Source organism: Delphinus delphis, chromosome 2, assembly GCF_949987515.2.
Source record: "Delphinus delphis chromosome 2, mDelDel1.2, whole genome shotgun sequence".
In the NCBI taxonomy this organism is placed as follows: domain Eukaryota; kingdom Metazoa; phylum Chordata; class Mammalia; order Artiodactyla; family Delphinidae; genus Delphinus; species Delphinus delphis.
The window spans coordinates 46,005,185-46,149,363 of NC_082684.1; the positions used below are offsets into that span (position 1 = coordinate 46,005,185).

The following is a 144,179-nucleotide window of genomic DNA, read 5'->3' on the forward strand; positions in this document are numbered from 1 at the left end:
CCACTGGAATAAGACAGATATTTTTTAAAACATAAAGCCGTATCAGTAGAAAATGATTAGAGTATCATCAGTGTACCAGAAAATTTGAGGACTACCTGGAAAATAGAAAGCAAATGGGTTTGAATTTCATGAAAAAAATCAAAAGAGAAGAAATTGCATCTCAGGACAAAGGCAAGCCAGGTTCCTTCTAAGAGGCTCAGCAACAGCAAATTCTAAGAGAGGAGCTGTCCGTGGGCCAACAATCAGTGCAGTTTATGAAAGGTGCTTTCTGGTAAGAGTACTGGCGCCTCAGAGAAAAATCAAAGCCAGACTTGTAGTAACTTCAGAATTTAGGCCAAAAAAGCATTAAACAAGATACTTTATAATACTGAAGGGGAAATTCACAATGGAGATATAAAATCTATCCACTGAAGAACATAGCATTAATATTCATAAAGCAAAAACTATAGGCGATACAAGGAGAAATAGAAACACACAAGAAGTAGAGGCTCCAATTCACTTTTCTTAATCTCTAGCAAGTGGAGAAAAAGTAAGACTATAGAAGAAAGTGGAGGGAATTCCCTGGCGGTCCAGTGGATAGGACTCCGCTGCCAAAGGCCGTGGTTCAATCCCTGGTAGGGGAACTAAGATCCCACAAGCAGCGCAGCCAAAAAAAGAAGAAGAAAGTGCAGTAATGTCTTCAAAGATCTAAGGGAAGATCTTTTTAAACTTAGCCTTATTATTGAATAAGCATGAGGACAAAATGAATATATCTGGGAATTAAAAATTTACCACTCATGCTCCATACATGAAAAAAATTACTTGAGGAAGTGCTTCAGCACAAAAATAAGGATCCAAGACATCAGGTTATACAACAATGGTGGCAACTAAGCAGAAGCAGAAAAAATTAAGGAAAGATTTAAGCAGCAAACTTTTAATGTCGTAGGATTCAGTTTCCTTCTAAATTAGTCCAAGCACAATATTTGGTTCACAGTGAATAATACTTATGTAATCATAACAGCATATGTGCTAGCTATTTATTTTCACTTTTGGGTATCAAACAATGCCCAAAGCACAGGAGATTTAATAATTATATTACAGATGTGCACATAAATGTCATAAATCATGACAATTTAAAAATCATGTGGCAGGGTATAAATCTCAGGGAACAGATTCAAGTATGTAAGAAATATCACTTTATTCTCTACATTTCAATTTAATTTTTGCCTCTGGGAAGTATTCCCTTTCTCTTCCAACCTCCCCCATAAGTCCTGATTGATGGGAAATGTAAGCACAGATATTCTTGGGGTTTCTCTGCCCTCCCTGGGTCCTGTCAAGTTATACAGTTGCCAAAGCATCAGAGAGCACAGGCACTGTCCAGACATTAGTAATCTGTACACCCAGGTAACTGAGAGCCTCAGTGAATGATTGTTTCCAATGCAGCAGGTCTCTGCTCCTTTGAGGCCCCATGTGTGGCATGGGACTCTCAGCAGAGGTTGGGAACCCTGTGCTAGGGTCCTGCCTTCTCCAGATACCTGACATCACTACCTCTTCTGAGGCTTACCTTCTCCTCAGAGTTCCATGATGGAGCACACAAGTTATCACCACAACCCAACCCTCATGGAATCTCTAGGGGAGAAGCCTACCCCCACATCCTGCTTCTCCATGTCATCCAGCTTTCTCCCTCAAATTCTGAGCTCCTCAATGAGCTTAGGCTTATGGAAAACAAAAGCCAGAACAAATTTTGCAGGCTAATTCTGCTTTCCTCCCTGTCCTATACTTCCCCTGAAGTGCTAGAATTCAGAGCCTGTTACTTGCTTGAATGGAGAAATGGAAAAGGGAAAATACAATATAATTCAAACACATATGAATACAACTAAGAGAAACTGGGAGGTAGATAGAGAGAAATAGAAAGGAGGGTATTATACTCATTTTTCATTGGGGGTACTCAACCCATACTAAATTTGATAAATCAAGACCTAAACATTTAAATATGTTATTTAAAGTAAATAAGGCAGGATTTCCCTGGTGGCGCAGTGGGTAAGACTCTGTGCTCCCAATGCAGGGGGCCTAGGATCAATCCGTGCTCAGGAAACTAGATCCCACATGTGTGCCACAACTAAGAGTTTGCATGCCACAACTAAGGAGCCCACCTGCCACAACTAAGACCTGGTGCAACCAATAAAAATAAATAAATAAATAAAACTAAAAAAAATAATAAAGTAAATAAGGCAACCACTAGAAAATAAAAATATAACACATAAGCAATAAAATCCAGAGATGGAAAGGTAGCTAGATCATGATAAATTCCTAACCTTTTATAATAGAATATCAATAGATTCTGTTAAATATGATAGAACTTGAAGAAATATGAAGCAGAAACTGTTAACAGGAGTGATTTCTGGGAAGTGAATTAGGGCATGAGGAGGAGAGGTGGTAGCTGGGAACAGGAGGGAGACTTCTTTATTTTCATTTTAACTTTTTTATCTTAATTTTTTTAAATAGATCTTTTTAAAAATTTTATTTATTTATTTTTGGCTGTGTTGGGTCTTCGTTGCTGTGCTCGGGCTTTCTCTAGTTGTGCTGAGCAGGGGTTACTCTTTGTTGCAGTCCATGGGCTTCTCATTGCAGTGGCTTCTCTTGCTGCAGAGCACAGGCTCTAGGCGTGCAGGCTTCAGTAGTTGTGGCACGCGGGCTCAGTAGTTGTGGCTTGCAGGCTCTAGAGTTCAGGCTCAGTAGTTGTGGCTCATGGTCTTAGTTGCTCCGTGGCATGTGGGATCTTCCCGGGCCAGGGCTCGAACGCATGTCCCCTGCATTGGCAGATGTATTCTTAACCACTGGGCCAGCAGGGAAGCCCCAATAGATCTTTATTGGAGTATAATTTCTTCGCAGTACTGTGTTAGTCTCTGTTGTACACCAAAGTGAATCAGCCATATACATACATATGTCCCCATATCCCTTCCCTCTTGAGCCTCCCTCCCATCCTCCCTATCTAACCCCTATAGGTCATTGCAAAGCACCGAGCCGATCTCCCTGTGCTATGCTGTTTCTTCCCACTAGCTAACTATTTTACATTCGGTAGTGTATATATGTCTATGCTACTCTCACTTCACCCCAGCTTCCCCCTCCCACCCCATGTCCTCAAGTCCATTCTCTGTGTCGACATATTTATTCCTGCCCTGCAAATAGGTTCATCAGTACCACTTTTTTTTTTTTAGATTCCATATATATGTGTTAGAATACAGTATTTGTTTTACTCTTTCTGACTTACTTCACTCTGTATGATAGACTCTGGGTCCATCCACCTCACTACAAACAACTCAATTTCATCTCTTTTTATGGCTGAGTAATATTCCATTGCATATATGTGCCACATCTTCTTTATCCATTCATCTGTTGATGGACATTTAGGTTGGTTCCATGTCCTGGCTGTTGTAAATAGGGCTGCAATGAACACTGTGGTACATGTCTCTCTCTTTTTTTTAATATATATATTTATTTATTTATTTATTTATTTATTTATTTATTTATTTATTTTTGGCTGCATTGGGTCTTCGTTGCTGTGCGCGGGCTTTTCTCTAGTTGCGGTGAGCGGGGGCTGCTCTTCGTTGCAGTGTGTGCGCCTCTCATTGTGGTGGCCTCTCTTGCTGCCGAGCATGGGCTCTAGGTGAGCGGGCTCAGTACTTGTGGCACATGGGCACAGTACTTGCTCCGCGGCATGTGGGATCTTCCCGGACCAGGGCTCAAACCCGTGTCCCCTGCATTGGCAGGCGGAGTCTTAACCACTGTGCCACCAGGGAAGCCCTACATGCCTCTTTCTGAATTATGGTTTTCTCAGGGTATATGCCCAGTAGTGGGATTGCTGGGTCATATGGTAATTCTATTTTTAATTTTTTAAGGAATCTCCTTACTGTTTTCTATAGTGGTTGCATCAGTTTACATTCCCACCAACAGTGCAGGAGGGTTCCCTTTTCACCACACCCTTTCCAGTATTTACCGTTTCTAGATTTTCTGATAATAGCCAGCATGAGGTGATACCTCATTGCAGTTTTGATTTGCATTTCTCCAATAATTAGTGATGTTGAGCATCTTTTCATGTGCCTCTTGGCCATCTGTATGTCTTCCTTGGTGAAATGTCTATTTAGGTCTTCTGCCCATTTTTTAATTGGATTGTTTGTTTTTTTGATATTGAGCTCCATGAGCTGTTTGTATATTTTGGAGATTAATCCTCTGTCTGTTGTTTCACTTGCAAGTATTTTCTCCCATTCTGAGGGTTGTCTTTTTGTCTTCTTTATGGTTTCCTTTGCTGTGCAAAAGCTTTTAAGTTTAATTAAGTACCATTTGTTTATTTTTGTTTTTATTTCCTTTACTCTAGGAGGTGGGCCAAAAAAGATCTTGCTGTGATTTATGTCAAAGCGTGTTTTTCCTATGTTTTCCTCTAAGACTTTTATAGTGTCTGGTCTTACATTTAGGTCTTTAATCCATTTGGAGTTTATTTTTGTGTATGGTGTTAGGTAGTGTTCTTTATTTTATTTATTTATTTTTGGCTCATTGGGTCTTCATTGCTGTGCACGGGCTTTCTCTAGTTGCGGTGAGCAGGGTAGCACTACTCTTTGTTGTAGTGTACAGGCTCCTAGTTGCGGTGGCTTCTCTTGTTGCGGAGCTCTAGGCATGCAGGCTTCAGTAGTTGTGGTTTGTGGGCTCTAGAGTGCAGGCTCAGTAGTTGTGGCGCACGGGCTTAGTTGCTCCGCAGCATGTGGGATCTTCCTGGACCAGGGCTCGAACCCATGTCCCCTGCATTGGCATGTGGATTCTTAACCACTGCGCCACCAGGGAAGCCTTCTTATGCTTGTTTTCTGGAAAGACTTTACCAGTTTATAATTTTGACCAACTAACGTTAATTTTGTCATTCCTACTAATTTTTGATAGCAATATGTCTTGCACTTTATTTCTCAATTTTAATTAGAAGTGTGCATAGTTTCTATTGGTAGATTCAAGGATACTGTTATTATTCTTATTTTTGTCACTGTTATTATTTTAAAGTACCATTCATTGAAAATCTACTATTTGCCAAGTATTTTATATAATGTATCTTTATCTTAAAATTCCATGAGGAAGGTGTTATCAAACAGAGGCTCTGGAAGGATTGAGTCTCTTGTCCAAGGCCATATGTGGCCTTTAACCTATGGATTGAAAATGTGGCAGTGTTGGGATTTAAACCCAAAGCTATGGAGCCAAAGCCCATACTCTTTCCACACTATGCTATACTCATCTTGGTAGCCTGCTAATCCCAGGCTTGGTTTACATGGACCCTGGAGCCACTAGGCATTAAAAGTTTATTAAGTTACAGAGTGAAGTAAGTCAGAAAGAGGAAAACAAATACCTTATGCTAACATATATATATGGAATCTAAAAAAACAATGGTTCTGAAGAACCTAGGGGCAGGACAGGAATAGAGACGCAGACATAGAGAACGGACTTGAGGACATGGGGAGGGGAAGGGTAAGCTGGGACGAAGTGAGAGAGTGGCATGGACTTATATATACTACCAAATGTAAAATAGATAGCTAGTGGGAAGCAGCCGCAAAGCACAGGGAGATCAGCTCGGTGCTTTGTGACCACCTAGAGGGGTGGGATAGGGAGGGTGGGAGGGAGAAGCAAGAGGGAGGGGATATGGGGATATATGTATAGCTGATTCACTTTGTTATAAAGCAGAAACTAACACACCATTGTAAAGCAATTATACTCCAGTAAAGATGTTAAAAAAAAAGTTTATTAAGCATATAAAGTAAAAGCATCTTTAAAACCTGGGAAAACAGAAAAGGAGAAGCCTTTGTGTGTAATTCCTTCACCCTTTAATTCCAGTGGAGATTAGAGGCCCTTTCACTCTCCTTTCAACTTTAACTGTTACAGGCAAATTGATTAATTAATTAATTAATTCCATTTGCCACCCAAACCCCTCTCCCTGCCTTGTCAGAAGCAGGGCTGGTCCAGAGAACACAGGAATGTCCACAGGATTTGGTTCTCATCCTAACTTTTCCCCTTTGTGGTCAGCTAACCGTAACAACCATTTTTTAAGTGTTCGCTGTACACTAGCTGCTCTGCTGAGCTCTTCAGATAGGGTATTTTATTTAATCATCACGACAAACTTACCAAGTAGGTATTGATAGAACCTGCATCAATGAAGTTTGAGAACAGACATTGAGCAACCCAGGACTCAGCCCAGGTTGGCTGGACTCTAAAACTCCACCCTTTACATCATAAATGTTTCTTGAATCAATGAATGATTCATTCCTTTTTGGTAATCCAGTTTCAAGATTTCAAGACTCCAGTTCAAGAGGTCCACAGATAAAGCCCATCAGACGAAGACCACCGGGAACACACTTGTGGTTTAAGTTTGGTTAATTTACTGGCTGCTGCAAGAGAGCATGCAGCCTCTCCCGGGGATCCTGGGATGTCTGGGCAAGAGAGACTTGGGAGGGGCTTACCTCAGGGCATGGGCCAGTGCTGAGTGGTGCTGAGGAGGGAGCGGAAGAAGCGGGGATCCACTGTGGACTGGTGCTGTCACGAACAGGGGCACTTTAGCAATTGAGGTTTCTCTGTCATCTTTGTTCTGGAAGCAAAAGCAGAGCAGGCGATGTCACTGGTAAGAAAGCAGTGATCACTCCAAAGGAGAGGAATTGTACAGCCTGAGGAGAAACATGGTTTACATGGCCTTGGCCTCCTCCTGTTGCAAACGTTTTTTAAACTTCTGTTAGACATATTCTGGTCTGATTACCTGTTTCTTGGAAACTACCATTTAAAAACCTCTTTTCTGAATCCCTGGGTTGGAAATTGAGGCTCCTTCTCTGTGTCAAAGTAACCCACAGGGAGTGAGACGTTCCATTTTCCTTGATACTTCAGACAGCGAAGTTTCTCATAAATTACAATGGCATTTCCCAGTAGAAATGTAATGTGAGCCAGACACGCAATTAAAATTTTTCTAACAGCCACATTAAAAAGAAACAGGTGAGTGGCGAGGCCTTCGTGGGGCAGCCAGAGCTGTGTCTGCTCAGAGGTCAGCCTCAGACACCAGCTCTCAGTCTCCCTCTCAGCCTGTGTCCTCGAAGCCAGAGGACCAGGAGGCCACTGGCCATGCCCAGCGGGCCCAGCATGCAGGAGGTGGACACTAGGCAGCAAGGCTGCTGCCAGAATCATTTCTCCAATCAGTGTTCAGAGTATTATCATTTTGTGCATTTGTGGTGGGGGGAAGGTAGGGCTAATTTATTTTTCAATAAGGTTGGAGATGTAAGTTTGGTTCACTGGCAGTGCGGAAAGAGACCCACTGAAGGGCCCCTCAAGCCCAACCAGTGGGCTTCCTGTAGAGTGGGAGTGCCAGGACTAGCCTGCTCTCGGGCTCCGGGAAGGGGGGCAGGATCTCAGGCCAGCCCGCTCCAGCTCATGACACAGTTTGGCTTTTTTGGGAAGCAGATGGGATATTCCCACTCAGCAGCCCCCAGCTTTCCCACAGGGAAACCCTGGAGCCATCCTTTAAGCCAACAAGATGCCCCGGGCTTGAGCAGAGAGAACTTCAGAGCCTGGGAGGTGAGGCCTGGCCCAGCCTGATGGGCCCCACCCCCCAGCTGCCACCAGCCCCTAGGACTGTGCCTGAGGCCTGGAGTGACCAACCTGGCAGCTGTTCTGAGTTTCAGCAATGAGACTGCCAAGTCCTTGGACCTGGACCAGAGGGAAGTGAGGCTTAAGGACCTCACTCAGGCTGTGGCAGCCATCTTGGGCATCCATCACGGAAGCAATAAAGCTCTTCCCGGAAATAAACAAATAAATAAATAAAAATAAATTTTTAAAAACAACAGGTGAAATTAAGTTTAGTAATATATTTTAACTCAATAGATTCACAATTTATCCAAAATATTATTTCAATACAGAATCAATATATTAAAAAAAAAGTTAAATTAGACATCTCACTTTCTTTTATTCATACGAAGTCTCCAAAATCCAGTATAGCAGATCTCAGTTTTGAGTTTAGATTTTCATTGAAATAGTTTATCTGTATTTAGATGTCATAAAATTTACAGTTGAAAAAGTGTACTGATGGACCAACGTTGTTCCAAACATACTTGAGTTTTCTAATAACTGAATCAAGTACCAGGTTGTAAATTCAAATTTAGACTAATTAAGATTAAGTAAAATTTAAAATTCAGTTCCTCAGTCACCCTAGTTACATTTTAGCCACATGTGGCTGGTGGCAACCATGTTGGATAGGTCAGGTCCATGATTTTAGAGAACAAGTTTTCTCATCACCATGCCCTTGATGGTAACTAATAAAAGCAGATTTTATAGGTTCACATTATCCTTAGTTCTTTTTTTTTAAATTTTTATTTATTCTTTAATTTTATTTATGGCTGTGTTGGGTCTTCATTGCTGCGCGCGGGCTTTCTCTAGTTGCGGTGAGTGGGGGATACTCTTCATTGTGGTGCGCGGGCTCCTCACTGCGGTGGCTTCTCTTGTTGCGGAGCACGGGCTCTAGGTGCGCAGGCTTCAGTAGTTGTGGCACGCAGCCTCAGTAGTTGTGGCATGCGATATCCTTAGTTCTTTCTTCTCCTATTCCACCTTTTTTGTACCACAAATTCTCTGCCACGCTAAAAGAGCTCTCGATTTTCTTAGATTCCAGTTTTTCTCTTCAGCTGCAGGGCAGGCCCAGCTACCCTAAATCGAAGCTCAGGACGGCTGATCAGCCCAGTTTCCTCCCCTTTGCAGAGATTCTATCATCATTGTGAAATAGAGACATTATCGTCTACATCTTCCAAGTACATCCCTGACAGCATAAAGGGACTATAAAGAAGTTTTTCAAAGCTCTTCCCTGAAATGTGATGCTGTTACAAGTAAGACACACCACAGGTTCCTTTGTGCCTGGAGTTAGCATTAAAGAGTTTTGGCAGGGCTTCCCTGGTGGCACAGTGGTTAAGAATCCACTTGCCATTGCAGGGGACACGGGTTCGAGCCCTGGTCCGGGAAGATCCCACATGCCGCGGAGCAACTAAGCCCATGTGCCACAACTACTGAGCCTGTACTCCAGAGCCCATGAGCCACAACTACTGAAGCTCACACGCCTAGAGCCTGTGCTCCGCAACAAGAGAAGCCACCGTAATGAGAAATCTGTGCACCACAACAAAGAGTAGCCCCCGTTCACTGTGTGGCGTACAGGCTTCTCATTGTGGTGGCTGCTCTTGTTGCAGCACGTGGGCTCTATCTAGGGTGAGCAGGCTTTAGTAGTTGTGGCACGCGGGCTCTAGAGCACAGTCTCAGTAGTTGTGGTGCGTGGGCTTAGTTGCTCTGCAGCACGTGGGATCTTCCCAGACCAGGGCTCGAACCCATGTCCGCTGCATTGGCAGGCAGAGCCTTAACCACTGCGCCACCAGGGAAGTCCCTCAATGACTAACTTTATTGTACATATGTGCTTTGAAATTTGTTGAAGCTTTCTTCATGGCCTAATATATGATTATTTGTAACTGTTCCATGTATACTTGAGAAAAATATGTATTCTCTGATTGTTGGATGTTTATTTGGCCTAGTTGTTAATTGTTTTGTTGACATCTTCCATATGTCCTTGCTAAAATTTTGTCTGTTTGGCCTATCAATAATGAGAGATGTGTATTGAATTGCTCACAATAATGGTGGATTTATCCATTTTTTTCTGTAGCTCTATAAATATTTGTTTCATCTACTGTGAAGCTATTTTGTTAGGTGCATACATGTCTCAGACTGCTCTAGCTTGGTAAATTGAACCTTTTATCATTCCACCATGAACGTCTCCACCCCTAACATGTACCAGCTTTTTTCTGGTTAGTTATTGCCTGACATAGTATATACCATCCTTTTATTTTTCACTGTTTATATCCATGTGCTTTGGGCATATGTCTTTTAAACAGAATATGTCTGGATTTCTAAAATCCCATCTATCTTCTAACTGGTGAGATTACTTCATTTATACTTACTATAATTATTGATATCTTTGTAACTTTTTCTATCTTAATTTGTAATTTCAATTTATCTCACCTTTTTTATGTTTTCTACTTTAAAAAATGATATAGTAGACAAGAATTTTATGACATCTTCATATCCCTTGTTTTTCCTTCATTTCCACTTTCCATATCTTATTATCTAGAGTGTTTCATTCTAGGTTAGGTTAAATATATGCTCTCCTTTTCCTTTGCTCGTAGCAGTTTTTAAACAACAACAAATACTTCAAAGGTATTTGCTCATCTTAAAATATCTGTTTGTCTCTCTGTACCTGCTGCTATATAGAAGCAGGTGCAGTTTGTCCCAAGAGAATAGCAGGGATGACACAAAAGCCAAACAATTTCTATCATATTTTATCCTCCATTGCCTTATGCCCCATGCCATATGCATTATCCCATAAACACCAGTTCAGAACAGCCATATTGCTCCAGAATTTTCTATTTCCTTGGTATTTGGGTGTTTACCAGGTAACTTGGCTGTTTTTTGTTTTTTGTTTTCTCTCTGTAGCTCCTCTGAGATTGATCTTGGGGGAAGGAGCTAGTAACTTTACTTTGTCAGCATCTCGTAGGAAGCGGAACAGGAACTAATTATTTCGTTTAATTTTCCTAACATTCCTAAGAGGTAGATAAGGAAATGGAGATTCAGAGAAGCGCAGAAAACTTGCCAATGTGAAGTGGCCATTTTAAATGCCAACCATTTGACCCCAAATCCTATGCCCTTTTCCATTCTCACATCAACACGGAAACAAGCTATGTTTCCAGCCAGGAAAATGAAAATACCTCAGTTTGAGTCCTGATTCTGCTACTTAGTTAGCTGTGGGATCTTGTACAAGTCACTCATCTTCAAAGTCCTTTCCATCACTAAAGCTGCTAATTCCTCAGTTATACTCTCTGCCTGTGTTTCAGTAATTCCTAATGAAATTTTAATTCATTGCAGTATGGTTTCTGCCGCCACCCTTCAGCTGAAATAATTCTCACCAAAGCTGCCAATCACACCCTTGCTGCTAAACGGATAGAACGTGCAATGCTGTGTCCTTCCACATGTTATGCTTTGCTTTATTATTTCTTAATGCACTAAAGTGCTTTAGTTATAGTTAACTCAAAAAAATCATCTGAGGCTTTGCAGGGGGAACTTTTCCCACAAACAGCTATACACACGGGTTTTATTTACATGTGATGCTGGACAATGTATTAAAAAAGTGAGAAAAGATTGAAGATACCACACACAAATTAATTCAAGATGGATCACAGACCTAAACATAAGAGCTAAAACTACCAAGTTTCTAGAACAAAAACATAGGAGAATAACGTTATGATCTTGTGGTAGGCAAATAGTTCTTAGGAAACAAAGCACGAAAGATAAAAGAAAAATATTTTAAATTAGACTTCATCAAACTTAAACCCTCTGCTCACCAGTGATGCTAAGAAAATGCAAAGGCAACCAACAGAGCCAGGTTTTCTACTGTTAGGGTGGGAGGTTACAGATAAGCAAGGGGAGGAGGCTAGAATGATCCATGTGGTAATGGATTAGAGTTGGAGGCATCAGCATGAACTCATGATTAGCTTAATGTAGGTACAGATGTTTACATATAGAAATATTTATAGATCTGTATATACATATGTTAGTCTACTTTCTCACCCTATCAGCTGAGAAACTCCCTAGTAGCAAGGAGCACACCTACTGTCCGGATCTTGGTTTCTAGTACCATTCTCCAATAAGAGGACCTGAACAGACATTTTTCCAAAGAAGACATATAGATGGCCAATAGACACATGAAAATGTGCTCAGCCTCCCTTATCATCAGGGAAATATTGATACAAATCAAAACTCCAATGAGCTACCACCCCACACCTGTCAGAATGGCTATTATCAAAAAGACAAGAAACAACAAGTGTTGTCAAGGATGTAGAGAAAAGGGAACACTTTTGCACTGTTAGTGGAAATGTAAATTGGTGCAGGCACTATGGAAAACAGTACGGAGGTTCCGTAAAAAAATAAAAATAGAACTACCATATGATCCAGCGATTCCACTTCTGGGTATTTATCTGTAGAAAATGAAAACATAATTCAAAAAATATATACCCCTATGTTCATTGCAGCACTATTTACAATAGCCAAAATGTGGAAGCAACCTAAATGTCTATCAATGGATGAGTCGGTGGTATAATAAGATGTAGTATACACAGACACACAGACACACACACACACACACACACACACAGGAATGTTACTCAACCATTAAAAAAGAATGAAATCTCACCATTTGTGGCAACATAGATGGAACTGGAGGGTAATATGCTAAATGAAATAAGTCAGACAGAGAAAAACAAATACCATATGATTTCATTTATATATAAAAACCAAAACAAACAAACAAACAAAACAAAACAGACACTGTGGGAAACAGTCAGCCTTGAGAGCAAGCTGTGGACATGCCAGGCATGCCGCCGCTGCTCGAAGGGACTGTCCCTACTTGTTCCCCTCCTTGTTTCATTCCATGGGAGATAAATCACCAGGGCCCAGAGATCAGAAAGAATGTAAAATGAGACAAGCAAAGCTGTCTTTCCCCTGCACATGCAGGTTATTTTGGATAATTCCGGGTTTTCTCCCAGGGAAGTTAACCTTGAAGCCGAGACAGTCTGTAGATGATGTAAACCACCATCTGGCAACCAACCTCCCTTTTTCTAGTCTATGTAATCTGGAACTGTAGCATAATAAAATTTGCCTTGTCACCATCAGTTGTCTTGGTCCTTCTGACCCCATTCGTCGGTACTGCTTCAGTTCCTTACCCCTTCCCTTCTGACCCTGGGCGGTGAAATCCTCTTCCTCCGGCTGGTCCGCGGCAAGAAACAGACTCATAGATACAGAAAACAAACTGTTCGTTGCCCAGGGAGGGAGTGTCAGGGAAAGGACCAAATAGGTGAAGGGGATTAAGAGGTAAAAATTTTCAGCTATAAAACAAATGTCACAGAATATGGTAAATAATATTGTAAAAACTTTGTATGGTGACTGATGGTAACTGGATTTATTGTGGTGATCATTTCATAATGTAAAAAATATTGAATCACTATGTTGTACACCTGAAACTAATACTGTATGTTAATTAGAACTCAGTTAAAAAAAAAAATTCCACACCTACATTTCCCCAAGAGAAATAAAACATGACCACAAAAAGACTTGTACAAGAATGTTTATAGCAACTTTATTCATAATAGCTAAAAATTGGAACAATTCAATATCCATCAACAGGAGAATGGATAAGCAAATTATTCAATGGAATACTTTTCAGCAATAAAAACAACGGCTGATTCATGTTAACAGTAGGGATGGATCTCGAAAACATTACACTGGGAGAAAGAAGGCAGACAAGAGTACCTACCACTCCTATTTTTAAGGTGATAGAAATCAGAAGAGTGATTGTCTAAGCTGTGGGAGATTTGGAAGGGGGCTTGAGAGAACCGGGTGATGGAAATACTCTATATCCTGATTGGGTGGTGGTTACACAGCTGTTTACATTTAGCAAAACTCATCAAATCATATACTAAAAAAAACTATGCTTTTCACTGTATTTGATAATTTTACCTCTATTTAAGAAGAAAAAAAAAGGACGAGAAAAAAAAAGACTGGTAACGCTGAAAGGTAACAGTAAAAGATGTAAGAAGAAATTTGATGTGGTAATAAGCCCTTTCTTTAAAACGTTAAGTGAAGAAAATATTCCAATAAGCTCTGCTGGATTTATGTAATCAAATAAGGACTCAGACTCTGAGTCCCCTCTCCTCCGTCCGAGTTCCTCGGTCTTTTCTCGGATACCCGCGAGGCCCCGGGAACTCCAGGGCTGTTTCAGGCGTAGCGCCCTCTCAACCTCCGGCCATTGTAGCTCCCCGCCAGCCCCACTGCTCCCACCGCTCACCGCCTCATCAATATCGCATCGCGGACCCGCCCATTGATTCAGCTCACAGCCACCCTTTGAACGGTCCGTTCACCTTTCAATCAATTCAAACATAGCAAGGAGCTAACCAATCGCAAGCCTCGGCGAAGGGAAGAGGCGGGTACTTTTACAGGAAGTGTTGCTTAAAATACCTCCAATCAGAAGTTCGGTGTGGGAAGTTTGAATTTTGCCGAGTCTTGTAGGCGTTCCTTCTTCGGAGGCGGCGGTGGTCTTCCAGGCCCAGAGGGTTCCTTTACTTTTAGTTTGGTTGAGGTTTCACGCTAGAAGCTGCCTCAGGTAGGTGGATGCTGGGGAGCTGGGGGGAGGGCGCTGGTCCGCTTCCTTCTAGAAGGTCTAGAAGGGTCGGAGGACCGGCGGCTGCGAGCTGGACGCCGCTCAGGGGAGGCTCCTCTTAGGACCGTGTTACCTGTCCTTCCCGAAGCTGATGACGCAGTCCTTCGGAAGAGTAAATATTTGTTGCCATGATCTGTGTAGCAGCATCATTTCACCACCGGGGCGTTATTGGCTTTGGGCCCCAACATTATTCCAGTGTCTCTTTCCAGGTTCTATGACAACTAAAAACGCCTGGGTTGACAACCTTGGCAAGCAAAACTAAGGCATTCTAGACTTTCAAGCTGGAAGAAACTCCAGTCAGCCAAAGAAGAGAACTTAGATGTGTGTGAAGAGCCAGGCTGCCTGGCTTAAGATTCCAGCTCCACTACCTTTTAGCTGTGCAAATGTGGGCAGTTAATATACCTCATCTGTATAACGGCAGTTATACTAAATACCTTTTAGGGTTTAGGTGATAATTAAATATGCCTTCGGTGTTAGTTCTCTCTCTCTCTCTCTCTATTTGCCGTGTATAGTTCTCTGCTGTGTTTTTAAATACCTAGTACGTAATTTTAATTTTCTTTAATATTTGCGGGAAGTGGCAAATCAAATAGTAGAGGAGAGTTCTTGATTAAAAAAGCACAGTCCTTTGTCACTTCCCCTGGGCCTTTAAAGGAGAATGTTATTAGCATCCAGGTCAGATGAATTCTCATGTTTTTATACTCTGTTGATTGCCTAAAATAATACAACATTTGAATTTGTTGCATTTCTTGTGCAGTTTTTTTATCTGCATTTTTCTAGTGGACTCTCTTCTTGTTGTTGAAGGTATAGTGTGCTTGTATCTTTTTTTTTTAAATAGACCTTTATTGGAGTATAATTGCTTCACAATACTGTGTTAGTTTCTGTTGCACAGCAAAGCGAATCAGTCATATGCATACATATATCCCCATATCCCCTCCCTCTTGAGCCTCCCTCCCACCCTCCCTATCCCACCCCTCTAGGTGGTCACAAAGCACCGAGCCGATCTCCCTGTGCTATGCTGCTGCTTCCTACTAGCTATCTATTTTACATCTGGTAGTGTATATATGTCGATGCTACTCTCACTTTGCCCCAGCTTCTCCCTCCCACCCCATGTCTTCAAGTCCATTCTCTATGTCTACCTCTTTATTCCTGCCCTAACTTTCTAATGGCAGACCTCCGTCCTTTTTTTTTTTTCTCCTTCTCTTTTAAGCTGGCAAGACTTTTCCCTGGAGAATCAATCCTCTTTCTCCAGTTTGGCTTGGTTCTCCATACCAGCTGTATAGGAGATGCCTTTAGACTTTCCACTTTCCTTTTTTCTTTTCCTCAGTTGGATCCACGATTTCTTGGAACCCATGACATTGTCTTTCTTGGACTCCCAAGGATCTTTCTAAGAAAAGAGCATATGCCAAGTAAACTGTATGATTTCTTATATGGCCGAAAAGAATTTTATTTTGCCCTCACCAGGGCACGCTGATATGATTATCCTTCTGCATCACCATGGTACTTCTGAAAACCCTTCTTGGGCTTCCCTGGTGCCGCAGTGGTTGGGAGTCCGCCTGCTGATGCAGGGGACATGGGTTCGTGCCCCGGTCCGGTCCGGGAAGATCCCGCATGCCGCGGAGCGGCTGGGCCTGCGCGTCCGGAGCCTGTGCTCCGCAGCGGGAGAGGCCACAGCAGTGAGAGGCCCGCGTACCGCAAAAAAAAAAAAAACAAAAACACCTTCTTTTTCTCAATCTCGTATATCTAACTGCCTATTTATCATTCCTACCTACCTAATAGGCATCTTGTGTGTTTTGTTTTTTGGCTTGAGAAAAAATGCCAGCCTGCCTGCATTCATCACCAGGGGAAAGTTAAGGAAACTATTCTGTATACTCTATCCCTATTTTCACCTTTACTTCCTACTCTATTTTGCAGTGCTCTCTATGGTAAGCCTAGACCCTCTTATTTATATTCTGGACTTTAGCTTCCTGGGCTTCACTTCATCTGTCAAGCAAGTTCCTGTTCAGAACCTCAAAATAGGTTGTAGTGTTTTATCTTTTGATAACCTCCTTCCCACTCTTCAGTCACATATTTATTCCATTTTGTATTTTTTATTATGTAAATTAACCCATTTATTATCGGCTAGCAATGTTTCAAATGGTGGCCTTCTACTGGTCCTTCAATTCCTTCAGTCTTCTGGTGACTTTACTGTGACGGCAGAAGTGGTGTTGTAGGTCCAGGCACCATCAACAACCGTTTTCATGCAGGAAATGCCAAATGCCCACAGCTTGTCTCTTCATCTTGGTTTTGCCACAGGAGCAAGTGCGCTAGGCGTGCTGGCTGATTTCAGTTTTCTTCACCATTTTCCTGAGGGAGGCAACATGGGTCCCGTATTTACCCACGATTCTGACCTTGGTGCGTTTAGCCATGTTGCCACAACCTAGGTCTGAGCCCAGAGGGCTGTATTTTAATTTTTTTTTTTCAGAAGACTCTGGGGTGGGAGGTGAACTGGAATCCTAACTTTTTAAATAATCAAATGAAATTTCACGTAAGTTGGTCTTTCTCTCTTTTTCCTGATAGGATGGCTTCATCACATTTTGCCAGTCGACACAAAAAGCAATTAAGTACCGACATGATTAGAACTAAAATTGCTCATAGGAAATCACTGTCTCAGAAAGAAAACAGACATAAGGAATATGAACGAAATAGACACTTTGGTTTGAAAGATGTCAACGTTCCAACCTTGGAAGGTAGAATTCTTCTTGAATTAGATGAGATATCTCATGAGCTTGTTCCAGAAAAGGCCGATGTCAAGCCAAGTAAGTAAAAGTCTATTGTAATTTCAAGTGTTTGAAGAGTGAATAAAAGTTGGTTTAATACCTGAGGTTAAAAACAACCCTGACCAGAAGAATGGAGTTTTGAAATGCCATTCTAAATAAATAACTTGGTGTTTTCTACAACTAAATACTGTCTATTTCAAGTAAAGGCTGTGTTGGGAATTCCCAGATGGTCCAGTAGTTAGGACTCCACACTTCCACTGCCAGGGGCCTGGGTTTGATCCTTGGTGGGGGAACTAAGATCCTGCAGGCTGCCTGGCATGCCCCCCTCCCCCCCAAAAAAAAGCACTCAAGTAAAGGCAGTGGACGTCCTAGCTAGGCTAAAGCCATTCACCTATGGAGTATTATAACACTTTTTACCTATATGGCCTTACAGGAATCCTAAAGTTCTTACTTCTGGAGCTTGGATAAGATAAATATTGACAAGATAAATTGATAAGGGACATAAAAATAGAACTGATTGAAGTATCCATGAAGTAAGGGTACTTTGCCAATGGGAACACTTCTTAGAGGGAAGAGCAAAGGATTCATCCCTGTAGTTTGCCCAAAAGGATTTGGGGTAATTAGTAGGGAAAGAACCAACCAGAAAAGAGAATGATCTCAGCAAGAGATAAAAATAATAAAAATGGTTGTCTTAGAAGGCAAGGGATGCTATAGAAAAGAAGGAAGAGAACTGGGAAATGACATGCATTTAATCGGAAGGACTTATTGGACTCCTATTTAGTTGTGTTTATATAGCAGGCACTAGGAACTAGATTGCAGTGAAATAAAGCAAGGATAAATTGTGAAGAAATGGCAGAAAGATGAAGTCTTTGAAGTTTTATAGAGAAAGAAATGAGATGTCAAGTTGTTTTACGTGTTCACTGCTTCAGTTTTATCATTTTTCCAGAACCAGTGTAATGTGTGACACGTACAAGACACTCAACATATTCAGCTTAATTGCTTCTGTAAAAGGGGAGGTTGGGCTAAACTATTTCTTCCAGATTTGTCATTTTTGTGATTCTAAAGGAAAGTGAGAGAAAGGAATTGGATTAAAGTGTCGTAGGGTACTTTTTTGTTTTTGAGATGAAGTGATCAGTTTATGTTTGAAGGTCAAAGGAAGTGGGTTGGTGGTTGAGGGGGATAGGGTAAAGAATAACATCTCTTAGGAGTTCAGAGAAAATGAACACTGGGTCGTAGGATTATATAGGATGGCCTTTGAAGGAAGAGCTAGACATTTTCTGTCTGAGAAGAGGTGACATTACCTTCCTCTACTCATACCCTCTCAAATGCTTCTTTCCTCGACCAAAATCTTTCAAACAAAATTTAACCTTGTCAATATGCTATTAGAATATCTTTTATTCCTCATTTGCGAAGGCCTGGAGGTGGGAGTGGGTCTGGTATGTTCCAGAGAAAGCAAGTAGGTAAGCATGGATGGAGAAGGCAAACAGCTTAGCTCCCATAGAGCCCTGAGGGCCATCATTATAAGGACATTGGCTTTTTTTTTTTTTTTTTTTGGCTGTGCCGGGTCTTAGTTGCGGCACGCAGGCTTCTTACTTGCGGCACATGGGCTTCTCTAGTTGTGGTGCCTGGGCTCAGTAGTTGCGGTGCACAGGCTTAGTTGTGGTATGTGGATCTTAGTTCCCCAACCAGGGATTGAACCCGGTCCCCCTGCATTGGGAGTCTTAACCATTGGACCACCAGAGAAGTCCCTGTTTTGATTATTGTAAAGGATCTGCTTCTAAGGTGACTCATTCACATTACCAGCAAGATGATGCTGGCTTTTGGCAGGAGGCCTTAGTTCTTTGTCATGTGGACATCTCCATGGGGCCGCTTGAGTTCCTTAAGGTTCCACGTGGCCACTGGCTTCCCCCCAGAGCAAGGGATCCAAGAGAGAGCAGGACAAAAGCTGTGATGTCTTTAATGGCCTAGTTGTGGGAGTCGTTCTCTATCATTTCCACAGTACTTTCTTGGTTACACAGGTCAGCCCTATTCAGTATGGGAGGGGATGACACAAGGCATGTCTACCAGGAGGTGAGAATCGCTGGAGGTCAGCTTGGAGGCTGACTATCATAGAAGCTAATTAATTTAAACATGAAGTAATACATGCCTAGTACATAGTAAACAGTTATGTATTTGAACAAATGAAGGTGAAAGAAATAGGAATTTTAAAATAGGGGTGGAAATAACTTGAAGTGCTAAGGAATTAACAAGAAGTTACTAAAAGCATTTCTTAGCAACAGTTGAAGTTAGAAGTTGTTTGCCTAACTTTTTATCTGAAATGTTTTATATATTGTATTTTTCTTTTTTTCTTTTTCCTACTTAGAGTCAGTGAAAACTATTCTAGGTGATCAACGAAAGCAAATGCTCCAAAAATACAAAGAAGAAAAGCAGCTTCAAAAATTGAAAGAGCAGAGAGAGAAAGCTAAACGAGGAGTATTTAAAGTGGGTCTTTATAGACCTGATATTCCTAGTTTTCTTTTCTCAAACCAGAGTACTATGAAAGCTGAGCCAAAAAAGGTAAGTTTAGTATCCTAACTTGATATATATTCCTTTTAACTGGAATTTTCTTTAGGAGATTAGATGACTAAAATAACCATTTCCCCGAGTCCCTTTATTCATTTAATTAGCTGGTAGGAGGTGGGAATGACATAATAGTAACTCAGAAGATGAAAACAGGGTCTCTTGATGTAGCTGTATTTAGGTTGAGATTGGATAAAACTAGGACAGCTGGTAGAGCCAGGCTGAACAGTGAATGCTATACCAAAGTATTTGGCATTTATCCTCTAGGATATGGAGAGTCAGGGGAGGTTTATAAACGAGGTTGTACCATTATCAAAGTAATACTCAGGGAAGATTAGGCTGGACTTGAGGATTATAGTCTAGAAAGGGAAGCATTTATAGATAGGAAGACTAGTTGTGAGTTTATATTGTGAATATTCTTTATAGAATAGGTGAGATGAGATAAGTGGACTGAGACATTTGTTTAAAAAGAAGAAATAGGGGGCTTCCCTGGTGGTGCAGTGGTTGAGAGTCCGCCTGCCGATGCAGGGGACGCGGGTTCGTGCCCTGGTCTGGGAGGATCCCACATGCTGTGGAGCGGCTGGGCCCGTGAGCCGTGGCCACTGAGCCTGCGCGTCCGGAACCGTGCTCCGCAGCGGGAGAGGCCACAACAGTGAGAGGCCCGCGTACCGCAAAAAAACAAAAAACCAAAAAAAGAAATAGGTTTAAGATATCATTTTTCTGGAGATATAATTGACATATTAGTTTCAGGTGTACACCATAATGATTCATTATTTGTATACATTACAAGATGATCACCACAGTTAGTCTAGTTACCATCCATCACCACACATAGTTACAAAACTTTTTTTCTTGTGATGAGAACATTTCAGATATACTCTCTTAGCAACTTTCAAATATACAATACAGTATTATTAACTGTAGGCACCATACTGTATATTACATTCCCGGGACTTACTTATTTTAAACCTGGAAGTTTGTACTTTTTGACCACCTTCACCCATTTCACCTACCCTGCACCTCACTCAAGTGATGGGCACCTGAGTTGTTTACAAGTCTTGGCTATTGTAAATAATGCTGCAACATACATGGGGATACATATATATTTTTGAGTTAGTGTTTTCTTTTCCTTTGGATAAATACTCAGAATTGGAAATGCTGGATCATATGGTAGTTCTAATTTTAATTTTTTGAGGATCTTCCATACTGTTTTTCATAGTGGCTGCACCAATTTACATTCCTACCAACAGTGCTCAGGGGTTCCTGTTTCTCCATATCCTCACCAACACTTATTATTTCTTGTCTTTTTGATAACAGCCATTCTAACAGGTGTCATGTAAGACATCTTAAGAGATAAATTTGATAGGACTGGTGACCAAGTAGATGGTGAGGGGTGGAGGAAGTTGAAAAGTTAGAGATAAGATGATGATTCTGAAGATAATAGTTTGATCAATAATACAAATTTTGCTGCTGCTAGAAGAGATGAGGAAGGCAAGAAAAGCTTAAGTGGGTGAATATTAATACCCTTTTTAAAAAAAATCCTATTTGGGCCATCTAGACATCAGGCAGTTGGGAATAAAAATTTGGAAATCAGGATGGGGATCCATGTTAAGATGTGGATTTTGGATATGATATTGGGAGTATGAATGGACACTTAAGCTGTACGACTAAATGAGACCATTCCAATTAGGGTATATAAAATTATGAAAGAGTGAGGTCTAGAGAACACCTTTAGGTGGGCAGTGATATGCTGAAAAGGACTGGTCAGAGTGGCAGCAGAGCTAAAATGGAGGATAGAAGCTAAAGGAGGAGTGATCTAAAGAGAATGGTTAGTGAATCAGGGAGGATGAAGTTTGAACAGATCAGTTGGATTTGTAAACTTGCTAGTCACTGGTGATTTGCTATTTATTTATTTTATTATTTATTTATTTATTTTTGGCTGCGTTGGGTCTTCGTTGCTCTGTGCAGGCTTTCTCTAGTTGCAGCAAGCCGGGGCTACTCTTCATTGTGGTGCGCAGGCTTCTCACTGAGGTGGCTTCTCTTTGCGGAGCACGGGCTCTAGGCGCGCGGGCTTCAGTAGTTGTGGCATGCAGGCTCAGTTATTGTGGCTCGTGGGCCCTAGAGCACAGGCTCAGTTGTTGTGTCGCACAGGCTTAGTTGCTCCGCGGCATGTGGGATCTTCCCGGCCCAGGGCTCGAACCCGTGTCCCCTGCATTGGCAGGCGGATTCTTAACCACTGCGCCACCAGGGAAATCCCTGATTTGCTATTTAAAGATATGTATAAAAGATCTCATTGACTGTATACTCATTCCTGATTTAAATAAGAACTGAATAATATAAAGGCCGAAGATATTGCTTGTTTTTCTAGGCTTCATGAATCTCAATGATTCATTTGACAGATCTTTGATTTATTTACTCTGTATGATCTTAGGACACTGTAGAAGAGACCAAAATTAATAAACTGTAGTTCATGGTGGAAAGATACAGATAAATATGTTCTTTATATTAGAGGAAGGATAGATTGTTTATATTTGGAGGAACATCAAAGAAGACCTCTTGGGATTAGATTTAAGCTGTCTTTTTAGGAATATGTAGATACCAATCATTGGTCTACACTGTAAACAACTATTTTAAAATATCTTAAAAATATGTGTAGGTGGAACAAGAGACACATCGTTGTGGGTTTTTTTTTTTTTTTTTTAATTTTGGCTGCGTTGGGTTTTCGTTGCTGCATGTGGACTTCTCTAGTTGTGGCGCACGGGCTTAGTTGCGCCGTGGCGTGTGGGATCTTAGTTCCCCAACCAAGGATCAAACCCATGTCCCCTGCATTGGAAGGTGGATTCTTAACCACTGGACCACTGGGGAAGTCCCTGATTATGTTTCTTAAGAAATTTTACAGAGTTGATAAATACCTTATAATTTTTTAATTGGTCTTTCTCATGCTAAATTTTTTTCACATTTTGTGATTAGGTCTCCATTTTCTTACTGACAATGGACAGGTGTATAATCATGAGATTTGAAGGCAAATTGTCAAAGCTAGGGAAGTAAGCTGTACAGTATCTTTTCATAAACAGAAAACAAAAGATCCTAATACTCTAGTTTGTTCATCTACCCCCTTTTAAATATGTCTAGCTAATCACATTAATGAGGATCCTAATACTTGGAAAATATGCTTTGAAATTTCTTCTCTCTCCTCATTGAGAAATATGGGTAAGTTTTGAAGTTATTAACTTAAACATAATTTAAATCAAGCCAGAACCAGAAAAAACAATAACTTAGGGAATTCCCTGGCAGTCCAGGGGTTAGGACTCAGTGCTTTCACTGCCAGAGGCCTGGGTTCAATCCCTGGTTGGGGAACTAAGACCCGCAAGCTGCACGGCACGGCCAAAAAAATTAAAATTTAAATTAAAAAAAAATTAATTTAAGTTAGCAAGTCTCTTTTTGCCATAAATTATTAAGGATAAAATTTAACTTTAAAATGGAAACTTTATTTCATAATGAAACATGGAAGTAAATTTTGCCAGTTTATTTATTTTTTTAACTTTATCTTCTTTTGACTGTTTTAAGGCTGTTCCATCTTCTGTACGGATTACAAGGTCAAAGGCCAAAGACCAAATGGAGCTGACAAAGGTAAAATTGATAGTTAGTAGGTCATTGTTACTAAAATGACAAATTGTACTTTTTTTTCCTCAGAGTAAGTAAATTTATTTTTAATCTAATACCATCTTCAAGCATAGTGATTATTTTACTAGAGTCAATAGTACTACCAAAATCACTGTTTTGGTATGGTGGCAGAGCAGATTTGGCTAGATGCTAAGGAAATAGTCACTTAAAATATTCTTTGCCCAGACATCCCTTATGAGATCTATACTAAACTCTGTGCCACACTCTTTTTTGTTTGTTTGTTTACCGGGCTTCTATTATGCATCCCATGTCACCATGAAGTGCAGATAGGGATATAAAGCTTACAGGGTGAGTGTTATAAACTTTTGGGTCTTCAAAACACGGTTATGGATAAACTTATTAGGAGGATTACTAAAATAAAGTCAAGTGGGCAAAGAGGGAAATAGTATGCCTCTTTGTCAGGTGAGGAAGCTAAGTTTCATGTATTCAATGAATTTGAGTCACTACCATGTTCCTTTAGGCTCTAGAATATAACTGAGCAAAACAAACAAAATTCCCTGTTTTCAAGGAGCTTACATGAGAGATAGCACTAAAAAAAGAACTATATAGTATGTCAGATGGTCAAAAGTATTAAGTATTATGGGGGAGATTAAAAAAAAAGAAGAAGAAGGGAGGTGGGGAGTTTTGAAGTAGGTGTAGGGTGGAATTTTGATCAGGCCTCACTGAGATGGTGGCATTTTATTTTATTTTATTTTATTTTTTTTATTTATTTTTTTTTTTGGTGGTACGCGGGCCTCTCCCGTTGCGGGACGCGCAGGCTCAGCGGCCATGGCTCACGGGCCTAGTCGCTCCGCGGCATGTGGGATCTTCCCGGACCGAGGCACGAACCCGTGTCTCCTGCATCGGCAGGCGGACTCTCAACCACTGCGCCATCAGGGAAGCCCTATTTTATTTTTAATAAATTTATTTATTTATTTTTGACTGTGTTGGGTCTTCATTGCTGTGCGCAGGCTTTTCTCTAGTTGCTGCGAGCAGGGGCTACTGTTTGTTGCGGTGCGCAGGCTTCTTATTGTGGTGGCTTCTCTTGTTGCAGAGCATGGGCTCTAGGCATGCGGGCTTCAGCAGTTGCAGTGCGTGGGCTCAGTAGTTGTGGTGCACAGGCTTAGTTGCTCCGTGGCATGTGGGATCTTCCCAGACCAAGACTCAAACCTGTGTCCCCTGCATTGGCAGGCAGATTCTTAACCACTGCGGCACCAGGGAAGTTCCCAGATGGTGGCATTTTAAATGAAGTCTTTAAGGAAATAGAAGGGTGAACTGTGGGAAAGAGCTTTCTTCCAGGAGAAGAATTTTCTAGACAAAATTCAAAGGTCTTGAATTGAAAACATGCCTGGTATGTTTAAGGAGTCTCAGAAGATTATAGTCAGTTATTTTTTTAATAGCTTAGGTTATTAGCATTTTCTAAATTCTAGGTTTCTGAAAAAGCTTGTAAGGAAATGTATATAATGGAAAACTTGTTTCTTCATCTCATTTTATTTGGGGTAGTGGGTTTTTTGCTGAGTCATTTACAATATCAGGTTTCAGATGAGGGGTCAATTTACACATTAAAAATGTGGTGGTTTGGTTCATTATGCAATTAAATCACATAGTACCTAATATTTTGAATAGATTGATAATGGGAGTGATGTTCGAGCAATCCGACCTGGTCAAAGACAGGCTTCTGAAAAGAAAGTGTTGGACAAAGAGAAAAAAGGTAAGTTCTGATGTTGCCACAACAATAATTTAAAATTACCACAAACATTTGATTTTATTATTTGTTCCCACAGCTATACAACCTGTAATGCCGCCAGTGAGAATGACTCGATCGGCTACTCAAGCAGCAAAGCAGATTGCCAGAACAGTCCCGCCTACTACAGCAAGAAAGCCAGTGACAAGGGCTACTAATGGTAAGAACATTTCTTGATCAGTGACTGAGCTAGGATGTTTTGGTACTTGAGGTTCTTTGTGTTCAATTTTTAAAAATTAATTAATTTTTGGCTGCATTGGGTCTTCGTTGCTGCGCGCGGGCTTTGTCTAGTTGCAGCCAGCGGGGGCTACTCTTCATTGTGGTGCACAGTCTTCTCATTGCATTGGCTTCTCTTGTTGCGGAGCATGGACTCTAGGCGCACTGGCTTCAGTAGTTGTGGCTCTTGGGCTCTAGAGCACAGGCTCAGTAGTTGTGGCACACGGGCTTAGTTGCTCCGCAGCATGTGGGATCTTCCCGGGCCAGGGGTCGAACCCGTGTCCCCTGCATTGGCAGGTGGATTCTTAACTACTGCACCACCAGGCAAGCCCCTGTGTTCAATTTTTAAAATCATCATGTACTTCTTTGAGTAGGAGAGGAGGAAATGGAGATTCTAATTCCCGAAGATAGGTTTTGTGCCCTGATATCCCAGTGGGTGCTCAAATGTTGAAGTACTGAATTGGTGTAAGCAGTGCTTCAAAGTGAAAAATTAATGGCCCCAGTAAGTTACAGTCCATCCATTTGGTGGAATACAATGTAACCATTTAAGAACAGTGTATGAAAGAACACTTAATGACATGGTTAATCGTATTAAGTGGGCAAAGAAAATCAGCTCAAACTCTGAACAGTACGATTGAAATTCTAAAATATGTATGTGAATGTGAACATAGGAAAAAACTGGGAAAACGTACTCTGAAGTGTCAATAGTGATTACCACTGAGTAGTGTAAGCTTGGGTAAAATTTTTGATTGTTGTTGTTTTTGTGCTTTTTAAATTTTTTTCTAATTTTCTATAATAAATACATATTTGATATTCAGAGGCAAAAGGTAAAATACCTTAACACTTTTGTTTTGAAAACAGATGGCCTAAACTTGGCAGGAAATTTCATCTATTTTTCTCCTATTTTATAATGTGACTTTTAATCATAAAATTCTTTGACATACATTCCTATTGCCTGTTTTCCTTTCCCAAATTACCTAGTGCTTTTAATGCAGCATTTTTTATCTAGTCTAAATGGATGGCTTATTTCACTTTTATTTTAGTTAATGAAGCAGAAACAGAGGCACCAAATCAAGGAAGACCTGCCAAAAAGATAGAAACAAAACCTGACAAGGTAGAGTATAAACATCTGTTTATTTCTAGGTACTTTGAAAATCTCACTACTGCTTTCATAAAATTGAAATTAAGCATATAGAACTGCTTCAAGAAGATAACTTACAACATGTGTTAAAATCTCTTGAACCATAAAGAAGCATCAGGAGGATTTACTGTTGTTTTTCAGGTGTCTTATCCTCAGAGTTTTATAGGTAGAGAAAGCATAATTTGATTAACAGGAAATAGAGAAAAGTGATAAAAACACAGCTGACCGAAACCTTCATGTGGGAACTAGCTAAGAGATAGGATGGAGTAGGGTGAAATGCATTGACTTTGGATTCAGCTAGGCCTGAGTTTGAATATTGTCTCTGCTTCCAATTAGCTATATAACCTTGGACAACTTAGGAATTTGTTTTCCCATCTCCAACCCGTAATAACTACATGGAGTAGTTTTAAGAATTAAATAACCTAACATTTCTGATAGCGTCTACCATAGTACATGGTAGAGTCTTCAAAAAAGAGCCACAATTTTGAGGCCCCAATGCCTTGTTTTATAATCCATGCTACACAGTTCCTTAACCTTAAAAAAGTTAGGGACTTCCCTGGTGGCGCAGTGGTTAAGAATCCACCTGCCACTGCAGGGGACACGGATTCGAGCCCTGGTCCGGGAAGATCCCACATGCTGTGGAGCAACTAAGCCCGTGCACCACAACTACTGAGCCTGAGCTCTAGAGCCCGCGAGCCACAACTACTGAGCCTGCATGCCACAAGTACTGAAACCCATGTGCCTAGAGCCCATGCTTCGCAATAAGAGAAGCCACTGCAATGAGAAGCCCATGCACTGCAATGAAGAGAAGTCCCCGTTCACTGCAACTAGAGAAAGACTGTGTGCAGCAATGAACACCCAACGCAGCCAAAAATAAATTTATTTTAAAAGAAAAAAAGTTATGCCAAAGTATAAGAAATGTGGCTAGATTCTTAACTAAAAATTAAAAATCAGAAATGTAAAAACCTCTAAAAATTATGTTTATATGGGTGGGTGAAATCGGTGAAGGTGGTCAAAAGTTATAAACTTCCAGTTACAAAGTGAGTCCTGGGGATTCACTATAAAACATAGTGACTATGGTTAATAATACTGTGTTGTATATTTGAAAGTTGCAAAGAGGGTAGGTCATTAAAGTTCTCATCACAAGAAAAAATAATTGTAACTTTGTGTAGTGACAGTTGTTCATTAGACTCATCGTCTAGATCATTTTGCAGTATATACAAATATCAAATCATGTTGCACACCTGATACTAATATAATGTTATATGTCAGTTATATCTCAGTTTTTAAAAAACCAAATAATTAAATTGACAGAGAAAATAAGCTTCACATTTTATATGGTTAATCTCACTGTGTCATCACACTGAAAAATATTTTTCTCATGATAAATTTATTTATAATCAAGGTGATTTTAAAAGAGGATTTGGTCCTTGACAATAGTAGTCATCCAATAAACATTGGATTTCTGATTCTCAACCATTGTAATTATCAACATAATTTAAATAAAAAGGTAGGTGTTTGTTAGGTGGGTAATTTTTCCACCTTAGTTTTCATATATTTAATTTTAATACTTAAAACCTATTATTTAGTCCTTTTAATGAGGATTGGTTCTGTGTCTCTCTGGATCATGACAGTGGTTTAGTTAGCTGGCTACTGATTCCATATTTACATTTAATTGTATTTATTTTTTTCTCCTAAATTATGCACAAGGGACACATATCTCAACTTTCATATTTTCAGGCCTGTAAAAATTGGTTTGAATATATCCCCAGAAGAGAAATTCTTACTCCATTCTGTTTCCTCCCATCTAGGCCATTTCTTTTAAAGTTGATAGTGAAGAAAGTACTTTGGATTCACAAACCAGTACAACAATTGGAATGGATCCAGATGGTGTCTTATCAAAAATGGAAAATTTATCTAAGACAAATAGTGCAAAAATGAAGGGGAAGAATTCCTTTGCACCTAAAGATTTTATGTTTCAGCCACTAGATGGTCTGAAGACCTATCAAGTAACACCTATGACTCCCAGAAGTGCCAGTGCTTTCTTGACACCCAGTTATACCTGGACCCCTTTAAACACAGAAGTGTAAGAATTTAATGTTAATAATGAATTCCTTGCTAAGATGGTTAACAAATGCCTTTCTTAGATTTGTCCTGTGCTTTTTAAAAGTTAATATTTAGTTAGTAAATTATATTAATTATAAATCATGAAACTTTGGTCTTTTAAAAAAATTCTTCAGAAGGCTACAGTAATGTATTTGACAGTTTTGGTATTTCCTATACATTGTTTTTATCATTATTTTCATGGTACACTTTGTGTTTTTTTTGCTTTTTATAAGTGTCTTTATTATAATACTTAGAAATAAATGTTTAGAAGGAAGAGATTTCTATAGTACTGTAGTTCAGACATGGTTTGGGTTTTTTTTGGTTTGTTTTTTTGCCGAGTATTACTTTAGAAAAACTACTTCTAAAGCCAAAGATAATTAACTTGCAAAGTGGGGGGAAAATCAGTTGGAATCATTAAGAGAAACAGCAAGTTTGTTTTGCAAAGACTGGCTGGCAGCAAATTTACTAGAAACTGCTCAGCAGCGTCCAAGACTATGAGTGCTTATGTTCCGTGAGGAGATCTTCACAGTCTTTGGATCTCATTATAATTAGTAAAGATGGACATTCCACTATAGGTGTTTAAATTTTTCCCCTCCAGAAAGACACATTAAAAAAAAATAGAAACATATTTCTATTAAATCCCAGGTTTTTAAAAAGTAACATCATTTTGAAATCCTTCAGTTAGATATAGGAGGCTCATGTTTCATAAAGTATTTTTTTGCTATTGTTTTTAGTGATAAGACTGTAGCAACAAAAGAAATCTTGGCACAAAAATGTAAAACTTTCTCTGCCAAGACAGTACATCAAGATTCAAGTAAACTACAATGTCCTTTGGGTTCTCTAACAGTTTGGAATAAAGGTATTGTATTTTAATTAATTTTTTACTTGCTTTTCTGGATTGTGATTTATCAGACATTTGTTTAGAGCCCTTTTCAACATATAGTTCAGGGGTGTGATCTCAGGGTCAGGAGAGATGGGAAAACATGGGGAAAGATATCTGGAGAGAGAAAGAGTTGGAATAAGGAATACAGACTGAGAAGATGGGGGGAAATAAATGTAAATTTGAGGAGATGAATATAAGGAGACACTTTAGAGGATATGTGGTGAATGAAATCATTGAGTCAGAAATAAAATTTTAAAATTCAACACTGAAAAAAATTAAAGGATTTTTTAAAAAATTTGTCTTGTGGGGGATGTCATTTTATGAGTTGCTGCTTTGAAATTTATATGTAATATTTTCTTTAATCTATAGAACATGTTTTAAATAAAAATGAAAGTACTAATAAAAATTCAGATGGCCTCTCAATAAAAGAAGAAGTCCCATCACTTGAAGTAAATCAAGATCAGATATCTCAGCCACAGCATGATGTGCCTTATTTCAGGTTTGTCCATTTGTTCCTAGTGTAAGAATTTTGTATCAATGTCTAGACATTTAAAACCAAAATTATACTATTTTTAACCTGAATATAATAGATGAGTTGGGGGAAATTGAATTTTGGTGATTTTCATTTATCTTTTAAATTTTAATGATTTTTTTTCAGTAACTAGTACATTCATGTGGTTCCTAATTCAAAAGGTAGAAAAAGGTACAAGTGTTTTTCCCAACTCTGCCTCCCAGGGGATAGTTTGAACCTTCCACGGAGGCAAGTGTTACTCATTTCTTGTGAATATTTCCAGAGGTAGATAATGCATATGTAAACTAACATAAATATATATATATATATATATATATATATATTTTAATATTGTTTCATTTAATGTTAAATGTAGTAGACATTCCATTTTAGTACTTAAAGAGCTTTCTCATGTTGTTTTGTGTGTGTGTGTGTGTGTGTGTGTTTGTGTTCTTTAATGGCCACGTAGTATCCAATAATATGGATATACCATAATTTACTTAATAGGTCCCTGTTGGTGGTTATTTACATTGGGTTCAGTCTCTTACTATTACAATCAAGGCTGCCAACAACAAACTTGTATTATGTTTCAATTTTCTCATGTACAAGTATATAAGGACCTCAATTTACATTCCCCCCAGCAAGGTATGGGAGTTCCTGTTTTCTCATACCTTTTTTTTTCCTCCACAAAGAACTAAATTAAAGTTTATTTTATAAAAGAAGGATAATGGGAGATGGTAGGAGGCTCTTTGGCCCACCAAATTATGAGATAGGATTATGTTTCTCTAACTGAATTGAAAATTAACATCCTGTTTGGGGAACTTCAACATGTCACCTAAATGCCTTGGAAGCATATCAGAGGCCTGCATTTCGAGAAAGGCCGTAACATTCCACATCACACAGAAAATGATTACATTCTGTTATCTTTGAGTGAATATAGCAAGAAAATTCCCATACCTTTTCCAATACAATGTTAACAATTTTTGAGCTTTACCAATCAAACAGATAAAAAATATTAGCTTTCTCTAGTTTATTTTATTTATTTATTATTTATTTATTTATTTATTTATTTTGGCTGCACTGTGTGGTGTATGAGATCTTAGTTCTCCGACCGGGGATCGAACCTGTGCCCCCTGCAGTGAACGCTTGGAGTCCTAACCACTGGACTGCCAGGGAATTCCCCTTACTCTAGTTCTAATATCCATTCTTTATATTATGAATGAGTATCTTTTTATATTTTGGGGAACCACTTCAATTGTTTTTAGAGCATAATGTTTTAGAATTATAAGGTCTTTCAGAGATTAGCTAATCCACTGTGTTGTTCAACTGAGACATTGAGATGATAAACAATTTATCCAACTAAATAATGTCAGATCCAAGCCAGGTCTCTTTCTCATTAATTAAGCTGTTCCCTGTTGCCACTGGACATAGGCAGCTAAATTATTCTAAGAAAAACTATCCTCAGTTTTCCTGCTTGGATGTTTTTGTAAAGAAACAGTTTAAATTTTTAAGCCAGGGTTTCTTTTTTTTTTATAAATTTATTTTATTTTATTTTTTAAATTTATTTTTGGCTGCGTTGGGTCTTCGTTGCTGCGCGGGCTTTCTCTAGCTGTGGCGAGCGGGGGCTACTCTTCGTTGCGGTGCGTGGGCTCCTCATTGCGGTAGCTTCTCTTGTTGCGGAGCACAGGCTCTAGGTGTGTGGGCTTCAGTAGCTGTGGCTCGCAGGCTCAGTAGTTGTGGCTCACGGGCTCTAGAGCACAGGCTCAGTAGTTCTGGGGCATGGGCTTAGTTGCTCTGTGGCATGTGGGATCTTCCCGGACAGGGCTCGAACCCGTGTGCCCTGCATTGGCAGGCAGATTCTTAACCACTGCGCCACCAGGGAAGCCCGGGCCTGGGTTTCTTAACCTTGGCACTACTGACATTTTAGACTGGATAATTCTTGTTGTGGGGTCTGTCCCCTGCATTGCAGGACGTTTTGTAGCATCCCTGGCCAGTAGCACTCCTCCAGTTCGTGACAATCAAAAATGCTTCTAGATATTGCCAAATACTCCCTGGTAGGAAAAATTGACCCAGTTGAGAACCACTGCCTTTGGACAAGCAAAGCCTAATAGAATCTTTAAGGCCCTATCACTGTAATTTGAGACTTACTGTAATTTGAGACTTACAGTAATTTGAGACTTAACAGTTTTTAGCTTCATCTTACTCTTGGCAATTGAATTCGCCTTAGTTTCATGGAAAATAACAGAACTAAGGAATGCCTGATTCTTTCTGCTTAGCCACTGAAAAATAAGAACAGAAAAGACTAGAAATATTAGCTTGAAAAATGGGCTCTTGGCATTAACCATCCACTTAAGTTTTAGGTGTGGAAGGATGGACATACATAGAATATCAAATTGTATTTATGGATTTTAACATATCACATTTCATAAAATAATTAAGCATCAGCTCTGGGAAGTTAATGTTGTATAATTGTCATAGTGCTAACGTATGTCATCATTTTAGAAATACTCTCCAGTCAGAAACTGAGAAGTTAACTTCACACTGCCTTGAGTGGGACAGAAAGCTTGAATTGGACATTCCAGATGACGGTGAGGGAACATTTATATGTTTTTATGTCTTACCTTTATTTTTTTTTAATATGGTTACATTTATTTGAAACACAAAAATCCAGTGTTGTCCAACTTTATAATTTCATTGTTATTCAAAATAGCAAGAATTTTTCTTATCTCACATATGTTCACTAATATCTCTGTGCTAAAATGGTACCTGACTTACAAGATATAAGTAGTTAGAATATTGACTATGATTCCTGAGAGTTAGACATTTGCCTATTTTATTATTAGATTTTTTTACTGTCTTTATGAATGACAGCTATAGTTGGTATTGCTTAAGTATACAAAAATATTTTCTGAACAAAAATTACCTAAATCAGTATGAAATCAAATCAAAATCAATCAAGTTTTCTGAAAAGTTCCAACCTTACCTATTCAGGAAAGCTATTTAGAAAAAAGTCATTTGTGTACTGCCACATCAGTCCTTAGATACTGATGTGCAGTGAGTTGTTTGACGTTGAATTCTTATAAAATACAAGGAGAGGTAGAATGCTCTTTACTGTGTAGCAATATGTATGAGAATGTATATTGATAATTTTTAGCAGGAATTGAAGCAGATAGTAAATGCTCAATATTTGTATGACAAAGTTTTGTAGTAGATATTTTTTGTTTTACTTTAAAACAAAACTGTAACTGTAGGATATTTGGAATGAGGTCGTCTTATCAGCTGGTTGGTTTGCAGTAAAGGTCCTGTCTTGTCCTTTAACTTTTAAAAACCTCATATTTCTTTTAGCTAAAGATCTTATTCGCACAGCAGTTGGTCAAACAAGACTCCTTATGAAAGAAAGGTTCAAACAGTTTGAAGGACTGGTGGACAATTGTGAATATAAACGAGGTGAAAAGGAAACTACCTGTACAGATCTGGATGGATTTTGGGATATGCTTAGTTTTCAGGTATGTGGTCAAGTATTTTGAATATGTTAACTTTGAGTCTGTTTTTTTTGTTTTTTTGAAAATGAGGTAACAGTAGTATAAAAGGGTTAGTATTAGCTACTTATGTGCCTGTAATATTAGTTATGTATTTATTTATTTGTGGCTGCATTGGGTCTTCGTTGCTGAGCGTGGGCTTTCTCTAGTTGTGGCAAGCGGGGGCTTCTCTTGTTGTGGAGCATGGGCTCTAGGTGTGCGGGCTTCAGTAGTTGTGGCACGCGGGCTTCAGTAGTTGTGGCTCACGGGCTTCAGAAGTTGTTTCTCGTGGGCTCTAGAGCACAGGCTCAGTAGTTGTGGAGCACAGGCTTAGTTGCTCCGCAGCATGTGGTATCTTCTCGGACCAGGGCTCGAACCCGTGTCCCCTGCATTGGCAGGCAGATTCTTAACCACTGCTCCAACAGGGAAGTCCCTGTGCCTGTAATATTAAATGAGATATTAGCACCTTAATAAACTGTAATGTGCTGTCTAAATTTTTATTTTATTTATTTATTTGTTTATTTGACTACGTCGGGTCTTAGTTGCAGCACATGGGATCTCTGTTGTGGTATGCGGGGTCTTTTAGTTGTGGCATTCGGGAATCTTTTAGTTGTGACATGTGGGATCTTTAGTTGCAGCATGTGAACTCTTAGTTGCGGCATGTGGGATCTAGTTTCCTGACCAGGGATCGAACCCAGGCCCCCTGCATTGGGAGTGCAGAGTCTTAGCCACTGGACCACCAGGGAAGTCCCAAGTGCTGTCTAAATTTGATGACTGATTTCTTCTCCTCCCCTATATTGTCAGTGTGATTTCTATTTGGGTTGGAAACTGAGATTATATTCAACTGTTGAATAATCTGTAATGATTCTACATGTGAGAAGATGAGTAAATCTAGTCTTTAGTAGTTCCGTTCATCCAGCAGTTACTGAGTTCCTACCGTGTGCCAGACATTGTACTAGGAGTTGATAAAATAAGGCACATTCTCGGCCCCAAAGGAGTTTGTAGTTTGATTAGTGAGTTAGACAAAATATATAATTCCAATCTAATGTAAAAAAGTGCTATGAGGGCTTCCCTGGTGGCGCAGTGGTTGAGAGTCTGCCTGCCGATGCAGGGGACGTGGGTTCGTGCCCCGGTCCGGGAAGATCCCGTGTGCCGCGGAGCGGCTGGGCCCGTGAGCTATGGCCGCTGAGCCTGCGCGTCCGGAGCCTGTGCTCCGCAACGGGAGAGGCCACAGCAGTGAGAGGCCCGCGTACCGAATATTAAAAAAAAAAAGAAAAAAAGAAAAGTGCTATGAGAGAGAGAATCATTAGGAAGATCAGTAAAGGCATGGGAGGAGATGATACTTTGTAGCTTTTTGAGCATATTTTAGAAATAAGCATATAAATTACTATTTCAGGAACCTATAGTCAACAACTATTAGACATTTCAAGAAAGCCTCAAACCTGAAAGAAAGAAGCCAAAGCAAAAATAAGAAGAAAGGTATTTGGATGGAGGAAGTGGGCCAATCTAGGAAGTATAGTATCCAAATAATAGGAATTCCAGAAAAGGAGTACTGAAAAATTAGAAAATCATCAATGAAATGGTTTAAAAATTTTCCCCAGTACTGCAGGACATGAGTTCCAGATTGAAGGAGCCCACTGAGTGCCTATCACTGTGAATCAGGTGTAGACCCACACCAACGTATGCCATTAAGTATAACTGTACAACTCTTGGGATGAAGAGAAAAGTGTAGAAGCTCCCAGAGAGAAAACAAGTTTCATACAAAGGGTCAAGGATCACAGTAGCCTTGGAGTTCTCAACTGCAACATTTAAAGCTGGGAGAACAATGCCCTCAAACTTCTGAGGGAAATAACTTCCAACCTGGAGCTCTGTAGCCAACCAATCAAGTGTGAGGGTGGAAGGGCATTTTCCAAACACACACAGTCTCAGATTTTACCTCCCAAGCACTCTTTCTTAGCAAGCTAAGTGAGAAAGTACCTCACAAAAATGAGGGAGTAAGCCAAGAATGGAGGAGGAGGTGGGTTGGATCCCCAGCAAGGGGCCAAGAGAATTGAGGCTGAGGGGAGACAAGAATGTGTGAAGCATGCTTAGGAAGCAGCACTTCCTGATCAGCACAAGGGGACCAGGGGCTCTACCAGACCTGTCTCTGGAAAGCTGAACTGAGTAAAATACCTGATCTGTTTTTTATTAAGAGGAGATTTAATGCATTCTTTTTTTTTCTTTTCTATTTTTAAAATTTATTTTATTTATTTATTTTTGACTGCGTTGGGTCTTTGTTGCTACGCGTGGGCTTTCTCTAGTTGTGGCGAGCAGGGGCTACTCTGTTGCAGTGCGTGGGCTTCTCACTGCGGTGGCTTCTCTTGTTGCGGAGCACGGGCTCTAGGCGCATGGGCTTCAGTAGTTGTGGCATGTGGGTTCAGTAGTTGTGGCTCTAGGACTCTAGAGCTCAGGCTCAGTAGCTGTAGCGCGCGGGCTTAGTTGCTCCGCGGCATGTGGGATCTTCCCAGACCAGGGATCGAACCCGTGTCCCCTGCATTGGCAGGCCGATTCTTAACCACTGCGCCACCAGGGAAGTCCTTAAGAGGAGATTTATACTTACTGTGCAGAGTTTAGACTGAATCGATGATAGACACATGAACAACTAAGCAAACAAAAGCAAAACAATTATTACGTCTAGAGAAAAGTGAGTAAGGGAACATAATAGTCTCAATAACTTTATGGCCCAGATGTGAATAGTGTTTATGTAGTCATAATATAAGCATTACTTTGTGAGCAGTTTTTATACATTTACCAGTTTTCATATTGATGAGTTGGTTAACTAGTATCCTTTGAAGGTGGTCAATTAATTCTGTGTTTCTTACTATCATTGTTAATTTATGGATTTAAAGATATTTGATGTGTTTTCATTATTTACAGTTACTGTCTTTACTGATGCTCGTTTCTCAGCTTTGGCCAATGACAGCCTCTTCAAACTGGCTGCTGGGGCCTTTTTTTTTTTTTTTTAAGAGTTATATTGAAATACAATCTGTGTATCATAAAATTAGCCTGTTTTAAATACCGTATGCTAACACATATATATGGAATCTAAAAAAAAAGAAAATGGTTCTGAAGAACCCAGAGGCAGGACAGGAATAAAGACGCAGACATTGAGAATGGATTTGAGGACACGGGGAGGGGGAAGGGTAGGCTGGGATGAAGTGAGAGAGTGGCAAGGACATATATACACTACCAAATGTAAAATAGCTAGCTAGTGGGAAGCAGCCACATAGCACAGGGAGATCAGCTCGGTGCTTTGTGACCACCTAGAGGGGTGGGATAGGGAGGGTGGGAGGGAGGGAGATGCAAGAGGGAGGAGATATGGGGATATAGGTATACATATAGCTGATTCACGTTGTTATACAGCAGAAACTAACACAACATTGTAAAGCAATTATACTCCAATAAAGATGTTAAAAAAATTTTGCCTGTTTTAAGTGTACAATTCAATGACTGTCAGTAAATTTACAGAGTTGCACACCGTGACCGTAATCCAAATTCAGAACATTTTTAGCACCACAAAAGGATCTGTCCTGCCTATTTGCAAGTCAATCCCCATTCTCACTCCTAGCCCCAGGCATCACTAATCTTCTTGCTGTCTTCGTAGATTTGCCTTTTCTGGGCATTTCACATTACGTAGAATAATACAATATGTGGTCTTTTGTATGTGACTTCTTTCACTTAGCATGATGTTTTTGAGGTTCATCATGTTGTAGCTTGTATCTATATTTATCAATTGATGGACATTTATATTGTTTCTACTCTTTGGTGATTATGAATAGTCTTCTATGAATATTCATATACAAATATCAGTGTGGATATATATTGTCATTTCTCTCGGGTGGATACCTAGATTTTGCTGGATCATGTAGTAAATTTATGTTTAACTTTTTAAGAAAGTGCCAAACAGTTTTCCAAAGTGATTACTCCATTTTACGTCTCCACCAACAATGTGTGCTCCTGTTTCACCACATCCATACTTGTTACATTGTCTGTCTTTTTTAATACAGCCATCCTAGTGGGTGAGAAGTGTCTCTGTAGTTTTGATAATGATGTTAAGCATCTTTTCATGTGCTTATTAGCCATTCCTATGTCTTTTTTGGCAAAATGTCTAGTAAAATCTTTTGCCCATTTTTAAATTGGTTTGCCTTTATTACTGAGTGGTGTTTTTCATATATCCTGGATACAAGTCCTTTATCAGAAATATTATTTGCAAATATTTTCTCCCAATTTGTGGCTTCTGTTATAATTTCTTAATGATGTCTTTTGCAGTATAAATGTTTCTGATTTTTGTATTTTTTGGCCACACGGCACGGCATGCAGGATCTTGGTTCCCTGACTAGGGACTGAACCCGTGCCCCTAAATTGGGAGCACAGAGTCTTAACCACTGGACCGCTGGGGAAGTCCCAAATGTTTTTGATTTTGATGAAGTTCAATTTATCAACTTTTTTCTTTTATGTTGTGTACATGTCTAAGAACTCTTTTTGCCTAACCACAGGTCACAAAGATTTTCTCTTATGTTTTCTTCTAAAAGTGTTACAGTTTCAGCTCTTACAGTTAGGTCTGTGATCCGTTTGTAGTTCGTTTTTCTGTATGCTGTAGATAAGAGTCTAAATTCATCTTTTTTCTTGAGGATATCCAATTTTCCCAGTACTGTTTCTTGAAAAGATTGTCTTTTCCTCATTGAATTACAGTGGCAACTTGTTGAAAATCAGTGATCATAAATGTAATCCTGAGTCGTTTTGACGTTTAAATTTTTTTTTTGAGAGAGAGATTGAGAATACATATGAACATAAATGCATAGTAAGGGGACTTGAAGCAAGTTTACCAAACTGTTGACAGTGGTTACCTCGTTGGAGGAGATTGGAAATACCAGAAGGATGGGGATATTATTTGAATCTTTTAAAATGAGATTGTGTGAAGAGAATGAGAAGGCATGCCACAGACTGGGAAATGAATATTTATAAAAGATGTATCTGATATTTGATATAAACATCTGTATCAAAATATACAAAGAACCCTTCAAACAACCTGATTTTTAAATGGAGAAAAGACCTGGTCAGACCCTTCACCAAAGAAGATACACAGATGGCAAGTAAGCATATGACAAGATAAGGCTCAACATCGTAGATCATTAAGGAATTGCCAATTAAAACTACAATAAGCTACCACTGCATGCCTATTAGAATGGCAAAAATCCAAACCACTGACAACACCAAATGCTGGTGAATATGGAGAGCAGCAGGAACTCTGATTCATTGCTGGTGGTACATTGCAAAATGGTACAGCCACTTTGGAAGACAGTTTGACAGTTTTTTACAAAACTAAACATGCTCTTATCATACAATCCAGCAATCACAGTCCTTGGTATTTTCCCAAATGGTTGAAAACATATGTCTACACAAATATGTGTACACAGGTGTTTATAGCATCTTTATTTATAATTGCCAAAACTTGGAAGCAACCAAGATGTCCTGTAAACAAAGAGAGAGAGATTGTATTCATATTGTGTAATTTAGGAAACAAAAACATTTAGGATATCTCTCCTACCACTTAGTGATCAAAAATAATTTAGGAGAGTTATCCATATATGGCTTTTTTTTTTTTTTTTTTTTTTTTTTTTTTGCGGTACGCAGGCCTCTCCCTGCTGTGGCCTCTCCCGTTGCGGAGCACAGGCTCCGCACGCGCAGGCTCAGCGGCCACGGCTCACAGGCCTAGCCGCTCCACGGCATGTGGGATCTTCCCGGACCGGGGCACAAACCCGTGTCCCCTGCATCGGCAGGCGGACTCTCAACCACTGTGGCACCAGGGAAGCCCCCATATATGACATTCTTTGTGTAGATTTTGAAGGTTTGTAAGACCAAAAAGAACAATGAACAATTTTACTATAAGAGTTTTTCACTTGAATACTAAATTCAGGGTGATTTAGTCTAATTTTATGTTGCCATTCTCAATTTTTTTGAAGCTTCAGTTTATTAGTTTGTAATTTTAATGTGGTTAGCATTAATCTGATAAACTTGTGCTTTATTTATTAATAGGTAGAAGACGTAAATCAAAAATTCAACAATCTGACCAAACTTGAGGAATCTGGGTGGCAAAACAATAACAATACAAGCAAAAAAGTTTTTCGGGTAAGTTTGTGGGTTTCTAATATAGACTCTTCTACTCTAAATTTTATTTTCAAGCTTTATAAACATTTAGCTTCAGATTTTTTATCATTTTTTAAAATAAGTTTCATATATTGCTTACAATGTGCTGATTGTCTTTGAAGAAAGAAAGGAAATGAGCAATGCAAAATTCAGGATGGTTATTTCCGGAGGGAGGAAGGATAGGGGCTATGATTGAATTGGGGCTGTGATTGATTGAGAGCTTCTGAGTTGCTACATAGTGGGTGTGTGTGTGTTTGTTTTATTCTTTAAATTGTGTTTATACATTTTTTGGTAATAATAATGGTAGAATTAGATAATTTATATAATGCTTAGTATGTGACAGATGTTGTTCCAAATACTTTACATGTTTTAACTCATTTAATCCTCAACAATCCTCCTGAGGTGGGTACTGTTATCCCCATTTTACAGTTGAGGAATATGAGGCCCAGAAAGATTAAGTTACTTGCCCAAGGTGGAGCTGGGTTTCAGGCCAGACTTTCTCATTCCGGAATTCCTATTCTTATCCAGTAGGCTGTGCTTTTGTGTGATATATTTCAAAATGAAAGATTTTTTGGGTTTTTTTTGGCCATGCCGAGTGGCTTGCGGGATCTTAGCTCCCTGACCAGGGATCGAACCTGGGCGCCCTGCAATGTAAACGTGGAGTCCTAACCACTGGACCACCACAGAAGTCCTGAAATAATTTTTTAAATAGAAAAGAAAGAGGAACAATGGCTCTTTAGAATGTCTGTCTTCTTCCCTATACTTTGTCTTGTAAAATTTCCTATTACTTTATCATGATAACTTCCATTCTTATCTATTTGTAGAATTTTTTCTAGTAATGTTTTAAACTCAGAGTTTTTGATTCAGATGAATGCTTCTCAAACCACAGTAGAGCATTGCCAGTTTTCCTTTTAGATTTTAGAAAAATGTCTGTGGTTATAAAATCAGGTTTCTAGATTGGTACTTTATCATGCTATGTAATCCATAGCAAAACTGTTTTAAATCCTTAGGAGTTTAAGCTGTTACAGTATTAAAGAAACATTTTAATAAAATTATTTTACTAATTGTTATGACAAAGACTCAAAGGACATTGACAAAATTGATTGAACGAGTTTTAAATCTACTAAACAATGAAGGATGCTTGAACATTTTGAAGCTACTGTGGATATTTCTTATTGAGTACTTAGTCCTGGAAACATTAATATCATCAGGGATGCAGATAATGGCTGTATCAGTACAGCAGTATATCAGAGCCTTGTAATTCTGCCCCTTGTCACCAGGTGTCTCTCTCCTCCTACTTTATTTATAGGCTACTGTTAAGATATTGGACAAATAAAATAAAATTTATCTTTTACCTATACTTTGTTACCATTCCCTTCTACCTCCTATTCATTGCCTCTCATTCCATCACTTATCCTGTTTTCATCTTTCCCTCTTTTTTCCATCAGTTTTTAGGTATGTTTAAGGGTCTTATCTCTGTTTACATTAGGAAAAAGCAAAACAACAACAGCTAAACCTGTGAGGGCCACATCTGTGTACTGTGAGGGTACACAGTTATTTGTACCTCCCCTTCCCCCATTCCCATTTCTTTCTTCCCAGTCACAGACAAGCTTCCTGAAAAAGTTGTCTATACTCTGTCTTTATTATTTTGATTCCCACTTACCTTTCCAACTCACTGCAATTCAGCTTCACCCCCTCTATGCTTCCAGAACAGTTATAACCAAGGTTATTGATCCATTAATTGCTGCAGTTATTAGGTACTTAATTATAAAATCTAGTCCCTCTGCAGTATTAAATACAGTCTACTCCCTCTTTCTTGAAATTATTTTATACTGATTTTCCTCCTACCTCTGTCCCTTTTTATCAGTCATGTTTGCAAGTTTCTTTCCATTTATCCCTTAAGTGTTTGTGATACTCCAGTTCCTACCTCAACTCTCTTCTCTCCTTCCATATTCTTCATGCGCAATCTTACCCACTCGGCGATGATTCCCGAATCTGTATTTCAAACCACTCTTACTGCTGACACAGTAATACTTTAAAATCTGTGTATCCCAAACTGAAATCATCTTCACACACATCGATGTTTCCCTGTCTCAGAGAATGGTATTATCATCCCTCCAGGCCTCCAAGATAGAAACCTGGCTATCTTCTGTGGTCCTTTCCTTTCTGTATTTCACCACCTTCATTCCACGTATCTAAAAGATTGCTAAGTCCTCTCAATTCTTCCTCATATCTCCTGAATCTGTTTACTTTTTTCCATTTTTCCCTCCGTTATCTAACTGCTAGCATCTTTTTCCAGTATCACTGAAGTAATCGCCTTCCTAACTGGCTTGTAACCCTCCAATCCATTCTCCAGGCTGGACACAGAGTGACTTTTCCAGAAGGCAAATTTGATAATGTTAACCTGATTAAAAATCATCAGTAACCTCTATTCCTTTGTCCTCTGTGTAAATGTAGCTCCTCAAAATGGTTACATGTGAGGGATCATAATTAGCTGTTACTTACCTCTTGCCAACTCCTCTGTGCTTTCTTTCATTCCTGGTTTTGCAAACATGCTATTCTCTCTACCTAGCCCTTTCCTCATCCCATCTTGTAGCCCACCTAGCTGTGATTTCAGCTCAGGTGCTACTTCCTATAAGCCTTCTTGGTGCCTCTGAAGGTTGATTAATTGATAAATTCAGCCCTCTGAATTTATTTCTAACATGACATTTATTCTTCTCAGTGTCCTTATCTAGCTCTTCCACTGTGAAGCTGAGAACTCCTTGAGGGCAGGAACTTTGTCCTTTACCTTTTGAACCCCAGCATTTTATTTATTTATTTATTAAAAATTTATTATTTTTAAATTTTTGCCTGCTTTGGGTCTTCGTTGCTGCATGTGGACTTTCTCTAGTTGCAGCAAGCGGGGCCCATCTTCATTGCGGCGCGCAGGCTTCTCATTGCGGTGGCTTCTCTTATTGTGGAGCATGGGCTCTAGGCACGCGAGCTTCAGTAGTTGCAGCACTCGGACTCAGTAGTTGTAGCCCATGGGCTTCGGAGCAGACTCAGTAGCTGTGGTGCACGAGTTTAGTTGCTCCGTGGCATGAGAGATCTTCCTGGACCAGGGGTTGAACCTGTGTCCCCTGTATTGGCAAGCGGATTCTTAACCACTGCGCCACTAGGGAAGTCCAACCCCCCCCCCCCCGCAAGCATTTTAGCACGTATTAGGAGCTTGGTAAGTATATGATGAATGTGTTGAGTATTTCATGTATGCCTTATTTGTTTTTCTTATAAGATGGTAATGAATCCCTTTAATAAGTCATAATTTCTCTTCACAGAAAAAAGTTGTCTCAGGTATAGTGAGTAAACCCAAACAGGATGATGGTGGAAGAATTGCAGCTAGAAATCGCCTAGCTGCCATAAAAAATGCAGTGAGAGAGAGAATTAAGCAGAAAGAACATGCTGAGGCAGCAGCCTCTGCAATGCCAAAGGAAGTGGATAAAATAGTGTTTGATGCTGGATTTTTCAGAATTGAAAGTCCCGTTAAATCATTCTCAGGTTAGTTTTTCTGCTGAGACTACTAAACGGAAATATTTGGGTTGGATGGGAGCTTGTGTAAGAGGTGAAAAATAGTTTTCACATGAAGATTTATGTGTTTTCTGTGATTTCTGAGAAATAGCTTATGGAAGGTGGGTTTGGTTTAATTTTCATTTGGAGTAAAAATTTTCCTCCTATCTTTTTTTTTTTTTTTTTGCGGTACACGGGCCTCTCACTGTTGTGGCCTCTCCCGTTGTGGAGCACAGGCTCCGGACGCACAGGCTCAGCGGCCATGGCTCACGGGCCCAGCTGCTCCACGGCATGTGGGATCTTCCCGGCCCGGGGCACGAACCCGTGTCCCCTGCATCGGCAGGCGGACTCTCAACCACTGCACCACCAGGGAAGCCCCTCCTCTTATCTTTTTGAAGTACAGTAAATGTACCAATTTCCTTATTTTATTTAAAAAAAATTTTTTTTAATTTATTTATTTGGCTGCACCGGGTCTTAGTTGCGTCATGCGAACTCTTAGTTGCGGCATGTGGGATCTAGTTCCCTGATCAGGGATCGAACCTGGGCCCCCTGCATTGGGAGCGCGGAGTCTTAGCCACTGAACCACCAGGGAAGTCCCCCATTTTCCTAATTTTAAAATATTGCAGTGTAACCAGCTTTTACTACTTCAGGAAACCATTCTTTCTTATGATTTTCTAACTCTGGTTGTATTTTTCAATAGCTATTTTTCATAGGCTATCTTTATTAGATTGAATTTATTTACCTAGATTGAAATTATGTATAAGCCATATAATGAGAGGTCATAGTTGAGGTAATCTGTTTCTTCAATCTTGGTAGACATTTTTTTTTTTTTTTTTGCGGTGTGCAGGCCTCTCACTGTTGTGGCCTCTCCCACTGCGGAGCACAGGCTCCGGACGCGCAGGCTCAGCGGCCATGGCTCACGGGCCCAGCCGCTCCGCGGCATGTGGGATCCTCCCGGACCGGGGCATGAACCCATGTCCCCTGCATCGGCAGGCGGACTCTCAACCACTGCGCCACCAGGGAAGCCTGACACTTCTATTAATGCTTCAAGTGCTAGATGTTTATTTTCAAGGAGAAAGGGGCTAAGTCCTCTTTAAGTACTAATCAGGAGAAGGGATTTTTTTTTCCTATTATTTAACTGTGTCCACTTGGAAGATTTCTGACAATAAACTTGAGTTGCTACTTAATATTTACATTAAAATGTAAATTTATCACCTCAAGTATATTATTACCTCCCTGTCAATTTAGGTATCACACCTAGTGGGTGGTTTTGGTGTGTTTCCTTTACCCCAAGCAGCTGCACTCCCTGGACTCCAGGAATCGCCTCACTGCTAATGGCATGGGTCCTTGTTACTTACTTCCCAAGGATCCTAGTGGTTTCCATGACTATGGGCCCACCACTGTCTATTCTTTCAGGGAGCCATCTTGGTACTTATGACGAGAGAGATCAAGGTTTTTGATCAAAATTGATCTTTCTGAAATTGATTTTTAATTATAGAACTCAATAGAGTTTTAATTGTAGAACTCATAGTTTATATGAGGTTTGTTACAAGACAGAAGTCCCCCAGGAAGCCCCACTCATCCCGTTTGTCACTTCCTAAAGGCAACCACTTCCAATGCTTAAAGGAGTCTTGGGGTATTGTTTACAGCCCTCTCTAAACAAGGTGTAGATTTTTTTCTTGAATTATTCCTTTGATGTACTTTCCTTGGTTTTCTCTGATCTTTCAGAAACTCTTATCTTTCTCCTGGTAAATAGACTGTTTTTATCATTCTTTCCTGTACTTGTCATTTTCTTCTACTTCCTGAATTTCTTCAACTTTCCTGTTGGCTATCATGTTTTTAATTCCCAAGAACTCTTTCTTAGTCTTTGAATGTTCCATTTTATAACATTCTGTACTTGTTTCGTAAGTGCACTGTCTTATTTTTCTACAGACGTTAACGATAGCTTTTACGTATTCTTCCCTTGGATAATTTGTTCCAAGGTACTCTCATCTGTTTGGTTTTGGTTTCTGTCTCTCGTATTAGTCTTCCATCGGGTGTCTGATGATCATTCACTGCTTGCTCATGGTTAAGAGCGGGACTCTGCACGGCAGCGTGTGGGTAATAAGGTCTTTACTGTGGGGTGATTTAGCTGCACCATTATGCTGGGAACCTGCACATCATCACTGTATTTAAGTCTTTTCTCATGGGCTAGTTAGATTCCCCAGAGAAGATCCTTCTGATCTGTTGCCTGGAGGGTATAATTCTGGCTTCCAGTCTTTCAGGAGCCACATGGGGGGAAGGAAACTGAGTGTATCAACAATTTAAATAATACTCATTTAATCCCCCCTTTACCGTATAGTACCCGTCTCTCAACCTTATCCCCTAAACCAGAGATGCCCTGTTTCACCTTTTTGGGGAGATAAGCCTCTAGTTTTTTTTATCTTGGTGGTGGGAGGGGGTTGTTGACAGTTTCCCAGCTGTGCATAATGAGGAAAGGAATCTGGACTAATTGTTCTTTAAACTGACTTTGAACCAATCTTCCTGTTTTTACCTCTGCTTGCAGAGATTCTTGAGGCCACCAATTCTTTTGAGAGGTGCTGCGGTATAAACTGGGTTGATTCACATCTTTCCTGACTAGTGGCTTAGGATTTATTTTCTTGAGTCTACTAAGTAATATACCACTCATCTATCTATATTATGCTTCCAAATTTTTCTGAGTTTTGTTGTTTCTGGTTTAGTTTCCTTTGTCCTTGAAAATTATATTTCAAATTTTAAAAGCCACTGACCTTAAAAAAAAGGATGCTTTGTCCTTGTAGCATTCAACCTTTCAAGATTATCTGTTATTATCTGTTTATAGTAGTGGGATGTCAAGAGGAAGCAGTTTAGTGTGTGTATTCAGTACTATCTTTAACTGAAAGTCCCAGGCATTGACTTTAACAAACATTATTTTATAGGAGAAAGGTAGGGAAATAGGAAGAATTTGCACTGTCTTCCTAGTTATAGTGAAAAATGAATGAAAGAGCTTTTTGGTATTAAGATGATTTCTCTCATCTTCTAGGACTTTCTTCTGAATGTCTTTCTCAACGACTTAGAATACCTAAGTCTGCCAGCAAAGCTGCGTCTGAGAGCAGGGCTGAGATGGGCGTTTTAAGACAAACCACATCACCAGAGAATCCTGATCCTCAGGGCACCAAAAGTGAACATGTTGATAAGACTTTGATTTCAAATATTCCTGGAAACAGGTATTTCTTTAATATTAAGGGTTTAACAGATGCAGACATTAAATACCATTTCAGATTGTTAACCTGGTTAAGTATGCAAGATATGTATTGTTTATTAAATTTCACAATGACCCTGTAACGTATAGGCAATACTTCTATTTTATAAATGAGGAAATTAGGGCTTCACATTTCAGATTGGTAAATGGTCATATCTAGATGGGCAAAGTAAATGCTACAGAACAAAGAAGAAAAGAAGTAATATAGTGTTCTTTGTTGATAAACGGCCTGAAATTTTGGTGCTTGACAGATCTGAGCTCAAAACCAGCTCTATGACATACTAGCTATGAAACTTCAGGAAAAGTTTAATTAACTCACTAAGCTTCAGATTCATCATCCACAAAACAGTGCTGATACCTCCCTGCAGTGTCATTGAGAGGCAGGCACTTTTGTACCGGCCATTATAGAAAGTACCTTGAGGTTGCTGACTTGACAGATGGCAGAGTGAGACAAGGGGGAGCTAATATGTACTGAACAATTATTATGGGCTGGATATTGTTCAAGGTTCCTATCATATATTATCTCATTTAATCCTCAAAACAACCATGTGAGGTACTAGATCTCCATTTTTAAAAAATGAGGAAACTTGAAAAGTTAGTAACTTACCCAAATTCAGCTTACAGTTGGTGAGAGTGGATGTTACCTACATTCTTTATGCTACATAGTACTGCCTCTGCAAAGATGCATCAAAATTACCTATATAGTCCTTGTTCGTGGAACATAAATGTACCAGAAATATAATAGGAAAAAGATACTTTAAGTAGGAAATAAAATTGTAGTCTGGAGCCAAGATAGGACTGTTGGATTTATTATTAATCTGGAGATGGGACAGCATTGAATATTCTGCCGTCACACCAAACAAGGTTGTCAAAAATAAAGAACACCCTATGCATTGACTATTTCAATGGGGAAACAAATGAAAGTTTTTCTTTTTAAATATTTCATGGAACAAGTTATAAAATTTCCAGTTTTCCGTATAAACTAAAGTATATTTAGCCTTTGTAGGGATTAAATTATTTTAGATGTTTTACAAATGTGTGGATTATAAAATACCAATTTATTGTCATTTCTTAAATGCAAGTTACTTTACTTTGTGTACCCTGTAGTTCATTATCCTGTACTAAGAAGATCCAAAATTGTATTTAAGTGATATTACAAGTACTCTTTAAAATTTTTTTTACTTTATTTCTGATAATAGTCCTGAAAGAGCATCTTACAAATAAACAACTTCGTACAATGAAGGCAAAGTGAAGCTGAAAACCAGAAAAATAGAGTATATATACATATTTTTAAATGACTCCAAGAGGTTGAGACAAATGTTTCTAGTAAAATGCAAGTTAAGAACTTCAGGATTAGAATATATTGTGCTATAACTAGCTAACAAGTAAAGGTAGGCAACTCCAGCCATACAATAATTGAGTTGATGCTTTTATCCCCCAGAAGTAAGCTTTATCCTGACTTTTTCTAGTATGTGGCTCTGGATTTGGCTGAGGTTCAAAAGATTGCCAGCAGACTGACCAGCACGGTCACAGCTTGTGAGCTTTCTGACGAAAATGCGTTTGGTTTGTAAGGCCATCCTGAAGTAGCTGTCATCCAAAACTAATCTATTTGGAACAGGCCTGATCTCGGATGAGGCTGCATCTTTGACCCATAAAGGATAGTCTCAAAACACAAGTCAAAACATAGCAAAATGTTTAATTATCTGAGTACAATGCTGCTTTTTTCCTTTTTCAGGAACAGCATGGTAGAAGATGCTAAGTGTCCTGGATTACAAGATTTAATTGAAGTAAACCATGTAAGTCCTATTCCAGTTCATTAGATAGCCCAGTATGTTATCTATTTATATCATTATATATAGTAACTCCATAAACAACCTCCAGAATTTCCGTTGGAAATCTAAAGCAGTCATATAGAATTACAGTTCTTATTTCAAAGACCTTTGGCTTGTTTGAGATCATAGTACCAATTTGGTTTTCAGCTCACATCAAGATTATTTTTGTAAATAAAGTTTTATGGTATCACAGCCACAGTCATTTGTTTATGTATTGTATCTGGCTGCTTTCAAAATATAACGGTAGAGTGTTCATGTTTGTGCAGAGACTCTTTGGATCACAAAGGCTAAATATTTATAGTTGGCTCTTGAACAACAGCATGAGGGGTTGCCATCCCTCTGCACAGTCAAAAATCCACGTATAACTTACAGTTGGTGCACCCCTTATACTTGGTTCTTCCATATTTGTGGGTCCGCATCCGTGGATTCAACCAACCACAGATCCTGTCGTATTTACAATTGTAAAGATTCTGCGTATAAGTGGGCCCTCGCAGTTCAAACCCATGTTGTTCAAGGGTCAACTGTACTACCTGGCCTATCACATGGAATGTTTGCCAATCTCTGAGCTGGACTGTTGGTACTTGCTGAGAAACTTTCCTTCATTTGTACTATTGCTGTAATATTATCTGATCTAATTGTTCAAGAAGCAAGATGGTAGGATTTACAGTGTTCTTTAACTTTGCTCAGAATGTCATCCTTGTATTATTTCTTATTTTTAATAGCAATAAGACTTTTCTGTTTGTTTCAATTTGGGGTAATTAAATGTAATAACATTTTTACTTCCAGGATGTAAATAAGATAAACTTTGAAATAAATTGTTTGCCTAGTGAAAGAATGAATTTGGCTCTCCTTGCTGGCAAAGCGGCAGATGATGTTAATACTAACAAAAAGGAAGAAATTTCAGATGTTGTGTATGGAATGGAGCTAAATTCAATTACAGCACAGGATGTTTTGATGATTAGCCCTGAAAAAAATGTACCATCACAAAATAACATCTCGCAGGAAGAAGAAACTAAAATTTCTCAGTCAGGTAAAGTCTTTTAATATATTTAAATGAGGCTTTGTTAAATAAATGAACTTGGACTAAAGTATAGATTATTATAAACACTTCGGGATACAGTTTCCAAGAATGAAGGTTGAGAAATTGGACACTTGCAATAAATGTCTTGTGAGAATTAGTTTGTGTTGTGGTACCCTACTATCCACCCAAACCTTTTGAGGTAGACCCATTAAAAATCAACAACAGATACTAATCCATATTGGATGTCAGCAGCACTTTACATTAGACCTAACTATGTGGCATCCTTTGTTGTTTGTGAAGACTCAGAAAAATTCCCTGAAGTTTTTTTAGTTCTCTTCTTTTCCATCAAACATCCTCAAACCTTTCTTCAAAACACCCTCTTTTTCTGCCCTAGTGCCTTTTCCTACCTACTGTGTTGTGATTGTTCAGTAGGAAATGGCTCTTGTATTTTTGTTACAATATAATGTGTGATGGTTTCACCTACTATTTTCATCTGCTACTGCATGGTGCCCTTCTGGCTGGGGTCTAAGGCAAAATAAACATTATAACCTTGGTCAGACATTTAAGGCACTCCAGCTATGTTCTAGCATCTTTTGGGTACCTTTAAATTACAAGCATGAGATTTATTTATAGAAGCCTTTTTTAATACTGAAATTAAGGATGAGAATTTTACAAAGAAATTTAACTACATTTAAAAAAATATTCTAGCATAAGATGATCCATATTTTTCTTAGCATATGATGTATGGAATTTTTCATATCTTTCAAGGCTTTGTTCCTTTCTAACAACACTTAACTGCGAGAATATTACTTTAAAAGTTAAAAATTATTCCTTTTTGTTTTTCAGTACTATTTGATAATAAAAGTCTCACTACTGAATGCCATCTTCTTGATTCAGTAAGTTTTCCAACTTGATTTGAAAAGTTCTTTATATTCCAGATTTGTTTTATAAAATGAATATTACTCACTTTTCAATTTACGTGCAAAGTTTACATCTTGTCATTGTTTTATTTACTCTGAAATCCACTTTTATTCATTTTTTCTCAAAATGGGAAAAATTGTTGTATTAATACTTTAAAATATAGTGTGCTTTAGTATTAAACTCTGAAGATTTAATTCTCTATATGGTTTATGTATCAAATTTGTTGTGACAAAGTGGTTGAATACTTGAACATCTAATACGTAGCTTGGATTATGCTGGGTAGTTCTCAGTGATGTATGAAAAATATAATGCAAGATTTCTATACTTTTGAAGCTTACAGTTGGGGAGATAATGTCTGTCCTACCTTCAGTCATTGCTTATTTTCATTCTAGTTCTTTTAGATTACTATATTTATGTCCTGCTATTTTATTTGGAAGCTCCCCAGCCTTTACTTTTAGTGATCTCTTGCCTTTAAATCTAGTGCAAACATTTGCCCATCTGTGAAGCCTTCCTGTATAAGCTCTCATCTCTCGCATGTTAATTTCTGTATAGGCACAGGTGCACAATGCATACAGTGCACACATTGAATCTCTTTTTAAGAGTATAATATGAATAAATGATACTGTATTCCTAAAACATATTGTACTTTCAGGAATCTATTTCCCTTATTAACTATACATTCCTCTTTAGGCAGAGCTGTCTGATTCGCATTCATGGGTGCTGGCACTGAATAGTAGGGCATGAATGGAATAGTGCTCTCTTGCCTACTAAGTGTTTACAGCATTGGCTTTCACCCCTACTGCCAGATATTTTTATTTCAATGATCTGTATTAGGACGTTTGTCAGGCGATTCTAACATGTGGCCATGGTCAACAACTCTGGTTTATAACCTTACCTTGAAATTTTCCAGGACCAATTGCTAAAATAAATCAGGGAGTGGCTTTGGTTTGCTAATCTTCGATCTCAGAATATAAAAAATTCACTAAGGCAAATGTAGGATCAAACAGAAACAATTTTTGTTAACCTCATGAAGCCTGGCAAATGCTTGGCGTCCTTAAGCCACTAATTTCTTAAGGACCTCTGAATATGTTGACTTTTTTTTTTTTTTTTAACATCTTTATTGGAGTATAATTGCTTTACAATGGTATGTTAGTTTCAGCTTCACAACAAAATGAATCAGTTATATATACACATATATTCCCATATCTCTTCCCGCTTGCGTCTCCCTCCCTCCCACCCTCCCTATCCCACCCCTCCAGGCGGTCACAAAGCACCGAGCTGATCTCCCTGTGCTATGCGGCTGCTTCCCACTAGCTAACTGCCTTACGTTTGGTAGTGTATATATGTCCATGCCTCTTTATCGCTTTGTCACAGTTTACCCTTCCCCCTCCCCATAGCCTCAAGTCCATTCTCTAGTAAGTCTGTGTCTTTATTCCTGTTTCACCCCTAGGCACATATATACAATGGAATATTACTCAGCCATAAAAAGAGACGAAATTGAGCTATTTGTAATGAGGTGGATAGACCTAGAGTCTGTCATACAGAGTGAAGTAAGTCAGAAAGAGAGAGACAAATACCGTATGCTAACACATATATATGGAATTTTTAAAAAAAAATGTTGACTTTTATTATCTTTCAAAGATGCCTTCTTTGTATTCAGCCTTCTGGGGTGGCTACATCTCAGGAGCTGAACGGAGTGTGTTACTGCGACCACACTGTTCCTTCTTAGTCTTGGCCTTCTTTATTTATTTATTTTAAAAATAAATTTATTTATTTTATTTTTGGCTGCATTGGGTCTTCGTTGCTTCACATGGGCTTTCTCTAGTTGTGGTGAGCGGGGGCTACTCTTCGTTACAGTGCGCGGGCTTCTTATTGTGGTGGCTTCTCTTGTTGCAGACCATGGGTTCTAGGCGTGCAGGCTCAGTAGTTGTGGCACACGGGCTTAGTTGCTCCACAGCGTGTGGGATCTTCCTGGACCAGGGCTGGAACCCGTGTGCCCTGCATTGGCAGGCAGATTCTTAGCCACTGTACCACTAGGGAAGTCCCAGTCCAAGCCTTCTTTTTTTTTTTTAATTAATTAATTAATTTATTTATTTTGGCTGCATTGGGTCTTCATTGCTGCGTGCAGGCTTTCTCTAGTTGTGGCGAGCAGGGGCTACTCTTCATTGTAAGTTGCAGAGCACAGGCTCTAGGCGCGCAGGCTCAGTAGTTGTGGCGCACAGGCTCAGTAGTTGTGGCTCACGGGCTTTAGTTGCCGCGGCATGTGCGATCTTTCCGGACCAGGGCTTGAACCCGTGTCCCCTGCATTGGCAGGCGGATTCTTAACCACTGCACCACCAGGGAAGTCCCAGTCTTGGGTTTCTTTAATCCTAGGCTGAGACCTAGAGAGACAGGGATTTCAGCATAAGGCCAAGTTATATAAACCTGATTTAATCTTGTTCTCAGAGCTGAATTCTGAATGATTGGTTCTGATAATATGTGGTATTATAAGTAAATCTGGATGTTAATGAATCATAATATTCTATTTTTGATACATTAGTAATATGATTAAAATTGCTTCACAGTTATCATATATTATCTTGTTGATAAATCTTAGTATCTTAAAACTTAGTCTCCCTGTGAATTATTTTCCACTTCCATAAATTTTAGAAGTTATATTTTTGGATTTTTTTTTTAATAGGTCCACCTGTCTATTTTAGACCCACATTATTACTAGCTCTGTGCATCATTTGAACTTGAAGTAGGGTTTGAGAGGGAACAAAGAAAAGGATCCCAGCAGGATCACACTAGTAAAAGACCTATTAAGTACAATTATATGGACTAGGATTTGTGGAATCTGCATAAGTGGCCTCAGTTTTATTCATCCTGCATATGTTGCTGAAGTCCATTTACATATTACTAATCACCTTTTAAGGCGTATATTCCTAATATGCTTTTCAGTTAAAAAAAACTATGTGTTGAAATTAGATCCATGGAAAGTAGCATAATCATGTCATTAATAACTTTTTATTGTGTATAAGAAACGTCATTTATATTATTAGTTAATCCATTACTAATTTGCAATGTTGAAAACTTAATTGGTGAAACTCTTGATGGTTACTTTAGTGACTTCTCTAAATTTATTCTCTAGCCAGGCCTAAACTGCAGTAATACATTCACTCAGGTGGAAAGAAGACATCAAGAACGTACCAGACACATTCCCTTTGGTGGTAACCTGATTACGTTTTCACCTCTAAAGCCCCTCAGTGGAGATCAACCAGAAGAATTTTGAATTTAAAAATAAATCCAGACGTTTTTCTTCATGTTATCAGTGCTGTGGTATATTCTTAGAATATTGAAAAGTTGAAGAATATGTATTTGTGTTCATTTCTATTCAATCCATCTATATAGTGTCATACAGCAGCCCTCCGTATACTGAGGGCCTACTGTTGGGTACTTGAGCATCCTTGAATTTTGATATCTGTGCATGTGTATGAGGGGAGGGGGGGTGTCCTGGAACCAATACCCCCCACCCCAGGATTCTGAGGAACAACTGTATACTATTTCAATATTCAGTGTTCATCAAAGTATGTTTTAGATATGATACTGTATCTCAAGGGAAGTGGGGAAATTTTGTATATTAACCATGCAGAATAAAAATGTACTGTGCCTTGCCTCTCTTGTTTAAAATGTATAAGCTTAAATGTTAAGTATACCTACTCAGAGCTTATGAACATTCTTTCATTTAATCAAAATACAGTGTTAAACTCTGACAAATATTTGCATTCCTTTATACTTTATTCTTAATTTGAACTCTTAAATTTGTTGATGTTGAACAGCTTTGCATAGTGCATTTTCCAGGGTACGTTGAGTTTCTTTAGATGAACTTTCTGGATTCTGAAGTCAGTTTACATGCTGCAGTTTCACATGGTTAAATTATAAGCGGTTCCCATTAAATTCTTGTATTTTTTTTTTTTCATTTTCCCCTTGACGTGACTGACAGCCTTTGAAGGAAATGCTGCCTTCCCTTAAAGAGAATTATATCAATCACTTAATGCGTTCGAAATATTTTCTCTTTTATGAAACTCTTAACTACAGGATTTGTAGAAGACAGGGTGATCAGAATAACAGAGCACCAAGATGACTTATTGTAGCTAAAGCTCATCACCAGACCTGGATCCAGTTATTTCTGTTTGCAAATGAGGTGAGTGTTCGAGGTATTCACCAAACAAGCAGCAACTTTATGGATAGTCCTTTAAGGTGAAGAGTTTGCAAACAAGAAGGGAAAGCACATCTACTTTTGTTGTCAGAGGAAGGTATGTTAGGCTTGTGGAAAAGACAGTATTTATTATCAAGCCCACGTGAGCAGTTAGGAGACTATGTGAGGTGCTGGTTTAGAAGCATATTCTCAGAATGCCTAGTCTTAACAAAATATAAAAGCAGCTTTAACAGCCCATTAATGAATAATCCAAGCAAGACATTCAGAACAAAGAAACATTTTATGTAAAAGTTAGGGTTTTCTAAGGGTCCAGGGCCATGAACATGTAAAAGAGATGGGTACAAAGCAACCCAAGACTTAGAATCTATATAAAGCAATATGCAACAATGGGACTGCCCTGGTGGTGCAGTGGATAAGACTCCGAGCTCCCAATGCGGGGGGCCCGGGTTCGATCCCCGGTCAGGGAACTATATCCCACATGCATACCACAACTAAGGAGCCTGTGTGCCGCAGCTAAGGAGCTGGTGAGCCGCAACTCAGGATCCCTGGAGCCACAACTAAGGAGCCTGCCTGTTGCAACTAAGACCTGGCGCAACCAAATAAATAAATATTTTTTAAATGCAACATAACAATAAAATAATGTTTGCCCTCAAAGATAAAGTAGATGAGAATAAAACAATGTGAGTAAACATGATTTTTTTTGGTAGGTTTAATAAGATGTACTATTGAATCATTTAGAAAGCTTTTGGCTATTAAGTGATAATGAGTTGAACTCGAATTGGCTTAACAGTAAGGAAATGTATTATTTCACAAGTTGTCAGGGTGATTTCAGGCACTTTACAATCAACAGCTCAATGATGCCATCTAAGTCCAACATCTGTTCATAGTTCATTCTGGCATCCTTGGTGTCAGTGTCTCTAAAGCTGGGTCCTTTTGGAGTCACATGATGGTGCTAGTGGTAATCAGAGCTGTGTCCTTCCCTTTAGTCTGGTTAGGCCAGCTAATGCCACATCTCCATCTGCAGATCAGCTGGGGTTTGCTTAAACTAATCAGGTTTCCCTATTTTATCTGGGATTATACCTGGGTAAAACCAGGACTGTTAGGAAGCAGGGAATGAGTTGGGTAGGCAGCCATCAATGTGTCCTACAACTAGAGAGAGTGTCCTTGGGCTATTGGACTCTAGAATTATGAGGTATTAAGAAAATCTTTAAAGACAAAATGAAAGAAAACTGGGTAGAACAAGAGCCTTTCCAAAAAGAAAAAAAAAAAGGAATTTCCATTTATTGAGGACCTACTATATGACAACCTCTTTGCAAACAGTATTTTATTCAATGGTCATAGTAACCCATTTTATAGACAAAAGATGTGTTATAAAATGTATTATACAGTTCGTTTTACAGACAAAGGAACCAAGGCTCAGAGGATTTAAGTAATTTTGTATAAACCAAATTCCCTTTTTTCTCCATAGCTTACTATGTTCTTCTGTTTAATCACTGGAGTACAACAGTCAAGATCAGAATGTTAGAATAAGGAATTAACATACTTTTTGAAATGAGACGTGATGTGCTGCTCACATCCCACTTTAGGACTAAAGGACTCACTTTTTTAGTTGCTATAACTTTTTGAAGCTGATTACATTTCTAATTAAAAACCTACTTTTTTTTCCCTCTATAAATCTGGAGATTTCATAAAACCAAAAGAACCCACGGGAAGATTGTCTGATACTGGTATCCATTACTGATTTGAAAGCAGTGAAGTATAGTTTAGAGAGATGAAATAGTTAAAAGGAGTCCAGAGAAATATACCAGAATGCTAACAGTAATTGTCTATGGGTTGCCTATATGTAAACTTTTTCTTTCTGCTTTTCTCATTTCCTGAATATATTATGTTTCCTGAAGTAAGAAAATAGAACAATTTCTTTGTAGCATCTGTTGGAGAGGTTAATTTGGGGGTAGTATTTACTCCTATTTACTTTTTTTTTTTTTGTCTTTATTGAATGTTACAATATTGCTTCTGTTTTATGTTTTTTGTCCATGAGGCATGTGGGATCTTAGCTCCCTGACCAGGGATGAACCTGCACTTCCTGCATTGGAAGGCGAAGTCTTAACCACTGCACTGCCAGGGAAGTCCCTCCTTTTTAAAAAATAGTTTAGCAAATATTGAAAACTTTGGGAGACTCTGATGCAGTATTAACATTGCTACATATTTCTTTTTCCATTGAGTCCATTGCGCATTATCAAGAATAAACTGCCCCAATTAAATGACATGTGAAGACAGGTAACTCTTTATTAAATGGATGATTTGCAAGAAGGACATTGATGAATAAAGGTAAAATTTTTCACTCATAGTGAACATGAAACTTTTAAATGTGTAAGGTTTACATTCAGTTTCATTTCTTTAAAAAGTATCTGCCCCTTTATATCATGGTGTGCGAAGCACTGGTGAGATTTATGTCACCAGAAATTCCCAGTTTGCTGATTTCCCCGAGATTTTTCACCCGATGATTGTACTGCAACAAGTGAGCATCATTGACCGCAACCTTGAAGTGGTCAGCTTCAACCAGGACTTGTATCTGAAATGGCACGTACACAAAACTGTTAGGAATGCCCATTCATCACAAAACCAGTGTGGCCTGAGCTCAGGATGTCCAGCATTTCACCTTTATGATCAATTGTAGAACTAATTAAAGTCAGAAAAAGTAACTTTACAGCAAAAATAAACTCCAACTTATTCAAGATTTAAACAAAACAAAATGATAAAATTTTTAGAAGGATATATAGTTGAAGCCACAGAGGAAAAGATTAGGTAAAGTTTTTGGATGGCCTCAACCACCTAAAACTAAAAATAAAAGTAAATGCTAAAATAGGAATCCTCTACTTAGAGTGGCAAATGTTATGAAGATTGATAATAACCAGTTTTGGCAAGAGTAGGGGAAACATACTCTCCCAGTAGTTAGAGGATGTGTTAATCCTTACATCCTTTTGGAAGCAGCACTTTGGCAATATCCTTATCTAAATTTTAAACATGTATATTCTTTGAGTAAAGTTATTCTAGGAAGCAAAGATTTATAAGGATAGTTATCACAGTATTTTAGTAAAATAAATAAAACTTTCCCGTTTTACTTGTTTGGAATATTTCCATACTCCAAATTTTCATCAGTAGGGTACAGGCTGAATTATTACACATCTGAACAATGAAGTACTATTAGGTGGCAATGTTCTCATAAGGAAAGATGTCCACCAAATGTAGAATATGGTCCCTGTTAGACCCTGCCCTTGAGCTGGCGGTCTAGCTGTTTTTTTTTTAATTAATTTACTTATTTTTATATGTGGCTGTGTTGGGTCTTCGTTTTTACGCACAGGCTTTCTCTAGTTGCGGCGAGCAGGGGCTACTCTTCGTTGTGGTTCACGGGCTTCTCACTGTGGTGTCTTCTCTTGCTGCGGAGCACGGGCTCTAGGCCCATGGGCTTCAGTAGTTGTGGCTCATGGGCTCTAGAGCACAGGCTCAGTAGTTGTGGCACACGGGCTTAGGTGCTCCGCAGCATGTGGGATCTTCCTGGGCTAGGGATCGAACCCGTGTCCCCTTCATTGGCAGGTGGATTCTCAACCACTGCGCCACCAGGGAAGCCCGGTCTAGCTGTTTTATGACCCAATCTATAGTCAACCCTTACCTGATACTGTGGACCTAATAAATATTTGTGAAGCAGTGCTTAAAAATGAAAAGTGTGTTGCTTGTCATAGAAAACACTGGAAAATTACTCATGTTGAAACCTTTGTGAGGATGGGGGAAGCAGTAAAGGATGGAGGACTTTTTAGTTAATTTTTAAAAATCTATAAATTTTTCTTTTCATAAAACAAGTATGTATTACTTTTAGAATTTAAAAATTTTAGGTTTTTAAATTTTTTTTGACTATGCCACACGGCATGTGGGATCTTAGTTCCCCAACCAGGGATTGAACTCACGCCCCCTGCATTGGAAGCATGGAGTCTTAACCACTGGACCACCAGGGAAATCCAATATTTCGTTTTGATTGCCATGCTAACTATGTTGTTTTGAGGAATTAAGTCTCAGCCCAACTGTACCATAAAGACTCTCTACTTTTTTTATTAAAGATGCTATTTTTCTCACTTCCAGAAAAGCTTAAACTCAGAAGGGTGGTAACGGGTGATGGTAAGGTGCCTGAATGGAGTTGGGGAGAGTGCCACTATTTCTGAGACCTGTCCCCTGGTATGGAGAGCAGATGTACTGGTTAGGTGTCCCAGGACAGCTGATGAAAATTCATTTCCAGTGCATTGTGGTTTAAGAGCGATTCCCCATGAGAAATATACATTATCATTGTAATAGCAGCAATAACTTACTTTGAAAGGTTTACCACTTTCAAATGGGAAAACCGTCTGTCTTTCTTCCTTCCCCCAGTTATTATTAAGCTTCGAATTGCAAACGATGACTTTCCTGTTGTCCTCATTGAAGCGTGGGTTAAAGTGGAAGGCGACATCATTTCCTGTCTTGAAATCTAAAGCAAGTCTGTTTTAAACCAAAGACCAGAGTTAGTAAAATTATTCAAGTTGTACATTTGTATCAAGTGAAGAACATAAAATTTTCTAAAGAGCAAATCATTTATAAAATACAGGAAAAATTTCTAAACAGAAAGCAAATAAACCAGAGAATGGGTTCAAACTGGAAAGTATACTGGGCCAAGTACAGTAGTTCCACTTTATGTGCAGAGGGTATGTTCTAAGACCCCATTGGATGCCTGAAACCATGGATAGTACCGAACCAAACATCTATTTAGCTAGCTAGCTAGCTGGCTAGCTATCCACGCACACTTTTTTCCTATACATGTATACCTATGATAAAGTTTAATTTATAAATTAGGTACAGTAAGAGATTAATAATAAAATAGAACAATTACAGCAATATACTGTTGTAAAAGTCATGTGAATGTTGTCTTTCAAAATATTGTACACATTTAATGCCTTTTCCATCTGAACTAAGCACTTATGCACTGGGGCTGTAACTTTTGCAGTTTGAGGTATGACAGGAAAAAAAAAACTAGCATGAGTTTCTTTCCTTTCTCACAATTTCATGGACAGAAGATTTGTACTTACTATAGATCTTAGCAACCTCAGCATACAATTTTTTTTCTTTCCATTAAGTCAAGAACCTTACCTTTTTCACTTAAAAGGAGCCTTTTATAGCTTCTCTTTGGCATATATGAATTGCCAGCATCACTACTCTTGCTTTGGGGGTCATTATTAAGTAAAAGGTTACTTGGACACAAGCACCAGGGTACCACGACAATGGATCTGAAAACGGAGAGCTACTAAGTGACTAATAGGCCAGATATTGCTGCACAAAGGGATGATTTCACGTACTGGGCAGGATGGGGCTGGACAGCGTGAGATTTCACCATGCTGCTCACAACGGTGGCAACTTAAAACTTATGAACTGCTTATTTCTGGGAATTTCCATTTAATATTTTCAGACCGCGATTGACCCTGGGTAACTGAAATCGTGGAAAGAGAAACCTCAGATAAGGGGGGACTACTGTATTCGATGTACTACCACAGTATCTCAAAGTAAACAAGACAATATGGGTTGAGTTTTTTGGCCTCGTTGTCTTTGGTAATATCCTTCTATTCAGCTGTAATTCTCTTTTTACTCTCTACACATGAAACAGTCAAGGTGTGCTCGCTTCGGCAGCACATATACTAAAATTGGAACGATACAGAGAAGATTAGCATGGCCCCTGGGCAAGGATGACACGCAAATTCATGAAGCGTTCTATTTTTTTTCCCTGGTGGTGCAGTGGTTAAGAATCCGCCTGCCAATGCAGGGGACACGGGTTCGAGCCCTGGTCTGGGAAGATCCCACGTGCCGTGGAGCAACTAAGCCCGTGCGCCACAGCTACTGAGGCTGTGCTCTAGAACCCACGTGCCACAACTATGGGTGCCTAGAGCCCGTGCTCCACAACAAGAGAAGCCACCGCAATGAGAAGCTCGTGCACCACAACTAGAGAAAGCCTGTGCGTAGCAACAAAGACCCAACGCAGCCAAAAATAAATTTTTTAAAAAAGAAAATTCAATTGAGTAAAATTCTTTTTAAAAAAGCAAGGTCTGCTTTCTAGACCTACTAACAATGATTCCTTAGGTATTTAATTCACCCAGTAACAGACACATACAACCACCAATGATTAAATTCACAGGGAAAGGACCAATATGGTCAAATGGCAATAGAAGTTGTATTTGACTAAATATGCAATGCTTGTATTTTCTCAGCAGTGAAAAGGAAGATAATTGTCAACTCTACCGCCGTACGTTTTCTTTCATGTAACTGCTCACATAGATTTTGCAGATCAAAGCAATACATTTCTCAGTTTACTACACCTTAATCGTTTCAACCAAAATTGGTTTTGACCTGCCACAGTCTCAGTCGACATCTCTATTGTTATTGGAACTAACCTTTTTAGTGCAACAGTCATAAATAAGGCAAAGATACCAGTGTGGTCCTGCGTGACAGCAGCTGCAGCAGGAGGAGAGCAGATATTACCAAATCGTGAGTGCTGTCTGCAGAGGATCAGGGCGCTGGGTCCTATGTTATTTTGGGAGGCAAGATGGATAAGGACACAGGCAGAGGATATATATGTTGTGTAACTTGCTGTGAGACAAGCTTTATTATGTAGGGAAGTATTGTGCTGAGAGAAGCTGTATAGGCTGTGTGGAAGGAAGAGCTGGCTTAGGGTAGTGACTACCACGTAGAACCAGAGCAGGCTGGCTGGAGGTGGAGTGAACTGGTTAGCTGAATGTAAAACGATCAGATCAGAATCTGAGTCCACCTCCTGGTAACAGAGGAGGTTGCTCCTGCCGATTCACGCGGATCAAGATGACAGGCACTCACAGGGGCTGTTTATAGATTCTTAAATAAACCTGTGTACACAGCTGGAATTTGTACCTTTTGTGTCCTGTCTATAAGACCCAGAAACAGATATTAGTTAATCTAGGAGCTTTAATAGTACTACTAACCTCAAGGACAGACATACTGAACAGCTTCAGGATAGCCCTAGCCTGCTTGTATTATATATAAATATAACCAGTGGTGATAACCAGAGCCAAGCATCCCAGGGCAGCCCGTAAATCAGCATGGATTTTCCTAAGTGAGTTCAAAGTCTTACCCGCCCCGAGCTCACCCCACCAGTACCAATGGCAGAGGCTGACTTATTTTTACAAAGTCTTTAACTTGCAGAGTCTTTTCAAACTTTTTAAGTAAACAGTGTCTACTCAGAAGACTGGGGTTCCCCACCTTGTCACTTATCATCTGTAGACCAGGCCGACACGTGGGAATCTGTGACTCTGCTGTTTCACCCGGTATGAAGACGGAAATGGCGGCCAAGCTCACAAATCTGAGAGTGCACCAAGACCTGCACAACTGCAGGGAGATTTGTACCACTATGAGGACAGAGAGGTATAATTGTTTTGTTTTGTTTTTTTTTCCCTGCGGTACGCGGGCCTATCCCGTTGCGGAGCAACAGGCTCCGGACGCGCAGGCTCAGCGGCCATGGCTCACGGGCCCAGCCGCTCCGCGGCATGTGGGATCCTCCGGGACCGGGGCACGAACCCGTGTCCCCTGCATCGGCAGGCGGACTCTCAACCACTGTGCCACCTGGGAAGCCCCGAGAGGTATAATATTTAAGCTCTCAGATCAACTAGACATCTTTTTGTCTTTGACCCTAGTTTTTTTTTTTTTTATATTTATTTATTTGGCTGCACCGGGTCTTAGTTGCGGCACGCATGATCTTCGTTGCGACATGCAGGATCTTTCAGCTGTGGCATGTGGGATCTTTTTTAGTTGTAACCTGAGAACTCTTAGTTGAGGTATGTGGGATCTAGTTCCCTGACCAGGGATCAAACCCCGGCCCCCTGCATTGGGAGCATGGAGTCTTCGCCCCTGAACCACCATGGAAGTCCCTGACCCTAATTTTTGATGGGCTTTGTGTTTTAGACAATCTATGGCTCAGAGGTGGAGGGATGGCCAAACATTACATTACAAAGGCTCTACTTTCCTTTAATTCTAAGGCTTTCACTGCCTAGAAGAACCAACAGAATGGGTTTTCCTGCTCTTCCTCTTTGTCCTCACAAAGTAGAACTCTGTTTTATTCTGGTTCTGGGAGAAACACAAGATTTAGTGAGGGAAACCTTGTCTTCTTGGTGGGAATGCATATTGATTTATGGGGAAATCCCAAACTATGGTATAGCCAAGATTCTAAATGTGCAATTTTAAAAACTCTATCAAAATTCAAAACAGATCACCCTTTATTCCAAAAGCAATCAGTAAATATGTTAGACTTGCTGACTTTGCTCTTTACCTGTTTGCATCGGGCTTTACTGTGCCCAGGATTGTTATCAGCATGCGAGGCATGACTCCTCCGGAAAAAGGCAGGTCATAAGGCACATTCTGACAATTAAAAAAAAATATATATATATATATCAATAAAGAGTCATGTTTTCTTGAGGCAAGAAAGAAAAAGATATCGCTAAAGTTCAACCGCTTTTAATATGTGTGAATAACACATAATCCTACTTTAGCCATCTTTTCAGACTCTCAGGCCACCTTGCCCAGGGCCTGAAGAGAGAAGGCTCCCTACACAACTGCAGCTAATAATCGAGAATAAGGCCATCCGTTAATTGGTGCCAAAGGCAGAACATGTTCCCTTTCGGAGCACTGTATCTCTCATGACAAGGCCCATCCCAATCTATAACTCATCCACTTGACCTATTTTCTGGAAAGACCCTTGTCATATAACATTCTCTGTCAGGTTGTTCTGCTCCCTGTGGGCAGGCACTGTGGTACCTTCTGGGCTTCTGAGGCCCCCTATGTTCCACTCACACAAGGCCCTGAGGAGTGCTTCGAATGTGGCAGGTACTTGATATTTGTAGAATGGACACTTTCCAATTAATACCTTCCCCAGTTCATTTTACAAATATTTCTTGACCTTCTATGTTCAAGGTGCTATAAATATTCCCAATGCTCTGTCCTTGGCCTCTTCTCTTTTTCCTGTAAAATTGTTTCCCCCTGGGTTCGACCATCACCCAAGTCTTTTCTCTCTAGCACTGATCTGTCTGATCTGTAGTAGTCCTGTGCTTCCTCCCAGAACTCAGTAGTCCTGTGCTATTGAACTCTTTCCTCATATCTGTATCTTTTCTCCCAACTACACTATTTGGAAGGGAAGGGTCTGTGTCTGAGATGTGGCTGGAGCCCCACAGAGTTTTATGCTTAGAACTCATTTATTAAAATGGGTTTTAATGTAAGTGAAAATTTAATCCTTAGATGACAAAATTATCTTTAGAAGGTTTTTAAAAACCCGATTACCGTGGTTCCCCCAAAGGTTCCCTCTATGACCATGGGAAGTTGTATAACTCTTTATTGCCCCATTTCCTCATTTGTGAAGTGGGGATAATAACAGTGTCTTAGAGGGTGCTTATGGGGTTGAATGAGATCATCCATGTAGAAGCACACAGCTGGCACATGTTATATACTCAGTGTTTATTCATAATAATAACCAAAACTTCCCCCATTGCTATGATCTTAACTTGATTTATATTAAAGCTGCTTTACAGATGCCTTCAAAAGATGCACTAGCTTCTCTTTAACACTACACATACTGAACGCAACATGAGCAGCAATTTTTTCTACTGGACCAACATACACTGTGGCTGGTCCTTGCAAAGCAGCTGTAAGCAGTGAGTTTAAAGCTTCAGCTCTCCCAGGAGCCCTTTGCAGGTCAGTACCCAGAGCCAGCTCCCAGCCACAGCACCTCAAAGTGATGGCACCACCGCTTCAGACAACTGCTACGGGCTTCATTAGCTTTGTCCTGATCACAGTCAAGCATACGAAATGACTAACACCATCTTACCAGGGGTCCAGAGGGGACGCCATAAGGGCCAGCAGCAGGGTAGGCTCCAGGAGCACTTGGCTGTCCAGGAGGTGGGTAGACCCCAGGCCCAGGGTAGGCACCTGGTGCAGTTGGTCCAGGATAACCAGGTGCAGTTGGGCCAGGGTAGGCCCCTGGAGGTGCCTGGCCTGGGTAACCCCCAGGAGGGGTTACCCCTGGGGGTAACCCCTGGCCAGGGTAGGGGCCGGGTGGTACCTGGCCAGGGTAGGCCCCAGGATAGGATGCTCCCGGGTAGCCTCCTGCCCCAGCAGGCTGGTTTCCCCATGGACCAGGCCATCCTTGAGGGTTTGGGTTTCCAGACCCAGATAAGGCATCATTAAGCTGGAAAGAAAGACATAAACAGTTACAGGATGAAAGACATTCACCACAACAGAATTTTCAGGAATATGTGATCTAAGAATTAGAGCGACATGCTGAAGATATGAAATTCATATCAATAAAATTTCCCCCACCTATTAGTTTTGAGTTCCTAAGACTAAAATTAGACTTTAGGATTATACATGTTTGATCACTCTATTCTTGCTTCCCATCGTCTCAGATCATTAAGGGTTGCCTTTTCGTAATTTGCTAAAGTCAGGAGCTAGCCATCCTCTGTGTAAAAGCACATACTTTCTGACACGAGAAAAACAATCATGAAAATCAAGATGCATGTGGGCTGGAAAACCTCCACCAAGCTGGCGCTGGTTGCCTTGGCCTTCCCTTGGCTGGATGTCTACTGCACTTCAGGTGCACCAGGTTAGTCACCACTTAGTGGCATCCAGGCTCGTATCAGAGAAGCTGCCTTGTACACAGGGATGTGGAATCACAATATCTGGTTTGAAATCCAGTGCCATCCTTCAAGAGCCCCAAACCCTTGGAGCCATCATGCCACTTGTACAGGACTTAGTGTTTTTGTCTGTGTAACAGGGATAATGATCTTATCTCATGTGATTGTTGTGAGGAACAGATGAGGCAGCATTTGGGACGGCTCTTTATAGACCGCAAGATGCTGTGCCAGTGTTGGTTTGTGTCCTTTCTCTCCAGGAGGAGACTCTGCCTTCTCCCTCTCTGACATCTGCAGTATTTAGCAGAGTGCTAGGTGGTACATGGAAGATACTCAGTAAAAACTTCTATGTTGATTGAATATGATCTGCCAGGATTGTCTGACCCTTTGGTGCATCAGGAACCCAACCCCAGACCTGGTATCGGGGCAGCAGAGTGAGGCTGTGAAGGGAGCCCATGGGGTCTGGGGGAGGGGGAGAGAGAAACAGAGGGCTGGATGATGACGGAAAGTAAACCGGATTTAGAAAACAACTCGAGCTCCTGGCTGTAGGTGGTGTGAGTCATTCTGTTAAGGAATTTGAGAATACATAAGCATGCTAATAGGAATTTATTTTGGCTGCTTCTTACTCCAGCATTTGGGAAAGGAGGAGTAGAGGGCACTGCAGGATTTAAAAAAAAAAAAAATCAGGATGCTCAGACTGTACCACACTGCCCTTTGTTCAGCTGGTTTCTCAGCTCCTGCCAGTGGAATCCACCCACTTCTGTCCTAGGCCTTGGGTAAAGGGGTTACTGTTAGTGAGGCCCAGGCCTCTCTCTTCCTGGCTTTCTTCCCAAATCTGTTGCTGGAAAAACAAGACTCCAGCTAACAAGCCCTCGTTGGACGGGTGAGGCCAGAGGAAGCCAAGTGGTGGGAGAGTTAGGAAAACTTGAGTGGTTAAAAAAAAACAACCTTCAACCTGCATGACTGTATACATATTAGGGTAGGAAAACAGACATAAAACACTTACCGAAAAACTGTCTGCCATTTTCCTGAAAGGAGAAACAAACAAACAAACACAGGTTATTGATCCTAAAAGATTTCACTGGTTTCCGTATGAATTTAACATCACAAACAGCTTGTTGTGCAGGCCTAGTCAGTGTACAGGCATTCTCCTAACACAAGCCAGTCTATTCCTCAAATATGCTGAAATCATTAGCGGGGAACCACAAAAATGTCCCATCAAAGGGCGGAGATGCACTCCACCTGGATCACCACGCCCTATTTAACTCATACCTTTAAATTCTAATCACACTAGCCTGTGGCCTGAATCCTGGGAGTACCAGGCGACCCAACGCAGGTGGGAGAGGGGGGAATAAAATGCTCTGCCCCTTTCCTAGGTAACAAATGTAAACGGTCCTGGGTTTTTGGTCCTCCTTCACCTTCCTTCCTGTGTTCTTTTTCTACCACCTCATAAAAAGTGTTCAGTGCATTAATCTCACCCACCTCCCCTCCGGTTCCCTCTAACAGCCCCACACCCTCCTCTGGGTTTTGGGAGGAAGCGGTTGGTTCTTCCTACTGAGATTTGAAAGACAATCCTTGCCTTCCCCGCCCCACCCTCCAAGACCTAGTTGCTGCTGTTGATTTATTCCTTCATTTGTACACATTTATGCCTACTCTGGGCCAGGCACCAGGTGGCTCCTGTCTGGGTTTGAAGATGAAATCGACCAAGATGTATGGCCAAAGGGTCCAGAGGCCAGAAGGGGGTCACAAGTGATGGACGCTGTGAGCCAGACTGCATGCTGTGGGAAGTCACAACTCGAAAGATGACTTCTAACAGGGGAAGAGACAGTGTTGCTTGAGCTAAGCCTTGAAGGAAAGGTGAGATTGTGATTTGGAGCAATAAAGAAGAAAGGCGGGCACAAGATGATTCCCTTTTTTTTTTTAAAGATACTTGTTATTCCAAATGAAATGTCTGGCAGTATAACAAACAACTAAGGTTTAAAAAAAAAAAGTCAGGGTTTCCCTGGTGGCGCAGTGGTTGAGAGTCCGCCTGACAATGCAGGGGACTCGGGTTCGTGACCTAGTCCGCGAAGATCCCACGTGCCGCGGAGCGGCTGGGCCCGTGAGCCATGGCTGCTGAGCCTGCGCGTCTGGAGCCTGTGCTCCGCAACGGGAGAGGCCACAACAGTGAGAGGCCCGCGTACCGCAAAAAAAAAAAAAAAAAAAAAAAAAAAAAGTCAGACAATGTGGAGGAAAATATTTTTGGGTAGGATGCTACCAGAAAGGGTTGGCCTTGCCCACAGCTGCCTCAAAGGGTAGCCCCGAGACATCATTCTTGCTTCTCCGGCTCCTCCCCCTGTGCCAAGGCCCCATCCAAACACGATGTTTTACACCTGCTCCCGCTGCGGGTGCTCTCTAGCGGTGAGGGGAGGAGAGTAGCTTTGGACTCCTCAGGCCTGGGTGAGTTTTCTCAGCTCAGGATCACTGGTGCTGTGGCCAAAATTACCTGGACTTGAACAATCAGAATCTCTTTTTCCTTAAGTCGCCTATTTGTGATAGTTACTCAATTATTATTCTTAAAATAATTGAGTAAATGGTGGCTGCTTGATAGGTCCTAAAAATGTAGAATATTAGATTTTATTGTTAAAAAACCAAACAGGCAGACCTCCTCCTAGAACTTAATGTGTGCTTTATTTATACACCAGATATTTTATCCTACTCTGCTGTAGGATAAAGTACTCTGTCTTTCTTTTTGCACATCTCTTTTAAAATTTGGGCATTCTCAAATATATTTGGAAACACTCAGGTTGTCACTGTTACCACTGTGCCCATCTTCCAACATGGAAACTGCTAGCAATTTGATTAGGAAGTCACGGTGACTCTCCCAGGGCTTATATTCACTGTATTTAGTATATAGTATTTGACCTTTTAAAGCAAAAGTCAGGTGCTCTTCTGTGCTTCCTTCCCCAAAAGGCTACCACTGCCTTGAAAACTGTGCTGCTACCCCGGAAAGAACTTAAGAGTTGTTAAAGAGAAAGAAAGGACATTTCGTAAGTCAAGAAAATAAAGCTTCTCATTTTGGATGCCAGTAGGAAACAATCTTGAACTTCATAGTGGGCAGAAAGCTTAGTTCCTTTGATTACACTCCTGGGCAACGTATCAAAGCCTCAGCAATAACATTGTAAGTGTTTTGACTTCTTTTAAATATCCCCATTGTGTTCAGGCCTATTCCCAACCTCACACCACTGACATTTCAGGTGGGATACTTTGTAGGGAGGGGCTGTCCCGTGCATTGCAGTACGTGCAGCAGCATCCCTGGCTTCAACACACAAGATGCCAGTAGCACCCCTCCCCCGCCATCGTGATAATGCAGAATGTCTTAAGACATTGCCAAATAACCCTGGGGGAAGCGGGAAGAGGGCAAAATTGTGCCTGGTTTGAGAACCACTGGTGTAGGCTAATTAGCATATGTATCCTCACATAAATGTACCTATGCAGGTCAATAAAAAACAGAAAGGTAGTTTCAATTGTTAAAACTAGCTAAATCTGTTCCATTGGCCTCATAAAGTGTCTTATTAACATAAATCCAATTAAACTTAGATGTGTTTAAAGGCTGATCATAACCAGAAACTCACACAAAGACATTTACATTTACATTTCTAAAATGTAACATTTATTCTTCTCAAAGTTTCTGTTCAAGCATACTCAGTTTATTTTCCGACTAGCCCCAAACAATTTAAGAAACAAAGCAGATTCCACTTTATTTCTACTGTGTTTCACATGACACCAAGGATGACAGTTTGGATTGTGTTGTGACACATTAGACAAGCCCATTAGAATAATGACACCCTGCATTTATGTGGTGCTTTTCAGTTTACAAAGCACTTTCACATACCTTACCTATTTTGATTCTGATAATAATCTTATGAGATTGACAGGGAAAAATTAATATCCTCACTTTAAAGGTGAGGAAATGGGTCTCAGAGAGGTAATGTGGTGACCCAAAGTCATTCTGTCATTGGCAGGCCAAGGACCAGGGTCCAAGCATCCTGACTCCTAATTCAGGCTGATTTTACACTAGTATAAAACCTCACACTTTGAAATTTTAAAGTATAGTCCTTCGAAAGTGTTAGTTACTTCATTTAGAAATTCATTCTCTGGCTTAAACATTCAGAACTGCATAAACATGCTGAAATTGTAAACAAATTAAAAAGAGATCATGGGGACTTCCCTGGTGGCACAGTGGTTGAGAATCCTCCTGCCAATGCAGGGGACATGGGTTCGAGCCCTGGTCCGGGAAGATCCCACATGCCGTGGAGCAGCTGAGCCTGTGCGCTACCACAATGAGAAGCCCCGCCCATAGCAACGAAGACCCAATGCAGACAAAAATAAGTAAATAAAATGAATAAGTTAAAAAAAAAATCATGTTTTTGTCAGAAAACTAGTTGGGTGACTCAGTGTGCAGTGATATTGAATACAAGGATGGCATTTTGCACAGTCACTTTGCTAATTATAACCACATTTAAACCGATAAAACTTACTTTTCCAAAAATTGGGTATGCATTGTTTTGATTATGTCAACTCCCAACCATCAGATCTCTGATGAAACAGGTTCTAACCAATGTTCTTTTGAAATCAAGGTTAGCAACCTTAGAACTTAAAAACAAAAAAAGGAACCAAAAAAAGAATAAAAAAAACCCCACATCTATTTGGGTAAATATCTTCCCTACTTGCCTGGAAATTTTCTTTTTTTTTCTTTCTTTCTTTCTTTTTTTTTTTTAGAGGAGTAGCTTATACAGACAATCAAATATAAAATTTAAAAAATCTTCCCACTCCACAGGTACTATAGGTTTGTGAACTCTGGCATTCCCAGAATCAGAGAATTTTGAAAAGCCAGGATAGAAACACTACGTCAAAGACAAAAACATTTAAAAACTACTACCTGAGTCTTCACATTTGGAAAAACCTACAGAAAGTAGTTCAGTATTGCTTTGGAATAAGGAATTGAAACATGAGTCAGAACGCAGGCCACTTTAATCGGTTGTTAATTGCAGCTCTGCCCTTCAATAAAGAGTAGCTATCCACTGTACTAAGCTATTCTAGGCCCATGCAGCAATTAATTCAGTTGCCAGGGTTCCCAGGAGCACTTCTGAAATTTCTGCCCACGAAGGGCCCCAACTTTTATACGAGCTGTAAGGGAAGTAGATCACAAACGTATTTCCTCAGAACCCCAAGCACTGCCCACACTCCTCCCCAAAGAACACAGGACAGGCAGTCTACGTCCTGGACTTACAGAAACACAGAACAGGCCTTGAGGAACGCTCACTTACCAAAGCCAAATTCAATGATGCTGGTTAGAATAAAGGAAACTGGTCCTTTACTAGGATTTCTTTTTCATCATTGTTCCTCAGCATCAAGGAAGGTAAAGTTACTTTGTGCCTCTCAGTTACTGATTTTTTTTTCCCTTATGGAAAAGCTGAACATCAGTCAAGAGAGAACACATGATACTTAGTCAGCAGCACATTGGAATTACTGCCCTGGCAGGCTTACCACTCAGAATTTAATGAGAAGAACCCATTCAGGCACCAGACACAAAATGTTAACTAGCTGTCCTCGGAGAAGCCTGTGTCCCAAACTATCACAGGAAAGAGAGGCTAAGTTTTAGATCAGTTACTATGAGTCTCAGGTATATGAAGTTTACAAGCCAACTGGTATTTAAGGTAACATAAGAGTCTCAAGTTTTACTATATGAATAAATATCTGTATTACAGTTAAAATTTAGAGTCTGACTGATGAAGGTTCTAGGCAAACAGTATCTAAATCACAGGTGAGACCAATATTGGCCTTTGACCTCACTAGCAGTAAGTAAAAAGTCTTTATAAAGCACTTCTGCATATTTGTGGCATAGCAAAATGTCATTGATTAAGGACCCCTCAACAGAGTGAAATTTGCTATTCCATTTTTTTTAAAACTAGCTTTTGCACTTCCCTGGTGGAGCAGTGGTTAAGAGTCCGCCTGTCAATGCAGGGGGCACGGATTCGAGCCCTGGTCCGGGAAGATCACACATGCCGCGAAACAACTAAGCCCGTGCGCCACAACTACTGAGCCTGCGCTCTAGAGCCCGTGCTCCACAACAAGAGAAGCCACCGCAATGAGAAGCCCGTGCACCGCAGAGTAGCCCCCGCTCGCTGCAACTAGAGAAAGCCCGCGCACAGCAACGAAGACCCAACACAGCCAAAAATAAATAAATAAATTTAAATAAATAAATAAAAATTAAAAAGGCATTGGTGACTTACAAAAGAAAAGCATGTCTTAAAAAAAAACCAGGGCTTCCCTGGTGGCGCAGAGTCCGCCTGCTGATGCAGGGGACGCGGGTTCGTGCCCCGGTCGGGGAGGATCCCACATGCCGCGGGGCGGCTGGGTCCGTGAGCCATGGCCGCTGGGCCTGCGCGTCCGGAGCCTGTGCTCCGCAACGGGAGAGGCCACAGCAGTGAGAGGCCCGCGTACCGCAAAAAAAAAAAAAAACAAAAAAAAACCCCAAAAAACTAGCTTTTGGGGTCAATGCTCCTTCTTTTCTGCTTCTTATGTAACCTGGTGAGGTACCACCTAATATTTCTAAGCTCAAAACATTCAAGACCCATCATCAAACTTCTCCCAAGAATATGAAGTAAATGCTGATTCTAAGTATAACGCCCACACATTATTAACTTAGGAAAGAGCTCCAATCTCCCATAGATCAAGGATGAGGCATAGCCATCAAAGGATTGAAAGACTCTCCTCTAGGGATTCAAAGTCAATGTCTGAAAAGGAGACTACTGTGGAACAATAAATTTTTATTATTAAACTTTAACTTTTATGGAAACAATTTCCTAGTATGAAAGATAAACTTGAGGCAAATGAGTCAGAATTTTGGAAGCTGGTGAAAATTTTCTCTCATGCTCTGTGCCAAGAGGTCAATTTTCATTGCTATCATTTTCTTCAGAACTAAATGAGCCTTTCTTCCATTCCCTTTCCAGAATCCTAGAAACAGACTGGGTCACTGAGGTCCAACTGTCCTCATTGTCCAGCAACCCAACTCCCAGGAGTCAGTTTACAAATATTCCACGGTATCTGGAATAGGAATCGCTAAGGGGAGGGCATGAATGAAGCCTAAGGCACGGCCTCAAGCCCTGTGTCCCTGAGCTCTTACTCCTCAAAATGCATGCATTTTAGTGCTTTGATTTGAGCAACTCACAATCCAGAATAAATGCTCAAACATGTTTGAAAAGCCTCCCCACCCCCGCCTCAGCTAGGCCTCTGCACCCTGGGACCAACATTGTGCCACACCCCACATATCCCCGGCACAGATCGTTAATGCCCAAACCTGGACAGGGATGAGTCACTGATTTGCAAAAACTGAGGGTGTACGGTCTTTGTCAAGCCGGGCACATGTCCACTCAGCCTTGGGGCAGCACCCTTTTCTACGGGATCAGCATCCTGAGAGAGGCTGCAGCCCTTGACCCTGTTGGCCAGGTAGCAGGGCGCATTCCCATCCCACAGCAAGATCAAGTGGTCGACAGCCAAGTCAGGGGTCGTGGAGCCGCCCGACAGAGTCCGGGAGCAGTACCCTCTGTGGACTGGGGGCAGGAAGGCCTGCTTCCTCCCGCCCAGCTGGAGCGCGCGGCTGGGGTGATGCGCGCGCGCCCGCCGCTCACCGCCGGCGGCCCTGGGCGGCCGACGACGGGAGGGCGCGACGCCGGGGCTGAGCCTCCCAGTCGCCTCAGAGGGTAACACACCCGTCCGCCTCGAGTAAATGCAGGTGGGTCCTTGTAAGGCGTTGCTAACTTTCCCCGAGTCTCAGACTCCGCTCTCCCTTCTCGGCGACCCCCTCCCGCGGGCCTCCAGGAAGTCAAGCCCCGGCCGCGCACCGAGCAGCGCCCGGGCGCCCTCGCCCTGACAGGCTCAGCCGCCAGCAAGCCCGTGCGCGCCCCAGTCCCGGCGCCCCGCGCCACTCACCCGACGCCTCGGCACTAGCTCGCGCGCTGCGGGGGTGGCTTCGGCAAAGGTGCTGTCGTCCTGGCTGGGCGGCGGCCGGCTCTGCGCCTCAAATACGCCGGGCCAGGCCCGCCTTTCCCGGGGCGGGGCCGCCACCCCTGCCACCCACGGCCTCGCTCTGCGGACCAGGCGGGGCGAGTCCCCGGCCTCGCTGGACACCTGGGCGCCCAGGCGCCGCGGTTCCAGGGCGCAGAGGAGACGCCTGACTCGGAACAGCGGCGGGTGGGACCCTGACCCGAGGCCTCCATCCCCGCAGCGTCCAGTCGGTCCCCTCCGCAGCCGCTGGAGATAGGGGTTCACCGCCCTCTCACCAGATTCACCTGCTAACTCCTCAGACCAAGATAGGGAGAGTCTGCGAAGCTTTTTGTGTGTGCTTCTTTGGGGAGTTTTGCTTGCTTACTTGCTTTAACCGTGTTTACTCTTTTTCTGCCTGAATCTCAGGCACTCTCAGCCCTTCTGCATTTACTTTACCTAAATCCCTTCTCAGCATCAAAGCCTTCGCACAGTGACTTGGGTCACAGTTTTCTGAGATGCTAGGTGAGATGCTCCCTGTTCTTGGCCTTGCTTTCATTCCCTTTATGAACCGTGATGTGGGTCCACACCTCAGACTAGGAGCCCTAAATTGTTTTGCTGTTTGCTCCCCACTGCATCCTTAGCATCTACCCTGTGTTTGGTAAATATTTGTTTAAATACCCTGTGTTTGGTAAATGAATGAATGATTGAAATGGTGAACCACTTCCTATTGGGAAGAGTCCTGATAAAGGAGGGAAGAATTAAATAAAATAAAGCTATGGCTCCAAAAAGGTTGTTACAACAAGTAGTGATGCTTCCAAGAGAAATGGTATTTGTTTGGTAGCATTTAGCTGGGTAATAGCTGAGTGAAATGGCTAAGGATGTCAAAGAGGAATTTCTTTTTAAGTTCAGACTCACAAAAATTAACTCGACTCCCAGACATCGAAAACAAATTTATGGTTACCAACGGGGAAAGTGAGGGGGGGATAAATAGGAATTTGGGATTAACAGATACATACTACAATATATAAAATAAAAAACGAGGAACTACTGTATAGCACAGGGAGCTATATTCAATATCTTGTAATACCTATAATGGAAAAGAATCTGAAAAATAATATATATATGACTGAATCACTTTGCTGTACACTGAAACATTGTAAATCAACTATACTTCAAAAAAAAAAAAAAGATTAACTCAAAATGGATTAAAGACCTAAATGTAAGACCTGAAACTATAAAGCTCCTAGAGGAAAACAGGGGAAAACTCCTTGACATTGATTTTAGCAATGATTTTTTTGGCTATGACACCAAAAGCACAAGCAATAAAAGCTCAGAGTAAACAAGTGAGAGTACATCAAACTAAAAAGCTTCTGTACAGGGACTTCACTGGTGGCGCAGTGGTTAAGCATCTGCCTGCCAATGCAGGGGACACAGGTTCGATCCCTGGTTTGGGAAGATCTCACCTGCCGTGGAGCAACTAAGCCAGCGAGCCACAACTACAGAAGCTCATGCACTCTAGGGCCCGTGTTCCACAACAAGAGAAGCCACCACAATGAGAAACCCGTGCACCGCGACTAAGGGTAGCTTCTGCTCGCCACAACTAGAGAAAGCCCGCGTGCAGAAACAAAGACCAAATGCAGCCAATATATAAATAAAAAGCTTCTGCACAGCAAAGGAAACTATCAACAAAGTGAAAAGGCAGCCTACAGAATTGGAGAAAATATTTGCAAATCATATATCCAAAGAAGAGGTTAATATCCAAAATATGTAAGGAATTCATTCATACAACTCAATTACAAAAAAAAAAAAATCTGATTAAAAAATGGGCAGAGGAACCAAACAGACACTTTTCCAGAGAAGATATACAAATGGCCAACAGGTACATGAAAAGGTGCTCAGCGTCACTAATCATCAGGGAAATGCCAATCAAACCCACAATGAAGTATCACCTCATGCCTGTTAGAATGGCTGTTATCCAAAAAGACAAGAGATAAGTGTTGGAGACGATGTGGATGGAGAAAAGAGAACCTTTGTGTACTTTTAGTGGGAATGTAAATTGAAACAGTATGGAAGTTCCTCAAAAACTTAAAACTAGAACTACCATATGATCCAGCAATTCCACTTCTAGGTACATATCCAAAGGAAATCAGATCACTATCTTGAAGAGACATCTGCTCCCCCATGTTCATTGCAAAATTATTTATAATAGCCAAGACCTGAAAACAACCTAAGTGTCCGTGGATGAATGAATGGGATAAAGAAAATGTGAGATACATATCTATAGCTATATACTGTCTCTATATCTATACACATTCATACACACACACACAGTGAAATATTATTCAGTCATAAAAAATAGCAGGAAGGAAATCCTGCCATTTGTGACAACATGGATGAAACTTGAGGGCATTATGCTCAGTGAAGTAAGTCAGAGAAAGACAAATACCGAAATGATCTCACTCACATGTGGAATCTAAAAAAGTCGAACTCATAGAAACAGAAACATAGTTTGATGGTTGCCAGAGGCTGGGGGATGAGAGAAATGGGGAGATATTGGTCAAAGGGCACAAACTTCCAGTTACAGGATGAATATGTTCTGGGATCTCATGTATAGCAAGGTGACTATAGTTAACAATACTTGAAAGTTGCTAAGAGAGTAGATCTTAAATATTCTCATCACACACACACAGAAAGGTAACTATGTGAAGTGATGGATGTGGTAACTATTGTGGTAATCATTTCATATATATATATATATATATATATGTATATATATCCATTATACATAAATATATCTCATTTTGTGTGTATATGTAAATGAAGTTTAGATAATATTAATGGCTACTATTCATCAAGCACTTCTTATGTGCTTTGTATTATATCTAGTTCTTTACATGCATATATGGGGGGGGGTAGGTATTTTTATCCCTGTTTTAAAGATGAAAAAACTGAGGCATAGAGAATTAGATATGACCAAGATCACAACACAGATCAAGTTGAAAGTATGTCAGGGTCTAAGAAATAAGCCTTTGGAAATGGGATTTGCTATTCCACAGATTGAGGCAAAGAATACACCAATGAACGATGGAAGGAAGGGAGGGAGGGAGGGAAAACGCCACTGCCAGCAGACCACCAAAAATTGGTAGATTTAGAAGTTGGAGGGGATCATTCAGAAAAGGAAAGAAGAATTGACCTCACCGTGAAATGATCTCTGAAAGAACAGAGGAGCAGACTTGCTCTTTTGATTCCAGTGTTTCAATTCTGAGGGACAGTTTTCTATCTTATAGTGGGATTCTGTGTCTGGCTGATAGCATATGTGAGAAAGCCTCTGTATTTGCTTGACCTGTGTCTGGGAGCTTTTGGGTTTTTGGCTAGAGGAGGAAGGGACTTGGTGCTAGACAATGGAGTAAGGACAGAGAACTAGGGAGGGGATGTCGAAACCAATTCCAGTCCAGCCTCTTTTGCTGGGCTGGAGCCCCAGGGAGAGAGGAATGGGGCCAGAAGCTGATGGGGCTGTCTTTGTGAAAGCTTTTTGAGAAGTAGCATCAAGGCCCAAGTGACAAAATACAGCTCTGGGGTATAAGGCATCTATCCTTTCCCCTTCTGCACACACCCCAGGACTTGCTGGCTCTTTGCAGATTTCCAGAGCAGACTCCTGGGACCGACGTTGGTGTTCTCACCAGGAAGACCCACTGGCGCTGGGAGTTCCCTCATGTAGGTAATGGACATTTCCCAAGGGGCGGGCAGAGGCTGCATCTGCCAGGGGCTGGGGTGGGGGGTAGGGGAGTGAGGTGAGGTGGCCGGCACACTGGTTTGTTAGCATGAGTAGGGTCCACACAGGTTACTTCTTTGGGGTGAACTGAGCAGGGGAGGGGCTGCGGAGGGCTCTGCTCTGTGCCAGAACGGACTATGGGAGGCATAGTCCCACAGTGGGACAAAGGAGGCCTCGCTAGAACTGGCCAACTGGGAGTTGTGATGTAACTTGGTGATAGTTACATGTGTTCTGTGTTTTGGGCAATGAGTTCACTCAGTAAACCAAAGTGGAAAATGGAAATGTGGCCTCGTGGTGTAATCTCTGATACAATAGGATCGAAGGGTAGAAATTTATGAAAAGTCCAAATTACATTTTATGTCCGCAGAATATATTTAGATATATAAATATTTATCACTCCATGTATCTGTAAATAACTCTGAAAACTAAGATACATTAATGTCTTTAAAATGTATGATTCATGATGGACTGCAACGTTCCTGTGAACTCCGACATTACATTAAGGTGACCCAGGTAGCCTGACAGTGTTGCTTGCGTGGGCCTTATGGTGTCAGAGAATGAAGGATATGTAATATATAAAGCTGTATTGCCCCTAAGAAAGTAGAAGGAAGCAAACATTTATATTTGGAGTTTAACTCTGACTTCCCTCCTCTTCTCCTCCCCTTGCTTACACACTGGGGCCACAAGGGCCCCCAGCTGTTCCATCCCTGCACACTCCGAGCTTAGCATCCTTGCCTGGCTGTCCCCATATGTGAAACTCTCTCCTCCCATTACCGACTGTCACCTCCTTCAAGTCTTCGCTCGAATGGCCCTTCTCCAGGAGTCTACTATTCAATATTTTAGCACCTTATTCAAAATTGCAGCTCAAAAGTTCCCCAGTTCCTCGTGCTGCTGGTCCCCCTTTACGCTGCTCTAATTTTTCTTTTCTTCATGGTATTTATCAATTTCCAGCATGCTACAGAATTGATTTATTTCTTGTACCTACTGTCTATTGTTGGTTCCCCCTGACTTTCTTCTACTCCCCTCCCTGATCGCGGAGTTCTTTGCTGTATTATTCACTGATGAATCAAAGAGGCACATAGTAGGCACTCAACATTTGCTAAGTAAATAAATTCATAGTGTGAGCACTGGAGAAAAACCCTGTGGCCGTTTGATTTTATCACTTTCAGTGCTTTTCCCTCTTAGTTAACTATTTAATGCCTCTTAAAATGATTAAAATTTTAATAATGAAGAATTCAATTAATAGGTTGCTATGTTTGTAAAATACAAACAAAACAATAAAAAGCAAAAAAAAACGTTTTAAATTTTTTTGCGGTATGCGGGCCTCTCACTGCTGTGGCCTCTCCCGTTGCGGAGCACAGGCTCCAGACGTGCAGGCTCAGCAGCCATGGCTCACGGGCCCAGCCGCTCCGCGGCACATGGGATCTTCCCGGACCGGGGCACGAACCCATGTCCTCTGCGTCGGCAGGCGGACTCTCAACCACTGCGCCCAGGGAAGCCCCTCCTTAGTACATTTTGCACAGGAAAGTCATATTATGTATACTCTCCTTTTAACTTTGTCTTATCCTTTTGTTGGAAGACATACATAAGTATTATCATCTCATTTTTACTGTCAGGGAAAGTGACAGTTATCCAAGCTCATCCACGTCTAGGAACAGAACAGAAGTCCTGACTTTTACAACTTATCTAGACAAACACGGAGCAGTGAATCCTTGCAGGGACTGGCTTATGTAAACTAGGGAGGAAACCAGGTATAATCTGGTTCCTAAATAATTCCCGTCCTCTCTAAAATAACCAAATAATTCATTGTGTAAAGATGAATTCTTTCATCCAGTTTTCTACCATAGGAGGGAAGTGTGCACATGAAGGACTCACTTGATGGAATTGGGAAGGTGTCTTGCATCCTTTAGGATGCATTTGAAAGTGCCTTAGTGGCTGTTACTGTTTTTTCATTGCTGTCCCCTCTAGGCTTATACATAGAAGTCACTGTATGCTGGGGATTGTTTATGAAAATATAACCCCTTCTCTGAAGAGGGTGCCTGGCAACCAATTGACTTGAAAGCATCATCCATAGTAAGTGACTAACCTATGAGTATTAAAAAGGAGTTACCGACAGGGAGGGCCTTTGCCTCTTCAGCAAATGCTGTAAATCTTAAGACTTTGAGTCATGAGGCCACAGGGCGAGGAGTGGCATCGCTGTCCTTAGAGGGCTAGCCTCTGGTAATAAGAAAAAGGGATGGCCAAAGCAGTTGTTATGAAGACAAGAGAGGAGTCACCCTCTTGCCTTTCTTTCCAGTAATCCTCGGTCATTTCAGGGATAGATAAAGCTCATGCCCTTGCTACTTAGTGGGCTCATCATGTGCTCAAACTTCTTTTTCGCTTCACTTCCTTAATTGCACATCCCCAAGCACCGCTTTTTGGTGTCAGATCCATGCCCCTTAGAGCTAACAAAAGGGTTTTGCTATGATCGGGTGTGCCTAGGAATTTATAATTTGTATACATGCAGTAAATGAGTCAACAGTATCCTACCCAAAGCCTATAAAACTCTTCCAAGATAAGTGTAAAAAGCAATCTAATAACATCAATAAAAATATCATTGAGTGACTACTATATACAAATCACTATGCTATTTGAAATAAGGGACAAAGCCCAGTATTAGCCCTCGAGCGATAGTTTGGCTGATTTCTACTGATAAAGAGATTTTTAGGACCCTGCTGTGAAAGCAAGGACCCTGGGAGAGGCCTCTCACCAGGATGGGGAGGAGGAACTTTGAGGAAGCTGGTGGCATGCCAGAAGATCCTGAGGGTGCCTGAATGAGGGGAGCTTTTGTTAGAGAGAGCCAGGGGAGAGTAGACAAAGAAGGGAGCAAAGAGGGTGAGTAAAGAAAAGAGAGAGGGCTTCCCTGGTGGCACAGTGGTTGAGAATCTGCCTGCCAATGCTAGGGGACACGGGTTCGAGCCCTGGTCTGGGAAGATCCCACATGCCGCGGAGCAACTAAGCCCGTGCACCACAGCTACTGAGCCTGCGCGTCCAGAGCCTGTGCTCCGCAGTGGGAGAGGCCACAACAGTGAGAGGCCCGCGTACCGCAAAAAAAAAAAAAAATTGGGGGAGTTCCCTGGTGGCCTAGTTGTTAGGATTCCGGGCTTTCACTGCTGGGGCCCGGGTTCAGTCGCTGGTTGGGGAACTGAGATCCTGCAAGCCACACAGTATGGCCAAAAAAAAGAAAGAAAAAGAAAGAAAGAAAGACTTGAACCAGAACTGGCTTTCGGTGTTGTTGCCATAGCTGCTGCTATTTGACTCATGTTCCAGGATTTCCCTGCTGAATCTCACACCGCCCATCCACAACTCAGGGGACTGGGGAACACCCTGCTCTTGGGAGGTCTTTTCTGGGAACTTGGCATTGGGCTACACCTTCTCTACAAGGTGGCCTGTCCACTGTCAGCCCAGGCTTGCTCAGGTTCACGGTTATCTGGTCTTCGTCCCCAACAAATACTCACGGCCTCCACCTTGCTGCATTCTCCAGGACTGTCATTTTTCTCCCCACCTATCCCTCAGCAGATTCTATCCTCTTCTTTTCTCCCTCCCCAAATCATATATACACACCCAAATTATGCAACCTCCTCTCCCCCCAGCACAGAATCACATAGGCTTGCTTTACGTGGATTTCCCTCAGCCTTCGGCTAAAACTGGAACAGTCAATACACTCTCTGTGTGTGTCTTCTCCAACCTGCCAGTCTGTTAGGTTAGGGGAAGCAAAGAGAAGGCCAGCTGGAAAGCACTTCAGCCGCTATAGATGAGCATCTCGTCTGCGGAGCAAAGGGAACTCTGGACATTGCCAGGGCTGTGGCGGGGTGGGGTGGAACAGAGTTGACAGGCTCCTGCCCACAGGTCCTTCCAATCTGCACACTGGCAAGGTGCTGTGCATATTTTCAATGCATCTGCTGGTCAGCAAACAAATATCTCTGTGGAATGAACTGGGAGATCTGGTTTGTGCAGAAAATAAGAGAACATGGAGGAGGATTCCCCCCTCTGCATGTTTGAAGGGCATGCCATGTGCCCTGAACCCACAAGGGCAGAACCAAGGTGGTAAATCTCGAAGAGAAGCTAAGAGGCATATAAGTATGCCTGGCTGTTTATTATAAACTGTGGAAATCTATTGCCTACAAAAGTACATTCTGACGGGAATAAAGACCCAGACCTACTAGAGAATGGACTTGAGGACACAGGGAGGGGGAAGGGTAAGCTGGGACAAAGTGAGAGAGTGGCATGGACATATATACACTACCACATGTAAAATAGATAGCTAGTGGGAAGCAGCTGCATAGCACAGGGAGATCAGCTCGGTGCTTTGTGACCACCTAGAGGGGTGGGATAGGGAGGGTGGGGGGAGGGAGATGCAAGAGGGAAGAGATATGGGAACATACATATATGTATAGCTGATTCACTTTGTTATAAAGCAGAAACTAACACACCATCATAAAGCAATTATACTCCAATAAAAATGTTAAGGAAAAAAAAGTACATTCTGAATCATACCCAGAGTGTTAGGCAGGTCTCTGTGTTAGGTCTCTTTCAGAAGGGACCTAATTCTTTCTAATCCAAGTGGTAAGTCAAAGCTCTCCAAATCCCTTTTTATCATTAACTGTAGGGTTAGAGCAGGATTGACAGGCTCCTGATAGCCATGATCATGGGATCCTCAAGGGTCTTACAGTCCAATAAGGAGCTTCTGTTTGTGCTAAATCTAGCATAGAATTGGAGGTGACGTTGGAATTGGGCCGTGAAGAATGCAGTTCGTGTTTATAGAGATGAGAATGTGCACTATAACATTTAGGTGAATAAAAGCCCTTTCTGGGGCCAAAGAAAAGGTCAGAAGTGGGTAATCGATTCCTGGTGATGCACTGGTGTAAAAGTAAGAACAAATATACCTGCTACTGATATAGGATTCCAATAGATTGACTGTTATTTATTAGCTCCCTTGTAGATAAACCACAGTTTCAACTATAATCGTTATCACTACCCAGTGCTCATTCTGCCTCTGCCAACTCATTTCTTCCTTCATCCATCATGTCATCATTCAGACGTAATCATATCTACTATTTTCCAGACACCATGTTAGAAGTAGAGGACATAGAAGTAAATAAGACACCCACCCATCCGTCTGTAAACTTTCTCTCATGAACCTTCCCTGACCTCAAGGAGCCCCCAACTATTGGGTCAGGCACACACATTAAAAATTAAGTACAGCGGGCTTCCCTGGTGGCGCAGTGGTTGAGAGTCCGCCTGCCGATGCAGGGTACACGGGTTCGTGCCGCGGTCCGGGAAGATCCTACATGCCGCGGAGCGGCTGGGCCTGTGAGCCAAGGCTGCTGGGCCTACGCGTCCGGAGCCTGTGCTCCGCAACGGGAGAGGCCACAACAGTGAGAGGCCCGCGTACTGCAAAAAAAAAAAAATTAAGTACAGGGACTTCCCTGGCGGTCCAGTTGTTAAGACTCCGCCCTTCCACTGCAGGGGGCACAAGTTCGATCCATGGTTGGGGAGCTAAGATCCCACCTGCTGTGCTCGACCAAAAAAACAAAAAGCACAACTAAGTACAGTACACTGTGATAACCGCTGGAGTTGAGGAGTATGACACATTCTGGGGGAGGACAGAGCAAGGAACATGTATTCTTCCTGGGAGTGAGGAAAGGTGGGACAGGGTCAGTGGAAACAGCTTGGCCAGAGTCACTGGGGTAAGTGTGCCAGGCGGAGTAGCAGTGATAGGAGTCAAAGTTTATATTGGGTTTATCACATGCCAGGAGCTCTTCTAGTGTTTTCTATCCTTTAACTCATTTCATCCCTATGAGCTCGGTAGGATTATTCTCCTCATTTTGCCGATGAGGACACTGAGGCACAGAGAGTCAAATAACTCGCTCAGGGTCACACAACCAAAGTGGCAGAGTTGAAGTTTGAAACCGGGCAGGGCAGTCTCAAGTCTGTTCCGTGAACCGCGATGCTATACTGCCTGATCTGGGAGCCACAGGGCATATGGCAGTAGGTAGGTGTGCTGTAGTTAGAGTCTAAATGGCCTTTAGTGCTGTATGCTTTATTCTGGTATGAGGGAGCCTTTCTAAACAGGCATGAATAGATAGATCTTTGCTTCGGAGAGCTAAACCAAGGTCTGGATGATTGATGATGTGGAGAAGAGAGAGATTGAAAGGAGGCAACCCCCAGAGACTATTGTAATACATTTTTTTTGTTTTTTTGTTTTTGTGGTACGCGGGCCTCTCATTGTTGTGGCCTCTCCCGTTGCGGAGCACAGGCTCCGGATGCGCAGGCTCAGCGGCCATGGCTCACGGGCCCAGCCGCTCCACGGCATGTGGGATCTTCCCAGACCGGGGCACGAACCCGCGTCCCCTGCATCGGTAGGCGGACTCTCAACCACTGCGCCACCAGGGAAGCCCTGTAATACGTTTTAAGAGAGTATCCAGAGCAGGGGTAATGGGAACGGTAAAGGGTGATCTCATTTGTTCACCAGGGAAGGTTTAGAGCTGGATGGCAAATACCTGGCATGTGTACCACCACCCAAAGCAGAACCGATAGCTGATCACGGTGCCTTTTCTTGGTTAGGCCACAAGCTGCCTCAGCATCCTTCTCAACACAGTAGTGCTCCTCCAGGCAGCCACTACTAACTGGTTAGAGTCGGTACATTAGGTGAAACCTACTTGCCATCCCTTGTTGGGATAGACATTCTGGGTGTAGAACTCAATGGCAGATAGAATGCCTGAATGAGGAGGAAAGTGTGATCACAGGTAACTTGGAGGCTTCTGACTTGGGTGCCTGAATGGAAAATGATATTATTGATTGTGATAGAAATGGAGAAGCAGGGTGGGAGGGAAAACCATGAATTTTGTTTTGCACATCCTTAGATCTGAAGTTCAACAGGGCATCCAAGAGTAAAGGCTGAGATGGAAATATGGATCTGAGCCCAGGAGAGACCCAAACTGGAGCTGTGATTAAAGAGAGTGTCACTGACGCTTGGAAAGTGAATGGCATCTCCCAGATTGGAGAGAAGACAGAGAGGGCTGAGGACAGAACCCTGGGAACACCAGTGGCTTGGCAGTGTAAGGAGAAAGAAGAGAGCACCGTCTGGTAGGGAAGAACGTTCGCAGATGGAGGTAGTTGGGGTGTTAGGTCCTGGGAGAGGACCACGATGCCAGAGCCACGATGAAGCTGCGATGAGGATTTGTAATGGTGGGATCCTTGTTGCCAACCTTGAGAGAGCATTTCAGTAGAGTGGGGTGGATGGAAACCAACTTACATGGTTTGCTGGCTGAAAAGAAGGTGAGGAATATAAAACTATTCTGTCAAGATGTTTGGAGGCAGGGTAAAAGGGAAGAACCAGAGCACGTTGCTGACAGGGAAGAAGGTGGATGAGATTGATGTTGGAGAGGGGAAGCAGCTGGGATACAAGGAGGCAAAAGGGACAAATTAAGAACAGGGAGAATTTCCTCTTGGAAAGATAAGCACTTATCACAGAGTGTAATTTACATCTATTGGTGTGATTCTGACCACCAGTCCAAGGCTCTGTCTTTTTTCGGTCATTACTTTATCCACAGTGCCCAGGGAAACATCAGGCACTGGGACTTCCCTGGTGGCGCAGTGGTTAAGAATCCGCCTGCCAATGCAGGGCACATGGGTTCAAGCCCTGGTCCGGGAAGATCCCACATGCTGCGGAGCAACGAAGCCCGTGCGCCACAACTACTGAGCCTGTGCTCAGAGCCTGCAAGCCACAACTACTGAACCCACGCGCAACAACTACTGAAGCCCACGTGCCTAGAGCCCGTGCTCCACAACAAGAGAAGTCACCGCAATGAGAAGCCCCTGCACCGCAACAAAGAGTAGCCCCCGCTTGCTGCAACTAGAGAAAGCCCGTTCACAGCAACGAAGACCCAACGCAGCCAAAAGTAAATAAGATTAATTAAAAAATAAATGAAAATAAAAATGGTCTTTAAAAAAAAAACACCACCAGGCACTGAATGAATACATGTTGAATAAAGTGAATAAATGGTTAAATAGCATCCCCTTTTCTTAGACATGAAGGAAGGAGTCACTAGGACTAATATTCTTGATAGCAAGGGGTGGAGACAATCTTTTTTTTTGTTTTTTTTCCAGAGAGAGCAGCAACTAGGGTGCATTTATTTCCTCCTGGGCCTGGCAGGCTGGGAGCAGAGTACAGACAAAGGCACTGGGGCATGTGACCTGTTATGGCCTGGAGTTCAGCTGCCTGGGTGGTAACTGGGTGGGTGTGCCAGGATGTGTAGGGACTGGAGTGATCCTCCCAGAACTGAGAGAAGGGCCCTTGGGGTGTGCAAGCAACACAAATGTTGGGCTTGGCACAGATGCAAGAGAGGGGTTATGGAGTAGATGTGAGATGGGTGTGCTGGGGCAGGGTGTCTTGAAGCATGTTGGGCCCTGGCTGTTGACTGAGAATCCGGGTGCCAAGGGCTGGGAGAACAGAAAGGCCTGTGGGTCAGCAGGAGCCATGAAGATGTGACTGCAAACAGGATCAGCCCTGGGGGAGACTGAAGAGTCCAAGGTGACTCCTACAGCGAGGTGATGAGGGGGCAGGTCTGTGACTCCCGTTCAGGAATACATGGTCAGCTGCAGCCACTCCTGGGTGTTCACCTGGGTTTGTCCAGTGCCATCTTTGTCAAGAGATTTGAAGGCACGGAACATCGCATCCAGTCTGACCAGGCAGCTGATGAAGTTGTCAAAATCAGTGTTCCCTCCCTCATCTGAGTAGCGTCGGATGATCATGTTGTAGAGATGCTCATTCAGGCGGAATCCTGCTGCCTCAAAGGCCCCTGGGAGCTCACTGCTGCCAATGGTCCCTGAACAGTCAATGTCAAACTGTTTGTATATGGCCTGCCACTTTTTGATGTTGTTCCACAAGTACGTGAATTCCTTGAAGCCCAGCTTGCCGGTCGTGTCACTCCATAACGGCCACCATGCTGCGACATGTGTCAATGCCAAAACCATCAGTCTTCAGATCAGGATGTCGGGTCACGACTTTGTTGAGAATGTTCATGAGTTCTGTGGCACTGACCTCCATGTCCTCTCCAGCCAGCTGGGCAAAGAGCCTCCGGAACTGCCGGGCCTTCTCACTCTCATTGGCCTGGATGTTGGAGTATTGGGTGCGAGGGGGCGGGGTTGTACTGCGCAGACGCCTCACCCATTCTGTTCTTACCGGACAAGCCTCTTCCTCCAGGCCCCGAGACAATCTTTTTTAACTGGTGATAAGGTGATGAAGAGTGCAGGTGTGGGCAGAGAAACTGGTGGTCCAGTTATGATCAAATCCACCAGAATTCATATAAAAGCTATACCAGAATTTTCACTCTTAAAGACAAAGAAAGAAAGGCAACAGTCAATATTTCCTTTAGAAATACACACTAAAAGTGATGTGACTAAGTATTTCTAAAGCTCAGTGACTAATGATGGATATGGTACTTCTTTTATACTTTTCTTTCAAGAGATAACACCCAGACAAACATAGAATAACCAGCTTTGTCTTCTAGCATTTCTCTGATAGGTGGAAACTTTCTAAAATAAGTACAGGTGCACTATTTTTTCAAATGTAAGTGCGATCAGGTCTGGGAAAAAAGTGTTTCTTCCACTTGTGTCTTTTTTTCCCTTTGGGATTAAAAAAATTTTTTCAGTGTTTTCCCTTTGACATAGCCTGTGAGGAAACAAAATTGCATAGCTTTTTTTAAAAAATTAATTAATTAATTTAATTTATTTATTTTCGGCTGTGTTGGATCTTCGTTGCTGCGCACGGGCTTTCTCTAGATGTGGCGAGCGGGAGCTACTCTTTGTTGCGGTGTGCGGGCTTCTCATTGCGGTGGCTTCTCTAGTTGTGGAGCACGGGCTCTAGGCACACAGGCTTCAGTAGTTGTGGCACGCGGGCTCATTAGTTGTGGCTCACGGGCTCTAGAGCACAGGCTCAGTAGTTGTGGCGCACGGGCTTCGTTGCTCCGCGGCATGTGGGATCTTCCTAGACCAGGGATTGAACCTGTGTCCCCTGCATTGGCAGGCGGATTCTTAACCACTGCGCCACCAGGGAAGCCCCAAAATTGCATAGCTTTTGCCCAAAAAAATCATAATTCTTGCAGCTTCGTCATTATATTTGTACCTCCTTATAATTAAGATGAGGTTTGTAAAAAACATTTTTATTCCTTTAATGATACTATAGAGTCTATGTTATTCCTTCTGCTCTTTCTCATCTGCTTATCTGCTTTTTTGGAACAGTAGGCACTTTTACACGTCAGTAGTTTCCAGGTTACTGAGATCTTTAGACAGCTCTCTCTAACTGCGTCACTCCCCGTTCCTCACTACCTCATTATATTTTCAACTGTCAGTGAACTCTGGGGCAGGAATCAGGTCTGCCACCCCAGGACACAGAACAGGCCCCAGGGCCTCAGATTTCCCACTTCTTGAAGAGACAGAACCCCTGTTTTTTTTATGGGGACTGTACAGGTTGGTTGCTAACTCCTTCATTCTCTCGAAACAGATTTGAGATTCTTAGAGGAAAGGTCTGAGTGAGGAAAATCCAACGTGGTTTTGAGTCGGAGGTCAGTTGGCCTTGTAGGAGCCCCCAGGGTGGGTCCTTGCAAAGCTGGATAAGAGGCAGATTCAGCCATCCCAAATAAATGGGTCCCTCTGACCATCGTTCCCTAAAGCCAAAATCTTACGGAGTAGATGTGTTAATGTTTTGGGTTAGTTCCCTTTGGCTGTGTTTTAAAAGAGGATGCTTGGTGGTTCCTCATATTATCACAATGACATCAAATCATGTGTTTCTGTGTTTGGACATCAGGGTACCTCCTATTCCTGCCTCAGTGGGTTTAGAGGTTTGTGTCGTGTGCCTAAGCATAAGAGCCTCTCTGGGGAATCCCTTCGTCTCCTGTTGCTACAGGTGAGTGTGTCCAAGCATTTAGAAATAGGGCGTCCTCACAGCTTAAGTGCATGTGGGGAAAACATAGAACTCAAGCCAAGTAGCATGGTTTATTGGCTTGCATTGAGTTGGCAGTAGAGACTCTCATGACCCAGGAGACGTGCTTCAGACAAGGACAGAGTCTTGCATCTGGGTGTAGCCCCTCAGGGCAGTTCAAAACTCCAGACTTGAAGTCAAAGGGAGCCTCTGTGGTTGAATGGAAGCAGTGGACGGTCTGATGTTAGTCAAAGCCATATGAACTGTGGTTCAGTCCTCCGTGCACCTGGGCCTGGTAGGCAACAAGGCAGGAGGCCTGGGGGTTTAGGGGCAAGAGATCCAGTTCCCATATTCATAAGAGCCTCAAATTTGGACTTCTGCACTACCTGCAAATGAGGTTATGAATTCAGACACAAAGCTGTAGTTACAGGAGGGAAAGAAGACAGTATTCATCATATAATTTTAATTTTAAATACACAAACCTTAAAACTTACTATGACTTAAAATCTTATTTAACCATTGTTCATTTTTTAAATATCCTAGGAGCCTCAAAGATGGAATTGACCTGCCTTCACTCTGCTTTCTTGCTCTTACTAACAGGGGCTGTTAGTAAGTAAGTGTTGACTGAATAACTAGGAGGCAGGGAGTCTGAATAATACATGATTATGGACAGGTTACCAAGAGAAACAGTTCTACACCCTTTTCCTGGCAGTCATGTATCTCCTGTTCGCCCCTCGAGAATGTACTGCTCCCAAGGGAACACAGCCAGCTGCTACCACCCCTGCCAGGGCTGCCAGAGCTGCAGTGAGCTCCACACAGAGCCCGACAGCTCTAGCACAAGACTCAGCTTCCTCCCAACCCCGGTTGCTCCTCGAATGGCTCCACCCATCTACTGAGCACCTTGGGTGGTGGGGAGACCAAGATATATCTGGAAGAGGGCACGTGAAAAGAGACATAATAATAGTGCAGGTTTCTCCCACTGCACGAGGGGAAACAAATCTCATGATGATTTATAGTTCATGTTTTGCTGCAGAGCTGAGCTCTCGCTGCCCCGCAAAGCGTTCGGGATGAAAGACGACACGAACACTCATTTCTCCCTTGGCTGTTCACACATAGTCAGTCGTTAAAGCCACACCTGAATCCTTTCATCCAGAAATACATTTAGGTTAATGAATTCAGAGTATCAGTATAATCCTCCACAGAGCTTTGGTATTCAGGCTCTTGCAGTTAAACAGCGTAAGGCCCAGGACATCAAGAATCACCAGTCAAGAGAGACGAACCAGCAGCAATATCCATGGGGTGATAGGAATGATCATCTCTTTTCAGTTCGATCCAACAAATATTTATCTAGGCTTACCCTGTACAAGCACTGCCAGGTCACAGGAGGAGAGAGAATTCGCTTCTTGTCCTCAGAGACACTGGGAGCAGTTTGGTGTCATTCACACTTCAGGCTTTGGAGTCCGATAGACCAGTGTGCAAAAGTGCTTGGCAGAGAAACTGTCACATACAGGATCTGAGGAAAGGGTGTGGTTCCTCTTCTTTTTTTGCCAGAAGCTTTGCTCTCACCAGCCCTGTCAAGGACTGGCCTCCTGCCCCTGAGTCCCGATTCTTGGCTGGGCCCCTGCACTGTGTTGCCAGAGCTGGTGGAAGCCAGGCACCTTGTTGGCCCTCTGCTCAAGTCTGCTCCTTAGAACTAGACACCATGTTCCTTGGGCTCTCCAGGATGCTTACCTGTGGCCAAAGCTGAACCTCCTTGATGCGGCCTGCCTGAATTTCTGGGATCCATCCCTGACCCGGCCTGTCATGAGACCAACTACATCTAGGCTACGTCAATTTTACTACTGAAAATCCTCTGATGCCCCAGCTCCAGGCAAATCAGTTTTCTTAAACCTCACCTTTGGTCATATCACACTTGTTCAGAAACTCTCAGTGACCCCCCATGACCTCTAAATTAAGATGAAATCTCAGCCTGAGGGTCTCAGTTTGGCATAATCTAGCCTAGCCCACCTCTTTAGTCTCATCTTTCTTCCCACCTGTGTATAACATACCAGCCTTAGTGGCTCCACTCTTAGGGGACTAATTGCATTGCTTGAGTATGTTCTGATCCTTCCTTCCCGTGTCCTTTGCCCTTGCTAGACTTTGATGGGATTTCAACATAGGAAGATAGAGGGAAATGGAGGAAGATGGCTAAAGGGGGCAATAGGAACATAGATGACATAGATCTGGGAGTGTATGGAGACCAGAGAGGAGATATGTTTGGTTACTGAATACTGGGAACTTACAATCCCAGAATTATAGCCCTTAAAGAGGAAACTTAACGTATCATCTGGTCTACCCCTGGCCTTCATGCTGGAGAAATATTTTTGTTCTTATTCTATATATTAGACCACAAAAGCTCAGAGAGGTTAAAATGACATAAATGGAGGTAGGGAGAGAAATGTTTAGGCAGACAAATTGGGGGCATCCTATAGAAGCCTTTGATGCCAGGTCAAACAACTTGTACTAAATTCAGTCAATGATGGGGACTACTGACATCTTTCACTGGGGTAGTGACGTGATTAAAGCTCTGTGGGGGGCAGTGTTTCCAGACTGTGGGATATGATCCATTAGTGGCTCATAAATTCAATTTTGTGGGTCTCACGATAAAAAAAATATCAGAGTGCAGTATTGTTTTGTGTGTTTTGTGTGTGTGTACTGGGTTGTGGGTAAAATATATATATATATATTTTTTAAATTAATTAATTAATTTATTTATTTATTTTTGGCTGCATCGGGTCTTTGTTGCTGCACATGGGCTTTTTCCTAGTTGCGGTGAGCGGGGGCCACTCTTCATTGCGGTGCGCGGGCTTCTCATTGCGGTGGCTTCTCTTGTTGTGGAGCACGGGTTCTAGGCGGGCGGGCTTCAGCAGTTGTGGCACGAGGGCTCAGTAGTTGTGGCTCGCAGGCTCTAGGGCACAGTAGTTGTGGTACACAGACTTAGTTGCTCCACGGCATGTGGAGGGATCCTCCTGGAGCACGGTTCGAACCCGGGTCCCCTGTATTGGCAGGCGGATTCTTCACCACTGAGCCACGCGGGAAGTCCCTAAAATATATTCCTTATTGTGAGTCATGGCCAAAAAATTTTGAAAGCCCCAGAGTTAGGAAGACTAATCTGATGACAAATCAGAGGCTGAATTAGGGGTGCGGAGGAGGAAACTGGAGGCTGTGAGTCTAGTTAGGATGCTCTTGTCATAGCCCAAGGGGGCAGTAAGAAGGACCTGAATGGGAAGGAGAAGCCATGGGAAGAGAGATGAGGGGAGGACGTGAGGTATTCTGTGAGGTGGGAATGTAGGGTCTCAGGATGTTGCATTGTGGGGGGCTCAGGGAGAGGGAAGAACCAGTCGGGGATGACTGAAAGTCATATGCTGTTACCCACAGCCAAGGGCGGAAGTTGGAAGAAGGGGCTGGTTTGAGTCCTAGCACAAAAGACTGATGGAAAGACACACGACCACCGTCAGGTACTGGATCAGTCAGGTCCCAGCAGTAGAAGGAATCCACTGTCATGGTTCCGAAGTAGAGACTGAAGGAAAGGAGGATTTCCAGAGCTATGTGCAGGCTTAAGGGAACCAACCTGGGATGATGAGGTGCCCAGAGATTAACCACGGAAGGAAGCCCAAACCTATAGGGCACCACTCCCAACTTCTCTTCCACTCTCCCATCCCTGAAACAAGTCCCTGACTGCCATTTGGTTTGTCGCTGTCATTACTCCTAGTGCTATTATTTCTAGCCTCATCACCACAATGGGTAAATGTTTATTGAACCCTTACCGTGTGCCAAAGGCTCTACATTTGATTTAATCACATTTATGTCATGAGTTGTTTCTATCACTATTTCTGCTTCACAATTAAAGAAATAGAAACTCAGGGACATTAAAAAAACACTTGGCTAAAAATAAAAACAAAAAAACTTGGCCAAGACCACACAGTTAATAAGTGGCAGAGCTAGAGTATGAAGCCAGGCAGTCTGATTTTTTGACCACTGTTATTCACTGCAATGCACTTCTAATTATTGAGAAATAGAAGATAGCAAAGGTAGCAAATGACAGAGCTGTTGAGCTGCTTCCCTGGTGGCACAGTGGTTAAGAATCTGTCTGCCAATGCAGGAGACATGGGTTCGAGCCCTGGTCTGGGAAGATCCCACATGCCGCGGAGTAACTAAGCCCGTGCGCCACAACTACTGAGCCTGCGCTTTAGAGCCTGTGAGGCACAACTACTGTGCCCGTGTGCTACAGCTACTGAAGCCTGCGTGCCTAGAGCCTGTGCTGTGCAACAAGAGAAGCCACTGCAGTGAGAAGCCTGCGGCACCGCAACGAAGAGTAGCCCCCGCTCGCCGCAACTAGAGGAAGCCTGTGCGCAGCAAAGAAGACCCAACACAGCCAAAAATAAGAATAAATTAATTTTTTAAAAAAACCTTAGACAAAAAAACTTAGACTAAGTCACTGGTCATGTGGGACTTACTCTAAATTTGATACAAGTGGGACTAGGCAACTCGTGGTCCCTCTTTCCTAATTCCTTCTTCAAAGCTCTAGTGGGACTTGTCAGTTTTTTTTTTTTTTTTTTGGCTGCGGAGAGCGGGGCTACTCTTTGTTGCAGTGCGCAGGCTTCTCATTGTGGTGGCTTCTCTTGTTGCAGAGCACAGTCTCTAGGCACGCGGGCTTCAGTAGTTGTGGCGCACGGGCTTCGTTGCTCCGCGGCATGTGGGATCTTCCCAGACCAGGGCTCGAACCCGTGTCCCCTGCATTGGCAGGCAGATTCTTAACCACTGCGCCACCAGGGAAACCCCTGTCAGTTAGGTTTTATCTAGAATATCATCCTCCCACTCACCCACCACCTACAGGGTCAGCTGCTAGAGTCATGATCTCCAGTTTTAGCTGGGAGCAGAACTGGGTTCCCCTAGTTGCCCAACCATGGATTCTGCAACCTCTTTAAGAACTTCCTCCTTGGTTTTTCCTCTGGTTAGGGCCTCCTGGTTGCCCTTTGGCCCTTCTTCTCTGCAATTGCTTGAATCAAGTCCAAGTTGGGAGCCCCGTGATTCCTCTCAGGGCCGCAGGCTGGTGTGCTGATGGCAGAGTTGCCCCCTTATGCTCCCTCTGCCCTCTTGCACTTCGAAGTCTTGCCTTTTCCCATGATCCAGTTCACATCCCTGTGCAGGATGCCTGAAGTGTGTGTTACCTAACCAAGTGTTACGGCACGGTCTATCCTAAGTCCAGATTCACACAGTCCAAGCAACTCTCTGAGCCTCATTTTCCAGCAGCTGAGTGGCCCCCGCCGAAATCCCAGGACCTGTCTGTCTGCCTTCCCCCTGTACCTCCAGCTGCCCACCATCCTGTACATCAGCCCCCTCTGGACCTCTCACGGGGCCCTCTTCTCACATCAGAAGGGCCTGATATCCTGCTCAGCTCACTGATCGGAGAGGCTTGTGCAGGATTAAGCAAGGCTCCCCCAGCTCACGCCAGCAACCCCGTGCTCTCCCCAAGCTGCCTTCTGATGACTCACTGCCCTCACGCCCATGCCTTCCCTCCCCACTTTATTTCAGGAAATGACTTTTGAGAACGGTCTCACTATTTTTTTTTAAGAATAGAAAAATACTTCTCACTTACACGGAGTAAGAACAGCAATCCCTAATGCTGTTAATAACACACACACACACACACACACACACACACACACACACACACACACACACACACACACACACACACACACACACGTACACACACTCTCCAAAAGGGGCTTTCAAAAACCAGGCTTACATGGAAGGGGACTGGTAGGGTTCTCCTGGTGAAAGTGGTAGAATATTAACTACCTTGTTTCTACTGCTCCCACAAATAGAGAAATCACTTCAAGCTGGATAGGAAAAGAACAAGGGCGGTCCAGAAGAATGTAAGCCTGAGATCAGCCGCATGTCAAGAAGAGAAAATCCAGCTACTTTAAGGGCCATCAAGTTTCTATGTCCAGAAATATTTTGTCCCAGGATGTGGGTTGCAAATTTTTAGTATTATAACTTTTTCAGACAAATCTTATATGAACCCTAATTTTTTTTAATGTTTAAATAATTTTTTTGTATACATTTAAAGTTAAAACTTATTTAACATTCACTTCTTGTAAAGTTAATCTATGAGGAAAAATTATTGTCTTGATGAATACCAAATTTGGAACAATTAATATAGGTATGACCATTGCAATCTTACATAAGCTCAGCATTTAATTTACTTCTATACATTATTTTAGTTGCAAAGAGTAAACAAATATTTATTAGAAAACAAAACAAAAACAGCTTGCCTTATCACCTATTATTTAAACTGATCCAGAAATTTGAAAAAAGGAGTACTAGAACATTTAAAAATTTCCAGATAATCATAATTAAGACTATTGAATTTCTTGTCCAGGATACAAAAGTCAGTCATGAACTACCCAACACTTTTCATAAGCAGTAGAGCCAGGTGACAGGTTACGCATTCACTTGTGAAAGATCACTGAGGCCTGACAGGAGCAGGGACCAAATAGATGCTTCTGAGTCTGGTGTGACTGAGTGCTGCATTTTGGAGAACTTTGTTACAGGAACAGACATAAAAGGTCAGTGCAGACCCATAACCTTCCTAATCAGTGTTACATGACTGACTAGTCTATGGTGGTAGAGTCAGATGGTGATGGAGGAAGGGTGCCAGTGACTTGAAAGGGCATAAGGGGACTCTCTGCAGTGCTGGACATTGTCTATATCTTGATATGGGTGGCGGTTATATGGAGTATATATGTATGAAAATTCATGAGCTGTATACCTAAGAATTGTGCATTTGACTGTAGGTAAATTATACTTCAAAGTCCTATTGGCTGAAAGAGAGAGGGAGAAGAGAGAGAAGCAGGGAGGGCCCAAGAAGCTGTATTCCAGGATTTGCTCATAAACTTGTCAGCAAAAGTTTCTGTGCCACATATATGGAATCTAAAAAAATGGTACTGATAAACCTAGTGGCAGGGCAGGAATAAAGACACAGACATAGAGAATGGACTTGAGGACACGGGGAGAAAGGGGAAGCTGGGACGAAGTGAGAGAGTAACATTGACATATAATCACTACCAAATGTAAAATGGATGGCTAGTGGGAAGCTGCTGCATAGCACAGGGAGATCAGCTCAGTGCTTTGTGACCACCTAGAGGGGTGGGATAGGGAGGGTGGGAGGGAGACGCAAGAGGGAGGAGATATGAGGATATATGTATACATATAGCAGATTCACTTTGTTGTACAACAGAAACTAACACAATATTGTAAAGCAATTATACTCCAATAAAGATATTAAAAAAAAGTTTATGTGCCAGTGTTTTCCATTGTTATGATTTGATAGCTAACACAGCTGCATGTTTGTGTTTTTAATTATAGTTTTAAATGTATGTTAAAAAATGAAATCCAGGTATATTTAAAATATAAAATTCAAATCAAATATAGCTAGAAGGTGAAATTCAAATCAAATTCAAATCACTAGTGACCTCTCCATCATTCCCAACAATATGCAAAAACTCATGGAAGATTGAAGATGCTCTGGGTGACCAGAGACGACCAAATGGCTGGAGGTCAAGCCAGTGGAAAAGGCAAGCACAGCGTGCACAGCCCCTTGGAAAGCACACAGGCCTCTGCGTGTACCACCTGGGTTCAAGTCCTAACTCTGCTGGTTACCTAAGGTCCTGCATCTAGTACCTTATCAAATACACAGCTGCAGTTTCCTCATCTGTAAGATGGGTATAATGCCGTCTGCCCCAGAGTTGTTGCAAGGTTAAGTGAGAATATAACTCAAGTGTCCAGCACACTTAGCTGGCCCCCAACAAATGTTAGTTCTCATCTCTTCTGCATCCCATAATACTGGGTTTAGAGGGGGTCTGCCTACCTTGAGTAAGGCATGCCTTTGACTTGTTTTCCCAGAGGCAAGAGGGACTTGCATCTCACCACACACAGCCAAACCTGGCACCTCCTTGCTGCCAGCGACACATCTGCAGGACTATACACAGGCCCTGGACAGAAACTTTCAACACAAGTGGAGGTGCTAGTCATCCTACTTTAGAAAGAAAATGACCAGAATGTGAGTGAGCAGACTACCCATTCCAGGCCCTGGCTCCACAGCCACAGGAGCAGAACAGAAATTTGTGAGAGGACAGGAGGAAGTTTCTTCTCTTTCGAGGTTTCTCCTACCTTTTCTTTTCCTCAGCCAAGCTTGGGAAATGGGAGAAAACTAACCAAAGGCAAGAAGGCAGAAAGTGGGAATTCCCTGGTGGTCCAGTGGTTAGGACTTGGCACTTTCATTGCCAAGGGCCCGGGTTCAATTCCTGCTCGGGAAACTAAGATCCCGCAAGTTGCATGCCATGGCCAAAAAAAAGAAGGCAGAAAGCATCTCTCACCCTTTGATCATGAGAGTGAAAACAAACATTTTCATGTTTCTCATAGCATATTCAATGCCAGGTTCAAGATGTCCTGTTGGGGAGGTGGTGTCCATACCGGAGATGGGCGTGGCCATCACACCAGTGTGTTAGCCTCCGCATTCTCGGCTTGCGTGGACTCCTACTATTTGATCAATCGGAAACATTTCTTTGTAAGGATGAACGCTTAGTTTGGTCTCAGGGCCAGGTGTTCCCCTTCAGATCATTGCCTGAAAGAAATAGTTTTAAGCTACGAAGAAAACAAGTTAGGTCTGTCTCAATTATTCTACGTGAACCTTCAGGTTCCAGCAAACCTGCTTCTCAGGTGTACCGTATTTTCATCTTCCAGTTTCAGAGATCTGAACCAATTATGCCCTGGAAACAGATCTCAGTTTCAAAGCACTCCTCTCTGCCTGGTATTCAGGGTACGAAGGGCTACATCCTGCTTTGGTAAACTCTGTCCTGGTAGGAGTTCAAGACCAAGAGTAGTTAAAGCTGGAGCCCAGAGGCTTGTAAGAGATTTATCCAGTCGCCCTGAGAGAGGTCGCTTCTCAATCCTTAGCCCTTTTTATTTATTTTTTAAACTTTTTATAAATTTATTTATTTACTTTTGTGTGAGTTGGGTCTTCGTTGCTGTGTGTGGGCTTTCTCTAGTTGCGGCGATTGGGGGCTACTTTTCGTTGCCGTGTGCGGGCTTCTCTTGTTGTGCGTGGGCTTCAGTAGTTGTGGCTCACAGGCTCTAGAGCACAGGCTCAGTAGTTGTGGCACACGGGCTTAGTTGCTCCGTGGCATGTGGGATCTTCCTGGACCAGGGCTCGAACCTGTGTCCCCTGCATTGGCAGGCGGATTCTTAACCACTGCGCCACCAGGGAAGTCCCTTTAGCCCTTTTTATAAGTAAGGCTGAATGCCCTCCCTCTGCTGGAGACTTCAGACCCCGAAAGGTATTTGCCTTTCCAGAGGCCTCTTCTTTCAGGTCAGCCCCGGGCTAACCTAACCTTGTGCAGTTCTGACCGGCTCTGCTAACCTTTTATTTCACTCTCACAGACCTGGTGAATGCCTTCGTGAACTGGCCTTGAAAAAGTTTTACAGACTCCACAGTCTGGATTTTCTCTGCCAGTACTCTGTTGCGGGAATGGGACCCAACAGCCTCCATACCCCACGACTCAGCCTCGCTCTAACGAGCTGTGTGTTGTAGGCCTTCCTGGGGCAGCACCCCCTCTAACGTCGGCCAGGTGCTGCCTAGGCCACCAGAGCCCTGCCTGAGCCGGGACGCGAGTCAGAAACACTCCCCACAGGCAGGCAGAGGGAAAGGAAAGGTGAATTCCGGTGTGTCCCACTCCCCAACACTGCAGCCACTCTTGGCCTTTCCCCGGCACCAGTTAAGGGTTAGGAAGAACTTCTGTAGTGAGATCCTTTTTTTTTTTTTTTTTTTTTTGCGGTACGCGGGCCTCTCACTGCTGTGGCCTCTCCCGTTGCGGAGCACAGGCTCCGGATGCGCAGGCACAGCGGCCATGGCTCACGGGCCCAGCCGCTCCGCGGCATGTGGGATCCTCCCGGACCGGGGCACGAACCCGCGTCCCCTGCATCGGCAGGCGGACTCTCAACCACTGCGCCACCAGGGAAGCCCGTGAGATCCATTTGGCTATCTCTGACTCTGAGAAAAGGCAGTGGTGATATCCACCTAGGGGTTGTGTGAAGAAGCCTGTCTTATTTTCAGCTAATTGTTCTTAGATTTGTGGGGCATCAATTTCCTGGAAAAAAAAAAATCAGACTGTTAAGCTTTTGGGGGCAAACCAGAGGAAATCATAGAATTAGCGATTTAGAGATTCTCAGAATCTCTGGCCAAAAAGAAAAAAAGAGATGACAGAGAAAAAGAAATCACTGTGCTCTAGAGCTGTGGCAGAAGGCCAAACACTGGATAATGGCCACAGAAGAGATATTAATGAATTACGTTTAAACATATGCTTCTCTTTGGAAAGGAATTGCTTAGGGAAAGCTTATGCCTTAATTCCTGCTACTGCTAAATGGGAAAACCTTGACTTATTTTACCTTAAATTCTTTTAACCTTAAACTCTTTTACCAGATTTAAAAAATTCAGGCCTCCTTGCAAACATGCAAACACATTTCTGTCTCTAGATGGGCTGTAACAAAAGCAGAAGACTTAAACAATAGTCAGTTTTATAAAACGAGATGAAATCTGACCACAGTTCACACATTTCCCAATGATTTTCTGTTTGCTGCATCGTATCTATGAGTCATCTGACACAAAACAGCTGTAAGGCCTCTCTGCTATAAGGACATGATGGTATAAGTTCCATGCTCTACCAGGAACTGCACCCCAGTTTGTGGTCTAGTCGATGACAAAATTTACATAACACTACAGCCCACTAAGCCTACCCTACAGGGTGGCTACCCCTCCCCTCCTGCAGTCCCTGGAATGGCCATACTTTGGACTGGCTCCCGCCCCAGCAGGAAACACAGGCCTCTTGGCTGCTAGTGCCAGAGTGTTGCCTGGTTCCTGACCACACCCGTAGATTTGTTTGCTTTCTTTCATTTTGGGGAGGATCTTTTTATTTTTTTAATTTATTTTTAAAATTTCACTGAAATATAGTGTTGATTTACAATGTTGTGTTAATTTCTTCTGTACAGCAGAGTGACTCAGTTATACATATATATATTCTTTTCCATTATGGTTTATCACAGGATATGGAATCTAGTTCCCTGTGCTATACAGTAGGACCTTGTTGTTTATCCATCTTATATATAACAGTTTGCATCTGCTAATACCAGACTCCCAATCCTTCCCTTCCCCTCCCCCACCCCTTGGCAACCACAAGTCTGTTCTCTGTGTCTGTTTCTGTTTTATAGATATGTTCATTTGTGTTGTATTTTAGATTCCACATATACGTGATATCATATGGTATTTGTCTTTCTCTGTCTGACTTACTTCGATTAGTATGATAATCTCTAGGTCCATCCATGTTGCTGCAAATGACATTATTTCATTCTTTTTAATGGCTGAGTAATATTCCACTGTGTATATATATATATATATATATATATATATATATATATATATATATCTCACATCTTCTTTATCCATTCATCTGTCAGTGGACATTTAGTTTGTTGCCATGTCTTGGCTATTGTAAATAGTGCTGCTATGAACACAGTGGCACATGCATCTTTTCAAATTATATTTTGTCTGTCTATATGCCCAGGAGTGGGATTGCTGGATCATTTGGCAACTCTATTTTTTAGTTTTTTGAGGAACCTCCATACTGTTCTCCATAGTGGCTGCACCAATTTACATTCCCACCAACAGTGTAAGAAGGTTCCCTTTTCTCTACACCCTCTCCAACATTGATTATTTGTAGACTTTTTAATGATGGCCAGTTTGACCTGTGTGAGGTAGTCACTACCTCATTGTAGTTTTGATTTGCATTTCTCTAGTAATTAGCGATGATGAGCATCTTTTCATGTGCCTATTTGCCATCTGTATGTTTTCTTTGGAGAAATGCCTATTTAGGTCTTCTGCTCATTCTTTGATTGGGTTGTTTTTTTTGTTTTGTTATTGAATTTATGAGCTGTTTGTATATTTTGGAACTTAGGCCCTTATTGGTCGCATCATTTGCAAATATTTTCTCCCATTCCATAGACTGTCTTTTCATTTTGTTTATGCTTTCCTTTGCTGTGTAAAAGCTTATAAGCTTAAAGAGGTCCCATTTGTTTATTTTTTGCTTTTATTTCTATTGCCTTGGGAGACTCACCTAAGAAAACATTGGTATGATTTATGTCAGGGAATGTTTTGCCTATGTTCTCTTCTAGGTGTTTTATGGCATCTTGTCTTATATTTAAGTCTTTAAGCCACTTTGAGTTTATTTTTGTGTATGCTGTGAGTGTGTGTTCTAACTTCATTGATTTACATGTGGCTGTCCAAGTTTCCCAGCACCACTTGCTAAAGAGGAATTTTTGTTTTGATACAATTTCAATTTTACAGAAAAATTACAAGAACAGTACAAGGAGCTCCTACAATCTTTGATCCATTTATTTGCACTCTTGCCTTATTTGCACTTGGGCGCTCTCTCTCTCTCTCTCTCTCTCTCTCTCTCTCCTCCCACCCCTTCCTTCCCTCCCTCCCTTTTAAAAGTGAGTTGGAGATGTGGTGCCCCTTTACTGCTAAATACTGCAGTGTGCATTTTCCAGGAAGACATTCTCTTACCACAGTTCAGTTAACACAATCAGGGAATTAAGCATTAATCCAATATTACTATCTATTTCATCAATTGTTCCCAAAATGTCCTTACTTTTTTTTTTTCTCTCCAAGTCCAGGACCAAATCCAAGATCACACACAACATTTAGTTGTCAGATCTATTTATTTTCCTTTATTCTGGAACATTCCTTCAGCTTTTCTTTATGTTTCTTGACCCTAACATTTTAAAAGAGTACAGGCCAGTTATTTTGTAGAATGTCTTTCAATGTGAGTTTGTTTCATGTTTCCATGATTAGATTCAGGTTATGCATTTTTGGCAGGAATATCACAGAATTGTTGGTGTGTCCTTCTCCAAGTATCCCAATCCAAGGCACATGGTATTGGATATTGGTTTATATCAATATAGCGTTGTTAGGTTTGATTACTTAATTAAGTGCTTTCTGCCTTAATAATAACTGTGAAGTTGTTATTTTTTCCTTTGTAGTCAATAAGTAATTGGGGGGCATACTTTGCAACTCTGTAATTGTCCTTTTTTTTTTTTGAGACTCATTCTTTTTTTTTTAATTTTTTTGGCTGTGTTGGGTCTTCATTGCTGCGCACGGGGTTTCTCTAGTTGCAGTGAGCGGGGGCTACTCTTCATTGCAGTGCACGGGCTTCTCATTGAGGTGGCTTCTCTTGTTGCGGAGCATGGGCTCTAGGCGCGTGGGCTTCAGTAGTTGTGGCGTATGGGCTTAGTTGCTCCACAGCATGTGGGATCTTCCCAGACCAGGGATTGAACCTGTGTTCCCTGCATTGACAGGCGGATTCTTAACCACTGCACCACAAGGGAAGTCCAGTAATTATCCAATTTTCTGTCAAACTTTTCCCTATCAGTTTTCTACCTCTGTTATTTTGGTGTTCTACTGTAGTGAAGAGGTTTCCCTTTACCTCCATTTATTTATTTGTTCATTTATTTATTTATATCAATATGGATTCTTCTTTTATTTAGTGGGGTATAATCCATTACAAATATTATTTATTTTGATGGAAGATTGTCCCAGATTGGGCCAGTGGGAGCCCCATCAAGCTAGCTTCTGAGTCCTTTCAACATGATTCTTTGAGTATTTCTTTACTTTTTGGCTCAACAAGATGTTCCAGGCTCATCCTGTACTTTTCCTGCCCCCAACCCTGGAATAAGCCATTTCTCAAGGATCCCTGGTTCCTTCAGTGGGTAATGGTATTTAGAAACCAAGGTCTGGGAGTTAAATATGCTCATTCCCACTGTGTCATTGCTTCTAGTCCCTTTTAGCAGACAGAATTAGATTATATTACCTACATAAACACACAGAAATAGATTATTTTCTATCTATAAATAGATTATTATTTCTAATAATGTATTAGAAATATATTGGAGGCATATATAGAGCTATATTAGTCATATATAGTTATATGGATAACTCCAATTCCAATGCAAAAAACACCTTTTCTGTATCTGTAATTTCTCTCCCCAACAATTGGAAATCAGACTCCCACTTACCTCGTGCCCAAGAATATACAGCTTGTAGTTTCAGAATTGCTAATTCCTAGCACTACTAAAAGTAAACCTAACCAAGGTTCGATTTGTTTACTGTTTTTTTAGGTAAAATTTACATACATTGAAATGCACAAATCCTAAGTATACAGTTCAACGGCTTTTGACAAATAGCTGTACCCACATAACCCACACTTCTTTCAAGATATGGGACATTCATCTCTGTATCTTCTCAGAAAGTCCCATCATGTTTCTTCCCAATCAGTCCCCCCCACCCACCTTAGGCAACCACTGTTCCAGTATTTTGCTTAGTCTGAAGACATCAATTAGCTGCCCTGGTTTTGAACCCCCATCTTCATCTTGTGCTCTACTCTGGGCTCTCCCGCTCCAAGGCTCATGCCACCTCAGTGCCTGGACTTAGATTTTGTTGTGCTGCTCTTCCTTGGCAATCCCAGATTTGATTTCCAGTTCCTCTTCCAGTCTTTTGCAATCTCTGGTGCCAATGAGTCTGCTCCTCCTACAGGCTAGATGCTGATGCGGTTCCTGCACTAGTCTACACCCCTCATTCCTACTGGACTTTTGACGCAGCTCCAAAGAATATCTAACCAAGCAAGGTTAGAAGCTCCTTGAGGGAGGTAACAGTGTTGTTTTCCTCCTGTCTCAGCACCAGCTCCCTGTCCGGTGACAAGACATGTTCAGTAGATACTTCTGAATTAAATGAAGTCTTCTGGGACTTCCCTGGTAGCGCAGTTGTTAAGAATCCACCTGCCAAGGCAGGGGACACAGGTTCGAGCCCTGGTCCAGGAAGATCCCACACACCACGGAGCAACTAAGCCTGTGAGCCACGACTACCGAGCCTGCGCTCTAGAGCCCACGAGCCACAACTATTGAGTCCACGTGCCGCAACTACTGAAGCCCACGTGCCTACAGCCCGCGCACTGCAACGAGGAGTAGCCCCCGCTTACCACAACTAGAGAAAGCCTGTGCACAGCAGCAACGAAGACCAAACGCAGCCAAAAATAATAATAAATAAATAAAATAAATGGAGTCTTCTTAGTCACTTTAACGAGGTCTTCCTTCCACTGTATCCCAGTTCCCAGTGCAGTACCAAGCCCAGAGTAGGCATTCAAATTGGCTGAGTAAATCATGAGCTAATTCCATTAAATTGTTGCTGAATCAAAGTGTCGTTCCTTTTAGGAGTCCACATTTTCAAAGAGGACAGCTATGAAGGGGCAATTCTTAATAACCCAAGTGGAATTAATCTCATAGTGGAATTACAGGCAACAGGGAGCCTGGATGCCATAAAGGGGTCATTATATTCTGCTGATGGTTCCCTTTTGCTGTCTACCTTTCCTGAGTTTTCTCTCTCCTATTCCATTTTCATTTGTTTCCTTTGGCCCAACAGCAAATTTGCTGTCACAGCTTCTTCTAAAGAGCCCTGTAGAAACCAGAATCTCCTAGTGGCAAATCTTCTGAAGCTTTCTGCTTTTATCCCTGCTAGCAAGACTGTGGAGGTTGACACCAGCAGGCAGGCAGCCAGGGGCTCTGTAGGGCTGCATCCCCCCCTCGACAGATGACATACATTACGGGATTTGGTTCCAACTCTTTAGCTCAGGTGCCTAGCTGTGGAGGATCTGCCTCTGCCATGCCTCTCACCCCGTTCTGACCTCATGCATCTTACTGAGATTATCTGAACTATCTACTTCCTAATGAGTCTGCTGGCCTGCTGGTTGTGATAAAGTGTAAAACTATCTGGCCCTAATCTCAAATTTATGATTAGCCTGCTACTGGGGGGGGCCACCACCCAACCCACTAGTCATTATATTTGGAGACAAGGCCAGGGGAACATAGGCCATTCAGTACCCCATGTAGAACTCCATCCAGTTGAGCTGGACTGGGCCACAACTGAAGTGGGCGGTCTCACTTTGATCTAAAGCCAATGGTTCTCTGTCACCCTTGGCTTCAATTAGAGTCACCTGGGGAAACATAAAAAAATTCTGATGTCTAGGCCCCGCTTCCTGAGCTTCTGATTTAATTAGACTGGGATGAGGCCTGAACATGTTTATTCTTTCTTATGAAATGAGCTTTTATATAAGTACAAAATTACTTTTGTATAAAAAAAGCGCTACAAGGCCATCACTAGTACATTTGAACTTATTATTACAAATTTTCTTTATAATTTTAATTTTGTGCAATGTTCCATGGAGCACACATATTTTTTTTTTAAAAAAAACCATAATCCAATGTATGTATGTATGTATTTATTTATTTGTGTCGGGTCTTTGTTGCGGCACGCGGGATCTTCGTGTGGCATTCAGGATCTTTCATTTCAGCGCACGAGCTTCTCTCTAGTTTTGGCGTGCGGGCTTTCTCTTCTCTAGTTGTGGCACGCAGGTTCCAGAGCGCGCAGGCTCTGTAGTTTGCAGCACACGGGCTCTAGTCGAGGCGCGCAAGCTCAGTAGTTGTGACGCGCACGCTTAGTTACCCCGTGGCATGTGGGATCTTAGTTCCCCGACCACGGATCGAACCCGTATCCCCTGCGTTGGAAGCCAAATTCTTTACCACTGGACCACCAGGGAAGTCCCGAGCACACATATTTAACCAGTCACCTGCTGTTTGTTGTACATTTAGTTTGTTTCCAATTTTTAGCTATAATAAAAGGAAACAATGAGAGCAATCTTCACATAAGTTTTCCTATTTGAGGCATTATGTATTTCATTAGGAGAAATTTCCAGAAGCTTTATTACTGGATAAAATAGTATGCAAATATTTTATTTTATTTATTTATTTTTTGGCTGCACTGGGTCTTTGTTGCTGTGCACGGGCTTTCTCTAGTTGTGGGGACCGGGGGCTACTCTTTCTCTGCAGTGGCTTCTCTTGCTGTGGAGCACGGACTCTAGGTGTGCAGGCTTCAGTAGTTGCAGCTTGAGGGCTCTATGGCACACAGGCTTCAGTAGTTGTGGCGCATGAGCTTAGTTGCTCTGCGGCATGTCAGATCTTCCCGGACCAGGGCTCGAACCCGTGTCCCCTGCATTGGCAGGTGGATTCTTAATCACTGCGCTACCAGGGAAGTTCCTGAAAATATTTTAGACTCTTGATATTGTCCAGTTGCTTTTTGAAAGGCTTTTAACCAATTTACACTCGTTCCAGAATGGGTGAAAATTTCCATTTTACCCAGCGTCGGTCATTTGCTAACATAACAAAGCATTTATTCTATATTTCAATGTGTATATCTATATTTGAGGCTTATATTTTTTAAAAAACCTCCCCAAGAGAACAACAGTAGGCTTGACTAAAGGTTGGCCCAGTGCTGGGGGCCCTTTTCTTCAGCCCTTGGAGATCTTGTCCAGGGGTGGCGAAGGCCCAGGAAAAGAACCCCAAGGAAATGTGCACCAAGGAGAAAAGGAGGTTTCCTCTGAAGGCCTCAGGCCAAATGGGCCCCAGCCATCCTCCCTGGGCCTTACTAGAGAGGGGCTCTTCTCCTCCAGCTGCCTTGGGTTGGAAGTGACCCAAAGAGAACCAAGAGCACATGATCCCAAAGAGGGAAAACAGGAGAAAAATCTGTTATGCCTAACCAAGAGCTTGGAGCCTCTCCCAAAATTCTGGGTGAATCTACTTCCCAGCCCTTGGTCCTGACCCACAGAAGCCTCTGGCTGTGCTGACCACCCCCATCAGATGTGCCTCCTCCATACCCCGTTCCCATAGCCTTGGTTTTTTAGATTGCTTTTTAAATTACTATAGAGCTACTGGTACAGCATAAACAAATACTATAGAAACAAAAAATGGCAAATTTGGAAAGATTCCCCCTCACCTCCTACTTCCATTCCCTTCCCCAGAGGTAACCTGATAAGTGTGTATCCTTCTAGATCATTTAACAGTGCTAGCGTGTGTGAGATTGTATGTGTATGCATACAGGATTTTTAAAATATATAAATGGAATCATGCTATATGTAGTTATCGCCAACTTGCCTTTACCATTCAACTTTAAAGTGTAGACCACTTTCTGTGTTAGTTAGTATAGAGCTGCCTGATTCTTTTTCATGGCTGCATGATAATCCATTGTATATAATGAGATCATATAATGTAACACATTTTGTTGTTGGATGCTTCACTTGCTTCTCATTTTTCTCTTTGACGACAGTGCTGCAGTGAACTCATTTGTGTGCGTGTTGTTGTGCCATCTACCTGACTCCTGGTGTTGGGCTTCAGCTATGCATACCCTAGGGTGTCTCCACTACGGCCAGTACTCACTTAGGCTTTGGAAGAGCTCGAGCAGGCTCAGTCCTGACCTCTGCTTTCGTCCTATTTTTCTGCTGTTGTGGTCGAGAATACCTTATGGCCCAGCTTCCAGAGTTCTGGCAACACCACCACATCATGCAAAGGTGCAAAAAGTATGGCTAGTGTCCCTCTGACCGTTGGGAGGGAAGAAAAGAAGGCCAGCTTTTCCAAATGCAATCCAGTTGGAGAAAGTCTGAAAGTGGCTGCCTATCCAAGTGGTTTTCAAGATCCTCACTCTTTTGCCCCTGGGAACTGACATAGGAGATACAAGGAGCTGAAGTGGTGTTAGAAGCTCTCCAAAGCAGCAGAGGGAGCCAGGGAGTATGGGGTGTGTGTGTGTGTGTGTGTGTGTGTGTGGCCCTAGACTAAACGTCCTTGGCCCATGGATGGAGATAGCCAGTCCTTGATCTAACGTGTTGTTGTACTTTTGTCCTTTAAGATTTTCAAGCCCCCTGGCCCTGTAAGAAGCAGTAAGGGCTAATGAGAAGCAGGCTGTACTCTGGGAAACAGGAAATCTGGTTCCATTTATGACTTCACCGGGCCCTACCATGGAAGTCTGAACAGCTTCAGTTTGCTGCCCTGTGCTTTGGGTCTCTTGTCTAGAGGTGCCATCTGCGTCTTTAGGGTGCTGGGGTTAGAGTTCTTGTTTTTCCTGCAAGATAGTGCTAGTGTCATTAGCTGTTAAAAATGGGACAGGCCGGGGAGCTTTGCCATTTGGGGGAGATGTTTGCTGTGTTTGGCTTATCCTGCTTGCGTGTTTCTTTCTTTTTTACTTTCTGGACACACAGAATGAACATATGTTTGTAGCAGTGGAGGCAGGGGCTGAACTTCCCATGTGGCAGCCTCCTGAAATGTATTCTTGCACGCACAACTGCAAAGGCAGATGTTGACCTGCTCTCTCAACCCTTTGGGAACTCTCTGGGAAATGGTGGTGTGGTCACTGTCAGAGCGGAGCAACAAGCAAGTCTGCTTTAATCAAGGATGAGCTACGTTTGAGCAGTACTAAAGTTGCTCATGCAAAAGTAATTTATTTAAACAAATCAGGATTTTAAAGCTTTTCATTGAAGTGTAACTTACATGCAGAAAAGTGCATGAATTATAAACATACAGCTTAGTGAATTTGTGCAAAGTGAACACACCTATGTCACCCACATAACTCCTACCTAGGTCAAGGAGTAGAACATTATTGGCACCCCAGTAGACCCCTGTATCCCCCCCCTCCCATTTACTAGTCCTTTGAGGTATAACCACTAACCTTTCAACACTTTATATTAATTTTGACTGTTTTGAACTTTATATATATTTGTGAAATTTATTCACATTTTGCATAGATTCTGTTCATTATTCTCATTACCACATGGAATTCATGATAGAAGTATACCACAGTCAATTTATCCATTCTATGTTGGTGGGATTTGGGGTTGGTTTTCATTTGGGGCTATTGCACATTATGTTGCTATGAACAGTTTTGCACATACCTTTTGGTGCCTGTGGGCACCCACTTCTGCTGTATACATTCCTACAGGTGGAATTGCTGAGTCACAGGGTTTGCATACATTCAGCTTTTTTTTTTTTGCGGTACGCGGGCCTCTCACTGTTGTGGCCTCTCCCGTTGCGAGCGGAGCACAGGCTCCGGACGCGCAGGCTCAGCGGCCATGGCTCACGGGCCCAGCCGCTCCATGGCATGTGGGATCCTCCCAGACCAGGGCGCGAACCCGTGTCCCCTGCATCGGCAGGTGGACTCTCAACCGCTGCGCCACCAGGGAAGCCCTACATTCAGCTTTTAACAGACCTTGGAAACAGCAGTGGCAAGAGTTAGGAATGTAGTGGGGTTTTTTTAAAAAATAAATTTATTTATTTTTGGCTGCATTGGGTCTTCATTGCTGCATGTGGGCTTTCTCTAGTTGTGGCGAGTGGGGGCTACTCTTTGCTGCAGTACACGGGCTTCTCATTGCGGTGGCTTCTCTTGTTGTGGAGCAGGGGCTCTAGGTGTGTGGGTTTCAGTAGTTGTGGCACATGGGCTTCAGTAGTTGTGGCTCGCGGGCTCTAGAGCACAGGCTCAGTAGTTGTGGCGCACGGGCTTAGTTGCTCCACGGCATTTGGGATCTTCCCAGACCAGGGCTCGAACCTGTGTCCCATGCATTGGCAGGCGGATTCTTAACCACTGCACCACCAGGGAAGCCCAGGAATGTAGTATTGATAGGGGACAGAGCACAGGGCTAAGATCAGGCCCCAGACCTCTGGTCACCTCCCAGGCTTGGATTACAGGGGAGCCAGAGTAAACCACTCACTCTCTGTGTTTCCTCAACTGTAAACTGGAAATAATCAGTACCTGCTCTATTCCTTGCTGTGGGTGGGAAAGCCCTCTGCAAAGTCTCAAGCTGCATGAATGGAAGCTGTCATTAACATGGAAGCAGGGGAGGGAGACTTTTAATTATTAATGAGAACTAAAGAACAACTATACTGGTGTGAATTTCCGTTTCCAATGAAGAATCCAGAGATTAGATTAACTGCTCTGCTAGACAGAGTGGTATTGCCAGAGGGGCCTGTAATATTATTCTCTCAAACCCAGACACATAGAGTAACCTCCCAAGCCTGTCCTCCTCTGTATGTTACCAGAAGATTCCTCACCTGCCTGGAGCCCCAGGGGTCCTCCCAGTTTTTCCTCTCAGTCCCCAAGTGCCCAACTTCTTTGTTTCCTCTGCATCACCCCGAGTTGTCCTGATCTGGAAAATCTGTTTGGTTTGACTCTGCCCAGCTGGGCCAGTTTTAAGGCACCAGGAGAGCCAAAGGACACGAGCATTCCACACCCTCTTGCATTATTGAATGTCAGGTTTGAGTAATGTCAGGGAGGTGCTTTGGTCTCACAGTGACGCTAAAAGTTCACAGCCATTTATTCTCCCAAAGGTTGTACTATGCTAACTCAGGGGCTGTCAAAATTAATAATTAATTGAAAGTCGTGTCAAAACCTCTTCCACCCTATTGGTTCCCAAGCAGATAGTCACACAAGTAGATGGCAGTGCCCTCTTCTGGCCAAGGCCACACTTGCACGGCTGTGGCTAGGGTGAGGGGCTTGCGACACGGGGCTGGTCGTTCACTTGGGAGCAGGTTCATCTTGGGGTTAGTCTTGGATAAATCACATTTGGGGATCCACCCTTCCTTTCCTCTTCAAAAACGAAAGATCACAACTATGATGGTTAGTTTTGTGTGTGGTTAACATTTAAATCAGTCCTTTTTTTACTCTCCGAATGTGGCTGGGCCTTATCCTTAAGAGCAAAAACTGAGGTTTCCCAAATAATTTCTCCTTCAAGGCCGCAACATAGGAACTCTGTGTTTCCAGCCTGCAGATTTTGAATTCAATACTACAACATCAACTCTTCCCTGAATTTCCAGGTTGCCAGCCTGCTCTACAAATTCCAGACTTGTCAGTCCTCACAATCATGTGAGCCAATTCCTTAAGGTAAAACTGTGTGTGTGTGTGTGTGTGTATACAGTTGACCCTTCAACAGTGTGCACTTTAATCCAGTATATAGTCAGCCCTCGTATCCATAGTTCCTCCACATCCACGGATTCAACCAACCACAGACCGTGTAGTACTGTAGTATTTACTATTGAAAAATATCAGGTAAAAGTGGACCCACGCAGTTCAAACCTGCATTGTTCAAGCGTTTCAACTGTATGTATGTGTGTGTGTATATTATATATATGTGTGTGTGTGTGTGTGTGTGTGTATATATATCTCCTGTTGGTTCTGTTTCCATGGAGAACCCTGACTGATGCAAAACCTAGTCCGAATTCCATTTTATATCAGTGACATCTCATTTGAATATATTGAATGTAAAGAGACACAAAGTATATAGCAGGTGACTTTCTCAGTTCAGGTTTAAGTTCATGTACTAGCTTCATGAACTAGCTACTCAATTATATTTAGCCTTGGTTTCTTCATTTGTATAAAAGAAAAATAGTAATATTTACTGAATAGGCTATTATGAAGATTAAGACAAAACATGTGCGTAGAATAGTGTCTGGCTCAGAGTAAGTACTCAGTAAATGTTAGTTATTATTAAGATTATTGAGGGAAGTTGTCAAAGAAGGGGATTTAAAGAGTGATGGGTCCATGGCACGGGAGTTAGTCTTGCTCACCTCCCCCCCTTTGTCTCTCCAAACTCTCATGTACAGGCAGTCTCAGCTTTTCACTACCTGTTCCTGGGGGATATTATAAAGCAATTTCTTATAGAGTGTCCTGTTTCTTCCCATCAGAACCCAATCAAGCTTAAAAGTTGGATTCCAATTTAATGGACTAAGCCATTATTATGTCACCAAAGCAAAGTACAATAAATCTTGGTAATTATTTAAAACAGCAAAATTATTCTTTTAAGTCTTAATATGGGGCTTCCATAAAATTTAATCTTCACGCCACAATACAGCTTATCATCAGTTAGCAGTTTTGTTTGCCTTCTGACAATTTAGAAGGACTTTCACACGATGATTTAGTAGGTCAAAACCTGTTTTTTTTTTTTGTTGTTTTTTTTTTATAGGGAAAACTTTGGTATTTAGAATTAGCCAGCTGACCTCAGTTTAGATGATCCCAATTTTGTTGGCAGTATCCAAAGCATCATAGTCAGGACCCAGTTAAAACATATGCCTTCTTCTCTCCATCAGGCCTGATCAGGGTGTTGACCTTAGCCACGTCAATGTCATAGAGCTCCTTCACAGCCTGTTTAATCTGGTGCTTGTTGGCCTCGACGTCCACAATGAACACCAGTGTGTTGCTGTCTTCTATTTTCTTCATGGCTGACTCAGTGGTCGGGGGGAACTTGACGATGGCGTAGTGGTCAAGCTTGTTTCTCCTAGGGGCGCCCTTCCGAGGATATTTGGGCTGCCTCCTGAGCCTCGGTGTTTTGGGCCGTCGGAAGGTAGGTGACGTCCGGATCGTTTTTTCGTGGCTGTGTGTGCCTTTCAACACTGCTTTCTTGGCCTTCAAAGCTTTTGCTCTGGCTTCAGCTTTGGGAGGGACAGGGGCTTCCTTCTTCGCCTTACGTGCCATCTTCGTGCAGTCAAAACCTGTTTTTAAAGTTAGCCAGATGGCTATATCTAGGTGGAGGGATTTGGGTTTTAAATATATCTATATACGTAGTTATTTTTAAATATATACATAAATATATACATAGATATATTTGTGTTTCCTCCAGTGATTCATCAGAGGGATCCACGAGACCCAAGAGCAGGTTATATACTCACTGGGATTTATGATAACAAAGGTACAGAGTAAAAGCAGCAGGAGAAAGACATGCATTAATGGCATCCAGAGAGGTTCAAAACAGGCTTCCGATGTCCTTCCTTCTCGGAGGTCACACAGGAGTACTCTTTCTCTTACTGTTGACTATGAACACGTGTGAAATGTCTTTGCCCATAGAAGCTGTTTGAGTCTCAGAGTCTAAAGCTTTTATGGGGAGCTGGTCACATAGGTATATCCTGTTATGCAACCAACCATGACAACCGAAACTCACGACCTTAATAATGAAACCAGGTGCAGATCGTAGATTTTGATGTTTGTGCAAAGCAACCTGACAAGCAGGTATGACACAGTCCATTGCTCCAGGTGTGTATAAGAAACCCATCAATCACTAACAAAAAGAACACTCTAAGCCCACATTCCCAGCGGTTGGCCAAGGGTTAATCATGGGTCCTTGAAGACAGGTAGGGAGTAGGCAACCAGACCTGCTGTGTTAACTCTTTCCTCACAGTCTGAATTTTCTTAAATGTCTATAATTCACCTCTGTTACTTTGGTAATCAGAAAAGTAACTAATAATATAAAGGCATCTGAAGTTAATGATTTTCCTTTTTAGTCATTTAATGATGCTGCTTTGTAATCGCGGTACATTTTCCTGTAATCAGCAGAGCTGCTGAGAGACGTCAAGTCACCTTACTAAACACTTCATGGATGGCCATCAGAGCCTTCATACTCTTTGGGAAAACCATAATAACAGGCTGGGACAGAGCGTGTGAGACCTAGAAGGAACCACAGCAACACCTAGTTCAACTTTCCCATCTTAGAGATGAGGAAGTAGGAATACTGAGCAGTGAAAGGACTCACCCGAAGTTCTGAATCTTAGGTCTTTCAATTAAAAACCTCTCTTGGTGGGGGTGGTGGTGGGAGGAATTGGGAGATTGGGATTGACACATATACACTATTGATACTATGTATAAAATAGACAACTAATGAGAACATACTGTGTATAGCACAGGGAACTCTAATGCACTGTGGTGAACTAAATGGGAAGGAAATCCAAAAAAGAGGGTATATATGTATATGTATAGCTGATTCATTTTGCTGTACAGTAGAAACTAACACAACATTGTGAAGCAACTATACTCCAGTAAAAATTAATAAAAAACAAACAAAACAGAAAATTTTTTTATCCCTTTATCCCTGAAGTGGGATAAGGCAATGTCTGCCCAGTTGCTTCTGACTGTCTTTAACTTGGGCAGAAACTGGGGGAGCCCTGCCTGGTGGGACTGCCTGCACTGAGTGTGCACAGTCCAATCTCCTTTGGTCTACATAGAGGCTTCCCATCTTTTGCTAGCCCCTTTCTTCTCCAGTGGCCCTATAGAAGCACCATGACTCTGTATCTAGAGCCTTACCCATGCAGTGCCAATGGTCTGGTTTGAACCTTGCAAGAGATTAGTTTCAGCTTTACTAAAATTTCTCTTTCTTTCCCCTTCAGTTATTCTCTTGTAGTTGGGGAGGGGTGGTGTCTCTGTCTCCCCTGGACTTTAAATTCCTTGAAGGCCTCCTGGAATCATGTTATCAAGTGGTTATGATTGTGGGTAGTGAAGTCAAATGGTCCAGGGTTCACATGCTGGCTTAGCATCTCACTGGCTTGTGTAATCTGAGTGAACTACTTAATGGAAACAATAGTACCTCCCTCATAAAGTTACCGGGAATGAAAGGAAGTAGTAACTCTTAACTAGCATAGTGTTTGGCATTTAAAAATGTTCAATAAATATTGGCTATTATTTTTTAAGTAAGTACTCCATTTATTTTGGAAAACTCTATCTATTCTCTGATCTTTCTACTCCTTTTTTTTTTTTTTTTTTTTTTGTCTTTGCCACGAGGCATGTGGGACCTTAGTTCCCCCACCAGGGATCGAGCCTGCGCCACCTGCAGTGGTAACTCGGAGTCCTAACCAGTGGACCACCAGGGAATTCCCTAAGCAGTTTTATTGAAGTAATTGAGATGTAATATACACTGTACATGTTTAAAGTATATAATGTCATAAGTTTTAACATGTACACATCTGTGAAACCATAATCAAGTTAATGAACATATCCATAACCCCCCAAAGTTTCCTTATATCTTTTGTAATCCATTTATTTGTCCTCAGGCAACCACTATCTACTCTCTGTCTCTACAGATTAGCTTGCATTTGCTAGAATTGTATATAAATGGAATCATATAGTATGCACTATTTTTTTGGCTTCTTTCACTCAGCATTATTTTGAAATTCATCTGTATTGTTGAGTGTATCTATCAGTTGCTTAGTAATTTTCCGCAGTTGAGTATATCAAATGCTAGGCAGATATACCCCAATTTGTTTATCCACTCACCTACTGATGGATATTTGGGTTGTTTCAGTTTTGAAATATTAGAAATAAAACTACTATGAACATTTGTGTACAAGTCTTTATATGGGCACAAACTTATGTTTCTCCTGGGAGTAGAATGGGTGGGTCATAAGGTAGGTAAATGTCAAATTTTTCAAGAAACTGCCAAATTAGTTTCCAAGTGGTTGTACCATTTTCCATTCCCCTTAGTAGCATATGAGAGTTCCAGCTGCTCCACATTGATGACAATAGTTGGTATGATCAGTCTTTTTAATTTTGGATATTCTAATAGGTATGTAGTAGTATCTCTTTATGATTTTAATTTTAATTTCCCTAATGAGTAATGATGTTGAGCATTTTAAAATGTGCTCTTTTTCGCCATATATATATATATATATATATATATATATAATTTTTTTTTTTTTTTGCGGTACGTGGGACTCTCACTGTTGTGGCCTCTCCCATTGTGGAGCACAGGCTCCGGACGCGCAGGCTTAGCGGCCATGGCTCATGGGCCCAGCCACTCCGCGGCATGTGGGATCCTCCCGGACCGGGGCACGAACCCGCGTCCCCTGCATCGGTAGGCGGACTCTCAACCACTGTGCCATTCATCATTTTGATGAATTATCTGTTCAAATTGTTTACGCAATATTGATGGGGTTTTGTTTTCTTATTTTTGAGTTTTGAGACTTTAAAAATATATTGTGTATATAAATCCTTTATGTGATTTACAAATATTTTCTTGAAGTCTGTAACTTGTCTTATTATTCTCCTAGCACTGTCTTTCAAAGAATAGAAATTCTTAATTGTAAAGAAATACAGTTTATCAATTTTTTCTTTTATGGGTCATGCCTTTCGTATTATGATCAAAGGTCACAAAGATTTCTCCTATGTTTTCCTCTAGAAGTTTTATAGTTTTAAGTTTTACATGTAGGTCTATAAATGTTAGGTTAATTTTTGTGTATGGTGTGAGATATGAATCAAAGTAGTTTTTTTCCCCCTTGGATAGGCAATATTTCAGCACTGTTAAGACAATCCTTTCTCTACTAAATCACTTTTACATGTTTGTTGAAAAATCAATTTACCATATATGTGTAGGTCTGTTTCCACACTCTATTTTTCCCCCAGTGATCTGTCTTCATGCCAATACTATACTGTCTTGATTACTGTGTCTTTTCCAAAGTTGTTTAGCTATTAGATTGTTTTCATTTTCAAATAAAATTTAGAATTAGCTTGTCAAGTTTTATACAAAAAACCTGCTGGGGTTTTGATTAGAATAGCATTGAATCTATGTGTAAACTCAGGGAGAACTGACATCTTAACAATACTGAGTATTCTGGTCCACAAATATAGAGTAGCTCTTTATTTATTGAGGTCTCCTTTAATTTCTCTCAGCTATATTTTGTAGTTTTCAGTGTACAGGACATGCACTTCTGTCAATTTTATTGTTCTGCATTTGACATTTTTGGTATTAGGGTAAATGGTACGATTTTTAATTTCAGGTTTCAGTTGTTTGCTAATATATTGATATACAGTTGATTTTTATATATTGAACTTATATCCAGGAGTCATGCTAACCTCACTTATTACTTTTATAAGCTATTTTTGTAGACTCCATAGGATTTTCTGCATCGACGATCATGTCCTCTATGAATAGTTTTACTACTTTCTTTTCAATTTGATTGTCTTTTATTTCTTTTCCTTGCCTTATTATACTGACTTGAACCAGTACAATATTAAATAGAAGTGATGAAAGCAGACATCCTTCCCTTGTTCCTAATTTTAGAGGGAAGGCATTCAGTCTTTTACCATTTAGTATGATGTTAGCTATAGATTCCCTATAACAGGTTGAGGAAGTTCCTTTCTATTCTTAGTTTGCTAAGAGGTTTTTTCTTTTAATCAAGAATTGATGTTGGATTTTGCCAAGTATTTTTCTGTGTCTACTGATACAATTATGATTTTTTTTCCTTTTTAGTCTTTAATATGGTGAATTACATAGATTGATTTAATAATAGCTTTACTAAGACATAATTCATAGAGCATAAAGTTTACCTTTTTAGAGGGTACAATTCTGTGGATTTTACTATATTTATAGAGCTGTGCACCCATTACTGCAATCAGAATGCCATAACATTTTCTTTACGCCAAAGAAAAACTCTGTACCTATTAGGAGTCACTCCCTACTTCCCCCCTGTCCCCAGGCCCTGGCAACCACCAATCTACTTCTACGGATTTGCTAATTCTGGACATTTCATATGAATGGAATCATACTCAGTGTGGTCCTTTGTGACTGGCTTCTTTGACTTAGCATGTTTTCAAGGTTTATCTATGTTATAGCGTATATCAGTATTTCATTCCTTTTTATGGCTGAATAATATTCTATAGTATGGATATACCACATTTTGTTCATCTATTTATCAGTTGATGAACATTTGGGTTCTTTCTACTTTTTGGCTATTACGAATAATGTTGCTATGAACATTTGTGTACAGTTGTTTGTGTAGACATATGTTTTCATTTTTCTTGAGTATATACCTAGGAATGGAATTACTGGGTCATATGGTAACTCTGGGTTTAACCTCTGAAGAAATTGCCAGGCTGTTTTCCAAGTGGCTGTACAATTATGGGAAGGTTTTAAACTACAACTTCAATTTCTTTCAAAGATAGGGCTATTTAGATTATTTATTTCATCTTGAGTGAGCACTGATAGTTTATGTCTTCCACAGAATTTGTCACTTTCATGTAAGTTGTTGAATTTATTGGCATGAAGTTGTTGATATTTCCTTATTCTTTTAGTATCTGCAGAATGTGTAGAAATGTCCTCTCTCTCATTCCTAATATTGGTAATTTGTGTTTTCTTCCTTTTTTTTTTCCTGATCAATCTAGCCTAGGTTTACCAATGCTATTGACTAGATTAGCTAATTTTAAAAAAATCTATGTGTGTCACTCTGTTATGTGGAAAATTACCTTCATCCAATAGCAGCCTCTAAATACACTACTAGGCAAGCTATCCCGGGGTTCATGGAATATAAAAGATCACACACCAAATCGAAGGGCTTGGATCACAAAGCTTATTAAGTCACTGTGAAACACACTGTGAGAAACAAGGGAGTGGAAATGGCTACGTTAAACAAACACTTAGGATAGGGACCAGTGGAATTGATAGGACTGTGCTACTGAAATCCTGGGGTGTGCTATGTTCCTAGGACTTCTGTCTTTCTCTTTCTGTGCTGTATCAGCTTTCCCTGCTTGCTGGCAATGCAGATACAAAGACTAGAGTTGAGGTTCGAGCTAGGGGGTCCTATGTCAGTGATACATACTTGCTCTGTTGGAGACATGAAGTTATAGCCACAGTTGTAGCTTGTCAAATCGTCTGTTGAACAGCCATGGAGGGCACATGGAGCCAGGCTAGGTATCACTAATGGGTGGCCGAATTAAGGACTCATGAATATTGATATTGAATGTATCGTTGAATATTTAGTGCCCAGGCACCCCTCATGTATGTTTATTACCTCATGTACTCTTGGTTCTTCTAGCCCTTTTTCATCAATGTTTAACCCACACATGTTCTATTTACTAATTCTGACCTTTACTTGATGTATCTTATGAGTTTATCCGTCCATTTCTTATCGTCTACAGAATTAAATATATTAAAACTATACATCAAATGTCCTAAACTCTCCCCATCTGTTATTCCTTCATCTCTCTGTGACACACTCACCTACTTTGGACATGGTGTACACTGAATAAATCTTAAAAAAATAAGCAATACCCTCTTGTAGTCTTGCTATAGAAATATAATTATTCAAACAAAAAGTTCCTGTAGTTAAATACACGTGGGAACTACTGGGTTTCTTTACTGCAGGACTTGTTAGTGCCTTAACACACTCATGTAGGGGTACCTTTCGTAGTGTTCCCAAACTTACTGACCCATGGAACTCTACTCGAGGTATATATCTAGCAATTAGTGTTCTATAGAACACATCCTGGGAAATGCCCCCTAGGGGACTGCTCTGCGCAAGGCCTTAAAGAGGGCTGGGAAATGTAGATGTTTCCTAAGGCAGCCATAGACTAAGCAGTTGATTTGAAATTCCCTTGTGTACCTTATATAGACTTCAGCTTTTCTGGGTTAGAAATAAATCTATGGGGACTTCCCTAGTGGCACAGTGGTTAAGAATCCACCTGCCAGTGCAGGGGACACGGGTTCGAGCCCTGGTCCGGGAAGATCCCACCTGCCACAGAGCAATTAAGCCCGCGTACCACAACTACTGAGCCCGCAAGCCTAGAGCCCGTGCTCCACAACAAGAGAAACCACCGCAATGAGAAGCCCACGCACCGCAACGAAGAGTAGCCCTTGCTCGCCGCAACTAGAGAAAGCCCGCACACAGCAATGAAGACCCAACACAGCCAAAAATAAATAAATAAAATAAATAAATTTTTAAAAATACCAGTTGAATGAAAAACTCTATGTGCTGATACATTTTTGCTCATTTAAGTTAGGACTGTTCTGTCTTCCTCTGTCTTAGCTCAAAGTCTTCTCAATTCCCTTTATCCGAGGCTCAGATCCTCCCGTATTCATTCCAAGAAATGCCTCTCTTATCTATTCTCTGATCAAAGTAGTAGTTGGCATCCCTGTATATGGGCTAAAGTCTCTCATGGAATCTGGAGCAAAGGAGCCTTGGAAAAGCAGGGCTCTCTGTTTAAAAATGCGGTGTTCAGAGTTCCTAGTGGCCTGAGACTCTGTAATGAATAGGTCTTGTGTACTCCCAAAGGCCAGCAAGAAGGAATGGTGTAGCTGTGGGCAGCCATGAAACAAGCTGTGTTCGCAGGTATGCTGCTGACGTCACTGGGAAATAATGCTGGGAAAGCCGTTCCAGGGTGGGGCTAGCTGTTCTCTGGAATGTTGGGAACACATAGTTACACTCAAGCAGCTTCAATCAGCTCCTCCCCAGAGTAGCTGCTTGCCTCGCATCCCTCCGGAAACTTACTCACATAACCATTCCTTAGCCTACCCCAAAGTCAGCTGCTTTCAAACAGAGTATGGATGTGATTAGGAAAATGTGGCCAGGGGCAAACAGGCTGGAGGTGAGGACAGTCTCCCTCTTGTATTCATTTTCTCTGAGACAGGACTTTTTCTGAAGTGCCAGATGCCTTGAATCACTGATGGAGATCTGCATCGCAAAGGGGAAAGAATGCGGCTCTGCATTCACAGAGCTGAATTTTACCCCCTGACTCAACGGGATAATGTGATTCAAGCCCTTAGGAGGCTGTAGTGCTCAAAATATGGTAGCCGCTTAACTCTCAGGTGCTGCTTGGGTCTTCTGAGTCATCTGCACCTCCTGCATTTGGAACATCACACCGAATGAAAACGACCTGTTCACTTTTCTCTTTCTTCTGCTAGACTGTTAACACCTAGAAAAGTGCCTTCCAGGTCCCGTGGTATATTCACATTTGTTGAGTGGTTATGACATCAAGCACTGTGTGCTTTACCTGGATTACTTCATTTAATTCTCAAAACCCTATGGAGTTAGGAATTATTGTTATCCACCTTTTATAGCTGAGGAAATGGAGGCAGCAAGAGGTTAAGTAACTCACCCAATGTGACATATCTAGTAAGCGGTGTATATGGCTGGTCAGGTTCCAGAACCTGTGCTCTTTACACGCTCCTGCACCACTTCATCCTCAGTCTGTGTTTTCCTCGTTTTTCTCCACTTATCCTAATATCACCATGGAGCATACCATCCCTATCCTCTCCTCCTGTGTGGGAGGGGCTATATTTATTCTGTGATTCTCTTTGTACTAGCCTAACACAATGCCTTATAAAATCGAATGCTTTTAATCGCCTCTCCACTTGTCTCGTGCTGGGTTTAGGTACCAGTTATGCTCTTTCACAGAACATTTCTTGTTGTCATTGTCAGCCTGGATGCTAGACTGAATGGACCACTATGCAGACCCTTTATGTTTTGTGTTCTTAATGACAACCATCTGTCTCCTAAAGCAATTGAGATCTTCAGTTATGAGGACAAAGGAAAAACTGACGCTAGGCACAGCCCTATGATACTGTTACATGTCTCAGGAATCAGTCACACTGAAGCCTGGCCTTTCTACCTTTCTCAAAGGGAGTCTGGGTGAAACTGGGGTTTCCTTTCACTATTAGGTGCTCAGGCCCCATATGCTTTAACAAGTAAATTGTACATACAAAAGAGTATTACATATCTTTGGAGTTAAATAAATAGAACGAATACTCATGTATAGCCCTCACCCCACTCAATAGAACATTATCAGACTCTAACAAGTCCTCCATGTACCCATCCCAGTTGCATCTCCTTCCAACCCTCCCCCTGGTAATGCTAATATGCTTTTCATTATACAGAGTATGGGCTGTTTGAGAGCAATAATTTTCTGATGAGTAAGTCAGATGTGATTCCCAAGTACTTTGTTATGAAAGGTACTAGCAGCAAATGGATATTCAAACTTATTTTGAGGTTTCACTTTCTATTCAATCGGATGTTTTCAGTGAGCTGTTTCCGATTCTAACTTCACAACCACTGCAGCATAATAGTGTGCTGAGAACAGATGTGTCACTAAATTGTGGTCAACATGCAAAACTGATTTTTACCACCGTGGGGGACATGTACTTTTATGGCAATGCTGTCGGAATGCTAAGCTAAGAAGCCGCTGCCTGTGGTAAAGGGCAGGACTCAAACTGCAGGAGGGACGAGGCAGTGCGCTAGCACACCAGCACCGAGGAAACATGGTTTCCAGCAACTCCAAGTACTTCGCCATGCAGCCATGTGAGAGGACTTGATCGTTCTGAGAACTTGGTCGTGGCAGCAGACATTCTACCAACAGCTTGATGAAGACTAGCGTGGCAACCCCTGAAGCACTGAATCCTTACAGGAGATCCCAAGTTCTAGTATTAAAAAATGTGCTTAAATAGCAAAAACTGGAAAACGATTACTACAGCCAACAGATATTTCTGAAATGGTTTAAGTTTTCATCATTTATTTCCTGCCACTAATGGACCCTATGAACTAATCATTTCACTGTCCCCTCCCCTCCACCATTATTGTGAATTAGAAACACTCGTGTCAGCCCAGGACTGGAGGAAATGAAATGCAGTTCTACCAGAGATTTAGTGACGTTTGTATGTAGCAGCTAAAGACCCCCAAAATTGGACATGATTTTCAGTGCTACTGAGTTTGTGAGAAGATTAAGTTAGGAAAGAACTTGGAGCTTTAAGGGAAATTGCTTTCAGAATGGGGGGAAAAGAAACACATTTGAGGCTATGAGGCAAGAACCTTTGGACAGATGCCCAGAAAAGTAAGAAGCCTTATTCCCATCTCCCCTTCTCTATCTAGCTTCTCTGTTTAAAAAAGGCATGGCTTCCTGTTCTAGGACTAGAATGTGCTCTCTTCTTTGGGGATTTTCTGAAGACAATTGTGGCTGCAATTAAGTGACTGGGATATTTTTCTTCACCTTTATAAGATGCAGTATAAGTTGCACCCTAGATAATATATGTGAAGGAAAGGTTAATTCTATGCTAAAACATGTTTAGGATGTTTTTTATCTCAGGAAACAACCATGGAAAATCTTCACTTGCATTCTATTTTGTTATAGTTAAGATAACCATATAATTTATCCTTAAATCCGGGACACTTTTGAGAATGCAAGGAGGGTACTGTTAATAATTATGCCTGGGCTTCCCTGGTGGCGCAGTGGTTGAGAGTCCGCCTGCCGATACAGGGGACATGGGTTCGTGCCCCGGTCCGGGAAGATCCCACATGCCACGGAGCGGCTGGGCCCCTGAGCCATGGCCGCTGAGCCTGCGCGTCCGGAGCCTGTGCTCCACAACGGGAGAAGCCACAGCAGTGAGAGGCCCACATACCGCAAAAAAAAAAAAAAAAAATTACGCCTGGACAACATAAACCAGAGTTGTCCCAGGCAAACTGGCATGTATGGCCACTTATAAGGCAATCTTTGTGTTTAATAAATATATCATCACATTGTGTAAATTTTAGCCTTCAAGCTTAACAATCTGATTTTTTTAAAAAGCATTAACAGTGATACTATATATTAGATGTGTAATCTTTTAGTTAATGCTAGTACACTAAATAGAATCCCTCCAAGAAAGAATGTTCCATTTTTCCCTCCTGGTGCTTTGAGTATTTTGAGCATGATTATCTGTTTTATAGATAAGGTAAATCAGCACAGGAAGCTAGTCAATTGTACCAAATCACACTGCCAGGCTGAGCTCAAAACTAAAAACTCTGCCCTTGAATCCCTAGCAATTGTGCTGCTCACTGAACCATGAAAAACTGTATTCTAGAATTTGATCAGATTTCTATTACGGACTCGCCAGAGGTGGAGACTTGTTACCACCTTTCAGGTAAGAAGTCTTGTGAAGTTTGTCAACAGGCTTCTCCTAGTTTACATTAATCTTCTTCATCCCCCTTCTATAAAGAGCCCAAGTACTGAGTCCTGATCGTTCGTCATGCAGTTTGGGCTTTTTTAGTAAAGATTTCTTTGTGCAGTCAAGAAGGGATCCAGGTATTCATTAAGTTTAGTACTTGGGATTTTTCTGTGTTGCAGTAACTAAGCAACAGTTTAGATGTTTTAACTTAGCATGTCCTGCATCGGCAAGTTTAAAAAAAGAACTGTCAAGCCATACTCGGTAGAACCTCCCTTGGACTCTCCCACCCTCTGTACAGTTCCTGTACATCTTGGCTGCTCATCTACTACTAACAGAAACCTCTTTTGTCTCAGCCGCTCTGACAGCCTTGTCCAAGCCTTTCCCACTTTGGGGCAGCTGGATAAGCAGTGTCTTCAATAATCGGTAGGGCTGAAACCAGTGATTTGATCATCCAGGACCTTTTGTAACAATTCTCACATCCATATTTTAACCTACTCTTAATGCTACACCTCTGAATATTATTTGTCTTTGTTTGTGAAAATACAACTCTCCAAGTTAGCAGTTTAAGAACTGTGCTTATTCACCAGACACTAAGGATATACATTTCAAACAAACACTAGATTTTTAAAGTGAATATCTAATGAAACTTATTCAGTGACATAAACTGTGTGAAAGGTCTGCTACATAACATTCAATACATGTTAGATGGATTTGACTTTCCAGGTATACAATTTTGGAAGCAGAACTACAGCACTAAGGCAACCATGGCAGGCACGTGTAAGATGGAGAACCTGTTCTTAGGAAAGCAGCATTCTGCAGCAAACTGGAACAGAACAAAGCTTTGTGATCGGTCACACCTAGGATTCTCAGTTCCATAACATACCAGCTATGTGATCTCTACCTCTTAGCTGTAGTTTCATCATCTGTAAAATGAGGATTAAGAACTGTCCTTGTCTTAGAGGTTTGTTGTCTTAATTGGGACAGTGCATTTCAACAGTCAACTAGACTTGTCTTCTCCTAGATTGTGTATATCTCAAATGCAGGGTGTTAAGAGTTCCATGAGCTAAAGTATGTAAAGTGTACAGAAGAGCTATAGTTACTAGCTCCCAGGAAATGAAGCTGGGTAAGAAGTAGGACAATACATGAAGCTCAGTTTAACTTGGCCTCTTTATCTAAAAAGTTAACCAGTTGAGTGTTTTCCTAGTTTTCCCATAGCTTTGGAATCTACTCAGTGGTTAAGGGGACAAGAACAAGTCAGGATGTCTTGTGGAAGAGAAAAGGCAAGGGTCTAGATTGGTAATCAAGGAACTGCATATAAAGGGTACTGGATATCTGAGCAAAATATAATCTAGTGGACAAACCCTGTTTTGATGCCATTGTCATGTAAGGAGACCTTGGGATTTACTTAACCTTTTTTTTTTTTTTTGCGGTACGTGGGCCTCTCACTGTTGTGGCCTCTCCGGCTGCGGAGCACAGGCTCCGGACGCGCAGGCTCAGTGGCCATGGCTCATGGGCCCAGCCACTCCGCGGCATGTGGGATCTTCCCGGACCGGGTCATGAACCCGTGTCCCCTGCGTCGGCAGGCGGACTCTCAACCACTGCGCCACCAGGGAAGCCCTACTTAACCTCTTTTAAAGATTTCCTTATCCCTAAAAAAAAAAAGGCTGTCTTTTAAATCTACCTACCTATCTTTAAGGAATGCTCATCCAAATGACCATCTTAAAAAATAAGGCCTAATATAAAACAAGGCAGAGCAAGAACTTATGTTAAATAATCCTCTTTTCTTGTGTGACACTAACACTTTAAGCATAGCTTAGAATTCTAGATGGATGGAGATTCGATTGATTTTAGCTAACCTCAACTAGGAGATGTGGTCATCTACAATAGTTTTTAAGAATTTAAAAGCAGCAAAACTTTGTGTCCCCTCAAACACCTTATCTGTAAGTGCTATGAACCAAATTGTGCCCCTGCCACCCTAATCCGTGTTTAAGTCCTAACCTGCAACATGATGGTATTTGGAGATGGGGCCTTTATGATGGGATTAGTGTCTGTATAAAAGGGGACAACTGAGAGCTTGCTTCTCTCTCCACATGGGAGGAAACAGTGAGGAGCCGTCTGCAAGCCAGGAAGAGCTCTCATCGAAACTGAGAACTGAACTAGCTAGCGCCTTGATCGTGGACTTCCTAGCTTCCAGAACCATAAGAATTTATACTGTTTAAGCCACCCAGTCTATGATATTTTGTTATGGCAGCCCAAACTGCCATACAGTGGAACTGCTCTAGAGAAAGCAGAGAGGAACTAAGCTGAACCTGCTTTGTCTCCTCCTCATTCTGGGAATCCCAGAGAACTGCAAGATACAGTATGAAAAGAAATTGTTTAATGCATCAACATAAAAACCTGCCCTCATTGAGAATACTGTTCAAATGCGATAGGAACAAACTCTATGAGAAGGCCCAAATTCTCTTCTGGTATTAGAATTCTATTGCCTTGTCTTATCTAAAATAAATGAGCTTATAGTTAGGATTCTATTTTGCAAAAGGACTGTTGCAAAAGGACTAGTGCTAAGTTTTAAAATGGTGGTAAAAAAAGAACTTGCTTGTGTCAGGTACCCAGGCAAGAATGTGTTGGTCAAAGGAATGTCATTTCACGATGGGAAACCCCCAGCCCTGCTCCAGAGTGATCTTATATTTCAATACCTATTTCACAGCTCCACTTTAGGTGGGTACTTTTAGGAGATACGTTAAGACATCAAATGCAACTTTAAAAATTTATGTTTTTTTTGTCCAAAGGCAAAAAGCAGAAATCCTTTCCGAAAACAGAATATACCACAAATTATTCACTTGTTTATAGCCCCACGCACAATGGGTTTCAAGAAAGGTTAGCAAACCTTTTCCTGTGGAAAGAAAACAGCAACTATATACCAAGTTTAATAATGTGGTTATTTTCTTTCATAAAAGAAAGCGGGGTGGTGGCAGCAGGGGCAGATAGGGAAAGGTCCCTGACTTCATGTGTAGATAACTTGGTTACAAAGCAAGGCTAGCCTTGAAGGGAGAAAAGGAAATCCTCACAGTGGACAATGTGTTGCTGAAAGATGGTTTGTGGAGGAGGGGTTGTTCCCAGGCAGCCTGTTTAAATGCCTTAGTGAATGGCAGATCACATACAGAGGGATGTCTCGGGCTGTTTTTCTTTCTCTCTTTATGACAACAAATTTGCAGTTAATCAAGCTTTGGACTTGCTCTGGGAAGCCCAGAATTGGGCTTAAAGATTAAAAGAAATGGAAAAACTGTGAAACCATGAAAATACATTAAAAAAAAAAACTTTTCAGGTGTAATACACAAAAGCAAACAAGTTTATCTTAAAAAATATCAAGTATCACATCCATAGACTATTCCTAATTATAATTACGTCTTAAAGCAACATTTGTCTTTGTTTACAAATACAGCAGCAGGTGATAAAACCTAACATCTCAAACAGATTGCTTACAGTTCATAATACAAACAAATGTGTATGTGTCAAATCACATTTTAGGCAGTTTAACTTAAAATGCATAGACAATTACATACATTAAATTTGTCATTATTAAGTCAATGAAAAAAATCACAATATCAAGAAAAAATACAAAAATATCAAGAAAAAAAATGCTTTATAGAACACGCATAAGAAGTCAAGTTTACTTAATGGCAATAAATCAGGATCTACTAATCAGTGACAGGCAGTGAAAGTGCCTTTATCCAGGGGAAAATTACAGGAAAAACATCCCATTACTTTGCACTCTTGACAGTTGCACTGACAAACTCTACAGTCTTGAAAGCATTTTCTTACTTTAAAAAAAGGTATGCCCTACTTTGTTCTTTAAATGCTCAAAGGCTAGTCTATAAATTCCACCAGCGGCAATACTAAAATATGTTTGTCCAGGTAAACTAATACTGGATGTACTCATCAATTCTGTAATGCCTCCCCCTAGGCTGTAAGCCTCTGAAAGACAGGCATTCTCTTCGTCTCTGTATCTCTGGCATCTGGCAAAGCACCTGGATCATTGACATCTGAGTGTCTGCTGAATGAATGCAGTTTTCAGATGCTGTCTATTGCCAGAAGCTTGCATGGCCATTTCTTTAATACTGATTATTTTATTGGCAATTTTTGTTATACTTGGCAGAATTCTGAAAATAAAACAGTGTCTGTCTTCAATACTAAATATTGCTTTATTAAGATAAAATTATAGTCTTCCCTGAAAGCCACCCACCACTTTCTATGCACAGTACAGTGGATCAGTGTGATTCATCTGAAGCAAGCCTTACGCTTTTCAAAAACTTGAACACTTGAAGGTCTGTGCTTAGGTTGAATTTCCAAGGTTATAAACCAGGCATTTTATAAATCTAGCACTAGATTATTCAGGGTGAGGAAGGAAGACATTGGCACGAATCTTTTGGAAGTGTAGGCAACTGATTGATATGCAAACTAGGCACAGTATTTTAACTGAAACTCTGAGTAGAGCTATGTTGATACACACGAATAGTTTCAAAAGCTGTACATCTGACTACAACAGGTAGCACTAATAACTGTGAGGTAAAAACAGCAGGGGAAAAACTGACTTCTTTCCTAGAAAATATTCTAGTATCCCATTGTAGTGGTATGACAGACCAAGGCCCAAAATTCACCCCCTTTCTTCTCTGCCCTTTTATTATTCTCTACTGAAAACAATAAACAGTAAAACTGACAAAGAATGAAGGAGGCCCTTGGGTAATTAAAAAAATGTATTGTCTATTCCCAAATAATCAATATATTACTTTACAGAAAACAGGGCTATGGAGTCACAGCTGTAAACAGCCATCTTCAAAAGCATGAAAAAGTGTCAGGCCGGGTCCAGTTCAGACAACCCAAGGCATTGTAAGCACTCCTTTAAGGAGCCTTCATTCTCGAGGACTGAGTGTGTGAATGAGGACCTAAGGTCTATACTTTAATTTTTCATTGTCATTTTTAGGCTCAAAATCTAAGATTCTAACTTCAGAGACACTATTTCTCAACACATCTCAACTATCTCCATCAAATTTATCTTAAAATTCCTGCTCTGAAAGTCCAAATGGCAGCATATTCCGTACTTCATATCCCTTTAAGACCAAACATACTTTCTAACAAGCAGTCTCTTCCACAAACCAATCTCAGCCTAGCATAACTTGTTTTAAAAGCAACATTATTCCCTTGTAAAGACAAAAACCTTCTTAGATGCTTTCCTCCATTCCTCCCTTGAAACAACTTCTGCTTTTCTTAACTCCACCCTGAACCTAAAAATACCTTTTGCCCCCAAGTACCCACAAGAATTGAGATGCCCCTCCCTCAAGTTGAGAAATGATGCTTGAAAATTAAAAAGAATGTAAAAGTAAATTCTATTCCCTTTGATTTCAATTCTTATATTTAAAAAAAATTTCCCAAAAATCAGTTGGAAAATCCTCAAAAAGCCAAGTTTAAAACGGCAGTATCATCTAGGACACACTGGGCAGTATGGGTCACCAGCAGTTGATATACTTATAAGGGGTAATAATTCCAAATCTTGTATTCATGGCCCTTTAAATCCTTTAGCATAAGATTTTCTCTGATAGTAAATGGTCTCCACAATAAGAGATTCCCAAACTTGCTACCTATTCTTCTTGTAGTCAAACGTTATCCTCTCTAGTGTTAAATATTTTATCTAAAGCCAGAGTTGTCAACTTATTCCAAGGTAGGACAACCAAAATAACCAAAAGGAGAGATATCTTTGCTGCCATCTCACTTTGCCTTTCATCCCTCCAGAGTTAGCTGACATTATGATATTGATTGATAAGTTAAGCTATGACACCTTCTAAGGCTACTGCCTTATAAACTGAAGGCTACAACAGATTCCAAGAGTGTTGCAGATAGCTGCCACTTGTCCCTGCAAAGAAGTGAAAGAAAGACTGTGCCACTGTGAAAGGGCTGTCTAACATTCCCCAGTCTGAAAATATCTAAACAGATTAGTTTCAATTCTGAAAGCCTGAATCTATCATCTACTTAAGGGAGGCCTAAAGACTGAATGTTCCTCTCAAAGGTGACAATCTTGCTTTCTTAAAAGGAGGTAGCTATCAAACCATTAAATTGGCAGCATTTGGCATTCTTGACATTTTAACTGTAAGAGAAGTAAACTACTAAATATTTTATTTCTAAGCAAAGGTAAGAGCTCCAGCATAAATCTCTCATATACTGGTCAAGAAAGTCACAATACATTTTAGGAACCTAATGAATACATTCAAAATTTGACAAATAACATGGTCAGTTCTATCCCAAATCTAAAAATCGGATTTAAAGATAAGGTGCCAAAAAGCTATTCTGGAGGTTACAAACACCACTTATTTTTAAGTAACACAGTCACACTGCTTTAAACTCAATTGCAGAGATCTACACTTTATGATTATCCTCAGTGTCACAGCTAGAGAATAATTTTTGAGGATGGCACTCATTCTTCTACCTATTTACCTGTCTTACCTGTCAACAAATACAGAACTGAACTGTCAGCCATAAGCACGTTACAAACAGATCCAGGAAAACTATGCAAGAGACGATGACATAGCTTAACCAGACTTTGCAAGACGTAACGTGTTTCGATCACGCTTGTACAAAAAGAACAGTCATGTCTGTATGACTAAGGTTCTCTAAACATAACTTCTGTGTTTGTGATAGACCCCTAGAGTGTGCCAGTTTTCTGCATCAGGATGGAATGAAGGGAAGTGCTCCTTCTAAAGAACCGAGGGGGAGGGGACTACAGGAAGACTCCTGTAGAAGAGTGTTTTGTAGGACTGCAAATTACTTGTTACTATGAAGCAGTTCCTAGGGTCTCTTCTAGTTTGAGGTTCAAGACAAAGGAGAGAAATATTTCCGTCCTTGAGCTCTTTCCGAAGTAATATGGACACATCATAATCTATTCTACAAGTACAAAGAGATCACCAATTCTCTAAGAATATAATTTACATATACATGTTAGCCTGCATTAAAAAGAAAACAGTTTCCATAAAGGGCAGATTTTAGAGCTGTATGACCCATATGGCTAAAAATAAATCAGGTGGAACTCAAAATGAAGTTTTTACTAAAAGCTCAAGGATAAAAATGAACTCAACATCTGACAATAATTACCAAGTTTTAAAATGTATATCCAAAAGATAACCTCAGAAGGACCAGGTTTATTTATCCTATAGATAGAGCAGCTCAAGATGTTGAGAGGCATCATTTGTTTAAATTATGACAATGTGATTGTTTTCAAAGTGTGTTTATTTAGGGGAAAAAGTGATAAGTATTTAGTTTCATAATTTAAACAAATCGAAAATTTGTTTTAAACAAATTGTATCAAAGAGCTATTCAATATACTTAATTACTTTAACTTTCCATAAAAACCGAATAAAAATCACATTTGAATGATTTACTTTTACATTTTTATCTGATTGTTTCCATCAGATGTACTATACATCCAAGCACAAGAGGCAGATATCTTCTGAGAGGTGCAAGAGTTGTTCTTTCATGAATGCCCTCTAAGAATAGTGAAACAGCAATTTTTATATATGCATTCAAGTGCATATATATATATGTACTTCAAAAAGCAAAGCGTCATCTCTTCATCCATTGTTAACTTAATGGTAAGACTGCAATAGAAAAAAGAAAAAGTAAACTTCTAGATTTTGTAAATGGAGTTGATTAACTCCTTGCTGTGGCTTAAAATAAACTTATTGCTTAATAAAGCCAAACAGCTAATCATCTCACTTATTCTGGCATACAATTTACAAAAATAATTTTTTAAGACAATATATAGAGAGCAAAAAGTTACACTAATGAAAAGAAGTTTTAGGGGCACTTTATTAAGGTATTTCTCCTTTACAATTGAGGTGGATGTTTGATTAATCTGGCTGGAGATCTGATTAGTACTTTGTTAAGAATAAATAGATTTTTTCGCCCCTATGGAGCATCTGACTTGGCTCAGTTCATAGGGAAACAGGGTGCTTTTCTATTTGGTCATACGCCCAAGAAAGGGTCCTCAACTAAGATGTCAACCCTACTCCAGCCTGGCTGACAGTAAAGCACACAGCATTACATATAATTGGCAATGCAGAGATTGGTATAATCTTGAGATCAGTACTGTTAAGGATCTAACAAAACGTTGGCTGAGAAACACTATGGACAGTTGCGTGAAAGATGGGCAACGTTACACATTCACTGCCCTGGATTCTCTAAAAATCTACCTCTATATCTAGCCAGACTGGCAGAGATTACTTTTAGTGAACTTGTGCTTTGGTGTGATGCTATAAAACAGTACTGAGAAATGTTAAAAAAAAAAAAAAATCCAATGAAACACATCTTTGAGTTTACCTCAAGGATGCTGTTGAGGACACTGCTTACTACATTACAAAGTCTTTGGGGATATTTGGGGAATTTTTCTATTTTTAGTACCAGGAATATTGTTTTCATCCTTTTAAATGCTTTACCTAAGTTTACCTGAAGTTTGAAAGTTACTCTTTTTTAATATACACACACTTTTTAAAAAAGGTTTAAAAGCTTTCTAATCTTCCATCCGAAAGTGGAGACAATCTTTCAGTTGTGCTTATGGGACTATTACTGCATGTTAAATAACAAATTAAACACTCACATGGGGGCCACCGGGCATCGGTGGAGCACCGGAAGGTCCTGAAGGCACTTGAAAAGGATTGTTGGGACTGGGATAGAGTCCTGGTGTGGGATATGATCCTGCAGGGGCAGGATATGGCGCTGGTGGTCCCCAGGCTCCTGGTGGAACAGTGCCCCATGGAACAGGTGGTGCAGCCCCTGGTGCTTGGGGAGGAGGAGGGGCGGGATACGGCCCTGGAGATGGATATGGCATATTAGGGGTAGGATACTGCCCTCCCATTCCTGGTGCCCAAGGTCCAGAAGACATGGATCCCCATGGACCTAAAGGACCAGCTGCAGCTGGATCTGTGGGCGCACCATAGGGTCTTGGAAGCTCTGGAAAGGGCATATTTGGTGTCGGATATGGCCCTGTGGGGCCAGGGCCTGGCACAGTTGGGGCTGGATAAGGACCACCAGGTGGGGGGCATGATGGTCCAGAAGGAGGAAAGGGTGCAGGGGGTCCTGGAGGTGGTCCGGTGGGAGGCACAGAGGGATACATTCCTGTTGGTGCTGGTCCAAAAGGCACAGTGGAGGGTGTTGCACTTGGTGGGAGTCCAGATGGCACAGAAGGTGGAGCACTTGGGTTATTCCAAGGGTTGGAACCTGGCCAGCCTTGAGGAGGTTGGCCGGGTTTTGTATTGCTCACAGCAGAGGTTTTGGCAGGGGAGTGTTCAGGTAGCGCATCTGCCAACTGGAATACAAAACAGGCGTGTCTTACTGACCTTATTCAGGGACAAGCAATGCCAAACATAATTACAAACCCATAAAGGATAGTAAGCTATAGGGTCAGGGATTCTTCAAAAGCCAAGCTGTTCAGTTTTTTAAAAAACAACTCATTTAATACAAAATTTAGGAGTTACCTCAAACAGCAGCTTTACAATGCAAATTCCTCAGAGAAGCTCAAGTTTTCTAAATACAACTGATTAACACAGTGTGATCTCGATTCTGGCTTTACCTCAAACAAGTTATATACCCTCTCTGAGCTTCAGTTTCCTCATTTTCAAAACAGTTTAGGGTTAACCTGAGGCCTAAATGAGATAACTCATTTAACGCACTTAACACAGTGCCTGGTATGTAATTTTCAATAAATGTTGGCTATTATTAACACTATCAGGTTAAAAGAGAACAGAAGTAACCCTTTAAAAAATTTTTTACTTAAGGATTCATAAAGAAATAAATACGACAGAATGCATTTTCAAACATAGCTAAGTAAATTAGGGCAAATCATCTATCAAAACCACATGCTAAAAAAACAAAAACAAAAACAAAAACCAAGAATCACAAAATGCATCTCTTTTACATTGGAAGACTTAGGGCCCACAGTTAGGACCATGTCTTTTTTCTAAGAGCCAAAAAACTTATGAAGAGTAAATGCATCAACTTACCGAAAATTCATCAGACATTTTCCTAAAAACAAGACCAAACAAACAAAAAAAAAAAAAAAAAGAAAAAAAAAGAAAGAAGGAATATTTCAAAACCAGTGTTTAATTTCTTATATATTCTTTAAGGAACTATGCATACACTATTTTTACTTAAATGGAATCTTAATCATTTATATAATGATTTTCTTTATATAGGAAACATTTCCATAATAGTTCATACACCTCTGTAAACTTCATCCCTTTTTACTGGCTGCACATCATATAAAAGTGATCCATAATTTAGTTTACAGTCTCAAGTTGGTGGCAGTTTAGGTTGTTCACAGTTTGAATTGTTTTAAACAATGACACAGTGAACATCTTTAAACACCTATCTTTTCGAGTCTATCACCAGGAAAAAGTACAGAAGTGAAATACATAGTCAACAGGTAAAGTCATCTAAGATCCATCTCAAAAAGCCCATGCCAATTTACACTCTACCTTTTTAAAACTCCTCTTCACCACTGGATGTTATTAAATTTATAAATCATTTTCCATTATAATAGGTTAAAAATTGGCATCTTGTTTTAACTTACATTTCTTTAAGTGGAAAGTAGAGCACCATTTAAATTTAATACCACATTTAGACTTCTTTTTCTGTGAATATGCTCATGCCCTTGGACCACTTTTATCAATTTTTATAACTGAAGTATAATTCACTTTCAATAAAACGCACGGATCAGTGTTCAGGTAAACAAGCTCTGACAGTTGCATATGCCCCTGTAACCATCCAAGACAGAACATTTCCTTCACTCCATAGGTTTACTCATGCCACATTCCAATCAATTCCCCTTTACCACTCAGCAATCACTTTCTTAGTTTTCGCTTGTTCCTTGACTTCACATCAATAGAATAACACAGTATGAACTCTATTTTGACTTTGATCATTTTACTACTTAGTAGTACATCTTTTTTTTAATGCATTGTAAGACATTAAGGAAATTAGATGTCTGTCATATGAGACAAAAAAAAATTCACCTATGCCTCTAATAGTACTTCTATGGTTTAACTTGTTTAAAATCTTTCTGTTCTTTCAAACAACAATTACTGAATAATCTATCTTATTTCAACAGACTTGACAAGCTACTTTTTTTAAAAAATTTATTTATTATTTATTTATTTTTATTTTTGGCTGCGTTGGGTCTTCGTTGCTGTGCATGGGCTTTTCTCTAGTTGCGGTGAGGGGGAGCTTCTCTTGTTGCGGAGCACAGGCTCCATAGCACAGGCTCCATAGCGCAGGCTCAGCAGTTGTGGCGCACAGGCTTAGTTGCTCCACAGCATGTGGGATCTTCCCGGACCAGGGCTTGAACCCATTTGACAAGCTACCTTTAACACATTATACAGTTGCTATTGACAACAAACACTGTATATACATACATACACACATATATGTAAATATATCATGGAACAGGCACCATGCTAAGTGCTTTAGGTGTATAATCTCGTTTAATAGATGCAGATTCTATTACCACTCCCAGTGTACAGCTGGAGAAAAGGAAGCTTAGCAAGTTACCCTGTTTAAGGTCAGAGCTCGTGACAAGCAGAGAAGAGATTCAAATCCAGGTATCGTCTGACTGCAGAGCCAAGGCTCTTTTTTTTGTTTTTTAAATATATATTTTAAATAAATTTATTTATTTTACTTATTTATTTTTGGCTGTGTTGGGTCTTCATTGCTGTGCATGGGCTTTCTCTAGCTGTGGTGAGCAGGGGCTACTCTTCTTGGCGGTGTGTGGGCTTCTCTCGTTGTGGAGCACAGGCTCTAGGCACGCAGGCTCAGTAGTTGTGGTGCATGGGCTTGGTTGCTCCGCAGCATGTGGGATCTTCCCGGACCAGGGCTCGAACCTGTGTCCCCTGCATTGGCAGGCAGATTCTTCTTTTTTTTTTTTTTAAATAAATTTATTTATGTATTTTTGGCTGCATTGGGTCTTCATTGCTGTGCGCGGGCTTCTTCTCTAGTTGCGGCAAGCGGGGGCTACTCTTCATTGCGGTGCACTGGCTTCTCATTGTAGTGGCTTCTCTTGTTGTGGAGCACGGGCTCTATGTGCGTGGGCTTCAGTAGTTGTGGTGCTTGGGCTTAGTTGCTCTGTGGCACGTGGGATCTTCCTGGACCAGGGCTCAAACCCCTGTCCCCTGCATTGGCAGGCGGATTCTTAACCACTGCGCCACCAGGGAAGCCCCCAGAGCCAAGGCTCTTAACCACCAAGTCATAGAGCCTCCATCATTTCCCAAAGGTATTGTGAACTCTATTCTTTCCTACTGATCCACACTATAACATCTCATCTTATCAGGGCAGCTTTAAATTTTAAACAAATTTTATGACCTACTATTACTGTTTATTTCAGATTTTCCTGAATATTTTCATGCTTATTTTTTTCTAGATCATTTTGTAAAAAAACAAAACAAACAAAACACAACAACACAACAAAAAAACATTAAATTTACAGATTAATTTAGGGGACATTTCATACATTTAAAGTATAAAATATTCCCATTCAAGAACAAGGTATGTCTTTCTAGTTCCCATCACTGTCATTTATTATCACTCAGTAGTTATTTTTTTTAAAATAAATTTATTTATTTTACTTTTGGCTGCGTTGGGTCTTCATTGCTGCGTGCGGGCTTTCTCTAGTTGCTGGTAGCGGGGGCTACTCTTCGTTGCGGTGCATGGGCTTCTTATTGCGGTGGCTTCTCTTGTTGCGGAGCACGGGCTCTAGGCACGCGGGCTTCAGTAGTTGTGGCACATGGGCTCAGCAGTTGTGGCTCATGGGCTCTAGAGTGCAGGCTCAGTAGTTGTGGCACACGGGCTTTGTTGCTCCGCGGCATGTGGGATTTTCCCGGACCGGGGCTCGAACCCATGTCCCCTGCATTGGCAGGCGGATTCCCAACCACTGCGCCACCAGGGAAGTCCCCACTCAGTTTTTAAAAATCAAGACTCCTACACATTTTTTGAGTTAGATTTCTAAATGGTAAACGTTTTCTTGTGGTTGTAAATTGGTTCTTCCATTATATTTTCTAATTGGTTGTTCATATATGGGAAAGCCTTTCAAATTTTAGTGTGTTACTTTTGTAAGCAGTGACATTATTGAATTATTTTATCCTGAAAGTCTCTCAGTTGACTCTCTGGAATCTGCAGATAAAGGATTATGTCATTAGCAAAAAATCATTTTACCTTCTCTTTGCAGTATTTACACCTCTTTTCTCTTTGGCCTAAGCTAGGACTTAAACAATGAAATATTAAATAAGATAGTGTGAGCACAGCAGTCTTCTTCTCAACTCTCCTGGCAATGCTTCTAATGTTTATATATGACTCATTTTTAGTTTTGAGATTTAAAAAAAATTACAGTAAGGAAGTTTCTATCTATGCCTATTTTGCTAAACTTATTTATTCCTATTTTGCTAGTTAAAAATAAAAAATCCAACACTGAATTTCTTCAGATGATTTTTTTTGGCATCTAATGAGTTGATCTTGCAGTTCTTCTCCTTTGTCCCATCAATCACAATATAGTTACATATATATTGCTTAATATTGAGCCATCCTTGCATTTACAATTTTATTATTTATGATTTGGTTATCATGAGGAATGATAAAGAAAATGAACAGGAAGCCTACTGCTGCAACTGCTATAACCCTGCTCTTAATTCATAATATTAAAAAACACATCATGAATGTATAGCAAATACAATTACCTAGTCATTCCCATGTTAAGGTTTGTTTTATACTAAAATGTCACATCACACAATAGTAAATTCTTAGGACTAAAGTTTATCCATGCACAAGTTTAAAGTCTACCTAAGACTAACATTCTTTTCAAACAGGGTGAGCCTTTTCGAAACAGAAAATAGTTCCGTATCAAAGTTCACACTAATTCTGGAGCAGAAAACCTAACCAACTAAGCAACTCAATGAATTTCACGTGGTCTTACAGTTTGCGTTTTCAGAATTACTCATCTCCCTCTTAGTTTTTGAAAAACTATAGTTAATTAATCATAGCATTACATTAAAATATATTCCATTAGTTAATAATATCAAACTGATTCACAACTCTGGCTTTCAAAAGTTTAAATTCAAAATCAAATCCTGGAAGACAGAGGAAATAATAAAGCCCTGACCAAAGGGATTAGAAATAAGTCACTTCCTGTTCTACAGAACTGCATAGTAAAGTGACCTGCTCTCCATGCCTAGGATAAACAGTGTTCATATTAATTGGAAACATTCCAATTTATTACTTGGAGAATACTTTCATCATAAAAAGGTTAAAAAATAGAGTTGGGGGCTTCCCTGTTGGCGCAGTGGTTGGGAGTCCGCCTGCCGATGCAGGGGACGCGGGTTCGTGCCCCGGTCCGGGAGGATCCCACATGCCGCGGAGCGGCTGGGCCCGTGCGTCCGGAGCCTGTGCTCCGCAGCTAGAGAGGCCACAACAGTGAGAGGCCCGCGTACCGCAAAAAAATAAAAAATAAAAAAATAAAAAATAGAGTTGGACATCACTATTCCAATATGAGAAGAGTTGCAGAATGTAAAAAAAAAAAACACCACAAAAACCCCTAGGTTTTCTTATTTCTTTTTTTTGGCCGTGCCGCGTGGCTTGTGGAATCTTAGCTTCCCCACCAGGGATTGAACCTGGGATCCCAGCAATGAAAGTGCCAAGTCCTAACCAATGGACAGCCAGGGGATTCTCCAAACCCTAGATTTTCTAAAAAACGATTCTCAAACATATGGATTATGCTAATTAAGATGAGGCCAATGCAACCTTGAACTAGGAAAAAAAAGTGTAAAATCAAGTAAGATTTTAATTTTCTTTTCAGAATAATCTAAAGCTATCACTTCCAAAACTTTCTGTTAATACTTTATGGCAGTACATGTGTGAAGAATAATCACTGTATTTTTATTTTTTTAAATTTTTGGCTGTGTTGGGTCTTTGTTGCTGCGTGTGGGCTTCCTCTAGTTGTGGCAAGCAGTGGCTACTCTTCATTGCGGTGCATGGGCTTCTCACTGCGGTGGCTTCTCCTGCTACGGACCATGGGCTCTAGGCGCGTGGGCTTTAGTAGTTGTGGCACGAGGGCTCAGTAGTTGTGGCTCCCGAGCTCTAGAGTGCAGGCTCAGTAGTTGTGGCGCACGGGTTTAGTTGCTCCGCGGCGTGTGGGATCTTCCCGGACCAGGGCTTGAACCCATGTCCCCTGCATTGGCAGGTGGATTCTAAACCACTGCACCACCAGGGAAGCCCAATCATTGTATTCTCTGAGTAGCAATTTTAAAACAAGAGTACAAAATTTCTTTCAACATGCACTAGAAAAGTAAAACATTTCTGTAAGCGTATGGCCTTTAGAGTAAAAATGGTAATTCCATCATGGGGAGGTTTAAAAAAAGTTGAACTCCATAAATTACTAGTGACTATTGGAAAAGGAATATTTCAACAGGCCATCAAATTGTAGTGGAGTCATAAACAGTATGGGACTACACAGTTATGAAACATGGACACCAATCCTTTTATCTGAATCTTTTGACAAAGGCAAACTTTTTAACCAGAGACCATCTTCCCATCAGCAAAACAGTTATAATTCCCGACTACTTCACAGATAAGTAAAATATTTAATAATCTACAGTTATAAACAAGTAACACATTTATTAAGAGTCACTAAGGGAAATCAGGATTTTTGCATGGTTTTGTTTAGTATGGAGAGAGGATACAGTAGTGGTAATATATTGTACTGAAAATATAAATTTTGAATGAGCATATAGGATAAATTTTAGTATTGGCGTTTATCAGATACACTCTAATTTACATTTGGGCAACTCAAGAAATTGGGGATCTACAAGTTTTTGAACATTTTAAATTACTTAAAAACATGTAATTAAAAAATTTTTTTTCCCACAACCTCATGTCAGCCGTATTTTCTACACTCAGATACTTATTGGAACATAGGTGCCAGGTACTGCGTTGGGCCTTGGGGAAATGAATAGTATTGCGTGGAATAAACGCTTAAAGGCGTTCACAGTATGGCGGAGAACTACCATTTAAACAGTAGGTTACCTGGGGTAAGCGCAGGGCTCTATGGGAGCACCTCAAAAAGCTCCTAAAGGAATCAAGGAAAGGAGTATCAGACAAGGAGTCCCGAGGAGTGGTGCCTTTGCAGTCTGGGAGAACAATGAGGTGAAGAGCTACGATAGGCCCTAGGGAAAGGAGAAGTTTGTGCAAAAGCTGAGAGGGGGACAAGGGATCTGTGGGAAGTGTAAGCCAGCAGTGCCCAACCTTTTCAGCACCAGGGGCCGGTTTCACGGAAAACAAATTTTCCACGGAAGCGGGGGTGGGGGGAGGGGATGGCTCAGGCGGTAATGCGAGCGATGGGGAGCGGCAGATGAAGCTTTGCTCGCTCACCGCAGCTCACCTCCTGCCGTGCGGCCTGGTTCCTAACTGGCCACGGACGCGCGGGTCCGTACGGGTCCGTGGCCTCGCGGTTGGGGACCCCTGGTGTAAGCACTTCCAATTGGTTAGAATGTAGAAAATGGAGGAATATGAAAGCCTTAGCAGAGAGTCTCTAGACCAAGGTTTGAATGTCTCTGAGTCAGCTCACCTGAATGAACCTGTTACTTCAACTATAAAGAACGGACCAGTAACAGGAGAGACTAAATGGGACTGGTAAATCAAGTGCCTATAATAAAAGTGCCCGGAAAACAGACACATTATCTTGTCCTCCTCTGTGTGTGGGCATATTGCTTATGGTTAAAAAGAGTGAACGCCAATAGTATGACAGACTACGTAACACTGCACTTCACTGGCTGGCTCTGAACAAGCTGAGCTGTGCCAACCCCAGAGGTGAAAGTAGACAGGAGTAGCACCCACTTCATAGATTTGCTGTGAGACTTACATAATAAACAACTCTCTTGGTCACTGTCTGGCACATAGCGAAAACTCAACAAATGTTAGCTTTTACAAATTGCTACGATAGGTCCACAAACCTTTATCTACAGTTCTCAGTTCAGAAACCTCTAAAAATGAAAGAAATGCTCCCAGGTCTGGCATAAAACTTACTTGGTGGCAAAACCTGACCTGAGGCTATTTTACAATTTCCATTAATTCTCCCCTATTCGCTGAACAAATATTACTGTTGGATTAGAGGATGCTGCCCCGACTCTGCTGGTGTGATCTCTCATCTTTGCACCTTATTGTCTTTCTAAAATCTAAAGATAAAATCCAAAGATTTCTGAATTCCAAAACACACTGGTCCCAAGGATTTCGGTTAAGGGGTTGTCTCTGGGTCTCCGTTCCTCCTGGAGATGGGAAAAGGACATTCTAGTACACACAGCTCAAGTTTCTGAAACAAACTAATTTTGAATAGGAGGTTCAAGACACCAGTAGCAAGAAAAATGTCTGTTCTCCCTGCCCAAAGAACACTCCTAAACAAAGAACTTCTGAAAGATTTCTGAAGGCTACCTTCCCATGTAATGAGGCCCATACAACCACCACGTGTACGAGTATTTCTTTAGTAGCAATGCTATAAAAAAAATTTTTTTCAGTCAGGTGAGTACGATTCGATGCTCCAACATTAGAATCCTCATTTATTAAAAGCACTACGCTTGGTTTTCAGAAGAAAACGGTCCAAAGCCACCAAGTGCTCCTAAATCCTACAAAAAGGGAGTATTACAGAACTCAACACTTCTCATCGTTTCTGTCATGGGTATTCATCTAAGGTATCTGCTAGCAACTCCTCTAGAAAATAATGACCAAAACGTCACAATGCGAAAAATCTTAAACTAGCGTCACAGACTCCACCAAGAATCTGTTTAGGCCTCCCTCTCCCTTTCATTGGAAATTACTGAGTGGGGGAGGGGGTCAGGGCCAAGGGGCGGGAGGCCGGCAGCCCTAAAGGGCCAAACGAACAAAAGGAGTCCGGGATCAACCGGAGCGAACCGGCCTCCGAGCGGGTCGCGCCTGCCCGGGAAGGGGTGGGGGAGGGGCCAGGCCGCTCCCCGCCCCGCCCCCAGCCAGGCCTGACGTCACGCGCGGAGAAACCCATCGGGCGCGACGTCACCCGCCTCCGACGCCTTCTCCTTGGGGGGCGAGAGGGCCGACATCCCGCAGCCGGGAGGAAGACGACAGGGAGAAACCCTTAGCCCCCGGCCCCCAAAGAAGCGACTCAGGCATCTCCGTTACTGCGCCCGCGTCCCACTTGGGCGTGCTCCTTTGCTCCCCTCCACGACCCCGCCAGCGCCGAGGCAGCCTCACCCGGCAAGATCCGAACCCGCAGCAAGGTCTAGAAGCGGCGATGGGTCCGAGGGAACTGATCGCTGAAGAACTGAGCGCAGCCCGACCGACAGCAGCGGCGACGGAGATGGGGGCGGCAGCAGCACCAGCAGCGCGCGGCTCCTCCTGGCGCCGGAACAGGAAGCGCAGAGCTTCGAGCGCGCTGCCCCCGCCCGCGCTCCGCCTCTCCTCTGGTCGGCCGGGCCCGGCCGCGCGCGCTCCCTACAGGGCCCGGGTGGCACTGCGGCCCGCCCGGCCCCGGCGGCGCGGCTGTTCCTTGCGCTCGCTCCCGGGCGGCTGTTTTCTCTCGGTGGGCGGGAGGAAAGAGCCCCGATGTTCCGGAGTTCTGAGCAGTCTGGAGGAAACGCCAGTGGCCGGTGGCGTTCTGGGCACCCTGGCGGAAATTGTTAACTTGTCTCCTGAAGAGAAGGTTGAAGGCAGGTTCTGGATTCCCTACGCTTGCGGTCTTTAGGGCCAGGCCTCGAAGCTGGCTAGGTGAGAATGCAGCCTAACCCCGGGACATGGATCCGTTGGCCAAAATTGGAGAGAGCTAAAAGCAATACAGGAAGGGGAAGACGTTTGCAAATGGCTTGACAAATCGATATTAACTAAAGGAACGGATGTCTCTGCAGATTTTTTTCTGATCAGTATTTCTTCTCCCACAGTTCAGTTTTCAATAAACCTTTACCTACCTACTCTATGTCAGGCCCAAAAGATGATGGATTGACACGTGGCCCCAGCCGTCAGGGAACGTGCTAGCTACTAATGAAGATGTCATAATTATGTGGTGTACAAAATATACACACATAACATACATATATTTTAATGTAAAACTTAAAACTATGCAATATTCTTACAACATTTTACTTCTTTGTTTTCATTTGCTGTTAGTGGATCGGTGGGTGGACATTTTATATAAACTTCTTAAACGACTTGTTTGGGTTTACTCCACAGCACACATAATTCTCATTCTGAAAAATGAGCAACAGAGAAATTTCAAATACCTAAGCCTGGGGAAGACATGTTTTTGGTTAGGGGCAGTGGTCTATGGAAAATAATACCACTAGTGTGAACTACCTACCCTGCCCTAATGGGAGGCAGTGAATCAGCAGTGCCTTGTGGCATGGGAAGCAGTGCCATAGGAAGCCTGAAGCAACAGTAAGTCAGCAACATAGTGCTATATTTAAGTTTTTGATATTTTGCTCATCATAGGGCCTTTTGTTTTGCATTAATTCTGATTTTTAAATGTTGCACACAAAATTTTCATTACTGAGTTTATGGTCAAAAAAAATTTGTGCCCACGTTGTGTCTCATTCTACTCCTGGTCACGTGCATTAGAGTGACCAACAACCTCCAGCTTTCCCCATGTTCCCAGTCAATAACCGAGCATGGCGGGAGTTCTAGAGGTAGGCCATTCCTGTCCCATGTGGGCTCCTACAGGTAACCTGTTGGGAACTACATCCACGCCTAGCATTTTTAGAACTACATTGCCCACCCTACCCAATGCTTCCTTCAGTTTCTTTCACAGATGTCAGACATGCAGTTTGGTATGATTTCCCCACCTTCTCCTGCTCTCTTCCCCTTTATTCTTTTGTCTGTGTGTTTATGTGTGTGTAAGCCCAGAGTCTTAACCACTGGACCGCCAGGGAAGTCCCATTCTCATTTATTCTTCATAGGTGTCCATCCCCCTCCAATAAATCTCTTGCACATTTAATCACATCTTGACATGTTTCTGGAAGACCCAAAATGACACAAAAAACTGAAAGGAAAATGTGTAATACAGATTTTAAAATTTCTCATATATAAAGTTGAATGTGCCAGGTAACATACAGTACAATGTTTTTAAAACTACAAAGCTTTTGGATTTTATATATGAAGTTTTAATTAATAAGAAACGAAAATTTATTCAGATCAATTTATTTGAACTCACATCCAAGAAGAAACATTCAACTTCAGGATTAGAAATAAAAATGGGAACACTCTACTTCTTTTTGGGTAAGGGGTGGATATAAGCCTGATAAGAGTACTAATAGCTTTGTGAAGTTAGTACTTAAACTCTGTATATTCAAGTATATATCGAGTGCGTACTTGGTTTATACAGAATTTATCCAATTCTAGCAAAGTCAGAATACTTTAAGTAAATCTCCTTGAGTTTTACACTCTCAAGTCTGAAAGCTTAGATTTGATTATAACCATGGCAAAAGTGATTATCTTTACTTCCTGCAAATGTAATCAACTTTTAAAATAACTTAGGCAAACATCAATTTCACACAAACCTTATTAAGGGTAGGAGGAAATTGCAACTGTTCATCTAATTGCAGAGTCTAAACCATAAATTCAAATTGTACCATTATCTTTATTGTCAAATCAAGTCAAGAAAGCCTATTACAGGCTAAAAGAAGTGAATGTGAATCTGCAGGGTCCACTAAGGGAATACGTTGAAAACCTATCATCACATTAGTACTTAACAGCTGTACAGAAATTATTTTCAAGTATGCTCCAAGGGTCACCTCTTAACTGAAGAATTAACCTTCAGGAAGTCAAGAGACAAGTATTATTATCTATATTTTATGTGCTAGGAAATGAAAGTAAACAAAGATTTAGGATTGAGTAATCTATTCAAAATTAAAAAGTAAATTAAAAAGACTGGCTTTATTTGAAACAGGAGTCATGTGCCTTAAATTCCTTTCCATTGGGTTATAGCCATTAGTTTACTATTCTATTTAGTCTACATTTCTATTTAAAAGCCAAACCATTTCCAAAAGTTACCTCCATTTTGTCTCCAATATCTAATGTGTTAAGAATAGTATAGACAGACTCTTGTAGTGTTGCTCATTTCTAGTAGACCATTAAAAAAGGAAAACCTCTTGTGCTTTCTGTTCTTTAGAAATAAAAATGGATGTAAAACTGATTATGTAAAACTAAGATTGTAAAGATTTTCTTCCAAAGTAGAAACAATAATCTGCTTGACTTAAAATCTTTTATTCATTTGGGCATTAAATTACCTAACACACAATCTATTTTACATTTAAACACTGTTTCCCTTGTGTTATCTCCAGGAATATTATATAATTAAGTCCACTTCCTGTTAAATTTGCTCTACCAAAATCAATATATAACCTATTTGACTCTGATTATAGCTAAAAGTGACAAAAAAGACTTTTAATGCAAACTAAGAGTATATTTGTAAGAGTTAGGTCTCAAGGCTTTTGTTTCATAGGAAGGAAGCTCTCTATTACATGGATCTATAAAATGATCCAAACTTCAGACAGACAGGAAGCTGATAACTTGATTTATCTTCCTAATGGCTTTGGCTCATGAATAAATGATAATGGTTTGTGTTTTTCTTATAAAAAGAAATGTAATTTGTGTAATGATATGAGTCCTATTTGCCACATTTGCTCTACTTTTCTAAAAAGGATTTCTAATGACTTAGACATTCTTTATATTATTTACAATAAGAAGTCAAAACTTTTAACTGAAAGCCATTTTTTTGACCACAGTTTGCCATTAGCTGACATTCAGGAAGGAACACAGGTCTGATCACCAAATCAATAAATCTAGCCACAGACTGACTAAAAGCTT

At 41.5% G+C, this 144,179-nt stretch overlaps 4 protein-coding genes, 1 non-coding gene and 3 pseudogenes across 11 annotated transcripts in view; 2 read left to right on the forward strand and 6 right to left on the reverse strand.

Moving 5' to 3' along the window:
- The first annotated feature begins 14,129 nt into the window (after nt 1-14,129).
- On the forward strand, nt 14,130-53,887 carry DLGAP5 (DLG associated protein 5). Of its 4 annotated transcripts, XM_060003441.1 has the most exons (19): nt 14,130-14,224; nt 16,838-17,076; nt 19,400-19,593; nt 23,164-23,226; nt 24,886-24,970; nt 25,044-25,163; nt 26,263-26,333; nt 28,172-28,446; nt 29,201-29,325; nt 29,719-29,848; nt 32,363-32,448; nt 33,206-33,366; nt 39,454-39,546; nt 42,879-43,098; nt 46,148-46,331; nt 48,102-48,162; nt 48,985-49,228; nt 50,066-50,115; nt 53,271-53,887. In XM_060003441.1, the coding sequence occupies exons 2-19, from the start codon at nt 16,839-16,841 to the stop codon at nt 53,409-53,411; spliced, it is 2,541 nt and encodes an 846-aa protein (XP_059859424.1). In that variant the 5' UTR covers nt 14,130-14,224; nt 16,838; the 3' UTR covers nt 53,412-53,887. The 4 variants fall into 4 exon arrangements, with proteins under 4 accessions (XP_059859424.1, XP_059859423.1, XP_059859425.1 ...); XM_060003440.1 differs by lacking the exon at nt 14,130-14,224 and having other exon boundaries at nt 16,493-17,076; XM_060003442.1 differs by lacking the exon at nt 14,130-14,224 and having other exon boundaries at nt 16,493-17,076; nt 53,275-53,383.
- On the reverse strand, nt 16,426-16,686 carry LOC132419542 (large ribosomal subunit protein eL43-like; annotated as a pseudogene).
- Nucleotides 53,888-56,599: 2,712 nt separating the features above from the next.
- LGALS3 (galectin 3) lies at nt 56,600-73,154 on the reverse strand. 2 transcript variants are annotated; one of them, XM_060004522.1, is made up of 6 exons: nt 73,025-73,154; nt 66,057-66,078; nt 64,249-64,608; nt 62,701-62,789; nt 58,697-58,862; nt 56,600-56,910 (listed from the first exon to the last, which is right to left on the reverse strand). In XM_060004522.1, exons 2-6 carry the CDS (start codon nt 66,072-66,074, stop codon nt 56,755-56,757), a joined length of 789 nt encoding a protein of 262 aa, XP_059860505.1. In that variant the 5' UTR covers nt 66,075-66,078; nt 73,025-73,154; the 3' UTR covers nt 56,600-56,754. The 2 variants fall into 2 exon arrangements, with proteins under 2 accessions (XP_059860505.1, XP_059860506.1); XM_060004523.1 differs by lacking the exon at nt 73,025-73,154 and adding an exon at nt 70,360-70,462.
- LOC132421493 (U6 spliceosomal RNA) lies at nt 60,026-60,132 on the forward strand. The gene has a single exon (XR_009518737.1). It is a non-coding gene; the product is annotated as a U6 spliceosomal RNA (small nuclear RNA).
- An 11,859-nt stretch (nt 73,155-85,013) lies between the features above and the next one.
- On the reverse strand, nt 85,014-86,053 carry LOC132419543 (calpain small subunit 1 pseudogene; annotated as a pseudogene).
- A 24,782-nt stretch (nt 86,054-110,835) lies between these two features.
- LOC132419544 (large ribosomal subunit protein uL23 pseudogene) lies at nt 110,836-111,304 on the reverse strand (annotated as a pseudogene).
- Nucleotides 111,305-124,904: 13,600 nt separating this feature from the next.
- On the reverse strand, nt 124,905-140,729 carry MAPK1IP1L (mitogen-activated protein kinase 1 interacting protein 1 like). The gene is made up of 4 exons (XM_060004524.1): nt 140,577-140,729; nt 132,323-132,344; nt 130,921-131,628; nt 124,905-129,922 (listed from the first exon to the last, which is right to left on the reverse strand). Exons 2-4 carry the CDS (start codon nt 132,338-132,340, stop codon nt 129,911-129,913), a joined length of 738 nt encoding a protein of 245 aa, XP_059860507.1. The 5' UTR covers nt 132,341-132,344; nt 140,577-140,729; the 3' UTR covers nt 124,905-129,910.
- A 1,736-nt stretch (nt 140,730-142,465) lies between these two features.
- The window catches only part of SOCS4 (suppressor of cytokine signaling 4), an 18,942-nt gene continuing 17,228 nt past the window's right edge, over nt 142,466-144,179 (reverse strand). For all 3 annotated transcript variants that reach the window (XM_060004525.1, XM_060004528.1, XM_060004526.1), the window contains exon 2: nt 142,466-144,179. This exon is cut by the window's right edge and continues 4,617 nt beyond it. The gene's annotated coding sequence lies outside the window, so the exon portion shown is untranslated.

Coding starts and splice junctions, on each gene's coding strand:
- DLGAP5 (XM_060003440.1), top strand. CDS start 16,794: ATGAAATTTCACGTAAGTTGGTCTTTCTCTCTTTTTCCTGATAGGATG. Junction 32,449..33,205: donor ATTGGACATTCCAGATGACG/GTGAGGGAACAT, acceptor TATTTCTTTTAG/CTAAAGATCTTATTCGCACA. Junction 43,099..46,147: donor TCCCGTTAAATCATTCTCAG/GTTAGTTTTTCT, acceptor CTCATCTTCTAG/GACTTTCTTCTGAATGTCTT.
- LGALS3 (XM_060004522.1), bottom strand. Junction 62,790..64,248: donor GCGTCCCCTCTGGACCCCTG/GTAAGATGGTGT, acceptor TTTAATTGTCAG/AATGTGCCTTATGACCTGCC. Junction 56,911..58,696: donor AAAGTGGTAAACCTTTCAAA/GTAAGTTATTGC, acceptor GTGCCATTTCAG/ATACAAGTCCTGGTTGAAGC.